This window comes from Uloborus diversus, chromosome 7, assembly GCF_026930045.1.
Source record: "Uloborus diversus isolate 005 chromosome 7, Udiv.v.3.1, whole genome shotgun sequence".
Lineage (NCBI taxonomy): Eukaryota > Metazoa > Arthropoda > Arachnida > Araneae > Uloboridae > Uloborus > Uloborus diversus.
Genome location: NC_072737.1, coordinates 79,834,745 through 79,978,923, shown reverse-complemented (window position 1 = coordinate 79,978,923; position 144,179 = coordinate 79,834,745). Strand labels below are relative to the sequence as shown.

Sequence of the window (144,179 nt, the reverse complement as noted above, 5' to 3'; positions counted from 1 at the left end):
AGAGAGCGGGAGAGGCATTTTGTTGCTTACAGATCTTAGCAGAAGCCTTGCAAAAGTTTTAAATCTTTTCTTACTTAAAAAGCAGAATGATATTTTTTTTTAATTTAAAATTTAAGAAATAGCATTTCAAATGCGTTTATTAGGCATAATTTATTTTAAAGATTTTTTAAACTTAATTAAACCATTAAAATAAGAGGGGGGGGGGGAACAGACGAAATTTTATTTTGCAGTGAAAATATTTCAATCTATTCATCTTTGAATTTTAGTTTATTCTCGAGTTCAATCATATTTAGAATCGTTTGGTGAACCTTGAGGTGTGCTTTGAATTCCGGTTTTCTAAAAACAATTCTCATAGCTCTCTTAATGCTTATAGAAACTTCAAACAAATTCCATCGTAAGCAGAAAAGTCCAAGCTTTCGAATGACCTAAGATATGCGAGAAATATTTCTCCCCCATATAGTCAAATTTATGTGAAAAATGAACTAAAATAGGGATAGAAAAAGAACGAAGTCAAATTTTCGAAAAAACGTTTCTAGGAATACAACCTTATGCTACAAACTAATCTTGTGCCGTTTTGCATGAAAATCGTCCGAACGGTTTAGCGTTATGCGTGTCACAGAGATCCAGATATCCAAACTTTCAGCCTTATTAATAGTAGAGAATAATTTTGACTGTTTTCGTAAACGTTTTATTTTTTTTTATTACGATGTATTAAAGGCACCTTTAATGCCTTTATTCATTTTTTTAACGGGAAAGTAGGTTACAAAAAGTTTGGCTTAGCGGTGTTTATTTGTTGGGGGTCAATTTGGGGTACTTTTACTTCATTTTTATGGATTTTTTTTTAGTGTGTAAGAGTGTGCTTTTTCTAAAAATTTTATTTTTTTTCCCGACTTTTCGGTTTGTCCTTCTCATTTTTGCCTTATCCCCTTCGCTTCTTTTTTTTTTTCTTTCTCACTTTTTTTTTCCTCTTTCTTCGGATAGATTTCATCACTGGTTTTAATTTCTGCCATTTGGCCTGACATTTCTTCCTCCATCGTCAATCATTAAATTTGGCACAACATTCAAAACGATCCTTTGAGTATTGCATTTTGAGTATTGCTCACAGCGATTTTTCGCTTTTGTTCTCCTTTTAATTACTTTTCAGCGGCATTTTCATCACAGCAGAGGCGTATCTAGCAAGGTTGACACCCGGGGTGGTAATTTTTGGAGTCACCCTCCCCCCCCCTTACAAAAGCAAAAGAAAAATATTTAAATTTTTATTTAAAAACATGAAATTTTCGTGTAACTTTCAGGAAGCAACCACATTTGCGTTACAACGAAATTTTAAGTGAGCTAGTGTACAAAACAAATAAATTAAAATGGGGGTAAAAAGAGACAAATTTTCGGGGGTCCTCCAAATTTTCAAATTTGTAGTCCTAAAAATATATTTCAGCTTCATATTTTCCAAAAACTTGCATCTCCACTTTGGGTGTCACCCCCCAGACGGGTGACACCCGGGGCGGACTGCCCCCTCCCCCCGAAACTCAATTTTGAAAGAAAAACGACATTTTAGTCTAAAAGTAAGTAGAAAATACATTTGTGTTTGCCTACAAGAAAAACGTCATTCGGGTCGAAATGAGGGACAAAAGCGTTTGACGGAGACACATTCGGCTCAATTTCTTCTACGAGCAGTATAGTAATCATACTAATGAAAAAAATGAAATATTTCCTAAATCTCTTCTTTGCAACGAGAAATTTTTGTGAAAAATACAGGGACTGACAACCCAGTTATGACATCCAGAGACTGCAGTTTCGTTATGTTATGGAGTCATCATCTGGTGCAGAAGTAACCGAGCTGGAAGCATATCTCGTCTCATTGAAGTTATAGGGTCATCAAACTGATTTCCTTCAGTCAAAAGTGGTACTTTTAGTCACTGAAATTGATAGAAAACGTTAAAAAAAAATTGTAATTTGAATTTTGACCTTTTGAATTCAAATTATGTTTTTCGCAATCACGTGTGTGTGTATGTAGGCGTGTCTGTTTTTGTGTGTGTGTGTGGGGGGGTATGTGTATTTGTGTCTGTGTGCAGGTATGAGTGTGAGGGTAGTTGTGTGTAGGTGGGTGTATGTGTAGGTATCTGTATGTATGTGTACGTGTCTGTATATATATGCGAGTGTGTATGTGTTTGTGTGTGTATGGTGTGTGTTGTGTGTATGTGTTTGTGTGTGTATGGTGTGTGTTGTGTGTATATGTTTGTGTGGTGTGTACATGCGTGTATGCATGCGTGTAAGTGTAGGATATTGACGCAACCCGGAGACGGTTTTCGCTAGAGGAGCAGCATCGTGAGGCGGCCTGTCGACGATGATGCTGCAGAGGGTGCTGGCGGGAATATCACCACTGAATATTTAAAAAGGAACATTAACTTGAAAGTGTATATTCTGGTACAATCTCCCGAATCTCATATTTCATCATGAATCGTCGTAGCAGCAACAATGACAAAAATACTCAAAATGGCGCAGTTGCTATCATTAGACCGATAGGTGTTTGCAGGAATGGTCCACCTGACGAAGTTGTATATTCATGGAAACTCACAAATATTATTCTGATTTCAGCACAATTTTCATTTTTAATTACTCAATTTTTGTTAAATATGAAAATAATAAAAGAATGTTTCTTAATACTTTATGGAAACTCCCTTATACTAAAAAGCTTTTGCAACTGATTCAATATTTTTTTTATACATTAATTTTAACACAGTTCCAAATACTTTTGCTGTTCCCGAAAAGGTCAAAAATGAGCGAAATAGTCGTACAGAATTATATGGAAAACAAAAATAATTTTGCTGCTAATGAGAAGCAACCTATTGGAAGTTTGGGAGATATATCCTCCGAAATGGAAAAATAGTTATTGTATCATGTTTTGAAACTGGAAGAGATGTTATTTGAAATGACTTTCAAAGATTTTTTGTCAACAGGTATTTCAAGTGACTGAAAGAAATAATGTATCCCACAGAATTAATAACGAAGAAAAGGCCTGCCGGGAAAAAATAGAGCTCAAATTTCATGCGACGACACCCTAAATTAAATCTCAGACAACCCAAGAATACTTGAACAACTCGAGTGTCTAGCTTCAGCAAGGAAACGGTCAATAAGTACTTTGAAATTTTACAGAGCCTTGGTCGACAAGGGCAATATTCATGAAACAGAATTTTTCAACATGGATAAAACAGGACTCCCAGCAGTTCAAAAGAGGCCATAAAATATTTTAGCAAACAGTGTGATGACAACAGTTTATACTGTAATCACACTGTTCACTGTATGCTGCGTTAGTTTTGGAAGTTTTTATATTTCTCTTATGCTAAGTATAAATTTAAAACAAGTTTCGCTCTTTAATATAACTTATTATTATTTGTAGTGTTTATTGATCCCCTGAAATAAGTATTTTTAATTCACGAGTTGTGATTCATTTTCTTACTTGAGAATGTGGCTCATCGATGGAAATTTGCGACCAAATGATGGAATGTGGTCCATCCATACAGCTTCCAGATGCGATTAACGGGCCATATGTTAAACTACGTATTTTCAATTTTTATTCTTTATTGAATATATTTATCGTAAAAGTGAATATTCTTATTCAAAGAAAAATATACTGAATAATTATTCTCAAAGTCAATATAAAATAGAGTTGGAGCTATTTTTTAAACCATATAAAAATGGTTACGTGATCCATTGATAGCAACCTTCCTCTACAAGTATAAAGAATGTTTTCTAAGAGCAGAAACATGTTCAAATCAAGGAACATAGCAGTAATCTTGAGTCGAAAAGCAAGTTATAAAAACAACGTTAATAAAGTACACGTGCATAAAAAAATTAAATTATTTCATAAATATGTTTGGAGGCTGCAAGAAAACTTTTTGTTCAACGCTGAACGCAAATGAATGCAGGAACACGACACTAGCTGATGTTTTTTTTTTCGCGTATCGTTCTTATTAGTTTGAGGTTAAAGTAGTTCAGTAGTTCAATATAAATTCATTAATTAATGCAGTCTTCCGTGTTTAAGTAATAAAGTTTTAAATTGATTATGTTTGGAGTACTGTGTGCTATGTAAAAACATCGATATATTTTTTTTATATGACACTTCAATTTATGAAAAAAATAACGCGGACGGAGTAAAATATAGTACAACAAGTTACTAAATAGGAATTTTTGTCTCATCAGAAGGTTTTCACGTTCATAATTATTTCTTTGGCAATCAGAAATTTTTGAAAAAGAAGGAAAGAAAAAACTATTTTCAATATAAAACCGGCTTTTAATAACTAAGCGTACATTCGTAGAAATAAAATTTTCAATATTCCTGCAATGTCTGTTCGCTTATATTTTTAAAATTTTCGATTTTTTTTTTCGATTCCGAGTCACAACTGACTACAACTGTATTTATGTCGAGGACTGCATACTAAGTGCCTTGCCTCCATTATTTTATATACCGATAGATGGCAGCACCATCACCGGATGGAACAGTTAATGAGAATTTAGAACTAGATCAGGAGCTAATAGCTACCTGGTGCTAGCATCCCCAGAGACACGTTTCACTTGGAGGATATTGAGACCACGAGCATATTTAACGTCGCCCAGTCCCCTTAAATGACGACGGTGGATCTTCGACCATCGAGGTTCGAACTCAGGACCCTCCGGCCCCGAATCCGACACTCTACCGATCGGGCTACCACGGCCCTTATTTTTAAAATATAAGCGAATACTTCGCGTCACTGTAACCCATTAACTACTTATTAAGTCCAAGCTAACTAAAGCTGGTGAGAGCTTTCCCATGGCTGTTAGGTTTGAATGTGGTGGTGTTTAATATGGGAGATTGGAAACACGATTGTGCCTATTATTTTTTGCTTTTTGATTAATTATTATTTTTTAATTTATTTTTCCTGATTTACTGTTGCTGACTTGGATTTACACAATAAGCCGAATATATTTAAATATTTAAAAAATTTGGCGCTAAGTATGTTCATGCCTTTCTCACATAACTAAACAGTTTTGAGGAGGTTTTTATATCGTCCCACAGTTACATGACGAACTTAATATTTAATGCTTATTCACATGCATTGTAGCATTCAAATTTGTTTTACCATCATCTTACAAGACTTCTACTGCTGATAAGCCCAATCTAATATATATATATATATATATATATATATATATATATATATATATATATTATATGTATATATTTTATATATATATGTATATTTTATATATATATATGTATATATATATATGTTTTAACTTTTATAGATTTGTCTATTTTTTAATAATTTTTCTGCTACATGATTTTTTTTCATTCTATAATAAATTTCCATAGATACCTGATATTTTGTTAGATTCTATTTTGTTTCGCTAAGTTCATTAATTAATTTAGTTTAACCTTTGCGCATTTTAAAGTTAATGATCTCAATTTTTTTCATCTCATCGTATCGCATATATAAAAGGTAAAAAGCACTATGTAAAAAAGAAAAAAAAGATGTGTTTATAGATCTATTTTTCATGATAATTTATTCACTGAATTGTCTTTTAACGGGTATTTAATAGAAAGTTTATCATAATTTTTGGATTCACAACGTCTAACATTTTACGAGAGAAACTTTTAAAATTAAAAATAAATAAATCAATAAATAAGTTATCGTTTGGAAGCAAACCTAGTCTACATAGTGCCCTTTACTCCCCCCCCCCCAGGTGAGCACACACAAACACTTCTTTGTGTGTGTGTGTGTGTGTGTTTGTGCCTGAGTGTGCGTAAAATTATTTCAGATTCCGTCAATTATATCACGGGAAAATGCTTGCAAAATTATAAGCTCGAGTATAACTAAAAAAGAAGATAACGCATACTTACGGGATCAAGCCATTCATAGGTAATTGGTGGATCACCAACTGCTGAACACAGAACTTCAAGCGTCTTAAATTCTTCTGCAGTTACATTTTCAAACATATCCTCAAATACAGGAACATTGTATAGGATTCCATGCTCGGCTTTTGTATTAATAAACACGTAATGGAACGCAGTTTCATCAGCTGCAAAGACCATATTTTACAGTCAATAAGATACTCGACCGTGACTAGTTAGTTTATTTTACGTTACAGCTATAGTTAAAAGATAAAAGTAGAGAAGTTTTGAATATGATGTAGAAATCTCGATATTGTAACTGTGCGATTTAAGCAGCACTTTCATCTAAACACAAGAAATAACATCTTATCATTATAAAGCTATGAAGAGTGCACAGTACACCACCGAGAGACAAATACTAAGGCACCTCACAGTGAACACATTCCCAGATTGTTGTATCAATGCAGTAGTTAATAGTTAAATGGAGTAATAGTTTCGTATGTTTGGAGGATTTCGTTTTTTAACTGTAACGATTTTTTACTCAGCAATCAAGTCTGCTTAATGATTTCACTTGCCGTGCCTTGAAGTTTCTGTAATTACGGTCGTGGTAGATAGCGAGTTACGCAATCCACTGCTGCTTCAGCAATGAAATGCATGAAAGCTAAACTATATTGAGATAAGGAAAAAAAAAAACTTTGGCAATAAATATCACCTCCATTTTTAGCATTCAGATCTTTTAAGATTAATTCTATCAACTTCTATCGGCAATTTCATCGACTTGAATGCGTTATTTACGCTCTTTTGCTACATTTATTCTTAAATACTATACAGTTGGATTTGTCATAAAATCATGTGTGCTTATTTTTATCATTACTCAAAGTTTTTTTTTCCGGATTGTTTGAAAAGTTTTTATCGCAATGGGGTCGTTTCCAAAATTTTAAAAGTATTTTTTTCTGAAAGAGCATGCTAAAAACATTGGATCTGACCATTTTTTGATAAATTTGTTTACTCTTAATATTAAAAAAAATACTCATATCGTAGCATTTTCATTGTTTACGGCTTCTGCTGATGACATCGAAAATGATGAAATGCCATTCAGTGTTGCCATTCACAGTGCAAAATATTTAATTCGCATCTTTACTCATGTGTATTGGCAGCGATATGGTTGGTAGCAAGCGTAGAGAGCAATTTTAATTCGCTGCTTGATTATCATAACGTGGAAACGAAGTAGAAAGATGCGGCAAAGTGCATCATATGTGACGTCATAAAGACCACGCCTTGTTTGAAAAATCGGACAGTTAAAAAAATAAATTTAAAAAAACTGTTGGAAAAATGAAAGTATTTTCTGGGTCCATGTTATTTTTTTTTCTCATTCTATCCATTTTAATTACTAAAAGTAGTATTTTTGACTGAAGGAAACCACCCCATTTTGATCACGAAAGGTATGATTTCACTAACGCTGCAAGAATTTAACTTTTGGGGGAAATGTGTGTATGATCACAACCGCTCTTATTTGTATCTTTACAACTATAACTACGGTTGGCATCATACCCGCCATTTAGAGGGGTCAAAAAGGGTCAATTCCCCTAAACCCCCTGATTTGAGAAATCATCCTATATTTTCATATAAGTGGGCGTGGTTTTGGTTGGCTCTCGGTATAATTTAAATTGAGTATACTCCCTTCGACATCTCGTGTAATAAAAATTTGAAATGACGGGCTTGTTTGGCATCTATGTTAAAAATTAAACGTTCATGGAGGTTTTTGTCAGAGTGAGACTAAACAAGTTTTCTTCATTAAAATCGTTATCAGTTTACTGTATGCAGATAGATTTTCGAGTTGACTGAATGAGTTGGACGAGTAAGGTAGACGACACCGACTGGTGTGACTTTCTTATTTATTTATTTATGTTTTTAGTTTTCGAATTCATATATTAAAAATTATTTTAGAAATCAATTGAAAAACACTGAGCTTTTAGTTAAATCACCCATTAGCATCTAAAGGAAAACGTTATTTTTCTTTCCGCAATCAGTTTCAAATTAAAAAGCAAAAACTGATTAATGAACAATGTGATTGTTTCCTTCAGTCAAAAGTAGTACTTTTAGTCCCTGAAATTGATAGAATAAGCAAAAAAAAAAAAAAATAACATGGACCCAGAAAATTCTTTCATTTTCCTAACAGTTATTTTTCAATAAATTTTTTTAAATGTCCAATTTTTCAAACAAGGCGTGGTCTAGATGACGTCACAAATGATGCTATTTGTGATTTCTTTCGCGTTTCCACGTTATGATAATCAAGAAGCGAATTAAAATTGCGCTCTACGCTTGCTATCAACCATATCGTTGCCAATACACGTGAGTAAAGATGCGAATTAAATATTTTGCACTGTGAATGGCAACACTGAATGGCATTTCATCATATGTGATGTCATCGGCAAGAAATGTAAACAATGAAAAATCACCGATTTAAGTAATTTTTTAAAACTATTAAACTTAAACAAATTATTTAAAAAATGGTTAGTTCTTGTGTTTTTAAGCATGTTCTTTCAGAAAAAAATACTTTTAAAGTATTGGAAACGACCCCATTCATACGCTAAACCCTAAAGCTACTTTTTGAAGTATTGTCTACGTTCGATTGATTGATAACATTAATTAACTTACCTGGAAAGGCAGTGCAGTAGCAAAATAAAAACGTAGCAAGTATAACAGACATCATCATTATCTTAAAGAATGCGAACTCTTAAAATTGGAAAGTATTTCTACCCTGCCTCCACGGAAATGTGCTCGAAATTGATAGGAGTTGCTGAATAAGAGATAATTTTCAAGTATTTGCATTTCATTATTGTATCAAGGTTAGGAAGAGAGAAGCACTTCTTATTCGTGTTAGATATAACAAAAATTTCATGCCACTGAAATGAGGCCAATGCTTTGAGTACTGAAAAATCATTAAATTGCAATGAATTTTTACTATTGTCTTCCAATCAAAAAGATCATGCTTATTTTATTTATAATACTGTTTTGTATTGAAGAACCATTTATTGATATTACAATGTAGTTTTAATCGTCAGATTTGGATAGAATTGTATTATGCATCTGTATACGGGTAGAAAAAGAGGGATTAAAGAATGCTTCCATTGATGATTAGATACTTTATTTAAGAAAAGCCTTGAAAGCTTGAAGTTTTTGCAAAATTTGTAAAATTTCAAAAGTCATTCATCCACATATCTATGCTTGTTTAGGTTCAATCTTAAAATTTGATTTGCTAACAAATAACTCTATAACTGCGCAAGAACAATAAAATTGTTATACAGTGGCTCCAAAAGTGTTCGTACACCTACGAATTTCAAAGAAATAGGCCCCTATCCCATTGGTTAGAATTAATATTTCGGAATAGGTATTTAATTATAAGATTTATGATCAATTTTTAACAAAACTACATGATTTTTTTTAAATATTTAAACTTTAGTTTTTAAAAATCAAAAACCGAAAAGTGCCGGAAATTTTATCTCACAAAAGTCTTTGTACACCTTACAAAATGTCTATATGATTGAATAATCTACTGTTTATTAAGTTATTATTTAGTAGAATATTATACAGTATCAAGAACACTTTTTATATGTCTGGGAATAGATTTCTTTTTTTTTTTTTTTTTTTGTACAATTTCTGAGTTAGTGTTCAACCACACTTCGAGCCTTACTGTTTCTAGCTCTATTTTCGTTTCAAAGCCGTATTTTAGTCTCCAGATATCTCTAAATATGTTACATTAAGTTCAAATCTGGAGATTGAGGGGGTATTTTTTAATCTTTAGGACAATTTTTGAGGCACTAGACGCAAACGTTGAAAACCAAGTGCTTCTTACCGTTATCTTGATAAAAATTAAAAAAAAAGGGTTTTTTCCGATAACTATACTTTTGGCTAAAAGTTTAAAATTGGCTTTTAAATTTTTTAAATGTAAAGCATAATTCTTTATTCCATCAAAAAATTCCAAAATACCAAGTCCTGATGCTGATATGAACCCTCACACAAGAACACCTTCACCATCCTGATTAGCTGATCAAACTAAGTTCTTAAGATTAAGTTCCTCGTTTTTTCTTCTATTTACAATTATACAACAATTTCACTAAAAATGTTGAATTCACTTTTATCTGTAAGTAAGACGTAATTCCAAAACGTTTTGAGCTTATTTATCATTGATTTTGCGACGAAAAACGTGAGCTTTCTGTTTTTCGCATGACCAAGAAAATTTCTGAGGGAGGAGGACCCACTTAACCCACTAATCAGAGAACTTGGCGAGCAATTTCAGAGGAATTTTTAAATGTAAAATTTTTTATTAAACTCTGCAGAAGCTTTTACAGCACTCAAATGTGTATTTTTCATAAAATTTTTAACTGTAAATCTCAGATCACGCTTTGTCAACTTTGCCGTTTGACCTTTTCTTACTTTGTTTTCGGTCCGATTCTTTTCTTTAAAGCCTTTTATCAAGCACTTTACTATAGAGTGAAATAAATTAACTAATTTAGAGACATTTTAAACCAATTTACCACTACAGTGAGGTAAAAAAAAAATTTCGAATGGTTTTTTTTTTTTTTTTTTTTTTTTACGAATACCAGCAATTTTAAAGTAATACGCAAAATATTAAGGAATAAATAAACAAGAAATTAAAGCCAAATGATCTTCAAGGGTCAATAAAATGTAAAAATAATTTAAAAAAAAAGACATGTGATAATTTTAATCATGAATTGATTCGAAAATATTTGATTGTACGATGACTTTTGTGGCGTGTTATTTCTCTGTCTCTTCATTTTTTGACCCATTTCAAAAACAAAATTCGTCAATATTTTGAAAAACTACAGGTTTTTATTTAGAATGACATGGAATGATGTGAAAAAATATTGGATTTCGTATTCGAATTCAGTTTCAAGTTATTTTGGTTTTACTAAAAAATTTCAAAGTGTACGGACACTTTTGGGAGCCACTGTATAAATAACAATGCATGCTGTGAAAAAAGATACTACTTCTCAAACAGGTGAAACATAACACTTAAAAGATCACGCTATGGTGCTTCAGAACTTCATTTATTAGTAAAGTTATTTAATTCATTGAAGAAAAATGGCGCAGTAAAACTTGCCACATCAAAATTCAAACATCGACAAACAACCATTGAAGGTTATTAAAAAGTGTTTAATGCTTAGACTGCTAATTTAAGCATAAACAGGGTGTCCTTAAATGCCGCGTACAAGTTTGGAGGGGACATATAGAACACAATTACATACAAGAATCACGTATAGGAACGTGTGGTCGCAAACGCAATACTAACGCGCTACATGCACACAAAGTTAAACATTGAAAGATGCAAAAACGGGTAACAAATAGTGATTATCATTACATGAAAAAGGATTTTACACTACATTTTAGTTTTTTAGAAGGGTTTTTTGTAATGTATGCGACTGCAGCTGTAAAACATGAACACACCAATCGTCGCAATTTTTTTTTTACTTTCTTGTTCCAGAAAGGAAAACAACAAAGTTTTTTTTTTTTTCAATTTTTAATTGTGTAACTATTAAACAAGTGAAAGTTTGAAGAAATAGAGAAAAAGCAATTCTAGTTCTCATTAGCTGCAAAGCATACTTGACACTTATTAGCTCCCTTTCCCAGTTCAATTCAGGGCCGTCCAGGACCAAGGCAGGCCTCTTGTCAGTTTAGTAGACTTCCCCTCCTCCTCCTAAAACTCTTATAAAACTTACACTACGCCAATTCCGGGACTCCCCAAGGGTCGGTCCCCTTGTTTCCGATTAGGCTAGTATCTGATTTCCAAAGTGTGCCTAATTCAGCTCCTTGATACATCCTGCGTAAAAAATGCAAAAGTCAAGATTCTCGCGTTTTTGCAGCATATTTTTCAAGATAAATTTGTGTGAGCTAAACTATTTTTGTGTACATAACTTTTAAAAAGTTTTGTTTGCCTATTTTTCTTTATATATTTGTAGTCTCAATTGCCCCCATATAAGGCCTCAAAATACAGATTTTTATGTCTGTTTTTCAAAAGTTTTCCTGGGGGACAAACCACTGGGTCCCCTGAAATTATGGATATTCTACATCCCACATAAAGGGTCCCTCTCCTGTTAACCTTCTCACTGCAAGGTGAATAAAGAAATAATAAGTTAAAATAAAAATAAAAACAGCGGCGAGCTTTAAAAAACCGATACAAAAACGTGTATTAGGCAGGCGTGGATTTGTGTACATGCTAAACAAGCTATAGCTTAGGGCCCCCGCTTTGTTAAGGGCCCCCAACTCCCGGAAATTAGCATGATTCGTTCCAAAAAAAATAGAGAAGTACTTGAAAAAATAAATTTCAGTTTCTAGTGCTTGAAAACCTTGAAAATTTGGGAAAGTATGGCTACAAACCACGAATGGGAGGAGGTAAGGAGAAGGAATGCCAATGTGTACGTCCTTGCTACATCCTGCACCAAAAATGTAAAAACCATGGTTCCCACATTTCTGAAACATATTACATTTTCTTTTTTTTTTTTGAGTCTCATGTTTCATATCATGCTATTCATATAATTCCGAATGCAGTATTTTGGAAATTATTTTTTATTTGCTTGCTTTTAGCTTACTTCTTCTGCATATTTTTAATCTGTTTTGTACGGGGAACAATATACTACCTCCATTCCTTTTCGTTTTCTGCCCCCCTTGCAACTGAAGCAAAGTTGTCATGAGAAATCTAAAGTTTCTTTTAAATTTAAAATATCTGTTTCTTACAAAGTTAGAACAGGACTCTAAAAATTTACAAGTATTAAAATATCAGAGACTGGTAAGTACAAATGAAGTGCGTTAAATAATTTTAATTGTTTTAGAGTCCTTGAAAATATTTAGATAAGTCTGAAAATTTTTCGCCAAGTGGGATCCAATTACATTTCTTATCAAGTGTATAAATTATGAATTGTTGAAATTAGCAGTATGTTACTCTCTTGTTACTAATTTTCTAAAACTATATACCATTTATTTTAAAGCACTTTTTACTATTGATCATTTTATATTTAATTCATTGTTGTACTTGTCGGTGGATTGGAGGGATGATTAAAAGCTAATTGTACCGAAAGCCAATGTAAACAAGTAACAATGCATTGTCTTTTCTCTTCCGTGCTCTTTCTCTCTGTCAACTGCTGTCATTAATTTGTCGAATCAAAAACAATTTTTACTGTGAATTATCTTAATTTTCGAAAGAGTATATAAGTTTAAAAAAAATTTCTTTGCTTATTTCTGTCCTGATATTTTTGTAGTTACGACTACATCTTCTAAGGCTTCAAAATGCAGAATTTTTCAAAATTTCCTCCCCCTACAATTGGGAATGTTCTATTCTAAACTTAAAGTGGAGCTCTGAGTCACTATCTTGATACCATTCCTCCTCTAAAGGTCAATCCAAAACAGGACATCAGGGAAAACACATTAAAATATGATCAACAAAAGTAAAAAGTATTGCTGTATGTATCACATGAAAGATACAAACATAGTAAACGGAAAAAAATTTAAAAAATGCCGGTTACCAAACCAAAAGAAACGTAGTTTAAACTACAAAAAGGATCCCATACCAGAAACAGCTTAAAGCCCCGTTAAGTCTAAATCCGGCATTGGTGTTAGAGCAGTGTGCGAAACCAGGTTCGTCCCGAAAAAAAATTCTGGATACTGCCTTGCGAAGATGCGAAGCGTGTATTGGAGCTACTAGTCGCAATTTTTAACAACCGCTTTAGACCTATCTTAAAATCTAAAATGTTGGGTAAAATCGTCTTTCTGTGATTAACTTATGAGCTGTTTCACATCCGCCAGTGTCTGGTTTTGTAGGCGATTCGCGCGCTAGCATTGCGTTTCTGACCATATGTTCCTGATTGATTCTTGCTTGTTATAGTGCTCTGTAACTCCCCTCCAAGCTTGAACAGGGCTTTCAGGGACACCCTATATGCAGAGAACTTAGTTGCATAATGGTAGGCAGTATCGACACGCTGTTGCCATTACAATGCTATATTTCTCCACACAATTTTACATTCCCGTGTAAAAAGAAATTATGCACTAAAAAAAGAAAAAGAAAAGACAAAACAGATCAAATGCAAGATATTATAAAACGAAAAAACAGAGTACTGAAAATTATGAAGAAACTTGAGGAAAACAAGAGGGAAATACGCTACACCTTTCTTGTGGTTGAAGTAGATCGATTGTAGATTATGTACTGCAAAGATGCGTTTACGTTCAGTGCTATCACAGCTGACGATATTAAATATGCTGCACTGTGGCAAAATATGAACACAGATATCCGTCAGCGCGTCAGGATATCCTTATGACATTATCACAAATGGAAAACTACCGAACGCTTTCTGATTCTCTCATTGTTTAGCTTGGGGTATTTTAAAATCAAAAACTGCAAAAACTCGCCGCACTGCTCAGTTTAGATGATGACAAGTCCAATGCTATAACTGAGAAACACAACAATTAGTGGGTGGGCAAAGCTGCTGATAATTTCTTTCAAAAGCTATGACTTCATAAACTTTCTAATTATGTTCAGACTGTTCTTTTGAGTCCTTTTTAGAGATTATATGAATTGCTGACAAGGTCAAGTCCGACCACCGATGATATGGGAAGACTAACATCCGGTTTACAGGCGGAAATGAACGCATCTATTAGTTTTCAGAGATGCTAGCTTTTGAAGATGTGTATTAGCCTCTAAATTTAGCAGGGTAACATTGAAATTACCATAGCACGCGCATCAAGTTTTTACGTTTCGCCCTCATTCACATAGACTCGCCATAACGGGAGGTTGGCCAATTCGATACCAACCGAGGGCAGACAGTATCTGACGTGTTACAGCGAACACCTATTCCTGTCACTACTGTTTAAGAAAGTAATTTATGTTTATCATCCCTGTGCTATAAAGTCATTTTTATGGAAATATTATGTAAGCGTTTCCGCTACCAAGGAAAAAAACGACTATGACGAAAAAGTTAAATTTTAATTTGTTCAGGATATTTATTTACAGTGTTTCTCAAATGTAATTCACATGAATAGCATATATCAGAAACGCAAGCATCTGCTAAGTTTTTCCCCTTGCATTTTCATGAATAATTTCTGATGGGTGTGATTCAAGGATGTACTTTGAGATAGTAAGTACTAATCTACAAAGTCATGTCAGTTCATTTCAAGCATAGTCATGATCAATTACTACTTACTAGACCATCCCCAGTAAAAGAACCCCATATTTAACTAGTTAGAATCTGAAAAATGTCATTATTTCATAAGTCAAATTTTATTTAAAAATTCATAAAAATATGATCCCATTGAGATCCCAACTTAAAAATTTGCACAAATAAAGATAAAACACACACAAATTTTTGAGAATTTTTTTTAAAAAATTCATTATGCCTTTTCTGAGAAATATAAATTTAAAATTTAAATTTCATTTTTTTTAATTAAATTTTTTTTGAAATTAGTCATGTTGCATATCCCATTAAACAGCAACTAATGTACTTTAAAATGCTTTTTACCAAATCTTTCTATCTATATTTGGTGCTGAGTTATCGTCCATTTTATGTTCAAGCATCCATGAAAAAAAGCGGGTTTTTCGAAAAATCAAAGTGTCATAAATAAAAAATAATAGAGATAAAAATCTAAAAATTTGGACTTTTGATTACCTCAAAGGGTACAATCGATGAGCCAAATTTCAAAGAAATACAAAAGGTGAGGGAAAAAACTTTGGATCACTTGACATGGAATGACCCCTATGCAATTTGTTAAATTTCAGAAAATTATTGTTAAATTGAAAAATTTTATTTGAACGTGATTGTAGTGCTTCATAAAAGATTAATCAATCAAATTGTTCAATATTACGTGTGCAAACATCAAATCAAGTAGTATATATATGTATTCAGTTATTAACTTGGTGTAAATATTGAGTTCGTTTATTGTAGCTGCGTTTTAAGAACCTCGCTCATTTCATGGCTATTTCCTTTTTCCGCAAAATTTATGTCACTGTTACACATTTTATGAAAAATGCCAACTTTTCTACGCATAAATTTTAAATAAGTATAAAAATATTCCTATTATGATTTAATATTATAATTTATCTGTTACCTTTTTTGTTTAACTTGATGACTAAAAAATGTCTACGTGCAATCTTTCCACTTTAATAGCGTACTTTGTTGACGGTTTCATAGTTTTTTTTTTTTGAATGATTAAACAACATAATTTAATGCTTTTTAACTATGTTTAGTTTACCTAAATCCAAACATTATTACAATAATACTGAAATCTTAGTTATATGTTCAATTAAAAAAAAATCAATTGGTTAAGACTGTCTCTTTGTTTCCCCTCCATTTTTTTCTTTTTTTTTTTTTGGCTGTTGTTCTTTGTCTTCCATCATACAGTAGACAAAAAAGGAGAAGCATAATTACACCCTATACAGATAGTACGTAGTACGATCCAAAAGTTCGAGGGACAAGCTGTATAAAACCTTACCTAGAACCGAACCTTACCACATTACCGAAGCACATCCACCTACAAAAGGTCATCTTGAGGGACTATGTACTTCTGCCAGTGTTCATAAAACTTTTGGAAAAACTCCTGGAGGCCATTTTTCGTTACATTCTGTGATGCAGCTTTATCTTCTCCTGACGGAAGAAAGCGGCGTCTATGCAAATGTTTTTTTTTTTTTTTTTGCTGGGAACAGGTAAAAATCACACGGAGCTAAGTCCGACGAAACGTGATGTTATTGGTTTGTCATATCAGAGGTATTGACCAATCGAACCGTGTATCCTCAACATGATAGTCGCCTTCTTCCCCACGATGAAGTCAAAACAGCAGCGAAAGAGGCCTTACAGGAGGTTGCGATAAATGTCTTCCAGGAGTCCTTCTAAAAGCTATACGAACGGTGTCAGAAGTGCATAGTCGTTCAAGGTGACTATTTTGTAGATAGATTCACGGTAAATTTTTATACAACTTGTCCTCGAACTTTTAGATCATACTACCTACGTATGAGTTTTCAACTTACTATTTCATAACGTTTTTGAGTGACGTAAGTTTACGCGCATGAAAACATCGCAAGAGAATTTGCGATAATTAACTAAGGAGACTTTCAAAATGGATATTTCGATCATCTATATGTTCTTAGGTACATATGCATGTACATATGCGCAGAAAAAACTTCTGAAGTTTAAATTGGATGATCGTAAAATAAAAATTTAGGTCGAAATCTGAATTTTTTTTTTTGGGGGGGGGGGATTACAATTCCTTATTCGTAGAAAGGAAGTAAAGTGAAATGAATCAATAATCCTTTAAATCCCTGACAATCTTATCAATTTATTTCTGTTAGATTTTATTATTTTTTTTTTGCCATCGGCCAACAGCATCGGCCATCGGCAATCGGCCATTTGGAGGAAAACAATCGGCCATCGGCCATCTTTGAACAATCGGCCAACAATCGGAATCGGCCCATCGGCCAAAAAATGCCATCGGTCGAGCCCTACATTTAACAACAATTTCCGGAAACTCGGTGAGGGGTAAATGATCTCATCTTTGGGCACCTTTTAGCCCCTGACAACCCTGATTAGGGACCCAAAACAGGTAGGCAACCTTACTAAGCGCTTTTTATTTCCATATTTTACTTCATTTATGATAACAGTTTTCGGAAATTCGATGAGGAAAAATTACTCATTTTTAGGCAACTGCAACTTTCAACCTCTGGCAGATTAGATATCGCAAAAGAGGTAGAAATTTTTACTTTCGCATTTTATTTACAACTCTTACTCTTCATCTATGGTAACAATTTTTGGAAACTCGATGAGGTTAGGTTAAGCCTCGTGGGATCTTAAACTCTAGTTGTTATACCAGGGGTGCCCAAAATTAAATTTTTGGGAGAGAGGGAATTCTTAATTTACTGACTGAAACTCCGATTTTTACCGAGTGGTAAAAAGAAAGAAAACAAACGTGCATGGCTACGTCTAATGCGAAAAAACATTGGGCATCATTAAAAAAAAAAAAAGCAACAGTCCCCAAACTTTCCGAATACAAAGTTTTTTTCGGGGTCAATTCACTGACATCCCGTCATTCATTGTCTCTCCTTTCGGGAAGAATCTGAGTTATACTTGTTGAATTCTAAGCGAATGGAAAAAACTTAAGTACTTTAAACACCACATTAACTTAAAATATTTTCCATGCTTAATGGTACATCTTAATGCTTAATGTATACAAACTAAGCAAAGATTATGTATGTTGCTGGGTTTCAAATAAAAACTCATAGTTGACGCCATATTCGCTTCGAAAGTACTTTGTTACTCAGAAAAGTAAGTGGCGAAATTTGCGAGTATACACATTTTTTATAAAACTCAGACAATTGAGTAAAAATAGCTATACATCAGTTTCAGTATGGTTGCAGACATTTCTCAGCGGAAGAAAATGTAACGAGAAAGAAGTTGTATAGCTTTAGGAGCGCTAATGAGCTGCACTAGGGACTGATAAATTGGCTAAGACCAGCAGAACTGCTACCAAAGTCACTTGCTGGCCATCACTTTCGCATTTGTATTTACTTGCATAATTTATCTTTTGAGTCATATGTAAATCTGTCAGAAACTGATATTTTGATGTTATATAAGTTATTTTTCTTTAGCATTTGAAAATAAAACCAAATCTTACTGAGTAATAAGATAATTCATGTTTGTCGATAGTTTTTCGGCTGTTGTCAGTTCTCAGGGACCATTCAACTTTTAGAGAACCATCTCCTAGACCGCCTACTATGACCACCGGTTTTTCAGGAAGCGTTGTAAATATGTAAGGTCTTGACCAGTCACGAGGTGAGCTTAATGCAAACCGGAAGCCATATTCACCGCTGGCCATTAAATTCTTCACTTCATATGGACCTGAGTCAGCTGGAAAATTGAATAGATAAAAAACAAAGTTCAGTTACATGTATAAATGATTCAAATTACATTATATCACCGAACGTATTGGGACACTTTCAAAAATTCACACTTTTACGGATTTCTTGAGCAATAAGATAGCAATTGTTCCGCATCTTTTGTCACATGAAAGGCATGCTCCAGTTGTCGTTTTCCATTAAAAAGTAAACCACCCATGTATTTGAGGGACCAACAACAAATTGAGAAAATGGTTTTGGTAATCCTTCATCGTAAATAGCTGTGCTGAATAAGCTATAAATTTCAGAAATAAGTTTACGAACCAAACACAGTTTATTATATTTTCGTGGAAATATCATTAATATTCACGAAGATATAATAGCCCAGAAAATTTAGGCCGAAAATAGGGTCGATGCACCACAATTTTATAATTAGTTAAATTTTTCAGGATTAGTTCCTGAATATGCGTAGAACAAATCCTGAAAAGTCCCCAAAGTTCCCATGTGAGCTTCTATCCAAAATGGCGGATCGAAGATGGCCGTCTAGAACTTTTTGTCTTCCTAATAACTCGATCAAAAATAAAAAATTTTCAGTTCTGAAAAAAAAAAAAAAAAACCTGTAGGTTCCAGAGATAATATTGTTTCGATACATAACCTAAAATAACCAGTAAAAATTTCTAGCATTTCTTTTGATACTAAAAACTGAAATTTCTGTGTTCTATGTAATATGCAACTGAACACATAAGCTACTAAAATAAATAGTTTAAAAAAAATTAAGAATATTTTTTAAAGAATATTTTTCCCCATTTATTAGTCAATAGTTGTTACTTTTCAGTTTTAAAAATGCTATGTATGTTTGAATTGGTGCTTGTGTTTAACCGACATTTCCCCATAAAAAGCTATAAACATACATGATCTGCAAATTGCGTTTTTTGCCTGAAATGCAAAGTTTTCGGTAAAAAAATTCAATGCTGATCCGTCTTGCTCTTTGAAACTACCATAAATCGTAATGTGGCTCCAAATTCCTTTTGTAATATTAAGTGAGAATTTAAAAAAAAAAAAGAAAAAAACACTTACAGTAACGATAGAAATTTGTCAAAAAAACGTTCAAAACTTTTATTTTTTAAATAAAAAGATCATTGTATTATCTCAAAATAATACTTTAGTGCATTTTAGGTAGCAAATAGTTACTCAAAACGATTTATTTTTAAAATTATTTCCCTATAATTATGTGACAAAGGAAAAAATGTCGGTGAAAAATTATTGCCTTCAACTTTAGGAAGATCTTTTGGGGGAGATAAACTTCAGAAGAAAAAAGGGGTATTATTAAGAAATGAGCTTTCTGTTCAGTCTACCATTTTTTCACCAGGATGCTGTTGTGTTCAAATCAAACGATAATTAACGAGATCATTTGAAATATGAATCAGCGCCTCAAATACCCTCGCCTTTTGGTTATGCTTTTTCTGAAAAGGGATTAAAAAAAAAAAAAAGCGTGGCAACTACCGTTGAACCAGTAGAGCCTTGTGTTAACCCACCACCATTCTATTTGTCCATCGAAGATGCAAGATTTCTTACGCACGCATTGGCATGGGAAGAATCGGACATACTATAACAAAAAGCCTTATGCCTCAAATAGTTCAGGTGTCTTCAGGAAAACTTTTCTTTAATGTGAAGCAGTGGTTTTTAATGGATACACTGGTGCAGTCGCAACTTACATTGGGATGAGAAAAAGAGTCGCAAATGTCTGAGACTACTGCTTTTTGAAGAAAATGTAGTGGGAACAACTATATAGACTAACGTTTTGCTGAATTTTGAGAACAAATCAAGATTAATTTAAATTAATGTTGGAATACTTCCGATTAGACGGAATGACTGTTGTACAAGTGGATAGGGAAGCCAATGTATTAATTTGCTCAATTGCAATAAAAACATATCAGAACAGTTCCAGACCAATCGCAGTAATAGGTACTGATACAGATCTGCTCTCGATTCTAAGTGAAAGAAGTATGTCTGGAACATCACTGTACTTTTTACCCTCAAACCAGTTTATTACAAAGGAAAATATTATAATATATTGAGAGTAGAAGAAGCCTTGGGTCCCTTGAAGGATCCTCTTCTTTTTCTCCACGCAGCCACAGGAAACTTGAAGCTTTCAAGTTGCTACAGGAAAACCTCTAATTGCTTTCTCTGATCTCACAGTTGAACAATTCCAGCTTGGTCCAGAAAAGGTCACTCAGATTGCAGAAGTGTTTCTGAAACATCTTTTTGGTTGGGGAAGATTTAATTCTCTAGACGCCTGACGATACAACCGCAGTAATAATTAAGTAACCAAAACTTCTTCTTATAAATTTAAAACCTGGCAACTCTTCCACCCGCAAGTGCAGCAGCTTCACAGCATTAACTTTGTGTTTATCCTCAAGTATAACAGTGGCTGAAGAAAAACTTGAATCCAATTGAATGGGGATGTGTTATCAAAGAAGGTGGAGTGTGCACAATACTTTCGTCACTTCCCGTTCTTTCGTTCGTCCACTTCTTCTTTACTTAATGTTTTGTGACTACAAAAAGAACCGTAATTATGTGAGACTGATCTCAGATGCCAATGAAAACACAGATCTTTAATGTTCCAAGTTTTGCATGCAATGTTTAAGTGAAACATGTGAAAATTCAGTGTCTGTGCACAGTTTCGAAGATGAGGATGATGACAATGTTGAATGATGCTTTTTTTTTCTAGGTTTTTAATAACATTATTATCTTCTCTTTATCTGTTTTACAGGTTTTTCTATAAGATATTATATGCCAGTTTTTAAAGTACTAAATGAATGATATTCTACAAATTTTTTGACAATTCTTTAGAGGTCACTTTTTTCCTTATCATAATCTCATTCAAAAGTTAGAAATAGCAAGATTTCTTTCAGAAATGGAATAAAAGCTACTTGGTTCAAAAAATGGAATTTATCAACTTTTTTTCAGTTAATATTTTAAAAGAATACCATAAAAAATTCTTTATTTTAGAAGCTAATTGTTTTTGCTGCTTATTACGTAAAAAATAGAAATTTTAGCTTTTGGTATCAAAAAAAGTGCTTGAACTTTTTTATTGGTTATTTTAGGGTATATATCGAAACAATATTACATTTAGAGTATACAGGTTCTTTTAGGACTGAAAAATCTTCATTTTTAACCAAGTTATAAGGAAAACAAAAAGTACTAGGCGGCCATCTTTTTGATCCGCCATTTTGAATGGAAGCTGACATGGAAACTTAAGGGGCTTTTTAGGATTTACTCTACGTGCTATGAGGAACTAATTCTGAAAATCTTTCTTAATTATAAATTTGTGGTGCAAAAAATCCAAAATTTACTGGGCTATATGCATTTATATTTTTAAAAATAGCAATTTCGTTCGCCGACTTTTAGCTCACAACACGCAGAGATTCCATTGAACCTTAACAAACGATCAGGAAAGTTGACAGCGCACAAGAAAAGTATAATACTAAAATTTGAAGCTAAATTATTGAAAACTCGATGAAATATGAACGTTTAAAGCTATGAATTTTTCACTGCGTATGCACGTAAAATAGAAACTTATCATCCTCATAATTAAAAGCCCAAGTAGATCGTGCAACTCCTTATAAAATTCCAGTTCAATATCCTAAAAACTAAGAAAGATATCAACAATCTGATGAGCCATATTGCAACAATGCGGTCGTTTTCAAAATTTTAAAAGTATTTTTTTTTCTGAAAAAGCATGCTTAAAAACATAGGATCTGACCATTTTCAAAATTATTTGATTAAGTTTAATATTTTGAAAAAATTACTTTAATCGGAGCGCTTTCATTGTTTACGCTTCTGCCGGATGACATCACAAACGATGAAATACCATTCAGTCTTGCCATTCACAAAGCGTAATATTTAATTTGAATCTTTACTCACATGTACCGGCAACGCTATGGTTGATAGCAAGCGTAGAGCGCAATATTTGATTCGCTTGTTGATTATCATAATTGGAAATACGGTAACCAAAGTGCATCATTTGTAACGTCATGAAGACCACGACTTGTTTGAAAAATCGGACATTTTAAAAAATTAATTAAAAAATAACTGTTGGGAAAATGAAAGTATTTTCTGGGTCCATGTTATTTTTTTGCTTATTCTATCAATTTCAGTGATTAAAAGTACAACTTTTGACTCAAGGAAACAACCTCATTCTTGGATAGCTGACGAATCGAGAAGGATCGTTCGCAAATAATCTGTTTTTATTATGGATCATATTGAACTAGTGCAGGAAAGTTGCGAATATGCAAACAACCTCTCACGATTGGTCGCCTATCCAGGAATCATTGACATTCGGTTCATTAGATAGCCGATATCTTTTTAGAATCGAAAGATCTTGACCCAGACTTTGATTATGGGTTGAGAGATTTACATGGGTTTTAAACTATGAACGTTATAAATTGCTGTCCTCTGCGCACGCGCAGTGAAAATATAATGGCTTTAAGCATTCATAGTTTAAATTAGGGAAATTTTATCTCATTTTCAATAATTTAATTTCGAATTTTTGTATTATGTTCCTCGTGTACGGTGTTGAATATTCTGAAATTTTAGCAATGGTTGACGGAAAAATCTGCACGTTTTGAGAAGAAAACCTTTAAATAAAATTTGTGTTTTTGAAAGAAATGCCTATATCTTCGTGAATATAAGTGATACTTTCACGAAAATATAAAAATTAATATAATCTACAGAAAAAGTAAACGTATTTCTGAAATTTACAGCATATTCCCAGCTATTTATGATAAGGATGAGCATCATTCTTTTTTTTTTTTTTTTTTCTCAATGTGTTGCTTGTCCCTGAAGAGCATAAGTGATTTATTTTTTATTTCAAAATAGTAATGGCTGGAGCATAACTTTTAAGTCACAAAAATTACAGTATAGTTGGTCTCTTATTTCTGGAGAAATTCGCAAAAATTGGAATTTTTGAAAGTGTCCCAATACTTTCGGTGTTGTAGTGTACATGTGGCTAGTATGACACACATAGGCACATTTGAACAGCAGCTATTTTTTCGTTGAACGTTAAACTTATTTAGGGCTCTTTTACTTCTCTCTTTGCTCCAAATTTCTGTACATGAGTCTTTAACTCCAGTAGAGGTGGTCTTACGTCCTAATGATAAATGCTTGCAGTTAAACCTTTTTTACCACGAGTTTGGGAAGTTATTGTTTATACTGCTTATTTCAAAGCTGATTGTGTTTTTCCTGTGCTATTTTGGGTGGCATTTCCTATCAAATCAACAGCCTGTTAACATTTCATTACATTTCGATAAATTATTTTCATTATTTAACCTTTTTTTTTTTTTTGATGTTTTATATTTTGAAATAGAGCAGTTGCGGAATGTGGAGCAAAAAGTGAAATGGTTTAGATGACTGAGTTTTTTCAAAATGAACAAATTGGAAATTTGTTTCGAAAATTACAGTACATAAAGAAAGAACATTGTATTTATACTAAAACTTGCGTCGAAACAGTATTTTTATTTTCGGCATTAAATTTGAGTCTTCAAAAAAAAAAGTGATTTTTTTTTTCATGGGCTAAAGTGAAAAAAAAAAACCTTTTGTAATAATTTATTTTCTATTCGATTAAATAACATATTGTTGATCAAAAGAATATGTAAATAAAAGGTCATATGATTAAATGAAAAGATAATAAAACATTAAAAGAATAACTAAATGAATAAATCAATTAATATATGAAGATAAATTAATGAGCCAATAAAAGAATGAATGAATATGAAAATAAGTGAATGAATGAATAAATAAGTGAATTACAAAATGAAGGAATGTAAATGAGTTAATTAATAACTGAAAACTTAAGTGTTTTATATTAAATGATTAAGTAAGTAAATGAAACAAGCTATTGCACTTTGTCCCCTCCGCCTTGCCCCGCATGTACTTGACTAACTGTACAATTTATTTAAAATACAGTTAAGCTTAATATTAACTAAATTACTACTGCATTGAATATTAGGAGGTCTCAATTAATATTTAAAATGTTAATAACAAGAACTTGATCCTTTTTTCGGAAAAAAATAATTTTTGACTTACAGCAAAATATTACTATATGAGAATCATTTTTCTAAAATTGCTTGCTTTACCAAATGCTTTGATCTTTGGCGGTATTTTTGCCCTTACTGGAATAGACTACATATAAGGCAGTGAGAAGCAAAGGGATGTAGTGGATATTTTCTAGCTTTTAGTAAAACGCGTATAAAGATTACGTCCTAGGTAGGCTTATTGAATTTTTTTCTAAACCATGCTGTACAGCAGCACCTACCAGGCTACTATAGCACCATCTCTTGCCCCAAGACAGAGGAGGGGTTCACTTACCATTTGTACTAGTTATCTCCAAATTTTAAATTCTGCCACTTGCTCACTACCTCATATGAAGCAGTGAGAAGTAAAGGAGTGTTAGTGGACATTTTCAAGTTTTGAGTAAAACGCGTTTAAAGATAACATCCTAGGTGGGCTTTCATTGAAATTTTTTTCTACATCATGCTGTATAGCAGAAACTACCATGGCTATTAATACCGTCTCTTGCTCCAAGATAGAGAGCTCCACTTACCATGTGTAGGGCGGGGCGGGGCTAAAAGTTCCGCGGGTAAGTTGTTCCCTCTGAAATAACTAAATGAAGAAAAAAGATAAATGTATTTTGTAAATACCTGGTAAAATGGAATGTTGAATCGTACCGATGGCAGTCATATGAGCCAGACCAGTGGCGTCTGGTATACTAAAAGCTGAGCACGTGCATCACTGATCTACTTTTGAAAATATTTTCGTTTTTGAACTTTTTGATTCTTTTTAGGAAATTTAAATGATAGAGTTTAGTTCTTTGGTGTTTTTACGCAAATATCTATTGTGGCTTCTACAATATTGCATTGAAACGATTTACGTTTCGTCATCTAACCTAAAATTTAATTTTTCAAGGACTTGGGCTTGTGGGGCTAGTTGTTCCTTCTTTGTGGGGCAAGTTGTTCCGAGGAACAACTAGCCCCAAGAAACTCCTTGCCCCTATTTATCTATAGCAGCAGTGCAGTAAATAAAAACACATACTATAAATAAATATTATGTGTGTATATTCGTTACTGTAAAATATAGAAATCGGAGAATGTCGACTCTCACCGGTGATTCATCGAAAATATTTGGTTGTTTACTTATAGACAGATAGAAAAATATGAAATTTTTGGAAGATTAAAATGTGAATCAAAATATCTTTCGTGCTTTCACATGAAAATGCGAAATTTGTTGTTAGAGCCTGATTACGCCGCCTTGCGGTGGTTTGAGAAAGTAGCCAAAGAGGTAAAGCAGTTCAATGTTGCTCAGACAAGACAGATGTCTCATTAAACTGATCATATCCTACGCAAGTGGATCTGACTAGGCTTTACCTCTTTAACCGTCATTAACCAGAGACTGTAGCTTTCCTTTGTGGGTTTAGCCTTCTGGTCAAACTTGTGCAGGACATTCATTATCGGAGGTATAAATTAAAAACGCAAGTAACCTTCCTTTTCGTAATCCAGAGAAAAGTAGTTGCAATAGACACTGAAAATGGTAGTTAAAATATCATGCATGTACAATAAACTCCTGGTTACCAGCGGAATAGGGTGCCACGGTAACTGCGGATAAGCAAATTTCGCGGATATTAGTTCGATGTTGCGCAATAGGTAAGACAAAAAAAAAAAAAAAAAAACAGCATTAGTACATAAAAGAGCAAATGAAAATCAAGAACACTGACATACATTCAAACTTATAAAATGATGCTAGAGGCAAACGATTAAATTAGTAACACTAAAAGTGACAATTGTGCTATGTAGAAAATGTACGTAAATGCAAAAAAAAAAAGAAAGAAAGAAAAAGAAACGAATTGCTCATTACTGCAAACGCACACAGAAAATCCTGCAAACAGATCAACCAAATTAAATTAGTTTACCCCAAAAATGTGTAAAGCAGGAGAATTTTTTCTAGCAAAACTGGCTCGGTCACTCGTTTACAGGCATATGGAGTTTGGATGTAAAATCGGGTATCAACTAGTCAGGTTTCGGTGACCGAGAAGAGTTTCATGTTTTTAGTTAAAAAGGGAAAGAAAGAAATTGGAATGTGTAAAAATAAATCTTGCACATGTTAAGTTAAAATGAGTATTTTCTAGTCATGTTCAGTTATTTACAAACGAAAAAATAAATTAACAAACAATAATTAAACAAATCCGCAAAAACAATATCCGCCCGTGAGTAATTGGGAATTCATTGTTATCATTTGCACTAACCTCGTTTATGGATCGTCTGTGAAGTACCGTAACACTTATAAGCAACGATGGTTTTCTACACTGCTTGACAATTGCTAAGGAACAATTACTTTTTCTGGAATAGTTAAGAATAGATAATAATTAAAGAAACAGAACGAAATATATAATTATTAGGGAGGATGTGCTTTTATTAAGTACAAAATAATACAGATATTACTGCATCAATGAAGTAAAAACTTAAAAATAAAAAAATAATCCTACTTAGATGATTTTCATACAACCACAAAAAAATGATCTAGGTCAAATTGATGGAGACATGAGTACCTTAATATGATGTATGATTACCAGGGACACTAATGCAGAATTTACATCTGTTTTCTATACTCCCCATTAATTATTGAGGAGTGCTTGGGGGATGTTTTCCCATTCCTCTCTCAATGCGGATTTGAGTTCTTGTACTGAGAAAGTCTGGACTTACAGTCCCCTAAAAAGACGAACATGGTCCAGCATAACATCTATGCAACACATTTGCTACGTATCGCTTTCTTATTCAAAAACGTGAAGCGGTGTTCTGCCATTGTGCATGATGCCTGCCCCTGAAAAGTGCCGAATGCATCTTGTAGGTTTAACAGTGAACCGCTTGTCCCGCACGTGACGGTTCATATATTTCATTTAAAAGTAATAATTTTAAAGAGTAAGGACGAAATTTTTGCTTAAGATATCACACGTAAGTTTGTAATTTGTTGAGCAGAAAAAATGTGTTCAACAATATTTTAGAGCGTTATTTTTAACGACATATGCAAGGCGTCAAGGCGGGATAAAATGACCGTTTTCCGTGAAATGGCCCTTCTATTTTTTCTACACGCACAATAATTTTTAAAATACAGAAAAATTAACTTATTACTCTTAATTCTAAATAAATAAGTAAATAAATAAATCTGACGCATTGTCCATGTTCGAATATTTTACAGCATTAACTAACTTACCTGAAACGGCAATGTTGCAACCGAATAAAAGCGTAGCAAGTATAACATACATCATCATTGCCTTACAATGTGAACTATTCAAATTAGAAAAGTATTTCCACCCTACTTCCACGAAAATGTGATCGAACTTGATAGGAGTTGTTGAATAAGAGATAATTTTCAAGTGTTTACTTTTCATTATTGTATCAAGATTAAGATAATAAAAGCACTCTTATTAGTTTAGTATTTACAAAAATTGCATTTGACTGAAATTAGTCCCTGACTTGCAGCACGGAAAGGAGTGGAAGGGATTTATTTAATCGGTTCAAAAAACATTTTTATTTATTTATTCATTTTTTATGTAAAAGTGACTTAATAGATAGACAATATCCAATATCGTCGTTTGTGTTCTTTTACTATAGGTAACCACAAATTTGAAAACACCTAGATTTTTACTGTATTTAAAATTATTAATTCGCAAGAAAACATTAACATTTTTAATTAAAAAAAATCAAAAACGGTAATTTATATTTAACTCAAGTTTTCCCATTCGCAAAAAGATGTGAAAAACTATTAACTTAACAGTTTGTTACCACACCTAAACCACGGCAATTGCCTGTTTGGTGAAATTTTGATAGTTGGAATTTCTACCCTAACTCCAAGGGATTAACCCTAAACTCCAGTAGATAGCGTTCATTGTTAAACACTTCTTCGTCTCTTCATTCTCCTAAAATTGCAATCTTACCAGTTACTGGATCTAGTATAACATGTAACTATTAACTTGTTGAGTTTTTCTCGAAGCGCTTTGGAAAAAAAAAGTGAATTGCAGTTACCTATTTGTAGTATTCACCTCACGATATAGTCATAAACATACTTAGATTTAGAAAAATTTGGCTATCTGTAGGATAAAACATTAACCTTGTTTTTATTCCCAATACAAATCCTAATATTACGTCGAATCTTACCATATTTTGCACTAAGATATTTGGTTTCGTCGAGAAAGATATATGGAGAATTTTTAAAGCAAAATCATTCCAAATGATTCGGAATTAAATTGTGGATTGCTCTTTCCATGTCAAGAAATCACCCAATCGTCTCGACGTGGTATCATTGGAAAGCCCGTAAAATTTCTGAAATAAAATTCGTTTTACATCAAATTCGAGGTCTCCTTAATTAACTAGAACGTAAGCGTTTTTAATACATGCACTAATAACTCCTGTTCCGTTTTGGCGTTGTTAATACGTGAACATTGAAAGGCTTTTAACTTTCTTTTTCTTTTTGAGGGTGAGGGGTGCACATTATAGCCTAATGAGGCTCTTGCACCAAAAAAATCAAATAGAACCAACCAATCGCCCTTTGTTTGATAATAATTATAAAAAGAGAGGAACAAAAGATCATTCGAAATATATTATGCTATAGATGTGGGTAAAAGAGGATATTTTCAAAATAGTCTCGTTTCGGTTTTCTTTTGCGAAATTTTCTTAAAAGTGCAAAATAGCTTTCCACACTTTTCATTTTCCCATCAATAGACATTCCAGTCCCCCCCCCCCTTTTTTTTTAGCTAAGCAGCAGTTGGTTGGAATTTTTTATGTCTAGAACGTCTGAAATTATTGTTTACCGAATAAAAATAGTCAAGGCTCCAATTGTGACAGAACTAGTTCGCTTTATGTCACTATGCACGAGAAGTTTTTTAGGGTATATTTCAGTACACTAAAGTGACCTTTTCCCTAAACACATGAGTTTTGCTATGAAATGCTTGTACTAATCAGATGCAAACATTTTTATCATTGTTGCTTCTCTGTTTGTTTATTGGCATCGTTCAGCAGCAAAAATACAGCTACGAGTTCGTTTCTCCCGCAGATTCAATATTTTGTTAAAAAAACTGTATGACAGTAAATAAATAAATAAATCAAAATAAATTAAAAAAAAAAACAGATAAATAAATAAAATAAGTAAACGATGAATTAAATAAATAAATAAAAGATAAATTAAATAAATAAATAAAAATAAAATAAAATAAATAATTAATAAAAACTTTTGAGAATGTTTCTAGCACCATCTTTGCTTATATCAATGCAAAATATCCCCCCCTGATTAAGAATATGACCACCGTTTTCCCCTATCACCCACTACTTTTAAGGGATAGCGCCCCTACCCCCTTTTTTTTCAGTTTTTGAGTTTTATCGACATTATTTTGATTTGGAAGAGAAGGGAGCGTTACATTAACTGTTAACATTCCTCTTAAGAGGGGATTCCTCCCCAAACTATTTTAAAAATAATCAAACACAATCTTTTCTACCTCTGTTCATTTTTTCACAACTTCATTGTAAAAATATAGCTTTGGTTTCATTCCTATAAGCCCCATATCAAAAAAAAAAAAAAAAATCATGTCGCGAAATGGGAAAAAAAAAAAGACGAGGCACACGTTACATACGAGACGCATCGCAGATCTTCAGTTCCCGTATTGACAATCTACGTACACATCTATAACATACATTTTGCAGTGTTTCACGGTCAATTTTTCATAATGCTACACATATGCAATACCTTCAGCTCTTGCAATGCTGTGGGCAATGGTGGTGTAGAAACAGTCTTTGAAGAAACCCCATAAAAAATCACATGGGGTCAGGTTTGGGGATTTGGCTGGCTAACGCATAAAGGGTAAATCATTATTACCTGCACGGGTAATCAAGAGTTGCAGTACGTCAGTGACGCAGCGAAGTGGGCGGGGGGGGGGGGGGGGCGGAGAAATTCCAAGAGGTCTTGGTTGAAACATTGTTGCCAATCCGTTAATAATCGTCTAAGGACTGTTGTGACCTAAAAACCCCCTCCAGAAGAAATTTCTTGCTTCGCTAGTGCGGGACGTGTACTTTTAAGTTGACGAAAGTTCAATAAAACTTTAACAGTTAATCTTTATTTTTATGTATCATTTATAATGGTAAACGTAACAGTTTATGAAATATAAATTTTTAAAACAGGGATTTTCTTTATGCGAACCCTGCATTAAGAGATGAGAAACAACGGTTTGCGGTTTTATCTTCAGATACAATGATTTTTTTTCTTTTTTTTTTTTTTTTTTGATGAAGTGTAATTATTTAAGTTTCGATTTAAAAACTGTATTAAGTACCAGCCTATTAGAAAATACATGAAATCTAGGATAAAAGCTGTATAGTGTGTAACTATAAACCCAGACAGAAGTTGATTGTAACACTATTGGGAGCAAACTATGCACTAAAAGAAGAACTGAATTATAAGTTTATTCAGAACGATGAGTTTTTTTTTTTTAAATTTATGATGGAAAAAAAAACATTGTAGAGAAATATTTACCACTATTATGGAGCAACATCATTCCTCATTCAAACAAAAATGTATTAACTTAAAACAAAATTAGGAGCTTAAATAAAACAAAAAAAAATTGCATCTTAATTCTTTTGGTCTCATTCTTCATAAAAGAATGAACTAAACTTAGAGATAATTATAGCATACGATAGCATAGATAATTATACATCAATTCTTTAGCAGAACTTAATAAAAATTAATAAATGTTGAATTATGTTTTATCAATGAAACACAAAATGTGTCTAACTCTTGAGCCGGACAGTCAAACATCAAATAAAACAAAAACCCATCAGTTTAATCATTAAATTCGAAACAATCACTTATATAATCTAAGAATATGTAAGACAGTGGTTCCAAGGCTGGAGTCGGAGTCATACTAATTTTGGGGTAAAGCTGCTGGAATAAAAGGTTCTAAAATTCCCAGTGTTGGATTTGGTCATTTTCCCTTCGACTCCGCAGCCGGTAAAAACCGGTGCCTCCCCATTTCGCCGACTCGAAATTCCCCCACTTCCCTTGTTTTCCAGTGTCAGTTATACCTTTTGATATATTAAAGTTGGGAGGAAATTGGAAATGTCAACGAAACTGGAAATAAACCGTAAAAACCAGGTCTAAGGAGTCGAAGTCGAACTGATTTTGGGATAAAGGAGTCGGAGTCGTTAAGTCCAAAATTGTGGAGTTAAGAGTAGGAGTAGGATTAATCTTTTGGTACTGGAGTCAAAGTCGAAGACCCTAAATTTCTAGGAATTGGATATGGTCATTATTTTCTAGACGACTCCACAGGCCTGATGAATTCATTTGCGCTTTGAATTCATTTCATTTTTATTCAGTCATATTTTTCTGACTGAACTTGCGTCAATTTTAAGTCCACAGAATATTGTATTTTAATTTTTATTGATAAGCTTTTTTTCTATTTCTTGAAACCAAAAATTTAGAATATGTTCAGAATTTGCACACTATTTAAAATTTTTGAGTGCCAAAAAATGGTTTTTAACGTTATCGTGGACGCTAAAAATTTTTGAAATGTTCAAGAAATGCCCTTAAAATATCTAAATGAAAAAAAAATGCTCTATAATTGTTTCTCATCAAAAGTTTTTCTCAAATAAGTTTGAAGAAAATCCGCGTTTAAGTCTAAGGATCGATATTGATCTTAAGTTTCCCCATATGCTCTATAGTGTTAAGGGTTTCTGAACTGTTCAAAACTGAACAAAAATTTGTTAAAATCAAAAAGGTCTTTTCCGTACATGGTGGGGGGGGGGGGGGTCTTCATCAAGAGCTTTTTCTGTCATAGTTTGAAGCAAATCGGTCTTTAAGATTTTGATCTGTACTTGCATTATATTTCCTCGGAGGCGCTAATGTAATTTTAAATGCTCAAAACTGAACTAGAAATTGTCTAAATCAAAAACCTAGATGTGGGATTGAGGTGTCTTCGCCGAGATCTTTCGAACAAAAAAAAAAAAAAAAAGTTGGCTCGAATCGGGCAATTCGTTCAAAAGTTATTAGGGCGAACAGATAGAACAACAAACACACATTTTACCCATCTCAAAACCCTTATTCCCAAAGCTTTAATTTTTCGATATTTCTTCAATTATTTTATTTGTTTGTAATTTTTTTGTACTTCGCGATATTTTTACCGTGCATTAAGCCTCCTTTCATGTCTTCGTGCATTTTTTACTTAACTAAAATTACTTAAACGGGAAAGTAGGCTAAAAAGTCGTCTAAATCTGTATTAGAGTTCCAAACGGTTGAAAGGTCAAACGCACTCGCTCCGGCAGCTACCTGTGTCTCAGTTTTCTCTTTTATTTTGAAGCCTTTCAGTCTACACGTTTTACAGGTAATTTTTACATTTAGTCTTTTATTTCAAGTTATTCCATGGTGATGCTTAAAAGCAACTGTTACGACTTAACTAATGCTGGTTTATCCGGCAGACTATTTTAGGGTTTTCAATCTGTGTTACAGACTTCTGAACGAATTCGGCTACTAGGCGCAAGAGCAAACTATCATTTTCGTTCAAAAACTAATTAATGTGTTTTTGAATAAATATAGTTGTAGAAACTATTTTCAAGTTTCCCCGTACCTGCAGTGAAACTCGTGATCTTCTTTCATTTTCATTCATTATGCATGAAATACTTCTGGCTTCCAACCGTAGGACTCAAATAATGAACGCATGCGCGCATAATTAATGATCGCGCGTCTCTCGAAGTGAGCTCTCGTTTCGTTGATTCTCCGCGCATGTAGAAGTGTCGAGATTTGTTTTCTGATGTCCCACAGTTGGGGTGATATTTTAAAAATTGGATTCGTTGGCGGCCCCTTACAGATAAATAGAGCACTACATGAAGTATTTTCTTGGGTTGCTGCATTGAAACAGGTTAGAACTCCTATTTATTTTTCATTTATTCTGTAGTAAAAGTGTTCATGGTTAGACATTAAAATTGTTTACGGAGTCTTTCAGTGACATGATTATCGTATCTTGTTAACCCAGCTTGCTTGCCCAGCTAGAGGGGGCCATGGTGCAGACTGCGCCATTGAAAATTTAAGGGCGGGGGATTGTTTTGAGGGGTAGTTTTCTCATTTTTGGGGGGCTCTTGCTTTGGGAGGGGGGACCTTTGCTGTTATGGGGGGAGGGGGTACCCCTGTATAAACTACTACTCCTCCGCATGCTCTACCGCATTTACGAAGGTTTTCGCTTTTCCTTTTTGGAAGAAATTCAGTGCGTTAGTGTGTGAAAGTATAGGCTATATGTATTAATTGTTGTTTATTTTGTCAGATACAGTAGCGTAGAATAAAGTGGCCACTGTATATTGTCGGTGCGAGAGCTGCAAACAAAAACTCTATTGAATTTATTGCCATTTTATTTTTGTTGGTGTTAAAAGACAGGCCCTTCTAAATTGTTGGATGCAGCTGCAGATTAACACGTTTGAGGGCTCCTTTTAGACATGAACAAAACTACGTATTTTTTTTTTTTTAATTTTTTTTTCATGAGGTTTTTGTAATTCTATGTCCGTGCGGGGGGGGGGGGGGATTTGTAATGCCGCGCCTCGCAGTTGCAGCATAACAAATCCGTAATTTGATTAAATTATTGCTTGAAACTAGTTAGAATTTTTATTCCTCTATTCTGTGTTTATTAGTTAACGTGAAGAATATCGGCGTTATTTATGAAGTAGTAATTAATTATTAGCTATTAAATAACTTACAACTTTGTTACACTTTAAGTTTGCAGAGTTTCTCGGGAAAATGCCTATCATATTCCATTACTACTTCGCTTCTTCTGATCTAAGGTTTCTTAGATTTAGAGGATATTCCGTTGATATGTTGAAGTGATGTTTCTTACCTCTTACTTGAAGTTTATATCTTAATAGCATAAGCATAAAATAAATGATAACCAATGTATTTTTACGGAGACGGACAATTGTTAATTCTATTGAGTTTATTGTAATCAATACGCGGTTTTATTGTATCACCTAGATTTGAAACTAAATATAGCACAGAATAATACACAGAAAATTTCACTTATTGTTAATGAAACATTGATCAGCTATGTAGATTTTTTAAATTTTTTTCATAATACCCGTTAAATCAAACGATAACTATCCCATTTTTTTTATTCATTCATGAGTTGAAATACATGATTTGTTCCTCGTTCAATCACACAACTGTAAATGATTGTGTAAATGTTCCCTCTGTACACTTTTTTTTTTCTATGTATACGGGTTGAGAACAGGTTAGAGCGGTTTTTCGCCGGTCGAGTGTAGAAGGGATATGAATAGTGGCGTGGTATAACGCGCCACCGAAACCCCCGCGGGGGGGGGGGGGGGCAAAGGGTATGCGGATACGTGCTCTAAAAAAAAGTTAAAATTATTTTTTAAAAATCTTATGGGAGGGGGGGGGGGCACCGAAGCCTATGTACGCTACTGGGTATGAATATCCCAAATTTTTGTTTTTAAGTATTTCATTGGAGCGTTACATGAACTGATTATATTTCTTAGCGAAATATTACCTCAGCTAAATATTTTATACAGAACTTAAAAGTTATTTTCGGACTTAAAAAAAGGGTAAAGAATTTTTTAAATTTGAAATCGTCGTAGTATTTATTTGCCACATTTATTTAACGATATATGTTTAAAAAAAAAGGAATTTATGTATAAAAATGAATGTATGTGTTTGTGTGTTTTGTTCCTTACACAAATCCAGTTTAAGTCTGATTTTTACCAAATTGCTCAGAGGTCCTTTGATGTTCAGGAAATCACATAGGAGGGTTTACGTCCACCTATTGGGATGGGGACAGGGCTGCAGAGAGCCAAGACGGGCCCCTTGTCAGTTATGTCACCGGGCTCCTCCCGCCCCCTCCCAAAAAAAGGGAGAGGAGAAAAAGGGGGGAAGAAAAGAAACGGGGAAAAGAAGGAAAAAGGGGGGGGGGGGAGAAAAAAATCAAAGCTGTTAACTAGAAAACAATTAACTCCATTTGAAGTGCCACAGCAGTAAATACCAAAAGAGTAAATTTTACTTTGTTTCTTCTTATTCGGTGGTCACCCCCCCCCCCCTTTTTTCCTTCCCTTTTTTTTTCTTTCCGTTATTTGACTTCAGTGTCGCCGGTCCCTCCCAAGGCCCCTCATCCCTACTTTCCGATTAGGCTGACATGGCCTCTCGTCGCTCCTGGGGGGGGGGGGGGAGGGGGGAGAACCCCCTATAATACAACTTGTGTGCATCGGATCTTTGCCAAATAACTGTGGCACCAGACTCTTACTACTGTTACTTTGCTCCACAATATGAGGATTTTCACTTCCTTATGTGGGTGAAACCCCCTTGAAAAGGATTTCCTAAACGAATCCATAGTCTTAGTCAATCATTGCCAAATTCGGTCCAGAGGTTCTTTGTAGCTCGGGAACATGTGTGTGTGTGTTTTTTTCCCTCTGGGAAGGAGGGGGGGGGCCGAAATTCCCTCAGGAGTGGTTTTGCCAAAACAATAGTGAAATAGAATTCAATCAGTGAAATGGTTCACGTTTGTTAACAACGGAATTTTGGAATTAAAAAAATAGGTCTAAATTTAAATTATAAATGATAAAATTGCTCTTTTATCTGCGTATGAACTACCTACCCAGGTTAAGTATTATAATTGTAAAATTTGATCACACAGCACTTCAGGAAAAATAGCTATACTACTAAGAATACGTGTGGGAACAACGTTTCTTTTAATTTTTTGATCAAATGTAACAAACTTATTGCAGTTAAATTAAAATATTAATATTTTATGCAAAATGTAAAAAAGTGTTGAAGAGCGATCTTTTTAAATAGTATAAAGGAGTGGGAAAGGGGAAGCTTTTCTTTTTTTTTTCGCAAATAAAATGAGGCATTTGACCGTGTTTTTTGGTAAAAATAATTTTTTCCTTTACTAAGATATTTTTAGCTGGTTTTTCGGTCCAATGATGCAATCTTATTCCTTTCTTTTCAAAGTAATTGTTTTATACTTTAAGTTTATGTTAGTTATTTTAAACCATAAACTAGGGAACTCATCCTCCTGCTCGTTTAGCTTGCCAACCCCCAATACCACCTGCGGCGGGTGGCATTTGATTTTAAGGTAACTATCTCTCGATGTATAAACCTTTATGGTTTAGAGGAGTGAGGCGGGACGGAATGGCCTTCCCTGGATATCCTGTGTCCAAACGTACCAGCATTGACTTGGTGGACATTGACAGTCCGGAGGAGATAGTTACAGGAACACATCCAGTTGCACAGAAGTGTTAATAGTATAAATTAGATTTTAAGAAAATACGTAGCATGTACGAATGAAACTTTTATTTATTCAAATATATTTACTTTATTTCTTCCTTTTAAGAACATATCGCTTCCAGGCAACAAAAATGACGCAACTCAATCTGGAAAATATGCATTGGAAAATATAATGAAAACAAATATTTTGCTCAATGCAACTTTGAAGTGATTTATTCTCAAATGCTCCGATACACGTCTGAATGAAAAGTGTTTTTTTTTTTTCTTATTTGTGAAATTTTATAGCGCCGCTGTTTATTATACCGTTTATACACCTTCACACACCAGTTGCAGCAGTAAAACATTAAATTTAGATTACGAATTAATTAGCACCTTTTTCAAATGTTTGAGATGTGTTTTCTGTTGCCTACATGCAGACGGCAGTGGCCTGATCAGAAAGAAGGTGGACCCGTTACTGGGGGGGGGGGGGGGGATACGGTGGCGTAGCTATAGTTTCTGTCTCCCAGGGCGGTTCCTCTATTTGCCACCCTTTCATTAAGACATATATAATACATTAAACCACTTAAAATTAGCGAACTTAAAATTGAAAACTTCATTTATGGAAACAAAGGGAAACTAATCAGTATTCTTCCTACGAAGAAAGGTGGGGGGGGGGGGGTCAGGCGCCTATCTCGGAGAAATATTCTGAATTTAAATCAAAAATTGCAGTCACACAAAAGTAACGTTTGGGGGATGGGCTTCTCTACCGAATCTTTATAAAAACTGAAGTCCATTTTATCCTTTGGGAACAGTAGAAAGTCTGCTTTTATTCGATAACAAAGTCCCAACAATTCGTTTTCCCTGCATTAACTCAGCACTGGCAAAGAAACAACTTTTACAGAAATATAATTGATATTGACACACGGAAAATATTGAGGCAATTCGGTTTGCTTTATAATTTACTAGCTCTACCCCCACTGCGATGCCCGTGCTAAGAATTTCAAGATTTATCTTAAATGATTGAAAATTCCCCTCTCCTTGCACACACCATAAAAAAAAGCACAGGTTCCTATAGAATTTAAAATATTTCTTTAAAGAAATAAAGCATTAAGTTACATTAACAGTTGGTTCAAAATATCAAATAATCCACCTATGCCATTGCTTATTACGCAACTCGCCAAGTGACCAAGCTACCGAAACAGAGCCGATGGGCGACCGAAGCGAGCTCCAATCAATTAGCGATCCGATTTTGACGAAAACGTTTAAACAAAACCCCCGCTATCTACCCTTTTCTTCGAGGAAAACAACGTAATTAAAACACACATTATGTCTAGAAGAGTAGGAAAAGCACTTTCCCCAGTAGAAAATGAATTTAACTCGACTACACAACAAGTTCACATACAATTTTCACAATTATTTCTCTGCATAACGAGTTTGTTGAACTGATTTTTGTAGTACAAAGATCAGTTTAAATGCATCGCTTTTCCTGTCAAACTATTTAATGTTTTAAAACTAGTTCAGTATTTTAATGTGCTTCAAAATCATTTTCTCCTCAAGTTCAAAAAAAGGTTTTCCCTAACAGTCCGAAAATGAGAGTGAAGGTTCACCTTGACCACGGCCTTTATTAAAATAAAAACTCGCTAATTTTCGGGAAAATACACTAGTATTTTGTTTTTTAAATATCTTTTAAAATGTTCTGCCTGTAGTCGAATTGACACCTTTTCTGATATTTACCTTTTACTGTTGTTCCGAATAAAACTTCGGTTTGTGGCTGTGGGAAGAATCTATTTAAATTTAAGTGTTTGCTCGAACACTTCTAGTTACGTTTCACGGTAAGCTGTTTTTTTACTTCCTTTTACAAAAAAGGAAGTATTGTATTCGCGAAAAAATTTTCACTCAAAAATCGACCTTAATTTTCATTTTACTCACCCTCGAGTGAATATTGATTTTTTTTTTCCGACTCGACCACACTTGGATAAGTAAGTGCCTAAGAACATATAGACACGCGAAATATCCATAATGACGATTTCCGAGTTTATTACAACGAATTTTCTCGTGATGTCTGCATGTATGTATGTGCGTATGTATGTCGCATAACTCAAGAACGGTAAGTCCTAGAAAGTTGCAATTAGGTACGTAGACTCCTAGTGGGGTCTAGTTTTGCACCTACCCTTTTGATTGCATTCCAGTGTTTCTAAAGGGGTCTTTTGTCCCTTTTGGGGGGGAAGGGGTTGGATCATTATTAATTTCGATGTAAACTCAAGTGGTGTTATAACTCGGCGGATATTTGGCGATGTATCGCCAGTCTTTTGGTCACCAGGTTTTGTCGCCAACTTGGCGACAAATTTGGCATATTTTTTTTTAAACTCTGTTTTAATTTGGCCACTGTTGGTGATATTTAGAGAGTAAACTATTGAATCACTTTAAAATTGCCAGTAATGGGGAAATGACATTAAATTGGAGTAAAAGGAAGTCATGTGATGCACACGTCAGCTCGTTTTTTAAAGGAATATAAGAATTCGTTGATTTGATTATTCATTGCATTGGTAAGTACGTGCTTTGTTTCATTTCACAGCATTTCGCAACGGTGAGATATTTTCAATGGCATATGAAATATGGGCACGTTAGTTGAGGCTAAGCAGGGTAACAATATTGGTAAACTAAAAATATCTGAAAAAAAAAGATGAAGCTTAGAGTTTGTCAAGAGACAGGAAAAAAGCACCTTCTGCCGTTAGAATTTAAAGGACAGTGTCTGCAGAAATGAGATTTTGAGATGTTTGAAGAAACGTGTTGTGGTTTCCATGTCAACGGTAGGGATGTGTTTCAGTTTAACGTTTTCTTTGTCAGGAAACTTGATAAGCAAGCTTGTGCAGTCACGGCTACCGTGCAATAGGTGACAAAAATGCAAGAAAAAATAAATAAAAATAATAATAGTAATTAAATAGTAATAATAGTAGAAATAATAGTAATATAACAATAATGATGCAATAATAGTAATATATTAAAAATAATTATAATAGTAATATAATAATAATAACAATAATAGTAATATAATAATAATAAGAGTAATAATAGTAGTAATATTATAACAATATAATAATAGTAAAATAATAATGGTAATTAAATAAATAAAAGAAATTTGCAGATGAAAAGCTTTATTTTCGCACGGCAGTCTTGACGGCCTGAATGAACTTATGGTCCGTTATTTCTTACAAAATAACTTAAAATTTTCAGTAATATCCTAAAAATGTTAACCTGTCACGTTTGCATATTTTTTATGTACTCGCAATATTTCCAAAGAAAGGAAAAACTGTTCGTAGGATGGGAAATTTTTTTAAGAAAAAGTAAAGTTTGATAAGTTTCAAGTGAATGCGAAAAATTTCTCGTTTCAAATGCAAAAATGTTTTTTTTGTTTTTTTTTTTTTTTTGTTCTAAATTCTTTGTACTTTTTATTATGTTATGCAGAATCTGTTCTCTCTTTTTCACATCAAGGGCTGTCTATGAGCAATGTCAATCTTTAAGGGGGCTTAGTGGGGGGTTATGAAATGGTGACAGTTTGCGACAAGGGGAAGAGAGGATTAATAACTGACATCACGCAATTTTTTTATAAATTTTCTTTCTGAAAAGTAACTTCACATGTCACAAAGGGGGAAGATTTGAAGTGTGGCACTTTGACAAGGGGGGAGGGAGGGATTTGCTGAAATATAAGGGACACCATCTATGGACAGCCTCTTATACTGAGTTGTTTCCAATGAAATCTAATGACACTCGATTAAAAAGTACGCATAAAATTAGAACATTATTTTTAAACAGATTTTGTTTTCGTTCATACATATTTTCATGCTTATGTATTTTTGTTTTATAATGGGAACTTTTGTCCTTATCAGCTATTTTGATGGGAATTTTATTCTCTGGCAGTCTGCAGCATAGCGGCGAGCAACTTCACAACGTTAGAGGTATGCGTTTTTTTCTCATACTTGAATGTGATCACATTAGTTGTCAATATTGAATTTGTTAAATGATTTAGCTTTAGAATATATTTCCTTTCATGTAAATCTTCCGGTCCTTCTGTACTTTTCTAAGATTTTTCTGTAGCCTTTAAGTAGGGACTTTCCTAGACAGTGGCGGATCTACGGTTTTTCCAAAGCGGCGAAAAATGTTGAAACTGCTTCTTACTAGTCTATCTTCGAATGTTTATATCAAGTTTCAAAAAAAAAAAAGGGGGGGGGGGGAATGTGCCGTCTTTCAGAAGTTGTTTCCGGGGCAAGGGCTCTAGCTTGCCCCCCCCCCCGCCAGATCCGGCACTAAAGGTATCCAACATTACATCCTCAAATTTGCCACCCTCTAAACCTGAGAGTACGAAACCTGAGAGGGAAAGGTTTCTCAAAATTATACTGAAACAAATGATCACAGTGACTCTTTGCAACTTCCAGTATTTTTTTACCGTGAAAGATTAGTGAAATAGTTTTTTTCCCCCCAAAAATGCTAGAAACATGGGTGTTTGTACTTTATCCTACATTTTATGTTTTTCTCTGCTGTGAAGTTATGTAAAACGATCAGAATCCTTGATTATACTTGCAGATTATTACTTTTGCAGTCAATTCTTGATTTCTCATTACCAATGGAAATGAATGGGAAAATCGAATTAAGAAGTTTAGGATAAACATGAATTTTAAACATGAACCGTCAAATTATTTCTTCCATATGAAATTTAAATCGTAATGAATATTTAATATACAATTTTTGATTTAATTCTGCTCTTTGTAGTCACTATTTGTGAAGGGGAAAAATTGAGCCATAAAAAAAAAACTATGTTGCTATACATTAAAATCAGAATCTCTACGTTTAGGAGCTTTTTCAAAACGCAATTTAACGAAAACTGTTATTCGAACTTCGGTTCTTCAGTTTTATATTTTGTTCAGAGTAAATTTTTCCTCAGTATCACTCATAGTCCGGAGCCAGGTATAAATTTGGTCAATCATTCCCTCTCAAACGATAATTGTTGAGAGGCATTAGGGAATGGTATCAAAACGCCTCGTGAAAGTCAGCTGCGTGGGTGGGATGAGCGGCGGCAGCTTTCCGATCATTAAACATCAATCATTTCCTCCCGCCTAAAACTTTGTCAAATTATAGTTAAGACAATATCTCGAAGGGAAAAACAAAGTCAGCTGACGTATCGCGGTGGGTTATGAGTGAGCTGCTAAGTCAAACATGTGAAAAGAAGAAAAATCGATTTCCTCTCAGCTAAGAATTTGTCTCATGACAGCTTATATGAAACTATGAATAAATTCACAAGTCAGCTGGCTGTACCCCGGTGAAAAAAGGTCAGCTGGTACATAGTTATGACACAGGAGTTAAAGCGAGAGCATCTATCGCCTACTAGAATGCAGCAGTTGACGAGTATTTCCTCGACTTACTGCCAGGTGATTTTATTTATTAGTTAGAGAAGTATATTAACAATCAGCTTACAAATTTTTATCTGGGAGGAAGTGACAAATGCTAAATTATTTTCGTTATTTCTGAAGATTGGAGTAACACACGCTAGCATAGCATACAATAGTGGTATCCAACCTACTACCTGCGGGTCACATTTGTCCCGTGAATGGATTAGGACCAGCCAGAGGGAAGCATGCAAACCAAATGACCGGCCTTTAGTTGATAATATATTTTCATTTTGTTTTTTTTCTATAGTTTTTCGAGAGAAATCTCAAAAACCGCACTATTAATCGATAAAGTAAGAAAATTTCGTGGGTGTTCGGCGAACAGCAGGGGACCTACTGATTTGACCCGGGAGTCCCAATCTTTCAGGTCATACGGCCCCCTCTGAACACGGATGTGAATTCACGCACATCCCCCCTCCCCCGTACACTACCATAATCGGAATCAGGAACTAACGCTGGTTATTAAACGAACATGCTGATAGGTGTGTGCACAGAATTTAATATTACAGCACATAATTTAATTTTGTGCATATTACTATAACAGTAGCGATTAAAGAATCAAAAAACTAATAAACAAATTAATTTGAGGTAATGTAGGATTCGGTGAGGTTGGCATTTACAGTCACTTTCATAATATTAATGGGAGGGGTGCCACTGTTTGTCCTGGGAAAGTTTTTAAGTATTAGATTGTAACACCTGAGGGGATTTTCAATGCATTGTTCTATATTTTGACTTAAGTTATGCTAATACTGAAAATCTAGATTTATGAGGATGCAATAGTATTAAACCTGTGACGTGTCTGTGTGTTGCAACCCTATCTCCTCCGGACCGGAAGTGTCACCAGGTCAGTACTAGTAGTGTTGGATACAGAACGTCCAGGGGGTACACACCCAGAAGTATTAATATCAAATGTCATCCGCCGCAGGTGTCATCAGTGTCATCGAACCACCGCAACTGTCAAACGGGAGCTAGCGAGCATGGATGGAACCCCTTAGTGTTCAATATAACTGTTCTAAAAATCTCAAACAGGAGATAGTGTTAAAAATATTTTAAAGTTATCACAAATGTGAGCAAAATGCTTTCCTTTTTTATTTATTTATTTATTTTTTTTAAACATTCACGCCTGCGTTCAAATTCTACTACGGCCCCCCCCTTTTTTTTTTTGATAACCGCTGAACTGGAGTTGAAACGAACCAGACATGGCAGGGTCGTAATGCTGTGATTAGGATCTGCGTAACTTTCACAATGCTGTCAGGTTAAGATTGTCCCATCTGTAGACCATCTCAATCGAAAGCTTGTTGTATTGTTGGCCCGTCTTCCCTCAAATTTTACAATGTGGTCCTTGAATTTAAAATATCAGATGGAATGAAAGGCGATTAGAATATTGCTTATTTTCCGGGAAAAGGAATTTTGTTCCGCCTTATCGTCATGAAGTATCTGACGATTCTACTTCGCTGTTTTTGGAGGAAAGCATATGATTTCTGCATTTTGCTATTAAATTATGTGCTGTAATATTAAATTTTGTGCACAAACTTATCCGCATGTTCGTTTAATAATCAGCGTTAGTTTCGAATTCCGATTATGTTAGTGCACGGTGCGGCGGGAGGGGTGTGCGTGAATTCACATCAATGTTCAGAGGGGACGCATAGTCTGAAAGGTTGGGATCCCCTGGTCTAATCAGTGATGCCCCTGCTCCTCGCCGTACACCCACAAAATTTTCTTACTTAAGCGATTAAAAAGCGGTTTTTGAGATTTTTCGATCTTAGTTTTCTCTAAAAAATTCAAAAAGAAAATATATTATCAACTAAAGGTCGGTTATTTGGTTTGTATGCTTCCCTCTGGCAGGACCAAATCCATTCACGGGACGAATGTGACCCGCAGGCAGTAGGTTAGATACCACTCTTGTATGCTATGCCAGCGTGTTTTACTTCAATCTTCAGAAATAACGAGAATAACTTAGCATATGTCACTTCTTCCCAGATAAAAATTTGTAATCTGATTGTTAATATAATTATCTAACTAATAAAGTCACCTGGCAGTAAGTCGAGGAAAAATTCGTTAGCTGGTGCATTCTATTAGGCGATAGATGACCCGCTTAACTTCTGCGTAATAACTATTTACCAGCTGACCATTTTCCGCCGGTGTACAGCCAGCTGACTTGTGTATTTATTCATAGTTGCATATGAGCTGTCATCAGGCAAATTCTTAGCTGAGAGGAAATCATCGATTTTTTTACATGTTTGACCTACCAGCTGACTCAAAACCCACCGCGATACGTCAGCTGACTTTGTATTTTCCTTCGAGATATTGTCTTAACTATAATTTGACAAAGTTTCAGCTGGGAAGAAGTGATTACTTATTTTTTTTTTACATGATTGGAAGGCTACCGCTGCTCATCCCGCCCACGGACACGCAGCTGACTTTCACGAGACGCTTTGATACCATTCCCAGATGCCTCTCGCCAATTATCATTCGAGAGGAAATGATTCAAGGAATTTGTATCTGGCTCCCGGACTATCACGGTTGTTACGAATAACGGCTAATATGAAAAAACTCTTAGATTTTGGACATTTCGTACAGAGTTCAACTGTATTTGTGCTTTATCGTGGTAGAAATTTTTCTGAACTGTTTCAAAAGAAGTAACTTTAGTGAAAGTCAGCTTCACAGCGTGAAGAATGATCAGGAACAAGGATTTTTTTTGCACATCTGTTTACTAAACTTTTAAATTTTCTGAAATATATGCAGTAGGTTTTTACCCTCGGCATCGGTGCGCGTAGTATTACTTTCAAAGTTGAATTAAAAGTAATAGAAAAGTTTCTGGCTGCTATCTTTACGTGAAGGAGGACACTTAATCTACGAAGATATTATCTTTCACATCGTAGCTGCCAACTATATTAATGGAAACTTATTTAATTTATCGTGATCAAGCAGCAAAAGACGTCTACTTAGATTTCCAAAATTGTGAAGTAAAGACTCTACAAAAGAAAAATGGCCATTCTTTAGGGGTTTTTTTTTTTCAGTTTCAATTTTTCTCTTTTTCATTCTCTGTGAGTGCATCGCATAAATAAATAGTTTCTATAATTTCACCCCTTTATACCCCTCTTTAAATCCTGAAAATCTTTGAGTTTTAAGAAAGGACAATGTTCATTGAAAAGTCTTTGGTATGTCGACACAAATCTTTAACAGTAAAGATTTAAATTATTTACCGAAAATCTATCGCTCTATGATTTGCATGATCTTTATCAATTTACTTAGTATAGCTATCAATTTAGTTATCCTTTGTTCAGGTTTCGCCAAACACTTTACTATTTTATATCTTGGAAGTATAATAATATTTTCTCATTTTACTTGAGGTAACATCTATTGTCTTAATGGTGATATTACTGTTATATTTTCCTTATAATAGAACCTAACTGATAATAATTTACTTAGTTTGTATCTTGAGTGTTAAAATGTACTCTGAGCAAAATATTATAATTTATACTTTTAAAAACAATTTTTATTGTCTGCTTAATCAATTTAGGTTTCCTCTGATCATTAAACTTTATACTTGCAGGAATTCACTAAAATTTTTTACTCTTAATACTTGTAGGGGTCAATATGTTCGAACTGCTTATTCAAAGTCAGGGGCATTTTTTGTTTAGGGACGGGCGGAAGAAGGGAGGGAGGGGGGCGGTAATGTACTAGTTATTCTTACATTCAATAACCATACAAATATACAGATAATACTTGTATTAATTCATTTTTATTTCCTAAACTCATTAACATTTTATAGCATTTTAATATTCATTCTCAATCATTAAAGACTATACCATAGCCCTCAAAACAACATTTTATTTTCTCCATTATTTGCCTAAACAATCGCAGACCACCTAACATGCATCATTCCCACAAACGTCACTCATGCATTTCCATCTGTTTTTCTTTATAACAGCTATCATTCATAATTTCTCACAAACTATACATCAGTTACCCAAACAACATATGCCTATACATTTCTCAAGTCCTTAACATCGCGTATGCTTATCGTGTATACTGCACACACATCCACACCATATACGCATTCACCACACACACCTACAAATGTCAGGGGTGCCTACCAAGTGGGGGGGGGGGGGGTCATGACGCACCACTGAAATTTTTAGGGATAGTGTTGTTTTCAAGGGTAATTTTCTCTTTTTTGCGAGGAGGAAGGATTTTGTTTTTTGAGAGGGTTGTGGAATTTGAGGAGGATGGGAACCCCTGTAAATATAATGTGTCTCTGGCTTTGATTTGATGCTTTGCTTCGTGATGGATGGGAAAGCAACTCAGCTGAGATCAAATTTGCGATTGGAGGGAAAATAACAGGTGTGGTTTTCTCTGTGCCGGTTGACTTTTTTCGAGCATGGGAATTCGAATGCTCTCTCGACTGGCGACGTTGTGCCTACGAGCGAGCAATCGGATCTCGAAGCACTGGCTCAGAAAATGGATCTAATGGAACAATCAAATGGTTGCACCCAACATTCGAACACATGAAGGTGGAAGTTCAATAGAGAACATGACTCTTTGGAAACGTTGAATTGGCGTTATTCCGCTGTATTTGGCTTTAAACTGTCACGTACGTAACCCTATAGCTCAAAATATTTATGTTTTCACTGTAAAAATGCAAATGAGAGTAAAACTGAATTTTATATCTAGGGACCCTACTCGTTTGTTTTCTTGTTTCTACAAATGAAATGGAAATGGCAAACAAACTTGTATCCGTCGCGTCGTAAAATGACAAGTGATTGATTTTCTAGAATAGGTAATACGCTTAGGCGCCCATATGGGGGAGGGGGGCAAGTGGGGGCCCAAGCGACCTTTCCCTAGAAATAAGAACGTCCTTGCTTTTGGTACTTTTTTCTTTGCTAAAGTATAAAAACATTTCTTTTCTAGCTATTAATGAATAAGTTATAAAAATTGTAAAATTTTAATATCTATAATCTGTACTGAAATCGGTTTATAGGGGGAAAATATCTGAGCCCTCCCCCGTCCCCCTTGAAATTTGGCATATGGGCGCCCATTAATACGAGATATATCCATAAAAGGAAAAACAAATAGTGATTAGGTTGCGATAGCAAAGAAAGATTTTATGCTAGATTATCCACCAGTATAACGTTACGTGTTTTTATTTCTTATCAATCTTCAATGATGGGAATTAGTAATCTGGAAATTTTGTATTCAGATGACGTTTTGCTGTAATTTATGTTCATCTGTGTCCGGAAGAAACGGATTTTCCTAAGCAAACTCTTTTTTGATGTAAAATGCATTATAACTAGGACGGCAAAAATGTAACTCTCTAAATAGATATTAAAAGAAACCGTCATTATGGTATATTGAAAAATTAGAGCAACATTAACTTTGGGCAAGTAAGAATAAATAAGAAATTCATGATACGAAGAAATAAAAAACTTATTTAAATTTATCTTTTTTTTTTACATATGTATGGAAATTTAGCGTTACGTACGGGACGTTTCACAGCCAATTATTACAGAATGACTCTTAGAGGGAAGTGAGTTTTTGGAGTGTTTTTTTTTTTTGGGGGGGGGGGGGATTTCTCAATAGATAAAGAAGTGTGTGCCTAGCATGTTCTACTTTGATTTCAATGCAATGAGATCTTGTTAGAGAACAGTTTCGCCTACGATTTCTGATACAATGTTCTGTTTTTTTAAAATTTGATTCAGAAAACTGACTTTAATTTCAGTTAGTACAAAATTTCTTCGATTCACATAAAACTTAATTCATAGAGAGACGTAATAGGGACTATTATAAAAGCAGATAAGTATTGGGAGAATTGCTTCCTTACAGTTCTTCTTAGTTCTTGATTCTATTATGTGTATATCTAATTTGATTAACTAAATATCAGGCTACATTACAATTTAGCAATGTATCCAATAATTATGCAGAAAAGTTTTATCAAAGAAAATGAAAAATAATTGAGTGAGTTTTTTTGTGAAGATGTTATAATTTATGTAGATTCAGGATTCTGTTTTTACTGCTGCTACATTGTAATGGAGGGGACGGGGTGAATTTTGATTTTTTGAGAAATATTCTAGTTATATATATATATATATATATATATATATATATATATATATATATATATATATATATATATATATTCCTAGTACAACTACAAGGAATAATTGCGACAATTAGTCGAAAAAATGTATTGTGAAAATCAAACTGGCATCAGAGATGTTAGAAAAAAAACTTTACCGAAACAATCTAAATGACAAAGGTGTGAAAGAAACATTTAAAATTCATGGTTTCTAGAATTATCATTGATAGTGAAATCATTCGTCAGCTATACAGATAATGACCACAAATCCACAAAAAAATTCTTAATCATTTTTTTTCTTTTTGAAATTATTTTGATGGTAAATATCATAATCAAATCTTCCAAATAATAGTTATCTTCAATTTAGAAATTTTGTAATTAAAATTATTGCCAGTAAAACGAGAGCAGAACATGGAAATGTTCAATATCCCATCATTATAAAACAGTCTGTAACTGCTAAGATATCTAATTTTAAACCGATTTTGATATTTTGGAGCAAAAGTATTTCTGTTCAAAAGTCATGAGCTACGTAGCACCAAATCCTCAACCGGTGCGACAAGTGAAATTATGACTACTCCTATCCTTTTTCATTCGCTGTAATTTCCAACACTTTCCCCAAATTCTTATGTACTTACTTTCAGGTCGTAGAGCTTGTAAATGTTTTGCTGAAATTGCAAGAATAAACAGATCTAAAAGTTATTCAAAAGCTGTCTTAAAAAAATAAATTAAAAAAATGCAGTAGAGAACGAATCAAATACATCAAAACAGTTGTCTGCATCAAACAGTTACATAGTTACATACAGTGCTGGCCAAATTATTAGACTATAAGTTATAATTAGACTAAGATTTTAAAAGCAAATTCTTTATTGATTACATAACTATAGACACATTAACAAACAGTGAAATAATTATCTAATTAGTATGCATTCCTTTGTTCTTGGTGAGCATTTTAAGTCTTTTTGGCATACTTTTCCACAAGGTTTACACCATTTCTTAACACTTTTTTAAAAAGGAGGTAAAAAATTGTTTATGCTCACTATTATATATACTCACATACTCACTCATTACCTAAAACTAACTTTAAATATAACAGAACACACTATTAAAAAGGGCTAGTGAACTGTTTAAGCTGATTGAGGTTGTGTTCCTGGTAGGTAGATAAACAAAGAACGTAAGCAAAGCAGACAGTGCTGCCACCTGCAAACATTAAATTATGCTAAAATAACGTAATAATCAATGTACAGTATGTACTGTACTTTAACAGTAAAATAAATAGTATGTTAGTACAAATAGTGAACAAAAAAAAAACTCTTTAGTCTAATAATTTGGCCAGCACTGTACACCTTTTGACGCATCCGAAGTGCATGTATTTGATGACTTAGTTCATTTATTTGCTGGATATTTTTTTATTTTAATGTAACTATTAGTCTTATGTAAAGGATAACTAGTTTGAAAGGAGTCGTTACATACCTGTAACAAAAAAGTGCCACCCTTATCACTCTTATCTGGGCTTTTGTTAGTCTCGTGGTTTGTACAGAAGTTTTTTTCCGCTGAAGTTGATCCTTTCGCCTTAATATAATAAAACTAAGGAAATCGGAACATCGAAAATGCTTCTCTGTTGCGATACATTGATAATTTGGGTTTTATTTTTTAAAAAATAGCTTATTTCTTTTTTTCAACTTTCTAAACATAGCAGCTCTTTTGCTGAAACAATATCAGACAGGTTAATAGTATTACCTATTGCAGAAAAAGACGCGCGGGAATTGGAGTCCAATAACTACAAAAGATTCCACCGTACATATGTATAACGTTTTTTCAATTTTACGGGTTTTTTTTTCAAATTATGCGATTTGAAAATTAAGCTTGTTAAAACCAAATAAAAGAGCAAAATATTACCTTTTCGTTTTTTGAATTTCAAAAAATTTACTGTTATATGCCTTCTTACTAAGCTAATCTGAATCGGATCAGATACATGAACACATGGATTAATAATACATGGTACTAAAATATGGTGAAAATGAAAATTCAGCATTTGTTTTTTAAATTTTGGATGAAATGAAAACTTTGACGTTCAAAAAAGCAGAACCATAATCATAATGAACAAAATTTGAATAATTAGTATGCAGTTAAAATTAATGATGCCGATACGCTAATTGTTTTATCAGTTTTATTGCTATTTCAACAACCATGGCATTCAAAAATATAAATAAAAATAAATAAGTAAAATAAATAATTAAATATTAGATTTAATATTTTTCTTCAAGGTCAAACCAATTACATTAAGTACTTTGGTTCTTTGGCTTACAGCATCAGTTTTTCATTTAAAAACATCGTCGTCTTTACGGTAAAAGTTCAACTTTGTTTAGAGCCACATGATTTTACTGCAATGGCGTGAGTTTAAAATGCCCCTGTGGTTGTAGCTTTACAAATAAGTGCGCAAAATGTTGTCAAAAGTATTCGAACAGAGCTCTGTTGAGATTTCTGACAGGCCAATTATGACATCATAGGCTAAGCAGATTATCGGGCACTGGCTTTTAGTGCACAGCCATTTTTAATAAAGTTCGAAAATCTGTTATTTTCATCTGCGCATGCTTTATAGTGGGTAGTTTTCTCGGTTAAATAGGAAATCAAAACATATTACATGTTCTAATCCAGCTCACTTGCAGCCTGAAATAGACTTAAATTTTCAGATATTTCACACTATGTTTAATCTATGAATTAGAAAAAAGTTTCTAAAATATTTTTGAGTTTTTAATACTTAAAATTCTCAAAGATTTTTCAAAGATACACAATTTCATTTGTATTTTCGTCTTTCAAGCAAATTTGCATGGAAAAGTAAACTTCCACAAAATGTTTGATCAGTTTTTCTAAGAGTTTTCAACTGAATGTCACTAAATTACATGGACAATTCACTAGTTTGTTTTGTTAATGTAAAAAAATGTAACAATTTTTTTCTTTAAAAAAAAGTTAGATGCATGGAATTTATGGCAAAAGCATGTACAAAGCTGCCTACTACTCGATAAGTTTATTGGGCAGTCAAAGTACCGAAATTTCCTACATATCGAACTTTCAGCAAATCTCCATGTTCAATCTATAAAAAAATAGAAAAAAAAATCTTTGTACATAGAAATAATTTTCAAGACATACTGGGAGATTTTTATTCCCCTTCCAGCAAAAATTACGACTAAGTGTAAAAGTAGAACCCTACAAGTAGGCTAATATCCAGAAATGGACAAACGAGTGGTAGTTTCGTGCTAGAGTTCCAAAATTTCTGAACAGAGTTTTCAAATTTTGGTTGAGATCTGTCCGGTAAAATTTATTAGCTGACCCTTTTGTATGATGCATGTTTCTCATACCTAAGTATATTTTGTTTCGGTGAAAATTTATAATCATTTTGTGGCTATCGAAGACTGCAAAAAATGTTCGAAGCAATACCTCTTGGATCTAAGTTCGCATAAAATGTTCCTGGTAAGTTCTTTTAGCAGACTGAGTAAATACTAATGCTCTTTCGAACTTTTCGTAAAGTTGGTTGTTCTGCAAGACATTCAAGCTTTTTTTTAAATGAATGCAGCCGTAATTAATGTAGCAACTGTTGTCTGGATTTGTATTTTTCTTAAAGGTTTTTGTCCGAAATAAAGTTTTCATTTCATATTTGAAATATCAACTTTCATATAAAGCGATTTGCCTAAGAACTCCCTTACGAAATCTGTTTAATTTAGTGTACGAATGTGTTGCAATATTAATACTTTAGGAGCAAGTATTATAAAATTAAGATTGCTTCTGTTTTTCGAAATTTCTATTATATTGATTTTTCCCCCTAGTCGTTTGCTACTTCGATAAATACGGAGGCCCAACTTACTAGTTCGTTAAAAATTTTGCTCTACTTTCTTCCTAAACTAAATCACCTGTTATTAAAAAAAGATACTTTTGAAATCCTTAATTGGTTAGGTACAGTGCCGAAGTGCACTAAAACACTTCATAAGATTTGTTTCGTTTTAGTGAAACTCTACCGTATTTTTTCCCCAAAGAACATTAGGTCATTCATTCCCTCTTATGCTAAAAAGATAGATTAATTTATTGTTTAAATGCTGCTATTAAAAAAAACCTAAAACGCCCACTAAAATTTCAATGGCGCACTGAAACACTTCTTTTTTTTTTTTTTTTGTGTGTGTGTGTGAAATTTTTCTACCGTATTTCTTGCCAAAGAACATTACGCCATTTCCCTCTTATGTTACAAATATAGTGTAGTTTATTGTTTAAATGCTATATGATCTATCCAAAAACGAAAACTAAACCCTAAAACGTCCCCTAAAATTTCTATGGCGCAACTTGCGCCGTGACTCTCACCCCCCGTTTTCGGGATTCCTGCTAACAAGTATAGTTGAGACAATGCGGTTTAATAATACAAAGCAATGCTGCTATTGAAAGTTTGAAGGTATTCGTAGGAAAAAACCGTAGCTATACTTGAATTAAAATTAATTAGCTTTTTACAAAGCTCAAAGAGGCAAGTAGAGTAGTTTTTTGCGAAAAGAAAATGAACAAGGCGGTTAAAAAAATAAAAATATGCTACGCATAAATTCACGAAAATCCGAGTCATTCATATCATACAGTGACTAAAATCTCTTTGCATTCCTCCAATGCGTTTATTCGCAATATTGGTTCCTGCTTTTAAAGCCAAATATTGATATCATAGGATTGATTTTCGTCCTGGTTTATTGATGGAAAAAAAAAAAAAATACGCACTTACAGTAACAGGAAATGTCAAAGAGCATCTATTAAAAAATATTTATTGCCAGTTCTGTATCGAAAGTTACGGTGTTTTACCATAGCAAATACCGGTATTACGAAATTGCTGAAATACCGGTACTTAGAATTAGGGCTCGACCGATGGCCTTTTTTGGCCGATGGGCCGATGCCAATTGTTCAAAGATGGCCGATGGCCGATTTTTAACTCTAAATGGCCGATGCCGTTGGCCGATGGCAAAAAAAAAAAAAAAAAAAAAAAAAAAAAAACAATCGAACAGAAATAAATTTATAAGATTATCAATTAAAGGATCACTGATTCATTTCACCTTATACTTTCTTTCTACGAATAAGGAATCGTAATCACAAAAAGAAAAATAATCAGATTTCGACCTAAATTTCTATTTTACGCTCACCCAATTTAAACTTCAAGTTTTTTCGACACATCTGTACATGCATATGTACCTAAGAACATATAGATGACCGAAATATCCATTTTGAACGCCTCCTCAGTTAATTATCGCAAATTCTCTTGTGATGTCTTCATGCGCGCAAAATTACGTCACTCAAAAACGTTATGAAATAGTTAATTGAAAACTCATATGTGCCTAGTATGATCTAAAAGTTCGAGGACAAGTTGTATAAAACCTTACCCTGAATAGTTCACATATGACAAACAAATAACATAATAATTTGTTGGACTTGGCTCTGTGTGATTTTTACCTGTTACCAGCAAAAACACATTTGCATGGACGCTGCTTTCTTCTGTCAGGAGAAGATAAAGCTGCATCGTAGAAGGTAGCGAAAAATGGCTTCCAGGAGTGATTCCAAATGTTAATTGAACATTGGCAGAAATGCAGTCTCTCAAGATGACCTTTTGAAGCTGGATGAGCTTCAGTAATGTGAACTATTCCGGCAGTGGCGCAGCCACGGGAGGGGTTTTGGGGTTAAAACCCCTCCCAGAACACAAGCACGTTCATTTCCTCCGTTAAAATCAAGGGAATAAAGCAGAGTATTTGAGCTTTTCCAAGCGGAATAGGTTTCAACAAAATATCTTACTGCTTTTAATGATCGGGAAGCAGTCAGAAATTACTTTTCAATTCTTAAATATAAAAGTTGTATTTCATGATGAGCACCTAACGTCCCCACTGGTATAAGACAGCTAAAATGGTGTCAATAAAGCTCTACAGGGTATCATGGTCCCTCAGCACTTCCATCACTGCACAAATCCTTTTTAGGGATATCTATTAGAGAGAGGAAGCCTACCGCACCGGATTTCTGGAGGCTCTTAACCAATTCTCATCGAAACCGTTATCAGCTTTCATTTGACATTCATCAAGACATGAATGTATTTGAGGAGGAGGTTTTAAATGATCTCGCGAAAAACACACAAAAAATGAATGTAATATTAAAGTAAAACTAATAGTAAATATTCTGTGCTTTTCCCACTTTCTTCGTTTTATAGTGATATCAATACGAATTATTAATTGTTTTTAAGCAGTTACTTCGAATGAATAATTACTAATCTGCAGAAATTCTTTGATATGGAATAATTACGCATTGTAAATGAATGGGAAAGAAAGCAACAATTTTCGATTTTGAAAACCCCTCCCAGAAAAATTTTCTGGCTGCGCCACTGTATTCCGGGTAAGGTTTTATACAACTTGTCCCCGAACTTTTGGATCGCATTATGTACAATCTGTATAGGATGTAGTTATGCTTCTCCTTTTTTGACTGCTGTATGATGAAAGAGAAAGAACAACAGCCAAAAAAAAAGGAAGAAAAATAAAGAGACTGTTTACTGACCAATTGATTTGTTTGTTTCCAGGGGCGTAGCTAAGGGGGGGGGGTTTGGGGACAAACCCCCCCCCCCCCCCCGAAAAGTTAGTCTCAAAAAAAAAAGAGAAAAAGAAGAGAGAAGAGAAAGAAAAAAAAAGAAAAGGAAAAAATTCCAAGCGATTATACACACACACACACATATATATATATATATATATATATATATATATATATATATATATATATATATATATATATATATATATATATATATAAATATAAAAGAAGTAACCCCCCCTGAAAGTCGGGTCTAGCTACGCCACTGTTTGTTTCTATTTTTTAATTGAACATATAACTAAGATTTTAGTAATATTGTAATAGTGTATGGATTTAGGTACACTAAACATAGTTAAAAAACATTAAATTATGTTGCTTAATCATTCAAAAATAATACGAATAAAACTATAAAACCGTCAACAAATTACGTGATTAAAGTGGAAAGATTGCACGTAGACATTTTTTAGTCGTCAAATTAAACAAAAAAGGTAACAGATAAATTACAATATTAAATTATAATAGGAATATTTTTGTACTTATTCATGAATAGAAAAGTTTGCCTTTTTCATAAAAGCTATAACAGTGACATAAATTTTGCTGAAAAAAGAAATAGCCATGAAAAGAGCGAGGTTCTTAAAACGCAGCTACAATAAGCAAAATCAATATTTGCACCAAGTTAATAACTGAATACATATGCTACTTAATCCGATGTTTGCACACGTAATATTGAACAATTTGATTGTTTAATCTTTTATGAAGCACTACAAACAAGTTCAAATTAAATTTTTCAATTTAACAATAATTTTCTGAAATTTAAAAAATTGCATAATAGAAAATTCTTGAAACTTTACTATAAAAACGAAAATAACTTATTATTGATTTTATATAAATACATAAAAATAGTTACTTACAACAGAAATAAAAAATCGATCGCTATTAATGATGCATAAAAGATGGTGCATTAAGAAATATAGGTGAAACAAGTATGACAAATATGCAAAATGACATTTCTTGACCAAAATAAATAATCGCTAAATATTTAAGAAATGCTTCAAACGACGTGAGAGTGTTGGGGGGGGGGGGGGGGGGGCGTCAACCTCTGATTTTGGAGTAACTCACACTTCAGCCCCAACTTCGGCCTCATTTCTTTAGTACAGAACCGCTACCACCAACGCCTTGGAAGAGTTTCTAAATCTACTTCAGCACTTCCGAAGAAAAAATTCAAAAGTCCCTTTGATTTCCGAATTATGTCATCATTCAAAACGTCTTTAATCAATTTCTTACATTAATTCTCTAAAAAATTCTTTCTAAACAATAGATAAATCTTGATAAAAAAAAATATCTAATTTTACGAATGGTGTTAGTTTTAAACAACTCGGAAGTACAACTAGAGTTTAATTTCAGAAATTGAGGGAGTGGGAGGAGGGGCACGCAAGTGTTCTCGGAAATTCAAAAAATAGTCGTATAAAATAGAGTTCAAAATAATTATAAACATGGAGCAGAAAAACCTTTTAGAACTTGCACTCGAGTTTGTTTTGACGTGCATTGGCGGATTTAAAATATAACAAATGTTGCAATTGCGCGAGAGGCCCCATAACCATAGGGGAATTATAGGAGTTACGAAGTTACGAAAATGCTTATGATAAATGTTTTACAACTTCTGTGATAGAGAAATAAGGCCCCAAAATGTATTTCGACGGACCCCAAACTTGTAATTCCGCCGAAGCGATACAGAAAAGACTGTATTACTATGATTCATTAACAAATATCAAAATATTTAAAATTCCCGTTGGTTCAACGGGAATCTAACAAAATGACACAAAAACCAGTTTCGCCATCTCATATTTGTTTCCATAGTTTCCAATTCGGCAATATATCACCAAATGATCGTCAATCTGAGACGCTATATTAGTTTTGCATTGAAATAAGTAATTAATAGCCACAAAAATGAATAAACAGGCTTTTCAGAACACCCGATCGAAAACAAAGAGGGAAGTGTACAACTGGAACTTTCGAACACCCCACATACGAAAATTTAACCTTCTCCAGTTTACCATTTTTGAGTTATTACTTATGAGAGATACATACTTGCATCCAGCTGCAAGAAACAACGCAATAATTAGTTTGGTACCTGAATGCAATATTAAAAACTCTTCCAGGAGTGACTAAAATCGAAATTCATACTGAAATTTAAGTAAACGATTTTATATGAAAACAATAATTCCCTTTACTTTGTATTTTTAAAGTAAAAGAGCCAAGTTTCTTTTTTTTTTTTGGAAAACATTGGCCAATTCCATCAGCTTTTCGATGTATTTTAAGGCCGATGGGCCGATGTTTCCTGCAATTTAGCATCGGCAGCCGATGTCGATGCCGATGGCTAAATTGCTGAACCATCGGCCTGGCCGATGCATCGGTCGAGTCCTATTTAGAATACCGATATCGCTTTCTCGAATGATAATGAATGTTAGAGACATTGTGGAATTTTGCTCGCGATTGCTGTAAGGAATCAAAGCGAAAGCTTCACACACACATCCACACTACTTTAAAAGTAAAATCGTCGCTTCTTTCAACAAGTTGAGTTTCCATTTCGTTGTTGTTTTTACTGCCCCAAAAAGCTTCCTCCGGCTGAAATGGAAAGTGCTGTCAGTTAAGTTCCAAGGCATGGAATGTTTTTATGTCTCAAAAGAATCGGTTCCTATCGCACGAGTCGTTTCTTTGTTTAAGAGGATTTTTATCATCTCTATTATGCTTTAGTTTTCTCGTTGACGAATGATTTTCGTTCCGTGCATTGGTCATTTTTCTCATAAGAAAGATCATGACTAGTGTAGGGTATTTTTTTTTTAATTGCAATTTTCAACTAAATCATGGTTTTTTGCTGCGGGATTTAAAGAAAAAAAATCCGGTATTTTGTTTTCGGTGAATGAAATTGTCACTTTTTCACTTGAACTGCATTTTCAAAAGAACATTTGCCTTTTGTGCCAACTTTCCCTCAAAAGTAAGTAAAAGGAAGGCTTAATGCAGCTTAAAAATATAACTAAAAATGAAGAAAAATAACACAAAATATTAAATTTGGAAATTACTGTTTTGAAATTAGGAAAATGTGTTTGTCTGTCCTCCCCCCCCCCCCCCAATAATTTTACGAGTAAATAGCCCGATTCAAACTTTCTGTTCGAAAGAACTCAGCGAAGGCACCTCATTCCCATATTTCGCTTTTTTAATTGAACTATTTCTCCATCGACTTTGAACAGTTCATAAAAACTAAACATTAGCACCTACAAGGAAATTTAAGGCAGATAATAAACCCGAACGTAAAAGCCAATTTGCAACAAACTTTGTTAGAGAAAGCTCTTGACGAAGAAAATGTATAGAAAATCTTTTTGAGTCGAACAATGTTTCGTTCAGTTTTGAATAGGTAAAAAAAAGACGTCTACGGTAAACTTAAAGTCTACACAGATTTCGTACTGAAAAACGGATTTGCTTCAAACTATATTTGTCAGAAAACTCTTAAAGAACATTTATAGAAGAGACCTTTTTTCCCCCGACTTCGCTGGTAAATTTTGAGTAACTCAAATTTTCAACTTTGATGCTTACGCGATGACTTAAAACCTTCTTATCTTGAAATCAACAACACTAAAAAATTTTTAGTTCTAAAAACTGAAAAAAAATCGATTCTGAATATGTTCTGAACATTTGATTTCAACAAACAGGAGAAAAGTTATTCATAAAAATCTAAAAATCGAGTATTATCTCTTATTGACTTTAACATAGACTCAACTCGGAGAAAAATCTAACTGAATCAATACTGAATACATTCAAAGCGCAAATATTTTTTACAAGGTTTGCGGAGTCGGAAGGAAAAGGACCAACTCTCGACTCCGACTCTTGTACCCAAAATCAGTCACTCTGACTAAAATCATTCAGACTCGTAGAAATTTAAAGCAATCGACTCAAATCTGACTCTTTTACACAATCTGTCAACTTCATCTCCATGATTTCGTAGCCGTGTTTTATACTGTGAAATAATGATTGAGATTTTTCATTTTAAATTTTTAATTTATTTTATTTTGGGCAACGGGGAAGATGAGGAAATTCGAAGTGCTTTATTTTTTACCAGAAAAAAAAAGTTGACTTTCGTTACAGTGGACGCCGGATAATTGAACTCAATTTGAATCATCCGCTTTAATGAATCAAATCGTCCGAAATGAAACAAAATCCAGCTTTATTGAATTAGTCGCTTCATTGAATCAGCTGCTTTGTGGAATCAAAATGGTTTAAAACAAACGTGATTCACATAAGTCGTGGCCACTGTACAGGAAAATGTTGAGGAGATAGCAAGACAAATTAGTAAATATTTGCAAAATAAAACGAGAAATGGAAACTTGTTTGATTTTTGCTGCTTGCACCTTTAGGTGCTTGCAATTTCACCTTACGTCCAGCTGTTGGACGACAGCTTATTGCTCGGTATTTATAGATTCATATCCAATCATTGGGCACAAAAATGTTTTCTAACCTTTAAAATATGCGCCATTATTTTAAGATTTTATTTTCTTTAGTATACTATATATATAAAATGACATTTCATAAGTATGAAACTTAATACAGTAAAACCTGTGAAGTTGACCACCTGTCTAAGTTGACCGTTTTTTTTTTCAAGCACGGAATTAGCCCTTATCATATAAATCAACCTTTGTAAGTTGACCACCTGTTTAAGTTGACCATTAAAGTAGTGCACCGCAAGTGGTCAACTTACACAGGTTTCACTGTATATATTTTTAATCAAATTCCTAACTTTTTCGGTGGAGGGACACGAGACCACCTGTTATAGAGAAAATTTCTTCTTCCTAAGAAAAATAGCGATCACCTGGAAGGTTAAGGAGTTACCCCCCCCCCCTCCCTAACTAAAAATTAATCTTCGCAAAAAAAAAAAAAAAACTCTAAAACCATCCCCCAGAAACTTTCAATGACCGAGTGTACGCCATGACCCTGTACTTGGACTCTGGTCCCAGTTGTAGAACCGCCGCTGCATAGTTCACTACAATTACTGAAAACAAAATTCGTCGTTTGATACACACATCGTTCTATTTAGTTTTAGAGACTAATTTTTAAAAACCGTGATTTATTATTTAAATATTAATTTGAGCATTAGAACACTTTTTAGACGTAAAGCTTTTGCGTGAGGAAACACATTGTCTTTTTTTTTTTCATGGAAATTTCATAGTTGAACCCTTCACATTCGTAGGTGGTTTTAAAACAACGGTGAATTTTAAATTCAACTTTAAATGTTTTCTTGCGGAAAACAAGCACGTTACCCAAGATCGAGGCTGCTATTTCATTTGTACTTTTGGAGAATGTATCGTGAGGTTCTGAGAAGTTGAGCTCCGACTCGGACAATGTTTACCTCTGTTTCGGAAAATAGGGAGAGGTAATTGGTGCTAAGTTGAGTTGAGAAACTTTCTTAGTAGTCTGTCAAAAATATTCCAATTAAAATCCGAGCAAATAACACGTCTATTTTTCACTAAAGTCCCCTGAAACAGGTAAACATAGTCAAGGTCACAGCTCAACTAACCAGAGCTGCACTATGCGACTTCACCACTTTAAATGGCCATCTAATGCTGATTGATAGTTAGAATCATTTAAAGACTTGACGAAAGTCTTGTTACTGGAATAAAAATTATATTTGTTTGTCAATGTTCTTCTTTACTAATTAGTAAATACGTGTAAAATAAATTCTTGCTATACGGTGCAATCAAGGCTTTAAAATGTTAAAGAGCTTGGCAAAATTCAAACTCGTGTAACTTCGTCATTGGTATGAGAATCTTGAGGTTAAATACCGCTTAGTTTCTCAACGTCTAAAGGTGCACCGAATACCATATGTTGCCAATGCCGAATATTTGGTTAGATGAAGGGGCCTATTCAACTCTAACAGAAATCGATCCAATCGAATGACGAATGCCATCAATTTTATTTACCAATAGCGCAGCCAGAAATTTTCTTTGCCCTACCGCGAAGGAAACTTTTCGCTAAGCTACCATAGATGTAGTACTAACTGGATGCACAACGTTTTGAATTGATAATTGTTTTTTATCTGCATATTTTATGCTTAAAAAAAAAGTTGTAACTTTATATATTTATGAACTGTTAGTATTATGAGGGGGTTTTTTCTGGTTACTGTATCGTTTTAAAGTAAATCATAAGAATTAATGTCATAAGATTTGAGAAATTTCAAAGGAATAAAATTCTACATTTTAAATCTGAGTGTTTAACCCTGCATTAGAGTGATATTATAGCTGAAAGTGACAAAGATAAAAAAGTAACATTTAATATTTTTTATTACTTACCTACTATACTTTCATTTATTGTATAAAATAGGATAGTCTTCAAAAGTGGAAAGTTTAAGAAATGAATTTTGATAACATGAAAATAAGAGTTCATTGTGTGATAAGTATTTTCCTGCAGGTTAAATAATTTTGTGCAGTTAAAAAAGGTCTTTATCTCCTGGATTTTGTAATTGATGTAAATGTCTTGTTATGAAATTTGCCCGAAGCTGAAGAAGCAATTTTAATATTTGTTATAAAACATCCTATTCTTCAACATGAGCAGTTCTGTATTATGTCAAATTTAATGTTTGTAGTTTTGTGAGACTAGTTGTGATGCTATACTGTGCTTGTCAAGCGTCAAAAAAGAAAAAAAAAAGGGGGGGCAGCTTAAAAAAAATGAAAAAAAGAAAAATAATTAAAAAGGGAAAAAAATTCAAAAAAAAAAAAGAAATATTTAAAAAAAAAGAAAAAAACTAAAAAAAGAAAAAATTAAAAAAAAAAGAAAAAATAAAAAAAAAGAAAAAATGAAAAAAGAAAAAATGAAAAAAGGAAAAAAGGAAAAAAAATGAAAAAAGAAAAAAAAATGGAAAAAAGAAAAAAATTGAAAAAGAAAGAAATAAAATTAAAAAAAAAATTTAAGGAAGAAAAATGGCTGCCAAAAATGCGACGATTGACAAGAAAAAAATTTTTTTTTTGTTCGTGTACTCTTTCTGTATTCATAACCTAATTTTGAATTGTGTGGGACAACGTATAACCGTATTTTTCAACATGTAAAACTTAAAGAATATATTGCAATGTATTAAAGATGTTATAAAATATGAATTTAACCTGCAGGAATCAGTATTTGAAATTAGGCTTTGCGACGACAATCGGCAAGCATTTTTATAGAAAAAAAATAACGAAGTACCTTCGTTTATATAATTTTATACCCACAGTTTATATTTTACAGATTTTATAACACTATCATAATTATGTAACTGTTTTTGACAAATATATCTGAGGTATATAGGGCTGTCCATAACTGATGTCACTTTTTCCAAAATTTTTGAGCCCCTTTGTCACACTTCACTTTTGTCCCGTGCAACGCTCTTTTTAATCTCAGTGATAAAAAAGAACATTTTTTTAAACTTTCCTCACTCTTGTCACAAATTGTCAATATTTCAAGGCCCCCCTCTCCTCTACAAAACGTGACATCAATTTTGTACAGTCCCTGTGAAGAATTCAAAAACTTTTGGTTTTAAACTATTATTATACTGCATAAGCTGTAAAAACACAAGAGAACGAAGCTTCATTAGTTTGAAGTCTAAGTAGACTTTTGTTTGTTCGCTCACCACCTCCTCCACATGTTAAATAAAACGGAAGGAAAAAAATTGATTAAATTTATTGAGTCGAAACTCTTTAAATATGTGCGGTGGAAACATGTCAAATGGATAAAACTCCTACAAGACACAACAAGTGTTGAAAGGGGTATATCTGAGTATACTTTGACGAAAGAGAAACCCTTTGACTCCAGACAGTAAATTAGAAAAAAGAATCTAAATGCAATAGTAATAGCAGTGGAAAAATGGATGAAACTTCCATGAAGGAGGGTTGAAGTACCAAGAATCCACACAAATAATAAATAAAAAATTTCCAAAAAAAAAACCTTATTTGATGTCATGGTGGCAGAAAATGCCCTTTTATCAAAGAGCACTGCGGATTCGTGTGGATCGGATATCTTATGTTGTGAAAGAAACCTATGAGAAAAAAAAACTGTTTAAAAGACGGATTGGATGAAGATGATGGTGCCTAGTGGAGAGGGTGCTGGACTTGGAATCGGAGGATCCCGGGTTCGGAGCCCGACTACTCCAAATACCGATGAAGTACATGCTTGTCAAGTTCGTGGAGTTCTCTGTTCGATCGCTAGCAGTTAATGTAGATGCAGAGCTACTGAGAGACTTAACGCCTTCCTTCCAGAACTGTGTCTAATTTTGGAGTGCAGCCATCTCTCAAGGTCAAGCTCAGACTTCTGTCCAGTTGGAGGCCTCAATCTCACAGGTCTCATTCCCTCCTACCTTCAGTCCGTACTCACTACACGAATGGAGCTTGGGTGTCCCAAGTGGCCTCACCGACAACAGCATTGCATTTGAAAAAGGTGGTGCTTTGCAGAAAGTACAACGACGGTGATATTTGCAAAGTGAGTTTGACTTTCCCCTCTTCCACTGACCTTTATTTTACTTTTGGGAGAAAACGAAGTAGATAAGTGCTCAGCAGATAAGAATTTAAAAAATGCAACACTATCGTAAAATGGGCGTGATTGTAGGAAGTGTCGTTTGCGTATCAGAACCGAAGTGCTCCCTTTCAGAAGAAACTGCCAGTGATTCATCAAAATCTGAGAACTTGATGCTCCAAATTACTTTAGAGAGAAACTTTGAAGCAAACATTTTCTATTTTCATTTTAGATTTTCTCCACTGCCGTGGTATTCTTAATCAGCAAAAGGAAGACATGTTGCAACTTTCAAAAAAGAAAAAAAAAACAACAAAATAAGGACTGTACTTGTTAAACATTTTCATTCGATGAAAACATTTATGTGCTTTAAGGGAAAAATGCTAAAAGAATTCCTTGCAATTTCGTTTTTGGGTCATCCGATGAACATTTTTCATCAAATGAACTTAATTTGACTCAATTGAACTGTATCTTCCCAAAACTTGACTGAGAAGCAGTCGAATGTATGATGCTCCAACATTTTTTTCGACGTTCTTCACTGTCTGTGAATCGACCTGAAGAAATCCTGTTTTTTTTTCTTCGAGCAAATGACTTTGTATGGGACTCCGCCATGACAAACCTTTTTTTCCGCCAATTGCCGAAGCAATTAAAAAATTACCAGACTGATAGTTTTTCGAACAGTTGAGTCAAGAACATATTGGAGAGGAGGTGGAGGATATCTTTGAACTTTAACTTCAAAATTGCAATTTCTTCAGTGTGCATAGTTTTCTATTTTTTCTCTGCACTTAATAATTGCTGTAGATATTATTGTTATTCTGTGTTTATTTAAGAGTTTGAATATATCTGTACTATGTTTCTCCACTTGTTGTACTTAACAATTTGTGACCATTGATATCTGCGTTTAGTATTATTTTGACTATAGCTAATCGGGAAGAAAGCGCCGAGTCGTAAGAGACGCGCTGTCGCTGATCCCACCTATTACAAAATAACCTATTTCAAGTGATACGAATATTTCCGCTTCATGGTCACTTGTTATCTCTCCGTGGTCAAGCTTTAAATATGTACAGTCGAATCTCGATAACTCGAAGCTTAGTACTCAAATATTCCTTTATTTCGAAGTTTTCATCGGGTCCCAAACTCTTGAGACTGTTGTGGTAACTTCCCATAACTCGAACTACCAATAACTCAAACGTTTAAGCCGATCTTTTGGGACTTCGAGTTATCGAGGGTTGACAGTATACAGTCTAACTTTAACAATTTGATTATGCAAAAAACGAGCAACATTTACGATCCCTGTCTTAGTGTTTCTTGCTGATTGTTGTTCGGAAAAGACGAATTGGTTTTAATGGTCTATTAGAGATCCTCTTAACGAGGTTCGACTGTGTTACATTCATATAAAATCGACACTAGAAAGATCAAATAATTCATTTTGACCGTTTTTAGTTTTTGTAGGTCTGCGTTTAAAGGTAAGAGACCGACAGATCAAATTTCGCGATTTTTCATTATTTGAATGTATTTTACCACGCAATGAATTACCAATTCTGTGCGTGCTGTAAAATGCGTAAAACATACTTTTCTTAGATAGTCTAGGCAGGGCCTAATTGGCTCTTTAATGTTTGACTCAAATTTTTCGTCGATGTCGGACAGTAAAAAAAAAAAACGTTAATAAAATTCTCGCCGTACCTTTAAACATGGATTTTTTTTTTTGTACAATATTCGAACCAAAATGTATCTTCAGTTGTTCCAGATGAGTCATTTTGTGATCTTCCTAGTGACAATGTGGTTATTTTGAATGCTTGCCGACTGTCGACACGCTAATAATCTAATAGATCCTTTGAAATTTTTCAAACATAAAAGGAAGTTAATGAAGGTTGTTTCAGTAACATGAAAATTACAAAAATGCTAAATATTTCAAAAAAAAAAAAAAAAATTCTTGTAAAAAAAAGATTTTTTCTTGTAAAAAAAATTTAACTTTTAAAATTGTTCAGAATTTTTATTCTATGCTATAATGCTTAGTAGTAACTGCAGAAAATCGTCAGTGCCCATGTGGTATGATAATGATGCATGTAAAAAATCCCTTAGGTATTCATTAGGCTTTGAATGCCCTCGGCCAAATTAAATCCGTAGTGCAGTTTCGCATCGTTGAGAGCCCAGGTGCCCTCAAACTGGGTGGGAACCTGGGCGTCAAAATTATCTGTGCCATTGACATTCGCGCTTTAATGGTGGGACATGAAAGATTGGATGCCGTATAGGAGGATCACACTAGGTCTGCAAAAGGCTAAATAGCCTAACGCGCAGCCCCCTTAGAAAGAAAAAGAAACCATTTAACTATTTTCAGTTTTAAACCACGGGTTGAGATTCTAAAAAAAAAGACTATTAGGGATAAATGAAATGTTTGTTATTGTAAAAAATGCTCAATATTTTTACTGACTAGCAGATTTTTCAGTTACAGTAGTTAAAGTAAAATATACAGTGTAATATGAAACATTACGTTCGATATATAATTCCAAACATGTGTCAAAATCAATCTTATTTTTGACACATGCGTTTCATATGCCATCAAGAAACATTGAAATGGCGGTCAAGGTTCTTTGAAACGTGAAAGTTCGGAGGTGTTTCCTCCCCCCCCCCCCCCAACTGATAGAAAACCTAGGCTTTAATTTTCCACGTTGAGACTTTTTTAATGGAAGTTAAAACATGTTACCAAGTAATTCAATGTGTTCTCTTACGCAAAATATGTACTAAAAATTGTATGGGTAGATGAATTTCCAGAATTCTAGTTTTCAAATTTATATTCAAGATTTTTAAACAGATTCAAAGTTATATTAAGTATCTAGATATTTCAATACATTAGTGAATGGATCTCAATACTATCAGAATGTAATATTTATGTCTCAAATAAGATATTACGTCAAGACCTAAGGGAGCGTACTTTCCCACCTACCAATATAAACTTTCCAGTATCTAATCAATATTCTAATTAGCAGAAAATTCAAATTATGTCAAACAAACCTTTTTTAACATCTTAAACTGATTTCTTGAAACAAAATATGCCTCGCTCATCTGATGGAAAAAAAAATACTTAACACATACAAACGCACACCCAAAAAAATAAAATACGAACAAGTTAGGCTCTTTTTAAGCAATGCAGCTAATATACTTTTTCCAGCCTCTAATCGCTTTCAAAAAGAGAAAAAAAAAATGAAATAACAAAGTTCATCAAAATAAGTGACGAAAAAATAGTTTGCTAAGCTCTTTTTCACGGACAAAAATCAAGTGCCTCAGTTATGTTTCCCCCATTGCCAAACAAAAATTAACAAGAAGTTCTGTCTAGAACTAGACGAGCCTACTTTCCCGTATACCCATACTACTTTCTAGTACCTGATCAATATTCTCAAAAATAGCTAAAATCGCAAATGTTTTCAAACATATTTTTAAAATACTTTAAGCTGATTTCTAGGAATAAAATATTCCTCACTCATCAAAAAAAAAAATTAGATGCGTAAAAAAAGGAACAATAAAAATAGCAGCAACTTTTAAACAAAGCAGCTAATACACTTTTTTCCATTAAAAAAATCTTTAACAGCTTTCAAAACGAAAAAATAATTAAAATTAATAAGCTCATTAAAATAAATACATCAAACAAAAAAAAATCGTTTCTTTTTCCCCTGTTGCCAAAAACAATTTTTTAAATGAATTAATGCACTTACCAAAATAAATAAAAACAATAAAATGTCAACTTAAAGAAATAATTTTTATTGTCAAAAAAAAAAAAAAAAAATCGTCTGCGCATATCTTTATGTAGAAACATAAATGACTTCGAGTTTATTCGCCGAAAACTGAATACCTAAATTAAAACTTCAGCGTAAAAATAAAAACAAGTCAGATCAACAATAATTGTTTCACAGTCAAAACCATAGCTGCTGAGTCGGAGTCAATCTAATTTTGGGGAAAAGGAGTCGGAGTCGAATGTCTAAGAATCGGAGTCAGTCATTTGTCCTCCGTGTATAAATTTTTGCCAAAGCTACGAAGTCAGAGTCGAAGTCGGGGAGTCGGAGTTCGAATAATTGTCGGGCACAGGTGTCGGAGTCAAGTGCCCCTAAATTCTCGGAGTCAGTCTGGAGTTTGGCGTCAAGAGCTATTTCCAACAAAATTTGTTAGAATTAAATCCGCCTTCAAGTACGGAATCTACATTGACTTTCAGTTTCCCCGGACGCGTTAATGTTAAGGGATTTGAACTGTTCAAAATTGAACGAAAAATTGTTCAAATCAAAAAGTGAATTATAGGAATGAGATGTCCTCGCCAAGATCTTTCTAACAAAAAAAAAATTGTTCGAATCGGACTATTCATTCAAAAGTTATTAGGGGGGGGGGGCAGACAGATCGACAGACATTTTTCCCCATCTCAATACCCTACTTTCCAATTTTTAATTTTTCAACTAGCTGCGTGCCCGGCGTTGCACGGGCTACTTAAAAAATGAAAGAGATGTCCAATTGATGTTTTTGTATTACTTTGACATCAATTTCTAAAGCGCTAAGGAGTAAATAAATACGCGTAATGCAAGGTTTGCAAAACACCAGTAGAGCATATTTTTGGCAAAAATCTCTTTAAAGTTAATCATAGTTATCAATAATGCAAGTTATGAGTATTTTCAATTAGCACAAAAGATGAAAATGTATGCATTATCAATTACAATCTGTGCTCACTTTAAACTGAATTAAATCCGATAGACTATACCTGAAACATTTGTATGTACAATTACGATCAGCTTTTTACATAAAATGACACATACCTTTTGGTTGCTTTCGTGAAACTAAAGCACCAAGACTTAATAAATACCAATCAGCATTAATTTAATACCAAGTCATCAGATTCGAATTAAGCTTTAGTTAAAATCCTTAAAAACAATATTTTTGTTCAACTCTGTTTCACTTAAAGAAATCCAAACAATCTTAATTTAACATGTTCTTTTAACGATACAAACTGTATTTCAAAAATAGAAACAGGAAGGAAAAAGAGAGTTATTACAATTCGAAAACTCACACATGTGACGGGAAAAAGTCCAACAAAATAAACATAATTAGTCGCACATCCTAAATGTACCAAAATATGAGGCCGGTGAATGATAAACTTACACTACAATCAATAAACATAGCTAAAGAAACAACTTTCATTTGTTGAAAGGAGTTAAGAACGTTGAATGTAAAAAATAAAAAAAGGACAGACGATAAAATAAATGCTATATCCGAATAGAGCAACCAATTTTAAACTAATTTAAAATGAAATTCTGGATGGAAACATTGTTTTAAGATTTGGACAGCAGCCAAAAAAATCTCTTTTAAAACAATTATTAGAATTTTACTTGCTCACGCAAATTCAAAATGGCAACAGGAAAGAAATAAAATTCCCGAATAACGTTATGTTAATTAACGTTTTAATTAATATCTCCGCTAATTAAAGTCGCACAATTACGAGATTGGTCCTATTGTTTTCTTTGGGAAATTTCGAATTGATCGGTATCTTGTTTGACTCCCGATTCGCAGCGGTTCTCGAGAAGATAGATCTTCAGACAGACAGACAGACAGACGCAAACAGATTTTAATATTATAGTGGATTTAATATTATAGTGGATATTTATCTAACTATTTTATTTTTGAATTTTTTTTGTTTTGTTTTTCGCGATATTTTTAAGATGCATTAAGCCTTCTTTCATGCTTTTTTCTTTCTCTGACTTTTACTGGGAAAGTAGGCTAAAAATGAACAAATATACTATAAAGTATCCATTTAAATGAAATAAAATAATCATAAAAACGAGAAACAAATCGTCTGCACAGTTCTTTCTTTTAAACAGAAAAGGACTCCACATTTTGTTTCTCGTAGTCAAAATTAGAATAAATAAATTATAAACTGAGATGAAAAAAAACCATAACAATCATTCACTGTACAACCCAGGACTGCGGAGTCGAAGCAGGGGGAGTCCTTGAGTCGGAGATTTTGGAATAAAGCAGTCGAAATCCGTGTTATTCACTTCCCTCGAAGTTAGCAACTCTTCGAGTCCTTGCGGAATTGGAGTCGAAGTCAGATTTTGGGGCACAGGAGTCGGAGACTTTAAAAATTCCTGGAATCGGATTAGATCATTTTCACTAGGGCTGCGTTGTCGGAGTCGGACTGATTTTGGGATAAGAGTTGCAGTCGGAAGTTGAAGACTTAAAAAGTCTGTCAATTTTCCTCCGAGTCTGCATATCTGCCAAGATTACGGAGTCGGTCGATATGGAGTCGGATTCCGACTGATTTTGAGGTACAGGAATGTGGTCCGAGTAGGAAGGAAGGAACTGAATTCATTTCATTCAGATAATCATCTTTCCCTTGCGCCAATTTGGACTCGACGAGGTGCGTTATTTCGATTTTTATTAATTTTTTTTCTATTTCTTGAAACCTGAAATTTAGAATGTAGTCAGAAATTTTCGTGTTTTCCGCAATGTGTAAAAATTTTTTGAACTGTTTAAAAAATAACCATAAAAAATAATTAGAAAAAACTTTCTAGACACGCATTATAGAGGTCTTTTTCAAAAAAATTTGAGGCAAATCCGCCTACGATTTCGGAACCTATATTTGCTTTAAATTTCCCTGAAAGCACTAATGTTAAAGTTTTTACTGTTCAAAACTGAGCGAAAAGTTGTTCAAATCGGGGAATTCGATCCGGGAAAGCATTTTCTGCTGTTCTTAGCAATTGCCAATTATTTTATAGCCGCTAGTGGCTTTTAGGTCAGTAGACTCCCATATAGTAATACAATAAATTTTCAGATCCGAGACAACTGATTAGATGAATTGGTAGATGATTTTTTTAGATGAATTGTTAAGTTATTGAATGTTTTTTGTAACTAGAGCGCGGGTTTGGCCGCGCGGCAAAAGTGCAAAACGCGGTGTTTGCGTTTTGCACGTTTGCTTTTCCAGAATAGCTGTTATATAAAGACGGCAGTTCTGGTAAACGTTTTTCTAATGGCGTGCGTCTATATATGTTTGCAATCACCTCGTTTGTTGATACCATCGTCAATTGATACATTTGGCTGTACAGCGAGTCATGAGCGTCAGCTCTAGGCCGTGTCTTGCTCTTGAAACGTTTTTATCTAAAGGCCTCAAATTACATTTTGACTGCCAGTACTGTTGAAATCCGCTTAATTAGACAGTCTGTTAATCGGACCAGCCGCTTATTAGGACCAAACCTTAAAGAACCGAAGCAAATCCTATAACACACGCGTAATATTATTCGCTTATTGGGACCAAAAATCCGTTTAATCGGACGAAGGAACGTGAGAACAAATCGTAAAAAAATAGAAATCACCCACTTGAAGAGAGTTTAAAGTAGGTCAGCGAACTTAATAGGTAGTGCAATAAAATTTAGTAATGGCTTCATGTAATTTTCAATTAAATCCAGCAATATATACAGGGAAAAAAACGCTTAACGAAACTCCTATTTCATGGTGGCAGTTTTCCAGCAAAACCAATTTTCAGTGAAACTTCAAATTTCTTCAGTTTAGTTGTGAAATAAGGTAATTAATATTTCATTGGAAATTTATAATGACGGCTTAGTACTTTTAGCACTTATTATTTCACTCCCACATTTTTAGTTACCTCTGGTTATTGAAATGATTTGATACTAACTGGAAGGACTTAACTAAAACCATATCGTGAGATACACTGCCAGCTCAGTCAATTCCACCCGAGGACTGCAGTTTCGGGTTTATTAGCACTCATCAGCCCGGCATAGGAGTGACTAAGCTGGAGGTGGAAAACCTCTTAAGGAAGCCAAGAGTGCCAAACAAACTGGTAGCTAATACAGAATTAGCACTGACCAGACGATTGACCGAAGCAATAGTTCGGTACAACTCGAATATTGGGGGCAAGGCAGGTAGGTATATTCAGTAAGAGCAGCTCCTTCGGCTGGAATTGACTGAGCTGGCGGTATATTTCATGTATTTCTGCCTTAGCCCTGGCTATAGGGCGGTAACTTACGGAATAAAACCATATCGGTCTGGGATGAGTGAAAAAGATGATTCGCTTTACTTCATTTTTTAATGGAAGAATTTCGTAAACCGCATTATTTCTTCTTTGTATGCTTATCATACATATGGGGCTCACAATAATCATTAGGGCATTTATATGCTTTGTGTATAGCATGCAACAGTTATTAGGACCAAAATGGTCCCTACGTAACCATTTCTACGTCCATTTTCTAAAAATGTTCAGGAGGTGAAAAAAAGATTTAGGGTTAAAATAAAATAGTTTTTTAATCTGTTCTGGGTACAGAACTGAGCACAGAAGCACAGCAAATTATGTGCCAGAGTAAGAAATGTTTGAAAAAATAAAACAAAGAGATATCGCCATCTTAATTTTGGATATGTGCCCTTTTGAACGAAAACCTGAATGTTAAGAATTTCAATTTCACCAAAACCCTAATATTTCACCTTCTCATATTCTCTCAATGAATTACTTGAACCTAAAATTAATTAATTCAATTAAGAAGATTTTGAACATGTGTTCTTTTGAATTATATATAATTTTTTTTCGTTCTAGATTCATTCAATCTATGTTCCTTTTGTTCAAAACAAAAAGTGTCGACGATGGTTTCCTTTGATCGATGTTACCTTTTGATCAAAAAGTCAAACTTGACCTTCAAATAAACAAGGATTTGACCAGTTTGAGCGTTTTGAGATTGATTCGATTTAGGTCTTCTAAAATACTTAGAAAATGTCATAAAATGAGTTTTCTAAAGTGGATAAGTTACCTTTTGATAAATTACTCCTCAATTAACCAACAAATTTTGAATTTGACTGTATAATTCCTTCGATAAGAGTGTCTTGTAATCCATGCATAAAGTTTTAAAAGTAGTTTCGGTCTCTAAGTAAGTAAAAATTGTACAGTTATATGTATTTATTACTGGTGTTAAACCGCACGGCTTTGCCCGAAGTTGAAAATTAAAAGGTCATTTGGTTCGCCTGTATATTTACAAAGATTGGATGACAAATTTCTCGCCAATTTGCGATGTTCATTTGCTTGCCCATGTTATGGTTCCACGTTATGATAATTTGGTAATTTACTCGTTTACGTTGTGATAATTTACTCGGTAAATGTTTTTTAAAGTTCAAATAGAAAAAGAACAAAATCGAATTTTCGAAAAATCGCTTCGAGGTGCTCACCCCTATGCTACGAACTAATTCTGGGTCAAGTTTCATGAAAATCGGTCGAACGGTCTAGGCGGTATGCGTGTAACATAGACTTGAAGCTTTATTATTAGTAAAGAAAAGATGAACTTATAGAACCGATGAGGATAGTTCAATCCAACTTTGATTGAACTACCCTCATCGAATTTCTTTATTAAATCATGAATAAAAGTACTTTTGGACTGGTCAAAACAAAAATTCACTCATTTGGAAGAAGAGTGCCACAATACGAAGAAATGAATTTTTACAGGAAAAACGTTTTTTTTTCCTCGTTTGATCCTAATCAGTTACTGCCCTCATGCGTGTAAACTGGTTATAACAATTTCTTGCAGTGTGTATTAAGACTGAAGTTTTAATGAAATTAAATCTTTTAATTGCAAACTGTATTCGCCATCTCAACCTGCAGAGTTGACAGCACTTATACAATCTATTTCATACTCTGTACCTTTTTAATTTAGTACATAGTTCATTAAAAAAATCTTCCTCCAAAAAAATAAAACTTCCTTCAAAAAAGAATTCAATTCAACATTCGTATGCATATTTACCGGTTGAAAGTAAGTCAAAATGGAATTTGTATTTGTAGAATTTTGAGTAAAAGCAGTGTTTTGTTCGAGTAGGCAAAGTTTTATGATAATTTGTTTAATTTAAAGCACTATTTAAAAAAAAGTTTAAACGAGCAATAATTTTCAGTAAATGATTTTCTCTCCTTAATACTTAATGCACTTTCCAGAAGAATTTGAATAAATAAAACAAATAATAGGAAATCATTGAATATACGATTAAAGGCAAAACTTTATTTTTATACTGCACTGAGGTAGTGTAAGAACCTGTTATACAGGTAGATCGTGTTTCTTATTTTACTCCTTCAAATAGGAAAACCATTTGATCGCTTGCGTTTTTATAGTTAACGCTTATTGACAGACGACCACGCAAGTCTACAAGTGTCCAGATAAGGATAAAAAGTGTAATACATATTAACGTATAAACAACGTTTCTACGCTTGTCAAACGTTGCCGAAATCATTACTGCTGAAATTTAATGTTTAATTTTTAGGCAAAGCTATTAGTATAAAACTGATTTTCATTAAAATTAAAAAGAAATCCAAATGAATAAACGAAGTCATTGCACATATCGCATTTGATGTGTCAAAGTCTATGTAATTATTGGATCTGTTTTACAAGCCCGTATACACAAACATTACCAGACGATACGTGAAATACACCGCCAGCTCAGTCATTTCCAGCCGAGGACTGCAGTTTCGTGCTTATTAGCACTCATCATCCCGGAATAGCAAAGTGACTGAGGTCCTAATTTTCAATTTGGGTTCGAAGAATCTCATGCCACAACCCACGAATTACTTAGGATGGTTAATTACATCACCAAAGTGACTGAGCTGAAGATGGAAAACCTCTTAAGGAAGCCAAGAGTGCGAAACAAACTGGTAGCTAATATAGAATTAGCAGACCAGACGAGTGACCGAAGTTCGAAGATTGAACGCGAGGCAAGGTATATTCAGTAAATTACCGCCCATTGGAAATCATCCATCCTCGGCTGGAAATGACTGAGCTGGCGGTGTAGTTCACGTATTTCTGCTTTAGCCCTGGCTAATGGGTGGTAATTTACTGAATATTACCAGACGAGACTAACTAGTATATAAAAATGTTCGAGATTAGCATGATTTAAAAACTAAATAAGTGATTTGTTACAGACAACTGATGTACACAACTGATGCGTAGTTATCCTAATCAAGAATGAAGTCCCGAGAAAATTCAGAAAAGGTTTTTGCCTTGAAACAATAAGAATTTGAATCATTCCCCTTAAATAACCATCTTGCGTTCATTAATATAAATTCAGTACACATAAGAAAGCGAAATAGGAATCCGCAATGAAGTGGACATGAAATCTCATATCAAAACTTCTTTTAACAGACGCTCAAAACACTTAACGTTTCTTAACTTCTCTTGTCTTTTAACTTGCTTGTAAATGAGCATCCTGAAGTGAAATAATAAGTAGTCAGTTTTTAATAAATTGAGATTGTGGACAACAAAAACGCTTAACTATCAACAAACTTTTTGGCTTTCCGGATCTATCTAATGTTAAAAACGATCTAAATCCATTTTTCTGCCTAACTCACGTTACCATGGGAACTGGTTATTGAAGACTGCTTTTAACTGCAATATCCTTCAGGTAGGAAAAACTGTAGTCACTGAGTTAAAACAGAGGAAATATTGGAGTTTCTGGAAAAGAACGATCGACTAACTTAAACAACGTAATACAGAACATTTGTGTGTGGAACTATGATCGTTTTCCCCTCTTTTTGAGAAATTGTTAGCGGAACTTTGCCACAGGGGTAGGAAGGAAAATAAAAATGCAAATATAAAAACGAAGCAGCAGCAGTCAATTTGAATCCCCCCCCCCCCGTTAATGATGTGATTAACAGGGAAAATTCAGCTTGGTCACTTTTTCAGAAAGTAGAACTGCTTTTCCAAGAATCAACAGCACTTTAGTATTACATGCAAGCTGGCTTGCGATGGAAAAAGGATGGTTTGGTTTCAATTCGTCATTTCCAAAGAGTCATGTGTACGTCCTTCAGCCGAGAATAACGAATCGACTCGCAGTGAAAAGTTTCTTGCTCAATTCATGTACATAAATTTTGCATTTTTACTCATAATTTCGCTTAATTTCTGGAATTTTAAAATTTGTCTTTTAGTTGAGTAAGGAACCATTATGTGTCATTACATAAAGTATCAAGTTTTAAAAAGTTTTCTTAAATTAAAAAAAAGGGATTTGTACCCGCTGCGGGTGTGACCGTCAGGACAAATCATTCATTTCAAGCATTTTTTAAATAAATAGTTGATACAACCTTGTGTAAATTAATGGAACCAAGCTTTTTTTTTTTCAAAATCACCTTTATTTACATCATTTAATTATAAAATCATCACTTAGTATGCCTCCTTCCTCTTTTTTTTTTGTCCAGCACCATTTTCACCATCCATGGGCACAGTCAACTCGAGTTTTACACGTTTCTTTGAGTTCTTGATCTATAAACCATGTTTTCAGCAAAGCACAAATCATTTTTTCTTTTGTTCTGCAATCAGATTTTCACTCAGTGCCACAATGGCTTGCCTCTTCCGTGGAGAAATATCCATGGCTAACAAAAAGACAAAGTGACCTGATTGAGAAAAAAACAGCAAAAATATGTGGAAATTTATAACACTTAAAACAAAACACAATATTTATGACAAAAAAACGTGAGGTTATAGCGCCTAATCAGCTGGTAGGCTAAACTCTGTTATAAACAAAGATTGAACAACCTAAAAAATTTGAAAATTAAAGATTTCCGAACTTGATTTCATTGATTCGCACAAGAGCGTGATTCGCATTATGCGTAATGGTTTCTTATATTCGAAAAAATGGAAATGAAAAGGTGCTATAAGTAATAATGCATCATATGTGTAAATGGATCCTTTTACATGATGGGTGATTCTTGCCCGTTTGATAAACTTTCATTGCAATAACGGAGTAAGCAGCATATCAGAGTGGATGACTTAGAATCGCTTTTATTTCATTGCTATATGGCAGCGTTTCTTTATTTCTTTGATAGGTGGAACTCTTTAATGGACACTTTTTTGAAGGGAACCACTGGTGTTTCCTCAATAGTGTAGTGTGAATGCAACATTTCCGAAATAGAAACTATTGTTACAAATTATGTCTTCGAAAACGAACTTCAAAAATGAATGTAAAATTCTGGAAATTTTAAACAGCTCGCTTCAAGCAAAATTTTAAATTTTAAAATAAACCGAAATGGGTGGAACTTATTTATTCAACCACATATAAAAGTATTAAAATGATTTTTCGGACGAAAGTTGATTTCTCATATCAAGTTTAGTTAGTCAGTTTTTTTTAATTTTAATTATGTAGTTCTTTTACTTCTATTGATCCATAAGTTAAAAACAGTTTTGAACATATATGCAATTACGAAAAGTAAAAGCAACAGCACCAGTTTTTGTAACAATTAATTGCTAATTTCAAAAGAAGAAATAAATCACAAACGACTTGTGGAACTGGAACCCCTGAGTACTCTCGATGGAAACCTGGGGTTCCACGGAATACAATTTAAGAAACGCTCTATAAGCTATTAAAGCTGCTACCTATATAATTGAAGATATTGAAGATAGAAGATGGTTCAGACATAATTTTGAATTTACCTAAGTGGTATGTGATTGTTACTCAAATAAGAGAAAAATGTGGCTCAGTCCGTGACTGAGCACATTGACTGAGTCCGTGACTGATGTCATTGATTGAGCATGTGTCAGCCTACAGCTGTGCCACGGAGAGATGGATGGCGGATGAACTGGAACGGCTAACGGAAGATTTCATTTTATAATAGGATCAGCCAGATCACGCAAGCTGTTAAGTTTTTACCACTCGCGCGTTTCTGCTGGTATCTACTATAAAATGGAGTTTTCCATTTCAATTCATCCGTGTTCTCGCCATGGTGCAACTATAACTGACGAAGCTGTGTTTTCATCAGAGAGTTCATTCGTTACTGTCGGTTGAAGGGTGGCATATAAACAACCTTTACTTTGCCAGAGACCATGTAAACATTGGGAGATTGCTGATTGGTTATCAAATAAATGTGTCATCTGCCTCCTCAAAAGCACTTTCTTGCTCCAATTATTGTTTTATTTCGAAACACGATCGTCCTGACATTATTCGAAGGGGGAGGTGGAATTAAGCACGTTCAAACCTGCATTTAGAACTTCTAATGAACCCAATTTGTTCACATACTTTGGATGGAAAAAAAAACATGACCGACACATTTGCATCGGCTGGCCAGTCAGAATTTCTAAAACTGTTACAAGGCCTCTAGCCGAGTAAAGGTTGTTTATATGCTGAAGGGTGAGTAAAGAACTTCAACTTTCATTGTGTTTGAAGGAAAAGTTCAGGATGAAGACAACCATTTGACTGTTCCATCTTCATTTTCCGAACCTTGCCTCGAAATCCGGTTGCTTACTTATGGACGCAACGTTGCGGGTGCGGAGAGTATTTCAATCCCCATGTTCGAAAAAGTCGAACCGGCACTGGAGCACCTGTTATTATTCTTTATAATCGTTCATTTGATCTTGATGCTTATAACAGTTGAGGTACGTTTTCATCTGTCGGTGAAACTGGCTCAAAACTGAATAAGTAGTTCAAATTGGTGGTTTTTTTTTTTTTTTTTTTTTGGTACAGGGTGGTCCGAGTGTTAACGTACCCCTCTTTTACTTTCAACATTATGTCAATTATGGTTAAATGCTTGTTGTAAACCTAGAAAGCTTACGGGGGTAAGGGACGCAAAAGTCGTCGAATTTTGCAATTGTTTTTTATCATTTAGATAACTTCTCAGTTTTTTTTTTAAGGACGTTTGAATCTTGTTTCTATCTTAATTAGAACGAAATATATAGTTATTTTTGTTGCATGCATTTAACCAGTATTATACTTAGCTTCATGGAGAAACGTGTTTCAAGTTTTAAAGTTAAGTTTCCCGATTTTTTGCATTCAAACTGTTGTGAGTCAAGAACTGATAAAAATGAAATTTAGAGCATATCTTTTTCAAACAATTTACTTTAATTTTTGTTCGGCAAATTTGAATAAAACGTTTTCTGCAAAATATGATTTTTAAAAAAGTATCTTTGAATTTTTCGAAATTTTTCTTCAATTTTTTTTTATTTTATTGAATTAATATTTTTTAAATCGCCGAATAAAAATTAAATCTTAGATATTTGTACGTAATTTTTTGAAGCATTTTTGGAAATGTTTGAGTTTTAGCGATTTAAAGCAACCCTTTGAAAATAAATTAAAAAAATTAAATTTTATTTTAAATATTTCTGTTATGATTTTACTTATTAAGTACATGGTGAATCAGTGCAAAAAAAAATCATAACTCTAAAGTGTTTATTTTTTTCAAAATGTGCCCCGGACCCCTTTAAGAGTCATGCCATCCATGACATAACACTGTTACAAGGCCTCTAGCCGAGGAATTCTGTTCTACAGGTGAATTCTGCGTTACGTTTTCTTTGATATTTTGCTCAGTTTTGGAAGTTTGGAGATGTTTTACTGGCAAAACATCTACGAAGACATGGCGCAGAGCTCAGTTATGTTACGACCGGGAAGTTGTTCAAACGATATTTAGGGTTCTGAAGTCTAAAGATTTCAAAGTAAACTGTGCATGACAAACATTCAACCATTCCAGACAATGCTGAATGTAAAAGGATACGCCCATAAAAATAAATTGAAAGCAATTCACGCATAGACGCTGAGATTCAAGAATTGAGTTTCTCTCGTATATACCTATAAAACGATAAATATAACAGACAGAAGTTTTACCTGGGTTGCAGATTTTAAAAGGATGTTATGTTGAATACATACCATGAAATGGATTTTTTCAGAAAGCTAAACTATTTTACACGATTTTGCAAATATTTCTTGTATACGTATACTACTTTTCCTTCGGTTGAAGAACATTGAAAATTAAAAATATTATAATCTGTGTACTTAAGCAGCAAAAATGCTGAATAGGATGTTATGCATTCCTAGAAACTTGTATTTCATTGTTTTAATTTCTAATATAGCTAGCAAATCACCCGCGATAATATGATGGGTGCAAATTGCTCTTGATTAGAAAGATTTTCCATAAAGTTTTAAGCTTACAAATAGAAATGAAATAGTTGAAATGTTTGATATTGAGTAAAAAAATAAATGCAATTGTGCCACAACAGGATATAGATTTTTAAATTTGTTTAAAAACTTCTTTTAGATTTTATTTTGCTGACACTTTGCAAAATTCATTAAATTAGTAAAAAGTTTAAAATAAACCTTTCTATGAGTGCATTGGACCCGGGAAAACATAATTTGTTTTAAAAATAATGCATAACGTAATTTTTTGATGTCAAAGTTCTTCCAGTGCTTTTTCGTTGAAGCATTCAGGCTTCTGTTCTGTCCCATCAGATAACGGGACATTTCAGAATTTGCGGGAACAACGGTACAGGCTAGTGATGGGCATAATCGAGATCTTTTGATAATCGAGATCTCGGGAATCGAGTACTTCTGATAATCGAGTGATTGATAATCGAGATCTTTTTAAGTCGATCACTCGAGTGATTGATAATCGAGATCTTTTGAAATCGGGAACTCGAGCGATTGACTTCTCGAGATCTTCCGAATCGAGTACTCGAGCGATTGACTTCTCGAGATCTTTTGAATCGAGTACTCGAGCGATTGACTTCTCGAGATCTTTTGAATCAAGTACTCGAGCGATTGCCTTCTCGAGATCTTTTGAATCGAGTACTCGAGCGATTGACTTCTCGAGATGTTTTAAATCGAGATCTCGAGATGTTTTAAATCGAGATCTCGAGATGTTTTAAATCGAGATCTCGAGATGTTTCAAATCGAGATCTCGAGACGTTTGAATCGAGTACTCAAGTAGTTCATTTTCTGCGCTTTTCCAAAATTGAGTTGACTGCTACGGGGGTGCCCACTAAAAGGGGGTGGAGCATGGCGCAGCCTGTGAAACTAAAATTTTTAGAGCCGGTTTTTTGAGAGGTTTTTTAAATCTCATTTTTGGAAGGGAGGAGGGGGTCCATGGCGCAGCCTGCGAAACCGAAATTTTTAGAAGCGGTTTTTTTTCAATCTCATTTCGGGAGGGGGGAGGGCTCTTTCTAGACGGATGCTCCGTAACATTTGAGAGGGTGCGCCATCGCCCTGCGAAAGGGGGGAGATGGACTCCCTTGACTTCAGTTGAATTCCCGCGTTGTTTTGGCAGGGGTGCGCTCGAGATAGGAATGTGACATTTAGGCTACCATTTAGGGGTATAATAAGGGGCGAACCCTCCTGGCTTTTAGAAGTTTTAGGTTAAGTTTGGGGGGGGGTATTGACACCCCCCTTTTAGAAGGAGAATCAATACCACTTCCCCCAAATTCCATGAAAAATTCTAGTTTTTACATTTAAGTCTGGGTCTAGTTTTTTGTTGTTTTCCGATAAAATGAGCAGATACACCTTTTGTCCCCTTACCCTTACGGTAAAGTTCGAAATGCAAGCTTTTGTTTTAGGGGGTCGATTCGATAGATTTTAGTCTTCATTTTGGGGTCACAATCCTTGGGGGATGCAGGTTCGACTAGATTCCCTGTTAGCTTGTCAGAAACTAGGAGCTCGGCATTTGGGCGACTGAGTAATTTATTCGAACGGTTATGCATTTAAGCTAATGATTTTCAGTTATCACGTGATCATTTCGAATGGTTTCGGGCTCTCAAACACGAAGTTAATAATGTAAACAAGTAGGGGAATAGTTGCTCTGCACAAAAGTACTCATTCTTTCCTAGTTTATAGCTTTGCTTTTTTTTTTTTTTTTTTTTTGATGCTCTTGTTGAGAGTAGTTAAGTATATTTATCTGACTAATATATGAGGAGGGAGGGTAATATTTGTGATTGCGTTTTCCAGAGGATTGGGATTTCCGGCGCATTGAAAAGTGTACAAGTGTGGCTTGAAGTGCATTGAATTTCATGATTTTTTTTTCTTTCTTGATCCGCTCTTTTTTATTTTTCTTTTTCATTCGTCGACTTTAGGAATATGCAATAACAGTAAAAGTGTAGGGAGTGAAGTTGAAATGTTTCTGAGTGCATTAAAAAGAAATATTGAAGTTTGTCGTGTGGGATTAATTTTAGCTTCCACTCTTCGGCCCAATTTTTAAATAAAAATTACATTTTATACACATTGTTTTTTTTTTTTTTTTTTGAAATTCCATACGCAAGATATTTGTGACTTGAGTGCGTAGCATTTATTTTCGCGCGGGTAGTTAAATTTAAGTATTTTGCTTGTTTTACTCGCTTCTGTTTATGTCATACTCCTTATAGTTTCGTAAATGTTAATTAGCATATTATTTACTCAACTTAAAAAAATTCAGCCAATTAATGTGCTTATTTTATTTTATTATTATTATTATTATTTTTTTGTAAAGTTGAGGCAAAACTGCTGAAAATGCTTACGCTCGCAACGGTCCATTTCGGAATTTAAGGTTCCGTAGCTACGTTTCATTTTCCGTGCGTTGGTCCTCAAAAAGGTTAAAATTGATTATCAAGTTTCTCTGAAAAGCAGATTACGTATTCGGTTTTCAAATCATCCGAGATGCTCGATAACCGAGCATTCCACAACAAACAATATATTATACAAGAAAGAGCGCGGGGGAGGGGGGTAAATGGCGCAGACGGCGCCATTGAAGTTTTGAAGAGGAGAGGGTAACTTAAGCGGCTTTAATTTATTTTAGGGGGTTCAACGTCACATTTGAGAGATGAGTGTCATCGCCCTGGGGGGGGGGGGACACCACTGCACTGTAAACACCTTGCGTTAAAACATTTCATAAACGTTTTAACATGGCTGCCACAGCGTTAACAATCGCTTTAAAACGTTTACTCAACGAAATGTGCTCTCTGAGTAACCCCATTCGAGAAAAAGCACTCGAGAAGCAATTATTTGATTCTAAAACCTTATAGAATGACAGGGGTGTCCGTCCGTCCCTGTGAGCACAGGCGCGCTTCTTATGACAATCCCCCCCCCCCCGCCAAAAGAAACAATAATCCGAAAAAGGGCTAAGACTACCTTAAATTTTCAATTACATGTTTTGTACCATACCGGTCAAGGGCGCCCATATGCAAAATTTTAAGAGGGGGGGGGGCTCAGATATTTTCCCCATGGTTTAGCAGGATATTTTCCCCATGGAAATCGATTTCAGTACAGATTAGAGTTATTAAAATTTGACATTTTTAATAACTTATTGATTAATTGCTGGAGAAGAAATGATTTTACATTTTTGCAAAAAAAAAAAAAAAACTATAAGCAAGGATGTACTAATTTCAAAGAAGGGAGAGGGGGCTTGAGCCCCCACTTGCCCCCCACCCATATGGAAGCCCTTGATACCGGTTTAATATATTTTTAAGTTTAACAACTCTCAAGTTTAAACCTGCTAGTGTCGCCCAACGACCTGCCCATATTATCATTATCCCTCACTTTTTAATAAAAATTGTACATACGTACGTATTTAATCTTAGTCAAGTTCAAAACAGTATGGAAAGCGTTTCTCTATCCTTTGTTTCAAGATTTCACCACCGGATCACACCAGGGGCGGATACAGAAAACCATTTGAAGGGGTGTGGGGCCATGCTGAAGAAAGCCCTCCCCCATGAACGAAATTCCCGTTTTAGGTACGAAAAAAATTCTGAAACTTTTTTGGGGGCCAATAAAAAGCCCCAAATCGGTCAGGAATAAAGCACATAATTGGGGATAAACGTTGCATATTAATATCATACGCAATAAAACAAAGTAGTAGTTCAAATATTTTCTTTGAAAAATAATTGATGTATTGAAAAGATAAGATACTGTCATCGTTTACATTTTATGCATAAATTGTTTGAAAACAATGTGTACGGATACTACTGTCGAGAGTTTAGGGGGAGGGGTCATGACCCCCACGACCCTCCATTGTATCCGCCACTCACACAACACATACCCCTTCATACATCCGCTCATATGATAATTAACAATTTTCATTCTAAAAATATCGTTCGATTATTAAGGAATCTCTCAATTATCGAAAATTCGAAACCAAACATTCAACTATTACCCCATTCGAATAAAGCAAGAGAAAAACAATCATTCGATTTTAAAAATCATTCCGAATCTATCCATTCCAAGAGCAAAGGGCACCACCTATGAAGCTCTTCTCCCAAGAGCAATACCCCCAAAAGAGACAAAATCCCCTAAAAATTACAATCCCGCAGTTAACGTCAAAACTCCTCCTCCCCTCTTATTTGCACCCATAGGAATGAATTACACGAGAAGTTAACCACTTGTTTTATAAGAAATAACTAAGTACCTTTGTGCCGTGAAGTAACATGAAATAACAAACGTATTGTATCCCAAATATACAGATTACTGAATAAAATATGACAACGTATATAAAGTACAAATTGACGTTGTCATATTTTAGTATACGTTGTCATATTTTATTCACTATGCAGTACAAAGTTTTCGACTACTTTTTATGTATACAGAGTACTGCAGAAACATGTTTTGGAGTTTTAAGGTACACTTTTTTCAACAAAATAGTAAGCTTTTACATATAAGGTGCCATTCCTTTGTTACGTATGGATGATTTTGGCCATTTTTGACCCCTTCCCCCCATGTAAGGGTACGTAAGGTTTTTCAAACCCCTCCCCCTATTCTTAAGTAAGATTCCACTTCGTTTTTCGAAATAATGAAATGACTACTAATACCACTGGAATCGAAGTTTAATTCACTATTATTAAATAAAACCTTTTTGTGTGATGAAATATTTACTAAAAAGTTGGAATCTAGACTGAATGTGTTTTCGACATTTTTTTGTATATGATGCGATAGTAGTTAAAAATAAAACATGCTATACATAGTGCAATTCTTTTATTATGTTTTACATTATTAATTCTTCGTAAAACAAATAAAAAACAGTCATCCTAATACGTTTTTATTTTCCAGACGCAAATGAAACATCGGCTTGGAAAATACTGCGTAAGAATGCGTTTGAACCCCTCCCCCCCCCTAAAAAAAAGTATGTAGACATTTTTCCAACTCCACCCCCTCGGGACCCTTACGTAATTGATGAATGGTCCGTAAAGACATCCAATGTTCTTACATCCACAATCTCACTATTTTGCGTTGAAAAAAGGGTTCCTTGAAACCCCGAAACACGTGTCTGCAGTGATCTGTATATTTGGGCTCTAAAACGTTTGTTATTGCCCATTACACTTGTATCATTACCCATTAGTATAGTCGAAGGTGAACGTAAGGGGGAAGACGTCCCCTCAGGTTTTCAACTTAAGTATTCCCCCTTTTTACCGGAACTATAATTTTAATGCCTCTCAAGTTGAACCTTATTAGCGCCTCCAACCTTTACTTCCACCACCGGGATACACAACACATGTCTCCCACAGACCCGTCCATGTGTTCATTCATTAACACCTTTCGCTCAAAACTTATCATTAGATTACCAAGGCATCCCAAAGAATCATTTGATAATCAAGCATTCAACAGTATACATACAATTATAACACTATTCGAATGAAACATTCGAAAGGCAATTATTTGATTGTAATACCATTTAGATCGCAAGGGTATCTATTCCTCAAGTGTGCTGGCACACTTTTTAAAATTAGGGATCCTCTCTCCCCCTCAAGAAGGACACTCAATAAAAAAGACTAACGTCCATTAGGAATTTCAATGGCGCAGTCTGCGCAATGACCCACCTCCCCTGTGGGCTCCTCAGCGCAGCCCGTCTTTCTGGGGGAAGGGTTAAAAGGTTTCAATGCAAATTGTTTCGGAAGACAGAAAAAAACCATGCTCATTCTTCATAAGTAAAGTCATTAACTCTTCAAAGCCAGCCCTTTGACCCCCAAATGACGGATCCGCCCCTGCAACTAAAACATTTCAGAAGCAGGGGTGCCCACCCGCCCTGAGATCAAGCCCCCCCTACCCTCAATATCGCAGAGACCTCCCCCGCCAAAAAAATGAGAAAAATACCCTTTAAAACACCCCCCTAAAAATGACAATAGCACAATCTGCGCCATGACCCCCCCCCCCCCCCCCCCATCCATAGGTGGGCACCCTTGTCAGAAGTCAACTATATTGAGAGGTTCATTCGATTATCAAACACTGCTCGAGTGATTGACATCTCGAGAACTCAAGATCTCGAGAACTCAACATCTCGAGAAGTTCAAAGCGAGAACTCGAGCAGTTGATCGCTCGAGCACTCGGAAAGTGACAATCGAGAACTCGAGCAGTTGATCGCTCGAGTTCTCGGAAAGTGATAATCGAGAACTCGAGAAGTTCATCGCTCGAGAACTCGAAAAGCGATATTCGAGAACTCGAGAAGTTCATCGCTCGAGAACTCGAAAAGTGATAATCGAGTACTCGAGAAGTTCATCGCTCGAGAACTCGAGAAGTGATAATCGAGTTCTCGAATGATCTTGAATAATTGAGTGATTCGATTATGAGAACTCGATTATGTCCATCACTAGTACAGGCGGATACCCGAAAAAGGGACTTCCTCGTTCAAAGTTTGACGCATGCTAACCTTGACCATATTTCACTGCTGAGTTGTGTCTTTTGAAATATGTTTGTAAATATTAATCAAAACATCTTTTTCTTTTTTCGTGAACCCAATACAACTACCGTTTCGTGAGTTACCATGAATCCTGTCCTCTGGCAGATGAGAATTACTTTCGGTGACACAATAAAAAGAAGATAAAGGTATGCAATTTTTTGTTTTACAAATGTATGAGATTTAAATCTTTATTTTATATTTCAGTTGTATTATGTAGTTTAAACATTGTTGAAAATGGGGGGGGGGAATGAAATATCTGTTTGGAAATGACAGCACATTAAGATAAAGCAATGTATTTCAACGTAGCTTGCATTGAAAAAAATTTCAATTAATGCAGTAAATTTGTATCTTCAGGGGGGAAAAAGTAGAATTTTCATGTATGTGGCAAAGTGGAAAATAACATGGTTAAAAATTTCTATTTGATAACTTAACTATTTTTCATTAAACGAATGCATAAATGAATTAATAATGAAACAATAACAAACGATTAAATAAACACACAAATTTATACAGGGACAAAAAGTTAATTAGAGAATGCAAAAAGAATCGGTAAATAAAGAAATGTAAATGAATTAATGCGTGTAGTGCTTCAAATTATTTGTTTTTTCTTGAATTAACTATGTGTATAACAGTGATTGATAGCTTGCTGATGCTGCACAATAGGGTGGGCCAAAAGGGGGGGGGGAGTTTAAATCTTAATTTGGAAAACTCGCCAAAAGTTGCGTACTTGTACGTAAAACACACAGATAAAATATTATCAAGTTTTCCTTGAAGGCTCTACCGATTTCTCCAAAATGGAGAGATAATGGTAAATTTTTAAAGAATTTCATGAAAATTTAAATTTCTAAACATTTTGCTCCGATACCATTCAAATGCTTCCTTGAACACTCTTTCCACATTTCTTTTCAATTATTTACATTTTTTAGTTCGCACATAAGCCGGAACTTCTGTGAAATTAACCAAAAGTTGACTTTTCTTACAACTTTTGTTTTTGCTCATTGCACTACTTCTTTTATAGTGCAGTTATTCCTTTTTTTACAGTGAGTGTACCCAATGCAGCTTTTAGTTATAAATATAATTACATTTAACTACAGTAACAGCTTCGAATTTCTACTGGAAAAATAATGCATTTTGTATTCCCAGCCACGTTATTTACCTACTGCAGTCGACTCTGGATAACTGAGGCTTTTTAACTCGAATTCTCCTTTATATCAAGGTTTTCATTCGGTCCTAAAATAATTTAGTCTTTTCGATACAAAGTTGTCTCTATATCGAGAATATACTCCTTTTGAGTTAAAGTTTTAACGACAGTTTCGTTTCCATGTTATGCATAAAAATGCCGACAAAATATGAAGAAAGGTGTTTTTTCCCCCCCTTTTAACACATTGCTTTGCTTATCAGCTTGTGTGAGGGGATAGTTTATTAACAATAGTGCACCCAAATGCACATTGTGTTGCAAAAAAGGGCGGTAGACGATTGGGCAACTTTTCGGTGTGGCTGACGACTTAAAATTTTATGAATGGCAGATGTTTGAGAGGCTTAAAATTTTGCATGAAATAAAAAAACAGCCATTAATTTCTGGATGACTCAAATAATTTCCGTTCAGGACAAAAAGAAATTTTAAAGCAATAGGTTAACGGCACTAGTATCAGGCATGCTTAAAACATCGCTTCCAGGTTAACTCAACTTTCTGAGCCGTTTAATGTATTTAGACTTAAAACTGTTTTTCTCTCATGAAACTACATTTCATCTAACTTTTAGCTGCTTCTGGATCCTCTGAATTAGTTAATTCTATTTTTATATGCTCAATTTAGAAAAAAGGTCCGACCCCCAGCAACAGACAACTACAATTCTGACTACACTCAGTAACGCATAGGATGATGAACGGACAGAATTCCCCTTTTTTCTTCAAAATGTGCAAAAGTTTTTTTTGCTTGTTTTCAGAGATAAAACCTTATTAAATTCAAATGAACATGACCATCTGACCTCATAGTTGCTGTTCATAGCCCTTCCATCACTTGCTTGTAATTACCAACTGACTCATAAAATTCACTCTAACACTAGATGGTTGCATCGTATTCATGGGCCACAGCAACATCAGTTTAACCCGCCTAAAATTCTCATTATTGAAATCCAAACTTATGACTGCCTTACTGGACCCTTGTCTGTTAGTGGTGGCGCTATCCTACGTGCTGAAACTAAGAGAAGAGAAATTGGGCATACTATACATACAAACTTTATGACGTTTAAAGAGACGATTTAATTATAAGCAGTCAAAAATAACCTCCTTTTTCGAAGTACATCTTATGACATTCGATTCTCTAAAGATATTTCTGCGTAGTACTAATAATTAATTTTATCTAAACTAGGAGTGTTATAGTCTATCGATTGAACACTATTCCTGAAAATGATTATAAAAATTATTCTTTAGTAGCCTGGAAAAGGAACGTCCAATAGCTTGAACTGCTCGAAGGTTTTAATCGGTCCCTTTGGACTTCGACTATTGAGAATTGACTGTATTTACAACTAGCTGCGTCGTCCCTCTTAGCCCGGTCTACCTTGAAAATAAAAGTTGTGTCAAGGAACGCACGTTCAATAATCAGGCGTAAATAAGATGCATAATTTCCCTTCCAAAAAAAAAACGACAGATATAAAAAAAATTCCCGTTGAAATCCGCACATTAGAACCTTAAAACTCCTATTATAAAAAAAAACTTAAAGCAAACTCTACCATAAAAATTCTAATGAATACAGAGATATATATGTAAAAGGATCATTCAAAGAGTCAGTCCCAAAATAGGGTCAATAGATCTACATATCCTCATTTAGAATTAGGACAGCAGTCCCCAAAAATCTCCAGTACAATCTCGACATTAGTCCCCAAAATATCCATACTTGAGTGAGGACAAAAGTCTTTAAAAGTCCCCATCAGAGTAAGAACAACAGTTCCCAAACACTCCAATAAGAATGAGGACAATAGTCCCTCAACTCTCCATTAGAAAAGAAAAAAAAAACACTTCCTGAAGTTCCCTATAATGATACGGACCTCGGTTTTTGAAAATCCCAGTTAGAATAAGGGTTACAGTTTTCAAATAACATACTCTTTTTTAAAAAAAAATCTGGATAAGGAAAATAGCTCCAAAAACCTGATTCAGAATTTTTTCAAACTAACAACACCTTTTAATCCCCATCAGAATGGGAACAATAGCTTCAAAAAGTACCCCTTTGAGAAAGTTCTCTAAAAGTCTCAATTCGAATAATGACGTCCACCCCTTAAAATCCATATCAGCACCAACCATTCTTGAACAACGGAAACGGTAAATCTATAAGTCCCGATTGATTCAAGTGAAAATATGAAATGTTATATGAGTCGAGTGTAACAATTTTTTTTTCATAAAAAATATGATCACTTTTACTGCATTAAATGGGCTTAAAAATTCCTGTCATTCTGTCACAACATATGCACATGAATAAATCGACACAATGCACAAAAGTTGATTCAATCTAACAGTTTCTTACTGTTGCTTCAATATCATAAGTACTTATCAATTAAAAGATTGAATTAATACATAATTATCAGGAAGTTCGTTTAGCAGTAAAAAATCTAAAAACTTGGGTCACAAAAGCGTTGTTTCGTTACGGAGTAAAAAAATAGCATTAAAATTGGGTGAAAAATTATAAAAATTAAGTCACTTTTTATATATTTTAATTGATAACAATGAAATGCGGAGAAAAAATAAGTCGTAAACATGTAGCTCTGCCATAGCCCTGTAAGCTCCCTTAGCAAACATTTAACCAGTAAGTTACCACCCCTAAACCAGTGCTTATGAATTTACCATAAAATTAAATTTCTCTAAAAAGAAACAAAAATATTTTATTTAAAAGAAATATGAACAATTCGCAGCTACGATGATTGCTTCTGAATTGATTATTCATGGATTTAGTTATATGCCAATAAAGTAATGCCCTACCATAAATAACAAGCATAGACTGGTGTGCAAAAATTAAGGACGAGACGGTTTTTTCAATATAACTTTGTACAAAAGCTTTCCAAATCAACGCATTTAATACCGTAAGATCCCCAATACGTAAGTACATGTGTAATGTAAGCAACACTTACTAAAAGAGAAATCAGAGGGATAAAAAGAAGCTTTATTGAAAAAGTAGCATGGAGCGCAATGCGACTGAAGGCCGAAACATCCCTGTGATGGGTGTCCAGCAAGAAACATTCGGTCTTTAGTAGGGGATATAATCTCCCACGACTTCTAGGCAGGTTTCACAGCGTCTGCCCATGCTGAGAATGAGGGTGTCAATGAGTTGTTGAGCCATTGCTGCTCATTCGTCTTGCAGCGCCAATCGAAGCTCCCGAATCGTTACTAGTGGTAAGGTACGAGCTGCCAAGCATCTGCCTAGAAAATCCCATACATGGCTCGATGGGATTGAGATCCGGAGATCGTGCCGGGCCAATCCATACGTTCAATATCCTCACTCTCTAAGAGCTGTTCGGCAGCTACTGTGCGATGACATGGTGGATTGTCGTCCATGAAAAGGAACTGGGACCCATAGCGCCTCTAAAAAGACGCATATATGGAAGAAGAATCTCGTTACAATAACGGGTCCCGTTGACTGAACCTGCGTCAAAGATATGAAGATCTGTACGACTACCAAGCATGATGCCTCCCCAAACGAGAACACCGCAACCTCCATACCTGTCCCTTTCAATGATGTTCGAGGGATGATTGCGGCTTCCCCGCTCTCTCCAGATGAGTATGCGATGAGAATCGCTACTCAGACTGAATCTGCTCTCATCTGTAAAGAGTACTCGTCCCCATTCATTCTCTCCAATTCTGGTGTTCCCGGCACCACAGAGAACGCCTTCTCCGATGGGCAGGCGTTAGAGGTACACACCGTATAGGGCGTCGTGCAAACAGACCACCACCGTGCAGTCTTCTGGCCACGGTAACACGCGATATCGGTCGTCCAGTCGACTGTGTCGTGTGTCTAGCGATTTCTCCCGCTGTCTTCCGCCTGTTTCTTCTGGCCTGTTAGACAATATACCGGTCATCTGCGGGTGTGGTTCCTCGCGGACGACCACTACTGAACCCCCGGATAGCTGTTCCTGTAGTTTGAAATTGTCTCCAAAGTCGTGAAACGATGCTGTGAGCAATTCCGAACTCTGCAGCCACACTTGTCACACTGCGGCCTTCCTCCAACTTCCCAATGATTCGACCTCGGGTAAAAGCATCCAGATGTCGTCTAACAGATTGATTATTCGCCATTTCTCGCTGATGCAGCAACTCGGTGTGATTTTAACTGCTACACGGCGTGCAATCTCTTGCCAGAAATACTAATCTTACACCGACAACATGCTTTATACTACTCAGACACTCCCTCATTACATCTGCCTGCATATCTGCGCATGTGCTACCGTACATCACCTTACTTAATCTCCTGATTGGTCTTTCTGTCCGCTCTGCCTCTTCGTTCAGCTGATATGCTAATTTTTCGACTTCGTCTTTAATTTTTGCACACCAGTGTATATTATGTGCAATACCCATTTTTTAAAAAGAAGGTTACTTTCGGGATTTAATTTTTTTCCTTACAGTGGTTTGCTTTCTGATTGAAACTGAATGGGGAAATTTACTTTTGTTTTGTTGCAAAATAAACCTCGAATGATTCGGCATGCCGGAAAATTAGAACTTTTCGGCATGCTAGTCAACATCGCTTTTTTCCGGCATGCCAGATAATGCGGGGTGGTTCGGTACACAGTTGAGATACATGCGCTTTCTTCCTAGATCTGCTATGGTAAAGGAGCGCATTTTGATTATTAATTGTTGTTTCTTATTACCTCTACATTAATCCACTATCAAGAAGAAAAACACACAACTCCAATTGCAGAAACAGGAAAAAAGCGGCTTTTAGCCCCAAAATGGTGGACGTGTCGCTACTACACTTAAGCTACGATCTAGGACATCGCCTCCCTAAAAGCAAGGACGCACCCCCCCCCCCCCCCTTCCCCAAATACTTCGACGACCCCCAAAGCAAGAACCCCCACCCAAAAAATGAGAAAAATACCCCTCAAAACCCCCTAAAAATTTCAATGGCGCAATCTGCGCCATGACCCCCCTTTCCCCTTGGTGGGCGCCGCTCTAGGGCTTCATTAAGAATCTTTTTGTCGCCTAATCCTTACGTCATCAACAGTTTAGTTTCAAATGATCACAAGAATGGTAATGGCTTTTGTTTCCGTGTACCCCGCGTTTCCTTTTTCTGAATTGACCCGAATTAAATTGCTTCTGACGAACAGTTATTCATTGTCCGGTTGTTGGAACAGGGATTAAAATCTTAGAAAATGTTCTTTATTGCAAAGGAATAAAGCGATCAAAAAAAGTTTTTCTCTTGTAGAAAGTGGTGTTTGGCATTGATAAGACGTGACCCAGGTTCACATTTCCGAGATAAAAAATGCCTATAGAGAATCACCAACACACGCGCGCAAGAAATTAATAAGTAAAGCAGTAATTGTAGAAATAAATATTTAAGTGAAACAAGGAAATAACAGAATACATAAAAACATGGATGAATGAATACGTAAAAAAAAAAAATTATGCTGAATAATTTCATAAAGCAAAAGAAACATTTTAAGTTTCGTTTTTTAAAGCACAATGATTTCTAACCGTCAGCTGTAAATAATTCCTGTGGTAAATGGAATGTTTCTCTTGGGGGGGGGGGGGACTGCTTTAAACTTGCAAACTGATTGTATAAAGTCATTACGATGTTATAAAAACAAAAAAGAAAGAAAAACGTTTATGCTGCGTTTAGTTTTAAATCGTCCCCTTTGCAGAAATAAAACACATAACTACAATTATTAAGTTAAACTAGTATGTTGTGGCCATCACGAAACTTTCTTCTATATTTTTCTTTTTTTTTTCTGATCCCTCCCCATGCTTGACGAGGAAGCAATATTCCCAACAAAAACAAAATTACACATGCAAAAACTTGACGACCATCCCAATGTCTGAATTATTGCAAAAGCAAAGCAAAGAGCGAAAATTGAAAGTTATTTTAAAAGCCTTGCTTGAATTAATTACAAATATTTTATTTGTTAACAAACATAAGATGGCAACAGTTAAAAATTTTAAATCATTGAGATAATATTTCCGATCATTTCCATACAATTAAAATCACGAGAAATACGCAGACGACAATCTATTACGATTTATCTTTCTTATTGTTGCATTAATAAAACTATTTTTATTCGCAAAAAAAAAAAAAAAAAAATCAACACCTCTTGGAGCGATTGGAGTCAAAATTGAACCAAAGCCTGTTTACGTATGGATTCACATATATTCCAAATTTCAACCAGAACGTAGCATTACTTCCTGAGATAGGGCACTCACAATGGAAAAAAAGAACGGGCGATTGCGCTACCCCCTTTTTAGCTGTTGACACCAAAATAAAATCAGCTCTTATACCCACTATGGGCTACTTGTCAAAAAAATTTTGTTTGATTCCGTTCGTTATTTCTTGAGATACAGCAGTCACAATTGACGACAAAAAACGTTCTATAGCTCAACCCCCCTTTGAGTTATTGACACCAAAATTGAATCAGCACCTGCTCCTGTTAATGGCAACATATGGACCAAATTTTGTTTGATTCCGCCAGTTACTTCCTGAGGAATAGCAAGCACGCGTAACTCAAAAAACGTCCCATTGCTCCACCCCCCTTGGAGGAATTCGCGCCAAAAACCAATGGGCACAAGTTCACATACGGGCACATATGTGTACCAAATTTCGTTCGATTTCATGCGGTAGTTTTTGCTGTAGAGCGGCCACAAAAAACTGGTCACACACAGACGTGACACACATACATACACACACACATACATACACACACACACACACACACAGACAGACAGACATTTTCCAAAAATAGTCGAAATGAACTCAGCACACCTCAAAACGTTCAAATCCGTCAAAATTCGAAATTCGAAAATTTGCACGAATCCAATACTTTCCTCTATATATTAGATATAGAAGAAAGTAAAAATGTAGCAAAACCAAATAGAAGCATAAATACAACTTTTCATAATTCATGAGTTGTAGAAAACAAAATTATTTAAAACACAAAATTCAGTAAACGCAAAAAAAAAAAAAAAGGGACAGAAAGAGTAGTTTCCCCAGCAAAATACAGTGCTTCCGTTTAACCCACACGACTTCTATTTTCGCAGCCGTTAATCTTGGTAGTAGGGGAGCACAAAGTGTTTTTGGGGGTTTACGCGCATCAGATAAACATAGGGGACATACCTCACAACCTGATGAGTACCCACACCAAATCTTGGCCCTTTTTGTTGGTGGGTGAGTCTAGGGAAGCCCTTTAGATTAATTTAAAAGAAAAAAAGATCACCAGATTCATTGAAGCGCTTTAGATGCAGATAAGGTCGGTTAATAACAAGCAAGAGTGTATATGTAAAAAATCTGACGATTTGAGCGTAGCGCAAAGGAGGATTACGAAGTTGCAAAAAAAAAAAAAACTGTCTTGAAATTTTCGAGCAGTTGATTTTTTTTTTCTTTTAAAAGGAAATAATGCAAGAATCACGAAAAACGTATAATCTGCCGATTTCAACATGACGAACTATAAGAAATCGGATTTGAAGATGGGTAATAAGGGAGCCCTTCAAGGGGAGTTGACACTGCATGAAACACAATCGTCAGATAGTGGCAGAAGAGATATCAATAAGCAGCGTTATTGGCTCAAATTGGGCTTCAGATTGGCTCAATACATAAAATCAACGACGAATTTTTCTTTTTTCTCTAATTTTGTGTAGCAATTATATGACATCCTGTATGTTCACAACCATTTTTGCTTTCTTTTAAAACAGAAAAAAGTCAAAAATAGACAAGAGACTGAAAATACTTTTTATTTTAAAAATAAATTAATTTATCGAAACAGTGACCATCTTCCAAATTCTTGACATTCGGTTCTCATGATTCACTCTTAGCAGTCATGCTTCAAGCGTGTACTTTAAAATAGTAATACTCTCCGTAGCCTGCTGAAGTGTGTGCACTTAAAAATATTTCGTAATAAAAGTCCTTATGCAACGGTGTGATCGTAAAACTGGATCCACTGCATTTAGGAATTTCGATAGTTACAGCACAGTCGTCCTTTACCCAATTTCCGTCAGTTTGACGTACCTGAAAAATGAAAAGTAATAAACCTTCGAAAAAATCATTTAACTAAATTTTCTTTTCTTTGCTCAAGCTGATCTTATTTATGCTTGTCCAAGGTTAAGAGCCATTTTTAAAGCAATCAGCGAATTGCATATTACTTCCGCAGTTGAGCTTCCTTTGATTTTTGAACCTGGACCTCTGCCAGCTTCATTATCCACCGCCCCCTGCTGGTGCGGGATCACTCTTCTCGTGTTCGTACACACACACGCACACGCCCACACAACCCCATACACACGTACATACATACTCCAGAAACTCCCGTTATAGCCCGTTTTCCACGAGAGCGAGTTGAACTGTTCCGTGCAACAAATGTGCGGTGTGTGCAAAGCAACAAGGACTATGCTTGCCAGCAAAGAGTATTGTCTGTTTTTCACAAGAAGGCACTTGGGTCTTCCTTCGTCACGTGGTATCCGATGATTCTATTTCGCTGTTTTCGGCGGAGGGTATATTCGGATTATTGCATTTTGTTGTTGAAGCAGTAGTTTTAAAATACAAGAATAACTAAAATGACAACAGACAAGTGGAGCAAGCGATGTAAAGGACACTAACATTTTTTTGAACCTTTAAATGCACGTCCAAATTAAGGCGGTCTGTTTGTCTCATTTAGAAGCGCGTGGATTGCTTACCGATCACCCCCGCGTAAAATAGAACTCTGCGTTCGATGAGGCGGGGCGAAGTGTCTTCTCGTGAAAAACGGACAATACCTTTTGGTTTGGACTTAAACGGTTTGAGTCTCTATGGAAAGGTTTATTTATAATTTTGAAGGTTATAAAATAAAGTTAGAAGTACCATACACACACACTCCACCGTCCAGGATTAGAGACATGCTCAAAGCCCCTGGACCAGAGGCAGTACTTTTGCAAAAAAATCTTACTACCGTCCACTTCACTATTGGAGGGACATCTACGATTTTATCGTCAATTGCATTATGTTCTCGCCGACAAGCAAACGACTACAAAATCGAAATAACCACTACAATAGTTTCATAAAGAGTTCATTAATAGCAACTTGGTATGGATAAAATAGTGTTAAGAACTGCCACGAGTTAAATATTGGTCACCGGACTTTACTTTTGGAATACTCTTCTTACATCATAATTTCATGCGTTTTTAGGCCGATACAAACAAAAAGATGGCAGTGAAATTTATAAATTTTCTTTTTTCACCGGAAGAAATAGACAAAGCTTACTTTGTTATAAGATAGTTGGTGTTTTTCGATTGCGTCTGGAGTTGCACTGTCCCATTCAATTTTGAGAGCACCATTGCTTAGACCGCTGAATATGACATGCGGCACATTAGGAAGTGTCACATATGTGAAGACCTTTGACCATTCATCAAGTTCAGATAATCGAAACTGGAAGTTATACTTGCTGCTGGCTTTTAAATCCATCATTTTGATCACATATGGGCCTGCACGGCTTTTTTGACCTAAATATAAAAACATTGCAGTTATAAAAAAAAAAATCTGGTGTAAGGTGGAGTGGAAACCAGTTTTTTTTTTAATTTTTGATGGTGGATAGTGGGGGAAACAGTGCCATTGGTGAAGCAAATGGTGAATGCACATAAATGTTTTCAATGGTCAGAAAACTCCTTGATTTGCGCGATTGGATTGAAGTTTCTACCACTGCTGTTTGTTAATATTTTTAGCTAAATTAGTAAAAAAGTATTTTTACTTTCTTCTATATCAAATATATAGAAGAAAGTATTGGATTCGTGCAAATAAAGCGTAATTTCAACTTTAAGATTATGAGCAATACGTAATGGATTTATAGCACAATAAGCATCTAAAAATTCATCACATGTGATAAATTATGTAATTACTTCAGATAAATAAGTTGAAAATTAAATTTTACTATTTGCTAAAATTTATTTAAAATATTAAAGAAACAGAAAAATGCCAGAACTTCTTCGCATTTGTGGCAAAGGAAAAATCTCTTAGACCTCATATTTTTTAAGTGAAATTAGTGCCACAGTTGCACTTTTTCCGTGCAACCGTCATCGAAAATAGTAAAATACTTTTTTTACTAATTTTACTGAAAACATCAAAATGCAGCATTTGGTTGAAACTTCAACGTAATTGCGGCAGACCAAGAAAGTTTTTTTCTTTTTAATTCAATTTTTTCTACGCACTTTGCTCCAGCAGTGGCATTTTTTTCCGCACTAAAAAACATCGGAATTGGAAAAAGTCTTTTTTTTTTTAAAAAAAACAAGACACTTTCTATTTTTTTAAATTTGTGCCTGAATTCACTCTCGTAAAAGTTCAGCATTCTTCTCGCAATGGAAGAAACTGCCCCGAACCTGCCCAAACACGGTTAATTTTTACGCTTTTTCGTAATTTCTCAAAATTTTCGAGTTAGACAAGAAAACAATATACAGCTGTCCCTCGTATAACACGGTTAATTCGTTATATGTAGTATCGAAACCGTGTTATACGAGACTTTTTACTTCCTTTTGCAAAAAAAAAAAAAAAGGAAATATATTCGCAAAAAAAAAAAAAAAAAAAAAAAAAAAAAAATTCACTCAAAAATCGACCTTAATTTTCATTTTGCTCAGCCCAGAATGAATTTTGAGTTTTATTTTCTACCCGACCACACGTGCATATATACCTAAGATCATGTAGACACCCGAAATATCCATTTTTGACGATTGCCCCGTGTTCGGGGCAAGTTTACACAACCGACTTGGACTGAAAAAAAAAAATTACGGTTAAAAACACAAGCTGAGCAACAACTGAATATACAAATTTGACTTCATTAACTGCTTCATAAAACCACAATGTCTAAAATTTTCTAGGTTCAAACATAAGAATTAGAAAATTCATTGAAAAAAATCCTCGTAAATGTGCCCCGGTCTACCCCACATATTCCTATTTCTAACATGTTTATTTTTATTCTTGTACATTCGTTTACTTTACATCTGGGAACAGATAATTTTTACATGTACTCACAATACCAAAGAAAATTAACAAAGAGTTAAGTTCACGTTATGAAAACTTTTCAATAATATATATATTTTTTAATGTCTAAAAAAAAAAAAAACGCAAAATAAGGCTTTTAGAAATGTGTGTTGAACTATTCTTCTCATTATTATTCTTCTATTTAGTATATATTACCAATAAAAAGGGTTTTTGTCTCTTGTCAAGTCGAGAACGTAGGTTTTTGCACAATTCTTTTCCAAAGTTAACAACTTTTTAACTATTAATCATTGAGACAAACTTTTATTCTTCGACATTCCAGTATTAATTGTTCTGAAAAGTTTTTGATCTTTTTTAAGCTCAAAAAGGCTTTAAAGTTATAGAAACTTGAATTTGAAGTAACTTTCCTGCAAAACAAACTTAATATTTTTATTTTGAAACAACATTAAAACATCCTTCTTATTTTTTCTATATCGCAAGAAAATGATTTAAATATACTACAAAAAAATTTCGATGCAGATCATAGTTGGTACTCCGGAGATATGACTAATTAAATATCCCAATTGAAAAAGATTAAAATCCGATTTTAGATGAGAAGGGGCACCACTCTTCTATTCACAGAGTACTCTGTGTTGTTTATACTGAAAGAAAAAAGTATTAGCTTGAAAATGAATGCCTCATTCAGTTTAATTGGTTGAAAAATAAAGAAATTAGAGTGAATTTTCTAAATTCATACCACAAAGGTAATTTCGAAAAGTGTTAAAAAATCTAATTTTTCATAAAATTCTGAAACTTAATTTTTATTCACAAATTTAAAAAAAAATAGAGTTTATCACATAGTTTATACGTCTTTCAGTCCCTTTGTTTTGTTTCTTCTTTCTGTAACATTTTTTAAAAATATATTTTATTTTATAGCGATCTTATTAAAATGAATTGCCAAAATGAAATAAGAGGAGGGAGGGGGAGTTACAGTACTTAACCCGAATGGACATTGCATTTTGCATGCTATTAGTAACTATTACTAAACAGGAACAACTTGCCTTAGCTGACTTCAGTTGTTTGATAAGACAAAAAAAAAAGGCAAGAAATTGCAACCATCTCAATCTTAATACTAGAAGCTCACATGAGTTTGTGAGACTTGCTTTGAAAGGGACATGATAAAGGGGCTACATTTAATTTCAAAACCTACGTTTGCAATAGTTTTCTAATTACTTTAGGTTTTTTTTTTTTTAAATAATTTCCATACACAAATGAAGCTTTTTTTTTCCAAAATCATATAAGCTAAACGAGCTGATGTGTGTATCATCACATGACTTCCTTTTTACGCCAATTTAATGATAATTGTACCTCGAAGTAAGCAAAGAAACACTTTGAATATTTTCACCCCAAGTTTGTTGCGAACCGAAGCAAAGAAAACATTTTATAGAGATAAATTTTCCCATTATTACCAATTTCAATGTGATTCAATTGTTTACTCTCTAAATATCACCAACAGTGGCTAAATTGAAACCAGATTCTTAAAAAAAACGCCAAATTTGTCGCCAAGTTGGCGACAAAACTTGGCAACCAAAAGTTTAGGGATATATTGCCAAATGTTTGCCAAATTATAACACTACTTGAGTTTGCATTGAAATTAACAATGATTTTACACCAAAAAGGTGTGAAAGACCCCCTTTTGAACATCCGAATGCAACCAAAAGAAGAGGTGCACTACTAGATCCCACTAGGAGTCTACGTACCTAATTTCAACTTTCTAGGACATACCGTTTTTGAGTTATGCTAGATACATACGCACATACATACGGACGTCACGAGAAAACTCGTTGTAATTAACTCGGAGATCGTCAAAATGGACACCTCGAGTGTCAATAAGTTCTTAGGCATATATCCACGTGTGGTCGGGTTGAAAAAATAAAACTCAATATTCATTCGGGGGCGAGCAAAATGGAAGTTAAGGTCGATTTTTGAGTGAAATTTTTTTCGCAAATACAATACTTCTTATTTTGTAAAAGTAATGTTATAATAACATTCTTTATCAGTACTCACCAATTTTAATCTGACGTCTTAGTTCATAGAGCCACTGATCTTCGCTATACTGCACGAAAATCGTGTCAACACTCCTTGTGGTGTAAATTTTTACCGACATGCTGTTGTTTTTGATGTCCTCGGCCCGCACATTATATATGGTTGCAAAGCGATAAGCCAAACTCTTTGTGTTTTCTGAAACAAAGACGCACTTGCTTACAAAAAGTAATATTTATTATACAAATAACATTTGATTTATCAAAATTGCTGCTATCGATAATTCTACCTTACGACAATGGCAATGTAATGCGTTTAATGCAATAAAATGTTCAATCTGTATCGGCAATGATTCATCTATTGCATATTGCTTTCATTGAACAGATATAATAATGACAGAGACGGGTAGGCGACTGTTCAATACGCGTCATACTCTCAGTTTAAGTAGTGTAAATAATCCCAATTGGAATCCCCAAAAAAGAGCACCAAGAAGACATGTCGCATTCTTAATGGAAAAAAAAACGCTCCAGACTAAGAACATATTCAAAAACGGACGTGCAAATCTCAACACTTCAAAAGTTCTGACATTGAAGCCTACGGAGAAATTAGAAGCAAAAGCATATCCTGAACATAAAGGCGGATTAATCTCCAAAATGTTTGTTGGAAACAGGAAAGCCGCTGAGAGCCAAGACAGGGTCCCTTGTCGGTTTGGCCAACTGGCCCTCTTTCCCCAGTAAAACATGGAAAACGTATACTACTCCGATTCCAAGCCAGGTCCATCTCAAAGGACGGGCCCCTAGTTTCCAACTAGTCAGATTTTGCCTCTCTCATCGGCCCTGGTACGAAAGAGCTTCTAACGAAGAACATGATCAAAATTGATCATTCAAATTGGCGAATTCAAAACATTTTTAAAACGCCTACGGAGAAGTTTAAGGCAAATATAGATCCCGAGCTAATACGTCGGTGTGCTTGAAACCTTGAAACTAGGACTTCCAATCCCGCGGGATTTCGGGATTCTAAGGAGCAAATCCTGCGGAATGGACTTGATTCTTCTAAAATTTATTTGATATTAAAGTTCAACTTTAATATGAAATAAATAAATGTTTTCCTTCTTAGAAGGACTTCTGTTTCTTGAATTAGTAGTTTACTTGAATTCCGTACGCCTATTGCAGAGAGCTACAAAATCACATCCCAACTAGCAACTATTGTTTCGTATACAAAAGTTTATCCCAATGAAGTCCACTGCATCCAAACAAACGATAGATCGTATGGGATGGGAAGGGATAAAAAACGCCTACTGCGGCTCACTGCAGTAAGTTTTATTGAATTCAAATAATTGTAGACATTTAGCAAAACATCCCACTAAACTTCAATACCTTTTCTTTTATTATGGGGGTCATACTTGGTTTATGCTCCAAAACTGCAAATTTCGGTCAAAAACGATGTCTATTTGATTTGTGTATTGCTGTATCCAACTGCATTGAGTTGTTGCTTTCTTTAACGTTGTTCAGTGCTGTATTTGATTCATTATATAGCAGGGAGTGAACAGTGATAGGTTTCACCAAGCTGTAGTCTCAGTAAACGTTTCTGGGTAACTTTGCTATTTTTTCCTCTCTTGCTGATCGTTTATTTAGTACTTTTGATACATACTTGTCTTACCAACCCACAAGTACTTTCATTTCAGAATTAAGAGAGGGGAGGGGTGGAATATTTAAAAGGCCAAAATGTCGTCCCAAAATTAATAAGTAAAGGGGGACGGGATGGGGGGTCATGAGCAGTTTCTTTATAATATCTGATACCAGGGTCCCGACTGATGACAGACCCTGGTGTTAAGCAAATTGTGATTTAAAAAAAAGACAAAAGAAAAAAAAATCTCGAAGTGGAAAAGCAACGTATGATACCTTTTTTTACTGGGGGGGGGGGGGAGGGCAAAATTAATTTATTTTAAAGATTCAAAATTTTTACTCGTTTCATACTTTTGCGCCATTGTAATTTTGCCCCATTTCTTTTAAATCACGTGTCGCTAACATGTAACTTACGCTTGACGTTGACGATTCTAATTGCAAATGCATCGCCATCAGCATTGGCAATTTAGTGCCTTTCCGATTATTCAAGCACGCTTTTTCCCAAACTTGTCTCGCCAACCTGTTCCTAGATGTTGGCTTTTTTGTCAAACTACTCTTCCGTTTCTGGTCAAAAGGCAGATAGCATACGTTTCTACCGATGTGGGACACCTTTGCCTGTAAAATATAGTTGGCAAGAGTTTGAAAACGTTTATGGAAAATCTTTGCGGGACTGGAAATTTTGCGGAATTTTGCTCTCAATCCCGTGGGATTAATCCCGCTAAATATCATGAGTGAAGTTCGCGATAAAAGCATATTAAATTAAAGTGTTTTCATTGCAATTACATATACGAATACAAATGCGACGACCAGCAACAAGCTCTTGGTCCAGCTAGGCTGGTCCTAGTCAATTTATTAGTACTCAATGAAGATCAATGGTTCTCTTCAAGTTATTCACCCCATTGCTCATTACCACCTTTTCCGGTAAGCCGTTCCAAGTGCCCACAACCCTACTAAAGTAGTAGTCTTTCCTTATATCTGGATTATGTTTCGATTTCAATAGCTTAAAACAATGACCCTTTGTCCTGCTTTGCTAAAACAAAAATTTAAAATTGAAACCAATTTTTGAAGATTGAAAAGTTTTTAAATACAAATGCTGAATTTTCATTATAATAACACTCTTGAGAGATAGGCTTATGAATTAATTTATCGTCAAAAATCCCACTTAAGATTGACCTAGTCTCATTAAGTTTCCTAATGAAAGTTTATTTTATGCAATAAAATGTGTAAATAAACAAAATCAGTCTGGATTGTCCACAACCCAGTATAGCTATTTTTTATTAAATATTATTTAAGCCATTTTTTTTTCAATAACTAACCTCATGTAGTTCCCAAATTGCTTTTAGCTCAAATCAAGAGTAAAATATTAAAACGCTAAAGCAATGTTGCTTGCCCTTTTCCTGGCAATAAAGAATGTCAGGTACTAAAAACGGCACATGTATTGGTAGTTTATCCAAATAATATTTTCTCACAAATTATAAGCTTAAAAATGTAAATAAAAGTATTAAAAACATGGTTGTATACTGCTGTCTAAGCATTAGTGTGCAAATCATAGGGTTGTGGTAATTTAAAGTTTCAATAATTTGATATTTCTGCAGGTACATTCAAGTTAACAAAGACGTTTTTGCTGTAAAATGTTCAGATTATCAACTTTTCCTTGAGTTTGTCTTACGAAAGTGAGCAAATGGTTATGGTTGCAGAGATTTCAAACTTCATTAATTAAGACATTATGTAGATTTTCTGCAAATATCTTCAAAGCAAAAAAGTTATTTTTACTGAAGTTTGTGCAGATATTTTTTAAGCTAGAAGTAAATAGCATGAAAAAAATTGTGTAATTTGATTAGATTTTAGAAATTCTAAAAATATTCTCGGCAAGTCACTTCTGTAATTTCTTTTCTAAAAATATATAATCTAACATATCCTGATTAAACAATTAGGATTTCCAATCCCGAAAATCCGATCCCGAGTCCTGCGGAATCCAACATGATATTTTGCGGGATTAATCCCGCGAGATTGAGAGCAAAATCCCACAAGATTTCCAATCCCGCAAAGATTTTTCATGCAAACATTTTCCAAATTTTGCCCTTCATGAAACGAACATTTTCACAAGCATCATCTGATGTTTGAATCACCTCGTATATCCAGAACAAGAGCAAAAAAAACTTTCTGCCTCTTATGATGAACAGCGGATTTACCATTTAAGAACACAATATAAATCGAGTTAATTTTTCTGAGAATGAGTAGGTATATTCATTCGAGGTTTTTGTTTTAATGCGTCAGCAATTCAGAAATTGAGTAAAAATAATTAACGTTTTCGAAAACCATTACAAAAATTTTAAACCCAGAAAATTGAGTTTTAGAAAAAAAATGAGAAAGTGCATTGCAAATTGCAAAACCCGCTGGAATAGCCTGAATATAATTTTCCGAAGTAGATCCAATAAAAAAAACCTATTATTATGTAATGCTCTCAAACCTGCAGAAACTGCCTGCCGACGTCTTTGTCACCGTGATATTATAAATGTGAGTGTGGTACCTTGAAAATTATGTTGGATGAATCAGCTGACTATATAATCTGCAACACTTAGCACGACTCTAGAAGAGGCGACAGAAACATGGATGAAACACAAGCTGACTCGCAGTAGGTTAAGCGGCTCAAGATTTTGTATATCTCTTTTAAGTGAGAGGTAAAATTAGCGATGTTATCAAAAAACTTTTACTGAGTCTGTGACTTGGTGAAACCAATCAGATCTCTCCCTGCCGTAATGAATCGAAATGTTAATGACTAACAATGATTAACTTTTATGCAACAACAACGTTGGGTATGGTTAATGCAAGTTAAATTGGATACACCAATACACAAGTCAAAGAGACATCGTTTTCGTCCGTAATTTGCAGTTCTTGAGCAAAAGCCAAGCATGACCCCCATAAGAAAAGAAACATCTATTTTAGAAGGTCATGAAGTTTATGATAAATGTCCACAATTATTTTAAAACTCTTATTTATTGTAAAAACAACTGCAGTGGAGTCAAAGTACGCGTTTTCACCGTGCATTATTTTTTTTGCACGAAAATCCCTTCTCATCTCATACGAAGCAAAGGGAGGCAAAGGTTTGGTACTTTAGCGTACCAAACGATAGTTGCTAATTGGTCTCTACTATTTGTTGAGACTTTGCTGTACTATACAAATGGTTTAGGAGTTCGAGAAATCTACTAACTCAAGTAACAAAAACAATCTTTCTATAAAAAACACAACCTTTTCTATTTGACACTAAAATTTAATTTTTAGCAGAATAAAGTAGATCCCGCGGGATTGGCTCCTTCCAATCACGAAATCCCGCGGGGCTGAATTTGGCGCGAGATTGGAAACCCTATAAACAATCTTAAATAATCTGTAATAAGTCAAATTGTTGTAAATATTCATTTAAGAAAATTCAACTATTCGGATAGCTGTTTTTCTCATAAGTGTTACTTTGTTTCCTAAATAAAGGATAAAGTTTGCAATAAAAACATATTAAACAAATGTTTTCATTGCAATTACCATGATTAACTAAAAAAAATTTAAATATTGAAACCAAATTTTTAACGATTAAATAAAAAGTTTATTGATGCAAATGGTGAATTTTAGCTATAGTAACACTCATGAGAGACTCATGAAATAATTTGTTTTCAAAGATCCGACTTATGTTTAGCTACCGATGAGATTAAGTTATTGATACAGTTCACCTTTTAGCTCTGGTTATTGTCTGAAAATGGGTAGACTATTGTCTGACCACGGATTATATGGAAAGGCAAACATCCGGTTTACAGGCGGAAATGGACGTATCTATTAGTTTTTTTTTATGGATGTCAGCATTTGCAGAGGTATGTTAGAATCTGTACTAGATCCGGCTGCAGAACTACTACTTTCATCGAGTATAAAGTCCAAATTAAATTTTTATATTAAATTACGAAAGGGACAATCTGTTTTGGCTAGGTTGCCCAGCAAAAAGTGGCCGCAAGTATTTTTTTATCAAATTAATATAACTCGAGTTTTTGGAGAAAAAATGATGCACTTGTTAGTGAAATAAAATGTCCTCTACTTCAAAGAAATATACCTTGAAAAGTAATGGTTGCCGTTGCGCAACTAGCCGTACCTCTTCGCGGCCAGGTGTGAACAGGTACTAGTTTGGGACATTGATGCGTTCATAAAGTCTTTATATCACTTTTTTTTTTCTTTTTGAACGTGATGAACTAAGGTTGCATCTGTAAAAAGAGCTTTAAATCGGGGTTGCACCATTCGTTCGGGATGGCGCATGGCTGTACGCATGGGCGTATCCCGAAGGGGCAAGATAGAACTGCTTTCCAATATAAAAAATATTTAGAAAAAAAAATTTTTAAATTGAAATTGACGGTTTTTTCATTTTTCAAATTTATCAAGGAGTTCAGCTGTAGTAACTTTGTCAGCGTTTGAAAGAGTATATATATATCCTCGTTGGGAAATCATTGAGAAGGGAAATTAATTGGTGTTTGGTTTGGTTAATTCCGCAATCATTTTAGAATTCTAATATTCCAAAATCTGGTAGAAAGGGAGGGGGAGGGCACAAAAGACCAGTTTCCTAACTGCCCAAATGTTTTGCCTGCCTAGCTGCAGCCCGATCTTCAATTTTAAGGAGGGCCGAATGAACTCCAAATTTCGTCGAATGATGATAATTTTGCCAAATGGAACTCCCAAGTTTTGAAGAATGATAATGTTTTTGACACATAGTCAAACAAAATTTTCTGAATAAGGAAAATTTTGGGAGGTTACAGTGCCCTCCTATCGGGGCTCACCTGGGCCCAGCTCCTCCCCCCCCCCTTCATGGCTGAACTGGATTCGCCAATAGTTGAAAGAGTTTTCAAAGTTCTTGCACATGCGTCAATTGCTGGTGTTCTCAATCAACGGTGCAAACAGTAGTAAAAACGAATTTCATATGCTCCAAATGAAATAAAATTAACATTTTTTTTTTGTGGTTGCATTTAAAATCCCATATACACAGTGGCGGCGATTCGGGGGGGCAAAGGGGGTGCCCCCCCCCTTTTTATGGTTTATTTATTTATTTTATTTTAAAACTTAGGAAACAAAACTAGAAATTCTACAAAAAGCAGAAGTGTCAAAAATTTCAGACCATAATTATATGTTTTACTTTGTATATCTGGTTACGAACCATTATTTAGCACAAGCAGTAATTTTTACTTTATGTATTCATTGTTTAGATAGTATGAGTAAATCAATTGTTTTGCCTAAACAAGCCATACTTGCTTAATGAAGTTATTACCAAGTGATTGTGACATCTCTAAATACGTTGGGGTAAATAATGGAAGTCTTTTTCTTGTCTAAGTGTTTCTTTGGGGAAATTCATTGTTTATGTATATAACTCATCAAATGTTTAAGAAAAACGTGAGGTAAGCTGTTACATTTGCATCAATTACCACTCATATGCTCTCAAAACCAGCCCTAGCAAATTTTGTATTTTCTCTCTCTCTTTTATTTAATTTTTAGCTGGCGTTAAGTCCTATGGCTTTTAGTTGTCATCCCCCCCTTTTCAGTCCCAATCGCCGCCTTTGCATATACATATAACACGTATTCCTCAATAAAAGGTAAAATGTCTTTCATCTGTAAAATTGGAATAAATGATTATTATTTTGTTTTAAATCATCATTCCGCGAAATTTAGAATTAATTCCATTTGTCTCTCTTCAAAATTAAAGATCGGGGTGCAGCTGGATATTTCAATCATTCGGGCAGTTAGGAGACTGGTCTTTTGCGCCCCCTCCTCTAAGTTTTTGGATGCAATGTAATTCTAAAAAATGATTGCGTTATTAACCCAAATGAACGCCAATTACTTTCCCTTCTCAATAAGCTCCCAAGGAAGATGTATACAGTTGAGTCCCAACTTACGCGATGAGTTCCAAGACTCCTCGCGTAAGTCGAAATTTCGCGTTGTGGAAAAACATACGTATAAGACTTTTTGAAGCATACCAAATTCTTTTAGACACTTATAAACATTCCTCAAGCTGCTTTAAAGCATTCGACAACTATCCAGTTTCATATATAAAGAATTGAACTTATACAACTTATACTGTATTTAAAAAATAAACTATATAACATGAAATACGGTAGGATACATAAAATGGGAGGGATCACTGGGATGAATGGGAGGGAAAGACATAAAATAAAACACTGTACACACAGTATGTAGTACCAATAAAATGCTGCACTATAATAGTGCTGTGCAGTACAGTAACAATATTTATGAGTTAAAAAATGAAGATAAAGATGATTTATGCTCCATTCTAAGATCGTTATTCTTATCTAATCCATTTTTAAATATGATTGCTTCGCCTTTTCTCTTATAACGTTTCAATTTGTGGCAACGCCCCTCTTCCTGATCTATTTAATACACAATACAAGAGCAGTTTCCATTTTAATATTTACTTTGCTAGACTGCTCTAAAAAGCTTCAGTATTGAAAATAAGTTCTGAACTTTTACGGATATCTCTTCGTTTTGACTTTTAGTTGTACAAACGGAAGATTCACTCAAACTTATTATCGCGCTACCGTCGACGGTTTTTTATGTTGTTCAAGCATATTGAGAATCTTAGCATTTTTTTCATTTATCAGAAACTTTTTTTTCTACCCATCTTTACAAACTTTAGATGAAGGTACCACTAAGGTGCCATTATATTTCATCAACTTCAGACTGGTTTGGTGTGGGAACTTTTGCTGTCAAGCTATCAGTGGTGCTCAAAGTTATGTAATAACACTCACGAAATCAATATTTAGTAGCCAATAACGAAGCCGATACTTCCCAAAAAGAAATCTTGTTGTGGACGAAAAATTCGCATCAACTCTAGAATTCGTTACTCGTGAAAAATTCGCGTCATAGCCATTTCGCGTAAGTCGAATCGCGTTGTAGCGGGAGTCAACTGTATACTTTCAAACTCTGACAAAGTTACTACAGCTGAACTCCTTAAGGAATTTAGAAACTGAAAAAACCGTCAATTTTAAGGGGTATTTTTTCTAAATATTTTTTATTTTGGAAGGAGGGGGCAGCTGCCCTACCTTGCCCCCTCGGGATACGCCCATGCGTACAGCTGGCAGGGGCGGATACAGAATTTCATTTTAGGGGATATGCAAGGACGAAAAATAGGAGGGGCGATAGCACTCCCAAATGTTTTGAGAAGAATGATAAAAAATGGGTAAAGTCAAGTTATGTGAATCGCAAATCAATATTCATGAACAAAGAATTTCGCTGGTTCGTAGTAATAGTTGAAGAAACTCAATGCATTCCAGACATGAGCTAGTGTTTTCCGTTTTTTGGATGATTACTTAATAATTCATTAAGCATTTACTACTCTTTTCAGAACAGAGAACACGGATAGAGAATCGTAGTTAATTTCAACTAAGGAAGTAAATTCCTCATGAAAGGCTAAATATTTCATACTTTGTAGTAAAATACCGCCCTAAGCCAGGACTAAGGCAGAAATACTTAAAATACACCACCAGCTCAGTTATTCCATCCGAGGACTGCAGTTTCGTGCTTTTTAGCACTCATCAGCCCGGAATACGAATCACATGAGCTGGTGGCGAAAATCCTCTTAAGGGAGCCAAAAGAGCCAAACTGGTAACTCTTACAACCTCTTACTCTTGGTGTAACTTACTACAAAATACCATGCCTTGCCATCAATCTTTGAGTTGAACCGCACCATTGCTGCGGTCACTCATCTGGTGTGCTAATTCTACATTATGCTACCAGTTTGTTTGGCTCTCTTGGCTCCCTTAAGAGGATTTTCGCCACCAGCTCATGTGATTCCTATTCCGGGCTGATGAGTGCTAAAAAGCACGAAACTGCAGTCCTCGGATGGAATAACTGAGCTGGTGGTGTATTTTAAGTTAATATTTCATAATTTTGTGCTCAGTGCAACGATGGGAATGAGAGGCCAGTCAAGTGGCTTAGCTGAATGATTTTCGCAAGAAATAGTGTATGTTTACTTAGTGAAAAGTCACACTTTCTTCTGCTAAAAACTCATTTCAGTCACTCAATGCATTACGTATGTATTTTCATAGAAATTTTTTAAAAATACATGCTACTTTTGGAAGAAAAAAAAATAATACATCTGCAAATATCTTCACTGGGGGCTCTTTCTAAGCAATAAGACAACACGGTTGTTGTTGATATTGGAGCGACTCAAAATGGTCTTCAAGAGTTAAAATCATAAAAACCCTTCGCGATAATTTAAAACCAATGATTTTGCAAAACGACTCTTGGTGTAAGAGCTGATGCCCTTTAACATGTCTTTGTTTAAATTAGTCCAGTCAATGAACACATTGTAGCGTGCATGGAATATGCGATAATTGTTGACTTTAGAATATTGTTAGGGGTAATTAGTAAGTAAACATACTAAAAGTCCCCGACCCTGGGAGGTGAGCTAAAGGTGGGAGGGAGGGGGGGGGGGGGAATTTTGGGTTTTTCGAGAAAATGTCGGAAACGGTGGAAAGAAAGCGTTTTAAAGTAAAAATTCAAGCTAAATAAACTTCCTATGAAACTGTTTCTACACATATTTGTCAAATTTCCAATAATTTTCTGGGTATATGTTATAAAAAATCGATGATTTTCGGAAAAATCCTTTCTTTTTGTCAAACATTTGCTCTAAGTGCCTCCCATGATCAGTATTCATGAAAATTGTCAACGACAAAGTTGTAGAGCTTTAAATTTCCTTCAATTTGATATGCTACTTTGTTATATTTTATTAAACCAATCAAAAGTTACAGAATGTCAAACACGCATTTTCATGGCAAAAAATGGAACATTTGCCATTTACAAATTTCAAACTGACTCGAAAGGATCGTGCACTTCCTCTTTCTTCAATGAATTCGACAATCCTGATGGACAATAAGGAAGTATTTGTGGGTTACTACAACACAAATGATGTTTAAGGTGTGTGGGGGGGGGGGGGGTCGTGAAATTGCGACTTTGTGAGAAGGGGGAAGGAAAAAAATAAGAAGTGTGAAATCAAGCATTTTTTAATACGAATATGTTTATGAAAAGTAGCTTGTAAAACAAATTTTGTGACAAAAAGAAGGGAGGGGGGAGGTAGAGGGTTAAAAATGTTGAAAAAAAGTGTGACATTATTTATTGACAGCCCTTTACCAAGGAATCGGGCGAAGATTTGCAAAATTACGTATATGCAGTATGAATTGGTGAACTGAAGACGTGCAGAAAGTCAGAACTATACATATTGTTTAAGGAAATTGATAACCACATTGATTTAATTAAATTTGAAATTTGTTGTTACTGAGAATACCTATAGTCTACAAAACTGTTAGGCGAAAAGAGACGACTGTATAAACCATAAGGACATCAACGTCAGTTAGAAAATTGAAATACAGTCAAACAAGAAGGTTTCTGTCCAACTTTCATAATAACAGTCAGCTGGCAAATCCGCTAATGATGAAACTGTTGAAAAACGAGCCAAATACGCTCCGAGCTTTAGGTGATGTTGACGTTGATATTGCGAGGATGAATCAGATGGAAAAATTCTTCGGTAGCTATCATTTGAGAGGAAGTACTCCTGGCTGTCCTCTTGTTAGCCAAATTCCCAACTGATCACAACATTTTCCAGAAATCTAAAATCATACAACATGTATCTAAGGTATATATCAACAGTTCTTCTCCTGAATCCATTGAGGCAGCTGGGGTCATATGTATCTCTCATTGTATGGTGCTCCAGCGACAGAAAAGTCCCTCAATGAGTTTCGTTACAGATCATTTATCAAAGTAGCTGCTAACATCAAGACTGATCTCTAACTCTGCCGTACCACCAAGTTACCCTGTAGCTAGGAACTTAATGGTGAGTACCGGATTGGGGGTTTAGGAAAGGAATAATGACCAACTCGTGTTGAAACTCTCAGAATCGGATGTTGCTCCTGGCGGAATCTTGAAGATGATTTTGACAGATTTCTTTTCTACAAGTGACCAGGAGGTCACTTGAAGAAAATCATCGTTTGAGTACTCTGTCCCAAGCTTGCATTGCAAGGGCAGTTGCAACAACGGAATCAATATATTTATCCAGAACGAAGGGAACGACGATGACATTAATACATTACTAATTTCTAAGAACAACTTTTCCACTGCTGGTGATATGACCCTTCCGACTCAGAATAGAACCAAGATGTCACCTTAAAGATGATATTTTCATTTTCTAATTACTGTCAGTCCATATTCCACATAAACACTTTCAAAATATGATTAGTAATAATGTAATAAAACCTATAATTACAAAGAGGTGCTGCCGATCAGCTAGCTACATTTACCTTATTTCTATTATTAAAATTTTCATTATCCAGCTATAGCGTCACATATTCATTTCAATAAGAGTAATGAAATTGAGTACATGCTAGAACTTCATAGTTTTGGATTGCTTGTCAGCTGGGTGTCGCTGTGATTGGGCATAGGCTTCGTATTTCTTTGGTATCAGATTTTAATCCGCAAATTAAGTGTTCAGCCGGTGGATTTTCAAGACACATAAAACTGTCAGGGTAAATGTCACATGATTGCTGCACAAGATCCCTTGAGCGCCTGCTTGGCACAGACGCTCTGCGATAAAAAGAAGATAATTTTTTTCCGAAAAGTATTGGTTTTCAAGAACGCGTACCTAAAATAACACTGGAAATGTGACATATATGTATGAAAACAATTTCACAATAAATTTGGTTAGCTTTTACTATTATTCGGATCACATTTTTCCTACCGTTTCCGAAATAGAATCGAATACCACAAAATTTGGGTTCCCCTTCTACATTTAACTCCCCCCCCCCCAGGGTCGGGGACTATCAGTATATTTGCTAATTAATTACTTTTAACAAATTTCTTAATGAGGAAGCATTGGCTTTCTTAACTTCCTCAGTTCATTTTCGTTAAATAATGCAATGGGTATGGAGCTAATTCATACTGCATATACGTAGTTCTGCAGATCTGCAGATATGTATAGTGCTGACTTTCTGCACGTCCTCAGTCCACCAATTCATACCACATATACGTAATTTTGAAAATCTTCGTCCGATTCCTTGGTAAAGGGCTGTCCATATAAATAATGTCACACATTTCTCAACATTTTTAACCCTCTACCCTCCCTTTGTCACAAAGTTCGTTTTACAAACTACTTTTCATAAACATATTCGTACTTAAAAAAATGCTTGATGTCACACTTCTTACTCTTTCCCTCCCCCTTATCATAAAGCCACAATTTTACGACCCCCCCCCCCCCCCCCACCACCAACGTTTAAACATCATTTGTGTTGTAGTAACCCACAAATACTTCTTTATTAGCCATCAGGATTGTCGAATTCATTGAAGAAAGAGGAAGTGCGCGATCCTTTCGAGTCAGTTTGAAATTTGTTAATGGCAAGTGTTAAATTTTTGCCATGAAAGTGCGTGTTTGACATTCTGTAACTTTTGATTGGTTGAATAAAATCTAACAAAGTAGCATATCAAATTGAAGGAAATTTAAAGCTCTATAACTTTGTTGTTGACAATTTTCATGAATACTGATCCTGGAATGCACTAGGAGCAAATGTTTGACAAAAAGAGAGAATTTTTCCGAAAATCATCGATTTTTCATAACATACACTCAGAAAATTATTGGAAATTTGACAAATATGTGTAGAAACAGTTTCATAGGAAGTTTATTTCGCTTGAATTTTTTATTTTAAACTCATTTTTTCCACCGTTTCCGACATTTTCTCGAAAAACCCAAAATTTTCTTCCCCCCTCCCTCCCTCCTTTAGCTCACCCCCCAGGGTCGGGGACTTTCAGTATGTTTATTAACAAACTATCCCTATTAATATTCTGAAGTCAAAAATTATCGCATATTCCATGCACGCTACTCCCCTGTTTTGAGCACTCATTGACTGGACTAAATGTTTATTCGCTTGCTTTGTATTGTGGAGAGCTTTTGAACAGGGCATTACGCCATCAAAACATTTTCCATCCGCTAACTTTAGTTTTCAAACGGTTCAAGTTTCATCAATTGAAACTATAAATAAACCTCACATAGATGTATATTTCAACCAAGCGTGGAACTTTTCAAAAAAAAATGTTAACTAATTAAAAAATTTTAATCATTGATATTACAATTTTTAAAAGGCGCAAAGAATATTCAAATGAATTTAGAAGAGGTGTACAAAAAGCACATGATGATGTAGAACCAAGCTTTGGTTTAATATTTCGTGTGAAATTATACAGGGTGTTCCGTTTTAACCTGCAAGACCGCTATTTTTGCAACCGTTAGTCCTAGAGGCATACTTCCAATTGTAAAAACGTTCAAAATCAGATGCGGAATTAAGATATTGTAAGTTTGAAGCAGAAATAAAAATGAGTCAAAAAATACAAAATTTAACTTTTTATACGGGTTCTAGGTCCCCTAACTTATATTTAGAGAAATAACTTCCATTGAAAACTATTACTGACCCAAAAAACTTGACATTTATGCGACAAAAACTCAAGGAGATATTCCAGTTCAAAGTTTTTAGGAACCAAACTTATCACCCTGTCAGAAGAAGGACAGGTTGTCTAAGTAAAAAAAAAGGTATTCATATTTTTTATTGCTATTCAAAAATTAATGCAAATGTTATGCCGTGATACACAAAAACACACTACAAAACCTCGCACAATTTGAAAAACCACACTCTGCGCACATATAATTTTAAACACTTGTTAACTGCTATATTTTCCCCCAAAATTATTTATTTACGGCGAGTATTAAGTGGTGTAAGTCACAAATGGCTGCGTTTCATATATCTGTGAGTATTGGTCGTACTAATTTCAAACTTTTTGTGTTCAATTGTTTTTCAATGGAGATTATTTCCTCATGTAACATAACATAGGGTAGGGGACTTGGGGGCCCGTATAAAAAGTTACATTTTGTATTTTTTTACTCATTTTTATCTTCATTTCAAATTTTCAATCCGCACCTGATTTTGAACATTTTTGCGATTGGAAGTATGCATCAAGGACTAACAGTTGCGAAAATAGTGGTTTTTTGCAGGTTAAAACAGAACAACCTGTAGATACAGTTTCTAATGAAATTAACACAAGATTTGATGATAAATATTTTTCTGTATTGTTGACTCTGCAATATCTGGATTGGAAATAAAATGTGTCAATTTTGAATAAAATTTATAGCATAAGGCAAGAAGAATTGTCTTGCGGATAGAGAGTACAGACCTAGACTGAACTATTCAATTATGAAAAATTAAGACCATCACAATTTTTAAAGTTTCCTGGGGGATTTTGAAGGGCAAGACATGAAAGGTGTGCTTTTCATACGTAACTTTGTAACTTCAATTATATTTCAACTGTTCCAATCAGCTCAACTAGTTGAGAAAGATCCTATTCGTGTCTTAAGAGTTTAGAAAACTATTTTTGATTCACAATGGGCAAAAGAAATTTTATCTATAGCTGTACTGACAAAAGAGCACGACACTGGGCATTAATGGATAAGTAACAAGATTTCCCATTCTTCCGGATTTCAAAAACCGTGCATTAAAACTTAACTAAAGGTTGAAATTGTCCTATCTTTGCAGGATAACTAATTATAAAATTAATTACAATTTTTGTCGTAAAAATTAAATTTTTTATTAGACGCTAATATTTATTGATGCTAAACTTATACTTATTTATGAATACTTATAATTACATCCTGTTAGCCAATATATATTTCATCCTATACTGAGGCAATTCATATTTAAGAAGCTCGATCCCCCAAATGAAATGCTGAAATGCCGCCCGTGGGGTCATGGCCAGGGGTGATAGTGGACTCAAGTAACATTTTCTGAAAACAGACTGAAATTTTTGGAAACTATGAGGAAGCTCTACGCCCCCCCCCCCCTCCCTCCTCACGTAAACAAATTGAAATTTGCATACAAAATTCATAGAAATAACCATTTTTAAAGTTTTTTTAAAAATAATTTTTCAGGTTTAGAATATGTTGTTAGCCTTAAATTTTCGGAAACGGTAACCCAAGATTTTCGAAAATTTCGGATCACGAACAACCTTTGGTCATGCTTCAGAATGGAATCTCATGTACGGCAATTTTCTTGAACTTAGGTCAGATTTTATTAAAATTATTATAATTAAAATAAATTATTTTGTTTGACCTTTGGGATTCGTCTTGTAAAAGCCGTAAAGGAACAGTATATTTCCTGTTCTAACGGTGAACTTGAGTTTGTACCGAAAATAAGTTTTAATCCTGTTCAGATTTACATAGCGGTTTAAAATATAATGGACATCTCAGATACGAGTTGACAAAACGTAAAGGGCGTGTTCTTTTCCCCAGTTGTAGAAAAATCGGAAATAGACGAGGACGTCCTAGTCTCAGAGTTTGATATAGGATCTCGAGATATGTTTCCATAGGATTTGGGTTCATCAGTTTTTTTAACTTCACAAAAAAACTAGTATGTTGTGGCCATTACGAAACTTTCTTCTATATTTTTCTTTTTTTTTCTGCTCCCTCCCCATGCTTGACGAGGAAGCAATATTCCCAACAAAAACAAAATGACACATGCAAAAACTTGACGACCATCCCCATTCCCGATTTATCTCAAAAGCAAAGCAAAGAGCGAAAATTGAAAATTATTTTAAAAGCCTTGCTTGAATTAATTACAAATATTTTATTTGTTAACAAACATAAGATGGCAACAGTTAAAAATTTTAAATCATTGAGATAATATTTCCGATCATTTCCATACAATTAAAATCACGAGAAATACGCAGACGACAATCTATTACAATTTATCTTTCTTATTGTTGCATTAATAAAGCTATTCGCAAAAAAAAAAAAAAAAAAAAAAAGAAAAAGAAAAAGAAATCAACACCTCTTGTAACGATCGGCGTCAAAATTGAACCAAAGCCTGTTTACATATGGATTCACATATATTCCAAATTTCAACCAGAACGTAGCATTACTTCTTGAGACAGGGCACTCACAATGGAAAAAAAGAACGGGCGATTGCGCTACCCCCTTTTTAGCTGTTGACACCAAAATAAAATCAGCTTTTATACTAACTAAGGGCTACTTGCCGATAAATTTTTCTTTCATTCCGTTCGTTATTTCTTGAGATACAGCTGTCACAATGGACGACAAAAAACGTTCTATAGCTCAACCCCCGTTTGAGTTATTGACACCAAAATTGAATCAGCACCTGTACCTGTTAGGGTCAACATATGAACCAAATTTTGTTTGATTCCGCCAGTTACTTCCTGAGGAATAGCAAGCACGCGTAACGCAAAAAACGTCCCATTGCTCCACCCCCCTTGGAGGAATTCGTGCCAAAAACCAATGGGCACAAGTTCACATAGGGGAACATATGTGTACTAAATTTCGTTCGATTTCATGCGGTAGTTTTTGTTGTAGAGCGGCCACAAAAAACTGGTCACACACAGACGTGACACATACACACACACAGACAGACATTTTCCAAAAATGGTCGAAATGGTCAGCACACCTCAAAACGTTCGATTCCGTCAAAATTCGAAATTCGAAAATTTGCACGAATCCAATACTTTCTTCTATATATTAGATATAGAAGAAAATAACAACTATGTTTTGTCACCCAAAAGCTTCATTGTTTTTGTAACAGACAGTCCGTTTCTGACAAAACGCGGCTTTTTTCAGTACAGTTCCCTCTAATACGAGGAACTAATTTTCGGGAACCTTCGTGTAACTAGGTTTCACGCAAACACGGAACTAAAATTTTACATTTCTTCCTCGACACAAACTCCAACACACTGATTTAAACTAATTAACTATATCACAACAGAAAAAAAATAATTTAAAGACTTCACAGAAAAAATATGTACCCACTCAAATGTTTTATAAATTGAAACGATTCCTGCAACTCCGGATATAGTTTGGCAATACTCTAGTCGATTAAATTTGTTGCATAAAAAGCAATCGGGAGGCAGACCCCCCATTTTGTTCATGGGGGGGGATTTTATTTTATTTAAATGGCGTCTGCTGACAGCGCCGTAGAAAAACTGTCTCAAGCAAAGATATATATAAATAGAAAAATGACATATAATGCCACAAAAAAAAATCAAAAATTATTTACTTTTTCCTATACTTTCGTTAAGGTTTTCTTTTTTTTTTTTTTTCAAGCAAGCATTTTCACTAAAATGCAATGAACCTTATAACGATTACAAAGCATTGTTGCAAATTAAGAGGGAGGGATCGCGAACCTCATGACCCCCCCCCCCCCTCTCATCCTTCATGTAATGCCCCAAAAAGTTGAATTAAAAAAATTTAAGTTCCCTTATTTTTTCGATCAAGTTTTGAATTTTTTCGAGCAAACATTCAAATACTGTCGCGGTTTTTTTTTTTGGGGGGGGGGGGGTTATGACTTCTATAACCTCATTCTTTGTATCCGCCAATGACAGCTGACAATCGCCATCCCTGTCGAACGAATGGTGTAACTCGCTAACTCTTTCACTCTAAGCAATCTTTAACAGCTTACAACCCCCCCCCCCCTTTTGCGGCTATTTTTACATGGGCAACCTTAGTTCATCACGTTCAGAAACAAATTAGCTTTGATTTGATATATAAATGACTATAGCAGTAACCGCTCGCCGATGCCCGTGCTAAGAATTTAAAGGAAGTCTGTTGAATAAAAAAAAAATCCACGCCCCGCCCCTCCCGATGTGAAATGATTACTATTTTTCTTAAACTAAAATGTGTAGACACCTTTTCAAAAAAAAAAAAAAAAAAAACCTATTCAAGTTTCTTTGGAATTTAAAACTGTTCCACAAAACGTTAAATTAGATTTATAGTTGCTTTAAAACTCTTTAGCAAGTAAAGCCGTTTTTCCGGTATTTAAAATGTTTCGCCAAACAAAAAAGACACCAAATAGTATCTTTTAAACGTAAAATAATTTTGCAGCTCTATCACTGTTTATCGCTTAACACAGAACCACGCTACTGTAACCCAGTTGTTGTCGTGCGAAGCAAACTCCGATTGATTAGCTATTTCATCCGTCTAACGGAAAAGAAATCTCGTGGGACATTTGAAAATCATCGTCAGAAAAAAAAGAAAAAACTCGTTTTTACTTTCTTCTATATTTTTTTATTCTTTTAAAAACAAATTAAAAGTTTCTTTGGAATTCAAAGCGATTCGCTCAAACATTGAATTACATTAGAACGCATAACGACACAAGCGACCACGCTACCGGAACCCAGCCCTTTTGCGAGTGACGCGGATGTTTTTTTTCTTTGGCAGTAAAAAATAGTTCGCCAAACAAAAAAAAAAAGGTAAAGAGAGCGAAAATGAAGACCAGGTTCTATTTTTCAACAATCATAAATTTTAAATAAATAAAATAACTGAATAAATTAGTTTATACAACAGTTCATACGCTGAACTCTAAAAATACTTCCTAGTGTAACGTCAATATTTCATTATGTTAAAACATTGATTGATTTACCTGAAACAGCAATGCTGCAGACAAGCAAAACCGTAGCGAGCGTAACATACATCATCATTGCCTTGAAGAACGAATTATTCAAATTGAAAAAGTACTTTTGCCCCACCCCAACAAAAATGCATGTGGTCCAAATCGTAAAAAGCTGCTGAAATATATAATTTTCAAGTGTTTACTGCATCAAGATTAATATGATAACGCTACTTATTTATCCAAATCGGATTTCAAAAAATTAAATGTCACTGAAAGCTAATGCTGTCAGCACTGAAATGTTATTAAATTGATATGAATTCTTCAATACACTATCCTCCGAAGTAGGAAGGGCGCAGCGAATGTTTTATAAAAACATTCTTTTTTTCAGTTAAAATTACCTTATTAGGCTTACACTAGATTCTTATAAACATACTAGATTTAGATAAATAAGAGTTATCTATATAAATAGAGAACGTATATGTTTATTGCGTATGTAAATCCAAGTGTTTCGTCGAATCTTTACCAAATTTGGCTTGAAGTTATTTTGACAACGAGAGGGAGTCGTAGTTCAGTTTTCGACAATTATAAATTTTCTAAAGGGTTAAAAATTAATTTTAGAACTATAAATTTGCTTTTTCCGCAAAAAGGAATCAACAGAGCTGAATGTCCAAAAAGGTAGCTTCCATATGAGCGACAAATTTCACTCGAATAACTTTTTAACTATTCTTGTGGGTTATTTCCCATCGATTTCTCTTGTGTGTGTGTGTGTGTGTGTCTTTCCCCCTCTTTAATATCAATTACTACTTTAAAAATTCTGTGCAAAAATTAAATGTAGTAACAAGTTTAAATGCATGAACGAATTAATAAAACTAGTACTCATTCTAATTTATTCTTAATAAATACAACAATACAACAAGTAGTTGGCACGTACTGCAATTCAATAACCTTAAAAAAATAATTTTAAAGGAAACTTCATTGCATTTCTAGACACAAACTAGCGACCCCTCGTTGCACCCGAACTAGAGCATATGCAGTCAAACCGCTTTACCTGGGCTCATGTCTATAGTTAGGGCAAACCTAACGTGGCAGCATTGTGGTCTTCAGAATGCTGAAAAGCTACGAAGAATTACAAAGGCCCAACAGTAGTGAAAATTGACAAAAATCGAGAAAAATAGTTACATTCCGTTAGCATAAAGGTTGTGCCGTTAGGTAGTAAGAATCGAGCAAATTTTATATATTTCCGATTTTCAACTTGTAAAAGATAAGACAGAAACGACAAAAAGGTTGTAACATTTTTAATATGAAGAGCAGTTTACATGTAAATGCATGTATCAAAATTGCAAGCATTTTTCAATGTCATTGCACTACATTTTCATGATTCACTCTTAATAGTCATGATTCAAGCATGTACTTTGAAATAGTAATACTCTCCGTAGCCTGCTGAAGTATGCGCTCGTAAACGTATTTCGTAATATAAGTTCTTAATTAACGGTGTGATTGTATAACTAGATGGACCGCACTTGGGAATTTCAATAGTCACCGTACAGTTGTCTTTCTGCCAATAATTCCCTTGGTATTGACTCACCTGAAAAGTTAAAAGGCAGTTAAACCTCAAGAATATCACATAAGTAATTAGTTTTTTTAAATCTTTTCTCAGTTGCTTATGATCTTAGTTTTTATGCTTGTTGCATTATGAGCTAATGCAGAGTATTTTCTAGCACCCTCGCAAATTTAATAGTAAATCTTTCCACCTTGTTATAATGTATCGTATTCATGAAAATTATTAGTTGTATTTTTAATTCATATTTCTTAAATTTTTTAAACGCAAAAAAAAGTAAAAAGAAAAAAACCCCAACATTAACATTTGTAAACAAATTACTTATTAATCTGATTTTTATATAGAACTAGTTACTGTCCGCGTCTGGTAAGTTGAGCTCCGCTGGCCGGCCGATTAAACGATTCCATTTGTTGAAGTAGGGGTGAAGAAAAACTGCTGAAAGTCAAAAAGCTTAATGGTAGCCCAATTCTGCGCTCAACAATTCCTCTTCTTACTGATTGCTCTCCCGTGAAAGAAGTGGACTTGCTCATGGCCATAGCTCAACTCCTCCGAGGCGGACAGTGCATTGCCTGGCGATGCACGGTCCACCTGAAAAATAAAAGTTGAGTCAAGTGACGAAAGTTTAACAATCAGGCAAAAAAAGGAGTAAAATTCCCATCAATGTATAGAAAATAGTAATTCTATAACTCGAGCAATGCATACTTAAAGCTCGAAGAAATTTGTTTGTTTTTGTTTTAAAGTATGAAATTTTAATGCTGTGTTACTACAGTGGTGGACAAAATTATAGACTCATTTTTTTTAAATTTTGTTTCAATTACAACATGACTCAGTTTAAATTATTTTCATTGAAGTAAAGATGAATAGTTGAAGAAATAATTCTAAAATTAGTACATCTTATCAATTAAATTAAAAAATTCATAAAATTAGAAAATTTGCAAATTTAATATTTTATCATTACGTGAAACCTGGACATAAGTATAAACTCAAAGGTAAAAAATCCAGGATTACGAGAAAGTTTCGTTCGAAAATGTTAATTTAACGCCATAGAATGAATAAATGGTGCCATCAGTGATTGCTAAAAGTTTTGTTTTTGGAAATTTATGAGAAACATATAAATGCATCGCTGGACGAAATTATAAACTCATTTTTTTTTTCATTTTTTCAATCATAATTTAATTCAGTTAAAAAAATTTTTTGTTCCAGTAAAGATAAATAACTCTCACAGCATGGTAAAGCAGGATTGGCATTTCTTAATGCAAGATAGAACGCTGAAGATTACCAATTAATACTGGAAGATCATCTCTTACCTTTTGCTCATCTGATTCCTGGAGGTAACTGGTTATTTCAGCAAGATAACGCAAGTGTACACACAGTGAAAAATACAGAAGAATGGTAGCGCTGGGGTATCAAAGTTACCAAATGGCCAGCTCGTAGTCCGGATCTTAATCCGATTGAAAATCTTTGGGGGATCACGGTTCGCAAAGTTTATCATGATCGGCACCAGTACCAAACCATAGAGGAATTAAAAAGGGCAATATTTTTAGCATGGAACCATATGCCACTGCAGCTGTTGGAAACGCTTGTGAAATCTACATGCCCATTCGCATATTCGAGGTAATTCAGAAAACTGGGAGCCCAACTCGTTTTTAAAAGTTTGTAGTTTACACTAATGACTAGTTTTAATGCAGTGTTAATTTTTAAAACATTTCAAATATTGATTTTTTTTTTTTTTTTTTCAATTTATCCATGTTAATAGCAAAATTACATTTTCCTAAATCTATGCTTTTGTTTTACTGAAGTAATTGCAAATGTAACATAATTAAACTCAAAAAAATTAAAATTTTGTTAGCTTATAATTGTGTTTATGCAGTATTGTAAGTTTGTAATTTTGTAATTCAGCATTGGTTCATTTTTGGACATTAAATGATTAAGTATTTGAATAAAATTCTACCAAACTTCAGAGTTTCTTACTTTTGTGAGTTGATACTTTTGTCCAGGTTTCATGTATTATAAAGATATTATAGTTGAGATTTTTTAATTAAATACTTTATTTCATAAAGTTTATGAGTTATACTGAATTTAGGACTATTTAGTCAGTTATTTATCTTTACTGGAACAAAAAGTTTTTTAGCTGAGTTAAATTATGATTGAAAAAATGAAAAAAAAGTGAGTTTATAATTTTGTCCAGCGGTGCATTTATATGTTTCTCATTAATTTCCAAAAACAAAACTTTTAGCAATCAATGATGGCAACATTTATTCATTCTATGGCGTTAAATTAACATTTTGGAACGAAACTTTCTCGTAATCCTGGATTTTTTACCTCTGAGTTTATACTTTTGTCCAGGTTTCACATAATAATAAAATATTAAATTTGCAAATTTTCTAATTTTATGAAATTTTTAATTTAATTGATAAGATGTACTAATTTTAGAACTATTTCTTCAGCTATTCATCTTTACTTCAATGAAAGTAATTTAAATTGAGTCATGTTGTAATTGAAACAAAAGAAAAAAAATTGAGTCTATAATTTTGTCCACCACTGTATTGGTTATATCGTTTTTACGCCACCACGCACCAGGAAAGTAAACTAAATTTGTGGGAGTTTTACGGCAAGAAAGAACATTAAATTTAGAATTTTAATCAATAATACATTTTTCCAAAGCTTTGAGTTGTCACTTTTCTTGCCGGGGTGCAGTATATTAAATTCAAAAACTTCCGAGACTATGAAGGTTGCTCCCGCTAATCGCGACGGGTGGTAGAGGGCGCTGAAAATGCTCTTAAAAAAGAACTCTCGTCATCAGAGACTTTTGAGAACGATATCTGAACTGTAAAATTCGACATGAAGTGTTTTCTAGTAAGTAATGTTGTTTTGTAAATAGAGAGAGTAAAATGTAAATAGTAGATCAGTGTACAATATTAAATGTTGCTGTCTTTCTAGAGCGAGTGTTTTATAATGTGTAATGATCAACACATCATCCCAGGGGAATTCTTCTACAGCGGAGAAACAACGAAAACAAGCCTAACAGGTAAGCGACTTCGTTATTCTTGCCTTGATAGAATTAAAATTGTCAAAATTAGAATTGAAAAAGGTTTATTTTTTAAAACCTATGCCTGGAGCGACAGGAGCTGTATCGTAAGCATTTACAATGGGGGTGTTTACTTCAGTCAAAAGCACTACTTTTGGTCACTGAAATTTATAGAATATGCAAAATAATAAAAATAACATGAAGCCAGAAAAATACTTTTATTTTCACAACATACAATTTTTAATTTATTCACTTAAATGCCAGATTTCTGAAACAAAATGTTTCATCATTTGACGTCACAAGTGAAGAAGGCATCTAGAATCGGAGCGTGTGGTTGATTTTCCTGGCAAAGATATCGCTTTTTGGTGACTTTTCACTGCGAACAATTATTAGCGGAACGAGAATTTTTAGTTAAATACAATATTCAGTTGACGAAGTTTGGCAGTGTCCTGAAACTTTATTCTAGTAACCTTAGTGACTTGTTCACTTCTGACGTCAGCAGTGAAAATGAAAACAACGATTGAACGTCTTTTCAGATTATTTTGTTAGAGAGAAATTAAGTGGAAATTATGAAAAAAAGTAACTCACTCCATGTTTTTGACCATGCTTTCTCGAGAAAAAATATTTTTGAAAATAGGAAACAACGTAATTATAATTTTTTCAAAACCAATTTATCCATTTAAGGATAACTTTTTTAAAGTTATGATTATTTTTAACTAAAAATCCCTCCCAACCAAAAATCTAAGTTCTGGGCGTCTCTGTGAAAAAGTATCATATGCAAACCAAGAACTTCACTTTTCCCAACACTGGAAAGGCAATTTTTTAAGCTCTTAATGAAAAATATATTGATGAACAAAATTTATTTGATAATCAATCCCCCCTCCCCCCCAAAAAAAGCTCAAAATAGCAACGAAGATTGTATGCACGTATTTTGATGGTTCGAGGAACCCCCTTTTTAAATGCAAGGAGAATGATTCCATGAGCTCACATCTTTTTTGCATCAAAAAAATAGGTTCATTGTAATCTCAAAACAAATGTCTGCAATATTTATTGCTATCTTGCACTTTCAAAGCTGGTTTTTTTTTTTTTTTTTTTGACAATTTCTTGCTGGTGCTACGAAAAAAAGAACCGTCGCGATGCATCGCGATGTAAAGTTGGCGATGTTTCACGATTTAGAAATGTCTAAATCACCCAGCCTTTCTGTGCAGCTCTTTGCTGGTAAAACAACGATATTTTATTGCATTACAACCCAGAATTCCCCAGGATGCGTGACTGCGCTTCGTGTTTAATCATTACCCATTATAAGAAAGCCACGTCACTGGTTCCGTGACGTCACAGTAAGAGGCTGACGGAGAGGAAAAACTCTCAAATCTGAATGTTTGTTCATCAATTCTATTGAAAAATCTCGAATCTTGGCCCAAAAGATTACACACGGATGTGCGAGAATGTTATAGTTTCACCGAAACATTTTACGAAAAAAATAAATTAATATCAAGGTTAATTTAATTGCTAGCGCGTTTTATGAACTATTGGTTACAGCTTCAAAGAAATTTAAGTTTGATACAATCAAAAAGCGATTATGTGATTTATCGATGAATTTTCTCCTCGCATTTTAAGAAGTAAACAACTTACCCTATTATACGAAAGTTCATATTTGTCGATTGTGTCTCGCGCAATGTCATCCCATTTTCTGAACCACTCTAGTTTGAGAACTCCATCGTTTAAACCACCGAATATAACATGCGGTATATCAGGAAGCATCACGTATGTGTAGACTTTCGACCACTCCTCAGATTCTGATAATCTGAACTGGAAACTGTACTTGCCGCTGGCTGTCAGATTCTTTACCTCATATGGACCTAGACCTCCTGGAAGAAAATTGCAATCAATTAAAAATGATACAGTGGACGCCGGTTAATTGATTCAGTGGTTAATTGAATCAGCCGCTTTATTGAATCAAAATTGTTTAGAACATACGTGATTCAGAAAAGTGGCGGTCACTGTAGCAGTAGTGATGTTCCGGATATCCGTATCCGTTACTTTTTTGACGGATCTTAAACGGATCTTTTCTATTCTAAAAATTTTTAAATATTTGAGCTAAAGACTCTTAAACTCCGTTTAAATTAGGTTTTATTCCCTATTTAACGTATAAGGTATCATTTCAGACGCCAAAGGCCTTCTGAGACATGTTTTTTTTTTCTTTTTCAATTTTTAGTTTAATATTAGTTTTTGTTATTGATTTGGGGTTCCTGTCATTCTTCGTTTTGGTTTTTCTCGGCATCCTTCAAAAAAAGTGAGACTAAATTCTCCATTTACTGTTTGTAAAGATGTTTCCGGCTCTGTTATTCCGTCGGTCGGAGTAATCTAGATGGAATGGTTCAGCGCTGCATTTATATGCTGAAATAAAATGCGAAAAATTTATAGCCTATCCAGTTGAGGATTTACACTCTTGCTCCTGTATACTACATCTACCGAGCAAGCTAGAAATAATTTTTCACATTCTATGTAAGCATTAATGCCGTGCTGACCCGTTCCTTCCAACTTCCAACTCTCCCTCAATTTTAACGGAGACTTCTTTAAAGACTAAATCATAGTCTTTATTATATTTTCGCGGTAGATGACATTTTTTGAAGAAACAGTGCTATTATTATGACGGGAATACCTTCCGTAATAAATTTTAAACTTGAATAGTTGATTTGGGCAAAAAAAAAAAAAAAAAAAAAATCCATATCCGCGGATCTTGACACTAATGGTCCGTGTCCGTATCCGCGGCGGATCTATTTTTTTAACCATCCGGCACATCACTATGTAGCAGGTTATACGTATGCTAATATTATTAAAAATTTTAACTTATCAGGAGTCCGGTAGCAGAACCAGCGCGACGCTGTGACAAAAGTCGCAGATTTTTGAAAAAGTCTGCGGATTTTTTTTTTTTTTTTTTTTTTTTGCTAGGAGAAGAAAATCAAACAGAAACTGAAAATTATGAAAGAAAAAAAAAAGTCGCAGACAACTTCTGTGGACAAAGATTTGTACGGTACTTTCTAGAATAATTAGAGTTGAGTAATTTTACAGAGTTTGAAAAACAGGCATCTGATAATACGGAGCGTCAATGTATTATATTGCCTGCCTATTAATATAACAAGTAAACACATTTGTACATAAAACACATCTGTATTTTCATCAATGCATTCTGTATTGTGCACTAATGAGAAAATAATAAAAATATCATACATAGAAAACAGACGCAAAAAGACAGCTGCACAATTGCAATAAAATGCTATAGCTGCATATGACGAAACGTAGCCTCGAAAACATAAAAATAAACTTAGAATACAAAGGTTTCGACAAGTAAAAGCCGAATGTAAATGATTTTAACATTTAAATTACAAAAAAAAAAAAAAAAAAAGAGAGAGATAGAGAGAACTAACATAACCCTATTTAGAAAAATAAATTGGAAAAAAAAGCAATATAGTCATACTGTTCTTGGTTACTTCTTACCAAATTTCCACTCGACTTTAGACTTCGACATAGGCAATCGAATTTCGCTGTATTGCCCGAAAATCGTATCAACGTTTCCTTGGGTGTATATTTTGAACGAAATGCTGTTGTTTTTAATTTCTGCTACCACTCGAACGATAGACGCAGATCCATTAGTGTCAGTCTCATTTTTGGAATCTTCTGAAAAAGATACATAAATACATTTACAGAAAACATTATTTGTGTGTGTGCGGCAAAAAATAGTGTATTTCCTATCTATCTATTAAAAAAATGTTTTTGTCAAAAAAAAAAAAAAGCCTACGAGTGTCCGAAGACAACATAGAACCTACAAAATCATTTCCGACCCCGAGAGAGTATTTCGGGGCGTTTTGTTTTCTTTCTTTCTTTTCAAACTTTCGTATTGTTTTTTTAATCAATTTTTTAAGCTAAAATTTAATATGAATTGCCTAAAATACGCACAAAAGAATTAACGTACTGATAACATTCTATGTCTTTTGAGAGAGCTTTTTAATTTTCTGCCCAAGATGAAGTTCTAATTTCCTCAATCAAGTAGAGTTAACGTTTCTTATTTAGCCAAAACTCGGTTCAAGCTACAGAGCGAAATGTTACTGGAGACTGAATTTGACGCATGTGCAAAAAGGTCTCCTAACGAACATACTAAAAGTCCCCGGTGCTACCAGCCTCTCTTGCCGCTATCTTGGAATTCAGTTTTTTCGGTTTATATTGAATTCCGTTTTTTCAGCTTTCGTCTTATATATCTCTCACAATCTTTTTTCTTGAGAGCAAAATTATCATTTGCTAAATTAAAGAGCACAAAATTACCTTTGAATATGTTTTTGTTATAACTGTAATAGGTGCAGAGACAATGTGTTTCCGAATTTGTAAGATTTTGAAAACTATCTACTTTTTTCATTTTTGGGACTCTGTGAAAGACATATTAATCACTTCAGCTTTACTAATAATAAAGCTGAAAGTCTCTCTGTCCGGAGGATGTCTGGATGTCTGTGACGCGCATAGCGCCTAGACCGTTCAGCTGATTTTCATGAAATTTGGCACAAAGTTAGCTTGTAACATGGGAGTGTGCACCTCGAAGCGATTTTTCGAAAATTCGAAGTGGTTCTTTTTCTATTCCAATTTTAAGAACGAAAATATTATAAAATGGACGAGTAAATTACGAAATTATTATAACGTGGAACATTAACATGGGTACAAGCCAATTGGCGAGAAAATTCACCATACATTATTTGTAAATATACAGGCGAACCAAAAGACCTTTTAATTTTTCTATTACGAGCAAAGCCATGCGGGTACCACTAGTTTTTGAATAAATGAACTCTGTTATGTCATTTACGTCAACTAAGATCCAAAAAGAAGTCTACGCATGTAAGGAATAAACGTGTGCCCATGCGCGGTAAGGATAAATGATAAAAAATTCAAACATGCAAAAAGGACATCTTCCTCAGATTGTTAAGGCGGTGTAATTTGGTGATAAAGCGTTAAGGGCAGTTTTTATTTAATCCCGGCAGTTTATGCAAGCAATGCTACAGTTTAAGCTTAATTTTCTGCAGTCACATCTTGAGATACATCCTTTCGTTATGATCGAAATATCCGGAGAGAATGGAGTAAGGAGGAAAACGACTTGACGTATATTTCGGCGAAATGCCGGCTGTTTTCATTCCAAAGATCAGCTGGTAGTGGTCTTCCCAACCACTTTTATTGGACGTGTCGGTACACTCATAACGTCAGAAATTTTGTAACATCGTCGCCTGGAGGCGAGTATGCAAAATGTGGTTTTTCCGTCCTTGCTACTCTCTGGAAAAATATAAACCTGTGTTTATCCAGAGAAGTTGCATTTAAAACATCCCCATGTACGGCCAAAAAAAATGTTTGGCTTGCCTCCGTTACTTGATCTGGAGTAGAAAGGAGGTTAGAGAACGCTTCCGGAATGTAGATAAACAATTTTTCTGCAATATTTTTATGAATTTTGTTTTACCTTTGTTATATGTAGTTGATGTCATGTTGCATCCGGAGAAAGCATGGAAAAAAGAATGATTCTTGAGCTTTCAAGTGTTTTGCAATTCTTGTGTGCAAAATATCTTGGTTTCCACCTTTCACTGGTTTTCACGAAATTATAATATCACTTCGAGTCATAGTTATTAATAGCATAACAAGATCCACGTCTTCACCTACGACAACTTCGCGAAATAACTGTCTCCGGATATTTCGTTCGTAACGAACGGATGTAGCACAAAATATGGCTGCAAAAAAATAAGTGTAAACTGTAGCGTTGCTTGCATAAACTGTCAGGGTTTTAAAAAACTGACCTTAACGGTTTATCACCAAATAACACCGCCTTAACAATCTGATGAAGAAGCTGCCCTTTTTGCATGTTTGAATTTTTTATCATTAATTTTATCATTTATCCTTACCACTCAAGGGTACATGTTTATTTCTTACATGCGTAGAGGTCTTTTGGGGCCTTTTTTGACGTAAATGACGTAACAGAGTCCATTTATTTAAAAGCAAGTGATTTATATGTCTTTCGCAGAGTCCCGAAAATGAAAAAAGGGGAAAAGTAGATAGTTTTCAAAATCTCACGAATTTGGAAATACATTCTCTGCACCTATTAAAGTTATAACAAAAACATTTTCAGAGGTAATTTTGTGCTCTTTAATTTAGCACATGATAATTTCGTACTCAAGAAAAAAGATTGTGAGATATAAGACGAAAGCGGAAAACCGGAATTCAAGATAAACCGAAAAAACGGAATTCCAAGATAGTGGCACGAGCTCCCCTCAAAAGCCTCCGGTGGTAGCACCGGGGACTTTTAGTATGTTCGTTAGGAGACCTTTTTGTACATGCGTACCAAGTTTTATAACTAAATGTTTATTTTTTACCCTCATTTTGGGTGTTCGTTTGCTGGGCCATGGTGGAAGGGAAAAAAAGAATGAAAAAAAAAAACATCTGCACATATTTTTGTCTTTCTGCATTACTCGCCTCCTTCCTCCTCTACCTGCTCTCTAATTTCAAGAAATAAAACAAAAAATTTTCCTTTCGATTTCGCCTGTAACTGTTCAGCGTGTTTTCAAGAAATGTTTACTTAGTGTGAAAAACAGAAAGTTTAGGATTTCCTTCGTTCACCAAAATCAATGATAAATTAACCCGAAACATATAGAAATACATTGCAAATCTTAAAATACTTTTACGTCGAACGATTGTCTTTCTAGCACACTTTTTTTCGGGAGGGAAAGGTGGGAATGGATTTCTTAAATTATCGAACACTCGTCTTCTAGCGCGATACGGATGGCCAACTGGCAACCTTTCTCAGTATTGGTATGAAGCCTCATCCCGAAAACACGGATATAGAATCGTCCGATACCACGTGTTGAGGGCGTGGCCAAAAGCCAACTGCTGAAAAACGGACAATACTGGAAGATATACAGAGTGGTTCATAAGTAACTTCCCTTACTTACAAAGCCTAACCGCTGAGCCATTCAAACCAAAATTTTAAGAATGGTTGGTTATTTCCATTAAGAGAATTTTGAACAACGCAGTGCTCACGGTTACAGTTAACAAATTTCGAAATGGTATCACAGACTTTTTCCTTGGCGAGTGATGAAAATTGCTCATTGGAAAATTCGAACTCAGAGGTCGAAAGAAAAGCGCGTTCCAAATTGCTTGCGAAAAGTTTTTCCACAACTAACGATTCGCTTCTGATGTTCTCTAATGCTTCTACTAGTGACTAATTCTCTGAAATATGCAAAGTTAGTCAAAGCTCTAACTCTCTAGTTGTCATTAGTTCTTTATAACGCTCTTCTTTACATATGCTTTGCCCTGGCAATTTTCGTCACACTCCTATCCTTCCATCGCCATTTTGGGTTTTCTTAAAACGCTGATCAATAAACGTAAAGTAAAAATAGGTATTGCCGTTCGAAAACTCAGAATTATATTCTATGTAACCGTAACTGTGAGCGCCCCGTTGTTTAAAATCATCACAATATGATATTTCTACTTAAAATTAGTGCACTATTTCACGTAGGTTCAATTTTGCAAATTTTCTGACGTCACTGTATTTTTTACTAGCAGTACCCGCAGGGCTTTGCCCGTAGTAGAAATTTAAAAGGTCATTTGGTTCGCCTGTATATTTACACATAATAGATGAATTTTTCGCCAATTTGCTATGTTAATTGCTCGCCCACGCTACCGTTCTACGTTATGATAATTTCGTAATTTATTCGTCCACGTTGTGATAATTTGCTTGGTAAATTTTTCTTAAAATTGGAATAGAAAAAGAACAAAATCGAATATTCGAAAAATCGCTTTGAGGTGCACACCCCCATGCTACAAACTAATTTTGTGCCAAATTTCATGAAAATCGGCCGAATGGTCTATGCGCTGTGCGCGTCACAGAGATCCATACAGAAATCCAGATATCCAGACAGAGAGACTCTCAGTTTTGTAATTAGTAAAGAAAGATATAGTAAAATTCAGAAGCTTAATTTTATGACATACTGAAATGGAACCTGCAATTTTTGGTACGGAAAACATATCTCACCACGCGGCGACTGAGAAATATCTTAAAAATGAACTATAATTGCGTTATACATCTAAACCTGGATAAAGTTTTATGATTTATTTTTCATAGTCATGTTTTATTACTTTTCGATGATTTTAGTCATTTTTCCTTCAGTGAACATTACTTATCTAACGAAACATTTCGAGTGTACGTGAGTATGTCGTGAAGAGATATTACCTGCAATTTTTTAAAATGAACAAAACCGTTCAAATGAACGAGTTGAGTGAACGGATCAAAAGAATGAACGATCCTTTGATGAACGGAGCATTAAAAAGAACGACATTGCCCACCTCTACTAGATAGGTAACAAATAAATAAAAAAGTAAATAAATAAATCATAAAGCACACTAATATTATTGTAAAAATACTTACTATCTTTCACTACGACATTGAAAAATTTGCTGGATAACCCATACTCGTTCGAAGCAGTACAAGTATAAGCTCCCTGATGTCGAATGCTTACTTTACTAATAAAGAGCCATGATCCATCGTCATCTAAAACTGTGTAAATGTTTTCACTAGTGTCAGATGAAATCCTATTTTCGTCCTAAAACGACGGGACAAAACATAAATAAATATCCGCTAAACTAAACTTTCTTAATTTCTAAATCTAAACTGTTTTTAGTGATAGAAATGTGTTGAAGGCAAGTAAAAACAAATAATTAATCAGTTAATCTCTTTAGCGACTATTTGTATTCTAGAAAATCGCCCGTCAGCATATAAGCTACCTTTACTCCTGTTCGGTCATAGGAAAATTTCAGGCCCACTCATTGGCTTATTCGGGTGTCAATCAAAGCATCAAGGCTGTGACGTTCTGCAACGTTGCTAGTCCTCTCTCGCAGTGTTTCATGTTTGTAATCTGCTAAATACGAATGAGCATTTACAAATGAGATCTTTAATGGAATCTTGCTAACAAAAGCAGCATTATTATTTCCTATCAATTTCATCCTTTGCAAAACAAATGAAAGCTTTTATTGAGAAGCTATGCTTCGAAATAAAAATAGGTGGCGCTATCTTTAGACAAAAAATTTATGTTTTACGACATCGTTTTAACTTAAATTGAGGTTATTTTTAAAATAATTCTCACGGTAAATTATTTTGTTGATGGAAAAGCGAATTCCACAATTTTTCATATTCTTAATGATATTTAATGCAATTTAAACAGCTCTTCTGAAAGAAATGATTATCATTTGAGTTAATAATAAATACTTCTAGTGAATAATTTAATACATAATAATTTTTAATATAATTTTCTCTTGTGCCAGTTTATTTCTAGCTAATTTCTACTGAATATGAGTTAGCATCCGAGAATAAGACTTCCAATTGAATATTGAGCGAGTCTGGCGAACACATCCTTCTTTTTTCATATTAATTTCATAACTCATAAAACAAAATAATGCTCTGCTTTAAAAAAAAATGTAAAATACATAATTAAACGAATAAATAGCATTATCTTTAAGCAAAAAAATGACGCTTTTGAAGAAAGTACTATTGGAGTTTAATTAAGCTCATTTGTCAACTAATTCTCAATGTAAGTTTTTTTAATTAAGCAGCGAATTCTTTATGTTTTAATATTCTTCATAATATTTAAAGTTATGTAAAAAGGAATAGGTAATTTAAACCCTTGAATGAAATAATTGAAAATAATATTTAAAAGCAATGTTTCTTAATGTAAAATTATATATATGTTATTTCAAGTCAAATCACTTTCAAGTCAAACTTTCAGAAATCGCACCCTTTGGCACCTTAAATTCATTTATTATTTTGAAAAAAATTTATCACGCACAGTTGATAAGGCAATTCAAGAGAATTTCATGCATTTTCATTTGCTATTTAACTTAAAAACATTTGGGGAAAAAAAAGTTTCACAAAATTCTAAAACTTGAAAACTCAACCATTTTTGAGACAATTTTGAAAATTTTGAAATCAATATATGACTTTTAATGTATTGTAATAAATACAACTAAATATTTTAGACTGGGCGCATGAAGAGATCAGCAGCTGCTAAATATTTTCAGCAAAATTAACAAAAAAAGTTTTCCTTTTTTTTTTTTTTTGCTGTACTGCTAAAACGACCTTCGTGGTTTCATGAATAGTTCTGAAACCATTTGAATGTAATCATTCAAATACATTAAATATCATACATCGATTGAAAATTTTTTAAAGTATTAAAAAAATTGAATTTAAAATCTTGTGAAAATATTTCTTTTTTTGAAAAGTGTCGAAACTTAAATTGTCTTAGAAACAAGCTGCTTTACAACTCTGTGTTTCTCGTAGAGCTTGAGAAGTTGAAAATCAGGGTGAGCACACTTTCATAATTTGCATTATTTTCCTTGATGTACATATTTTATCAATAAAAGTGTCTGTGTGTGTTACAAAACTTCTTTGGTTCTGAATCGTTTTGGAACTGTTTTATGAAACTGTAATTTCTCTTCATATGATGTGGAAGAATTATTACTTTAATAATACTATGGCTTTCTAGTCCAGTCACATGTACTTGAAAACCAACAGGGAACTAATCATAATTTATTCATATTTAACTCACATAAAAATAAAGTAAATATTGTAAAACAGATGTACATAATATATCAGCCAGATACAATGTGAAACGATAGATATAGCAACGAGAAAGAAAAATTATACGATAAACTATTTACTGGCACAAGAGCAAATTATATTAGAAATTAGCATGTATAAAATTATTCAAAATAAGTATTTGTTATTAACTTAAATGGTAATCATTTCTGTATATAAAGAAGAGCTGTTTAAATTGCATTAAATATCATTTAGAATGTGAAAAACTGCGGAATTTGCTTTCCCATCAACAAAATAATTTACCGTGAGAATACTTTTAAAAATAACCTCAATTTAAATTAAAACAATGTCGTAAAACATACATTTTTTGTTTAAAGATAGCGCCACCTATTTTTATTTCGAAGCATAGTTTCTCAAAGGCAGCTTTGATTTGTTTCGCAAAGGATGAAATTGATTGGAAATAATAATGCTGTTTTTGTCAGTAACATTCGATTAAAGATCTCATTTGCAAATGCTTATTTGTATTTAGCAGCTTACAAACAGGAAACACTGCAAGAGACGACTATCAACATTGCAGTACGTCACAGTTTTGAAGCTTTGATTGACACTCGAATAAGCCAATGAGAGGGCCTGAAATTTTCCTATGACCGAACAGGAGTAAAGGTAGCTTATAAGCCGCCCATCAAGGTATGACGAATGATAATATTGCTTCTACATTTTGAACGAAGCAATTGCCTGTTTGCTGATATTTTGATTGTTGAAGTTTTAACCTTAACTCCAATGGACTAACCCTAAACTCCAGCAGATTGCGTTCATTGTTGACCACTTTTTCGTTTTTTCATTGCCCTGAAATGACAGTCTTACCAGTAAAACTGTAACCGGATCCAGTTCAGCCTTGTTACGATAAAGCCTTTCCCTGCGTGTCAAACATAACCAAAAAATATTACAAAGTATCATGCCGTGGCGCGAGTTTCATTGTTGATGACTTCAGGAGCGTTACTCGATCATTCGCTATTACATATATGAGAATTCTAAAGTCGTAAAAGTAAAAGTAGATTGTGTTTTGGATTCTGTTTGTTTACATAGCATGTTAAACAATGCATACATTATTCTCTAAAATAGTTGAATGCAGTGTTTTCTTAACGTGGGGAACAGAATGAAGGGATTTTGGAAGGGAGCCACTTACCCATCTTTTCTTCCTTAACATGGCTAATATTAGTCTAAAATTCCGTTTTATGAACTTCAATGCCAAACAATTTTCGGTAGGGAACCTGTGCCTCTCCTTCATGTTCTACTTTTCCCGAAAAAAAGCTTTAAAATGTGTGTGTGTGTTTTTAATGACAAATTCCTGGATTTCTCCAACTTTTCCGTTAAAGTCCTTAAACATAGCCTAAAGTTCTGCTTTATTAAAATACTAATGTTAAAAAATTTCCGCGAAGAGCATCCGGATACTCTCTTTCCTACGAACGTCAACAAACATGGTTTAAAAGTGCAATTTTAAGCCATCAAATTTGAAAAACTTCCGCAAGAAAGCAGCCTTGACACTTGACACCCTCAGAGGCCACCCGCACCTACCAGTTGCTCAGATAAATCTGAGCAAGTAGGTCTCTGAGGAACTTTATTTAAATATATAAAAAATTACATTGTTATCAGTTACAATTTTTTGATTTGCTCTTGACAAAATTTTGGTAATTTAACATCAATATATATAATAAAGTAGGCAAAACCAATGCATACAAGTTTTACAATGATACAATAAAACATAAACGACTCTAGAGAGTTGTTGCTTTACAGAGGATAACTTGTTAAAGCGTCGAAAAAAAAACTAAATTTAAACGATATTAACTACTGAAAATAGAAAAAAATATGTGTATTAGTCAACGCCTTGAAACATGAAGCCTTCATTAGCCAATAGACTGAAAATCGAGACATGTCTGATGCGGGTATGATGTTGTGAAAAGGCGACTAATATGTTTTTATTGAGTGAAAGACTATGATTACGCCTGATTTGCAAATCCGATGTTAGTGGCCAGAAGAAAATGTAATGTTCCGAAGAACCTAGTTCCCCGCAAGAGCAATTAGCAGAATCAGAAAGGTTAAATCTGTGAAGATCCATGGCCAGATCTGTGAAGATCTGGCCATGGATCTGTGTCCATGGCCAGAAAGGAAAGTTGTCTCAAACCTACTTTTAATGCGGGAAGAAAAACGAACGGTGGGGAAGAATTCGAAGACTCTAGACCCAGTATCTGCTTCATTACACATAAATTGCCAGTCATCTAATGTTTGTTTTTTAATGTATGAAATTAGTGAAGATTTTGGAAGAGGAATAGACGAAGAAGGAAATTGCGGGTCGTCAGCTGCAGTTCTTGCTAAGCGATCAGCCAGATCGTTGCCGATGTCCCCAGAATGCCCTTTTACCCAATGAATTGAGACAGAAGAATTACTTAATAATGACTGTTGGATATCAGAAACTGTTTTATTCCGTTGAAGAGGATTTTTAATTGCTAAGAGAGAAGACTGACTATCCGAAAAAAATTGAATGGAATCAGCGTTAAGTGAATTCGAGAATTTTAATGCTTAATGAATAGCAAATAATTTTGTTTGAAAAATACTATTATTGGGATGAAGACGGATACTACAAGAACAAGAAAGCAGCCACACTTCCCGTAACATCTCAATTTAAAGCCTAAAATTGGGTTTTTAAAATTTCCGAAAAATTAAATAAATTGAAAGAATTATAAAACATTTTGAGAGCAGTCCTCCAATCTTGATCTTTTCTTAACATCTCCTAAGAATAGCCTGCAATTATGTATTAAAACTATGCTTTCGAAAAATAGATTTTAATGTGGATGCCTATCACTCATTCTCCTATCGCTAACTTGTCGTCACAGAGCCGAGATAGCCTGTGAAACTTTTCTTCCCCAAATAAAGCCATCAACTGTTTTCAGTTACAAAAAAGATTTTGAGACAGAATTTCGAAATCTTCCCCCTTTTCCTCCTATTGTTACCAAACAGAGCCTAAATTTCCCTGGGATAATCTCCCTCTAACGTCACCAAATATAGCAATATAGCCAACAATTGCGTTTTTTGGAATGCAACGGCGAAATATTTCAAGAGAGCCATCGAACTTTCCGAATTTCCTTAACGTCAACAAAAGTAGCGTGAAATTACGTTTTTAAGACTTTCAAGTGCAAAATCTTTAGGGAGGTGACCTCCGAACTCTCCCCATTCTTTTAACATTACGAAAGAAAATTTGAAATTTCGTTTTTCGGCAGTTCCGTGGGAGAACCTCCGAACCCTTCCCACTTAAAGATGCTTCAAGTTGACTAAATTTGAGAAAGAATCTCCAACTCTCCGTTTCTCTTCCTCTTATCGTTACGAAGCTGACTAAATCTGTGTATAGTACGTCAATTTCGAAAAAAATCCGGAGAGAGAGCTACCTAATTATTTTTATTTTTCCTTTGACATTAGGGCAGAACATCACTCTAACGTCACCAAATAACTGCAATTTTCAGACAGCAATGACGTGAATTTCCTAGACACAGTCCCCGAACCTTTCCAGTTTCCTTGACGTCAGCAAAAATAGCCAAAAATTGCTTTTAAGAATATAATGCTTCAAAACTTTCAGGAGATTTGCTCCAAACTTTTTCAATTCAATTAATTTATCCCAAATTAGCTTAAAATTTTGTTTTCGGAATTTTTAGCTCGAGAGCCCCAGAACCTTTCCTTCACAAAGATGAACTTAATTGACTTCAATTTTATGACATAAATTTCAGGAAAACACCTCATCTTCTTCCCTCTATCGTTGACAATTAGTGCCTAAAAATATGTCTAAGACTTCATTGCCGAAATATTTACGGCGTCGAACTGCCAGATTCTCTAACGTGACCAGAAATAATCGAAAATTGGGCTTAACCACTTTAAATTGGCAAATTTTCCAAAATCGATTACCAAATTCCTTTTCCGCTAACGCCACTAAAGATTGCAACCTTTTAAGCTTTTCCCCCGAGTTCAATGTCGAAAAATTTCCGGAGAGAGCCCTAGAATCTTCTTCATTCCATAAATGTCACCATAGATAGCCTGAAATCGTGTTTTTAAAATTTTGGAAAACTTCCGGAAGTTATCCTTGCCTCCTAATGTCACCAAATCACAACCAAAATTAGCTGGAATTTTGAAAATTTTCGAAATTCAAAATTACAAGAAAAAGTCAAACTAAGTAACATTTTTTTCTCTTCTCATAACTTTTTCAAAAATTGTCTGATTTTTGGAAGCTCTTTTAAACATTTAGCAGGGACATTAAACATTGAGCACGATCCTCCTCCTCCCTTCTTTTACCGCCACAGAGAGGAATAAAATTGCATTTGAAAAAACAACTTCTATTTCGAAATTTTTTGAGGCTAATACTCAACCTGATTTCTTATAGGGAGGGGAGTTCATATCTCTAGACTCCTCAATTGTGCCCTCAAAAAAGTCAAGATTGGCGCTCTATTAGAGGAGCCTGTCCGCCCCTGCTTGTATTACAGGGAAGCATTTTAAGTATTCATTAATCACATTTTGAATACCATAAACTGTATTTATCAGTCATTTATTTACATAAAATTCGATACACATGTGCCTTTGTGCATCATCATCTTCTTCGTTCTTAAGAGGAGAAATTATTGTTTTCGTACACATACTAATATTGCTGCACAGCGCTATCTCACTGACAATCACGGTGGCTCAATCGGCAGAGCGCTAAACTTCGAACCCATCGGACCCTGGATCAGGGCCGTATGCAAGGGAATGATTTATAGGGTTCAAACCCCCTCCGAAATTTTTCTCCCAAAGAAATGCTTTCCATTATTTATTTATTTTATTTTTTATTTATTTTTTTAGTGACAAAAATAATATTGTTGTAATTACTATAATTTCAATTTTATTCGGGAAATGAAATTAGTATGACTGAAAATTTGTACAAGCTCAATGTGTTTATGGTTGTTATTGAGAAATTCATTTATTACGTAACAATGGCGTTTTGTAAGATCAGCCCCTCCTTCCATTTAGATAACCTATTGTAACCAAAATCAATAGAATACACATGAAACCAAATTTGATGGACCATATAAATGTTTCAGAAAATATGTTCAGTAAAACTCCCTCCGAAACCAAAGTCTGGTATAACTGCCCTGCCTTGGATCGAGTCTCAACCAAGACGTTTCAGGCATGTTCACAATAAAATTGTATATTTTAATGAAGAAAATCGATTATAAACAACGAGAACACTAAACAGTACTCGAAATGCGTTTTTTTATACGCTCTTGTTTCAACAAATTATCTAATGACTACCAACAGTAGTTCTCAGGGATCGCCACGCAGTACATGCAACCATGGACGACGAGAAAGAGAGAAGAGCTCACGTGCGACCTTTCGTCACACAAAAGATAATTACGTCACTTCCGCCACGCAAACCTTTGCCTGTTGGAATTTCAAAGCTCCAGCATAAAAAAATGTCGCCTCAATAGTAGAGATATACTCACGGGATCAATCCAATTATAGGTAATGGGCTTACTGCCAGTTGCCGAACACAGCACCTCGAGGCTTTCCGATTCTCCTACTGTTACCTTTTCGATGATGTCCTTAAATACAGGAGCAATGTGTAGAGATTCTTCTTCATTTCCCGCTTTATGAGAAACCGAAAGAAACGCTGTTTTATCAGTTGCAAAACAGACTATATAATTTAACAAATACAGGCACAAGAGCTACGAAACATTTCAATGTTCTTAATTTAGTGATTAAACTAATGAAATAGGAAAACTTTTGAGAATGAAATGAAAATTTTGTTTCTGTAGTTATAAGATCATAAAAACACATACACTACGCAGAGACATAACTAGAGGGGCGCAGACGGCCTCATGCCCCGGACGCCAGATTTTTGGGGCGCTAAACTGACTAAGTAATACAAAAATATATTTTTATCAAAATAAAAAACTAAATAAATAAATAAAGGCAACTTATAAAAAAACCAATAAAAAAAGTTGAGTACAGGCACAAGCTGAAATAATGAGAAAGATAGACGAAGAGCAGCAGGGTGCAGTAAGGCGTTACTGTATTTTCTTAGTGACCAATAATCGTTATACCTTATCTAAGAATTACCTCAAAGTAGGGGAAATGTTTCAATCTCCTTTCACCACAATGAAACCCTAATAAAACTGACAACAAGATTTGTCCCCTTACTATATAATGACGAGAGCTTGTCAACCCCTCTGACCTAAGAGAAAATTGTTACAGGGTCCATATGGCAATAGCTCCAGTTTTAGAAATTGGAGCTGAGTCCCCACCACCACTAACTTGATCCAATAGAATCATTCTGAAAAGAATTTCTTCTCTAGTTCGCACCACATATTCCTGGTAATTTTACCTTTTTCATTTTATTCCAGTGATCTCCATTACGAACCCTCAACAGATCACTGTTTTATTCCCCTAATTTTTTTTTGTCCATATTGCGCAGTTTTAATTCAATTTTAAATTATGTGGAAAGGTCATCTGGGTTGAATTTAGAAAAAGAGCTAAAAAGCGCGAAAAAGATTATCAATCAATCGCCTTTATCGTCGTGGTTAAATGTTTAAGACGTTAGGTAAGACATTGTTAATCGAATTTAAACGATGTATTTTTTTTTGGGGGGGGGGCAAGAAAGCCCTCCCACTCTGATTATGGAGATTCAATTCAAAGTTCTGAAAACTGTTAATATGTTTTTTAGATTAGATAACACTAGAGTTCTTAGATTTGGGTTGAGCTAAAATGAGAAATTTTCGACTAAGCATGAATATATTTTTTATCACCCACATGAAATTTCAAATGTATTTTAAACATCAACGTGAATGTTTTTGAAATTAGCCATTTTTTACAGCTCTGAAACTAGAATTTCGTTTCGACACTTATTAATATTTATTAGACCTGACGAGAGGCCATGTCAGCCTAGTCGGAAACTAGAGACCTGCGCCTTAGGGGGCCCGGTAACACTGACGAAAACCAAGGAAAGATGGATGGGAAAATGAAACAAGCAAAATAAAAATTAAAAAAAAAAACCTCTGAATAAGTGAATTCGTAAAGTCTGTACTCACTAATGATAGAGAGAATGAAAACAGTATAGTTGATCGTTCCGTGCATATAACCAGTGATGTTCCCATAAATTTTTCTGAGTGTATACTCCCTGTAATCCTTTACGCACAATATGTGTATGCAATCATACAAAAAATATGTCATAATATGAGAAATTTCGAAGCTTAAGAGTATACACAAAGCTGCCAACTGCTACGAAAAAATCGTAGTTTCTACGAACTACAGCCTTGCAGTCTGACGCTCCAAAAACGTGTCCAAAACCTACGATTTTCTTTCTGTTTTTGTAATCACAGGAAATTTTTTCAATCATTACAGATAATATTATAACCATTTCGGTAATATTGCTTTTCTAATAAAATTCTAAATGTCTGTTAAAAAATATACGAAACAATTTTACTATAATTAATGTTAAAAAAAATGAAAAAAAAAAAAAAAAACTTACCAACGTTTAGTATTTTTTTTCAAAGTGAAGTGTTACTTGTCCTACTGTAAATTCTGTACCTCAGAGCCAGAGGGACGTAAGTCACATAATGATAATTTTACAGGAGAGAGGAAAAACTTTTTCTGGCGCGCATGCAAAGGATAGGACGCGTGCTCTTTAAACCCTAATAAGAAAAATGAAAATATGATATCCTTTTTACAAATTACGTTCACATGGCTTGATGCGGAAAACGCTTTTACATACAATGCACTAATAAACGTAAAATCGCAATTTCTAGACTTCAGTCTGGCTCTGAGGTACAGAATTTAAACGTAAATTATTCATTTCGTCTTTTGCATTCGTAATTGAATGTGCCATTGTATTTCCCCCCCCTCCCACCCCCACCGCATAAAACTCTGCTATGAATTTAGTTTTTCAAAAGTTAGCCGCTCCAGGTATACCCTATGTGCCTAAAAATGTTTGAGAGTTTACGGAGTACAGTCGGATCTTCATATATAGAAGTAGCAAATTGCCGGAAAAAAATTCGATATAATAGACATTTTGTTATATAGAAATAATCTTATTTTATCCTAAAAATCTCCTAAAAACATTAAAATTAAAGCTAATTTTTATGTATGAAACCCAATTTCTAATCTATACGTGAGCATCGGATTAAATGAAAGTTAATAATTAAAAAAATAACAGAAATTACATTTTTGCGCCTTCATGCATCTCTTCGTTCTTCGGCAATGCAACTTGATCCGCAATAATAGGGGATTTTCGTTTTGACAGTGTAATTGAGAGAAAAGTAAAAAAAATCAATCTTCTTAACTTGAATGATTTTTACTGCTGCTAAAACGACTAGGAATGATAATCAACAGACAACAGACTTAAAACTGATTTTACAATGTTACTGGTTACAACTACGATATTTGAAATAAACTAGAGGGAATTTAAGAACTCCAGAACGAAACAACGACCTATCTACACACACCTCAACCCCAGATTCCTTATGAGTTTCGTAGCAACCTTTAGTGAATATAATTTTCTCCCCTAACCTTAATTTTTCATGAGACAAACAGTCTAAAATGGAAAAAATGTCTACGAATGTCTCGAAACAAAATCGATATATAGAGATTTTTTTCGATGTATAGAAATAATTTTTCTATGTAATGGACATGGTAATTTGCTGGGATTTCGATATATAGAAAATTTCGATAGCATGTAACCTTTTGAATATATATGTATAATAGTAATATAATCCCCCCCTTCCCCCAGAGAGGTTGTTGAATTGCGAATTGCCATGTTATTGACGTTAGTGGCATGTTTACGCTTATGGACCCGTCTTATTTCAATATTGTGAACATGCATAGTTTCAATTTATGAAAATTTGGTTTTGAGGAGGGAATTTCTGTGACGTATTTTTCTTTTTTGAATTAATAAGCAAGCAGCATTTCTTTCGATCATGCTTTTTGTTTCTCATAACTAAAATTGAAATAGACATGACAATGGATTATGTCATTTTGAGAAAAACATATCTGGTTTTAGTATTGCAGAATACAGAGTGTATAATACCTTTTGAAAAATTCTATAAATAATTTTAATAAGTTGCAAATTGGCCAACTGAAAAATTCACAACATGTGGCACATTACATTCTTGCCCCGAGCCCTTCAATTTTAAAGCACACCAAAATTAACTTTTTCAACCGTTATCAACTGAAAAATTACACTCTGATATATACTCTATTTTCGAGCATTTCGAAACATAAAATAACTTACCTGAAACGGAAATGCTGTAACAAAATAAAAACGCAACAAGTGTAGCATGCATCATCATTGCCTCACACAAGGTGAACTCTCAAATTTGAAAAGTATTTCTACCCTACCTCCACGGAAATGTGCTCGAAATCGATAGGAGTTATTGAATAAGAGATAATTTTCGAGTATTTACTCTTCGTTGTTGCATCAAGGTTAGGAAGAGAGAAGTACTTCTTATCCGTGTTAGATATCAAAAAAAATTGCATGTCACTGAAATCAGGTCAATGCTTTGAGTACTGAAAAAATATTAAATTGCCGTGAACTCGAAAATACCACACTATGCTATTAAGGATTAATAGCGTATTTATATTTTTCAAAAATAATTTTCCTCTCATTTGTTTATCGTAATGAATTT

General features: G+C 34.4%; 3 protein-coding genes across 5 annotated transcripts in view; all 3 read right to left on the bottom strand.

Moving 5' to 3' along the window:
• Positions 1-6,017, bottom strand: part of LOC129226321 (uncharacterized) — a gene marked incomplete in the record, with an annotated part of 56,993 nt that extends 50,976 nt beyond the window's left edge. Inside the window, 1 exon segment of the mRNA XM_054860923.1 lies at positions 5,876-6,017. Coding sequence (XP_054716898.1) covers positions 5,876-5,971 — 96 coding nt within the window.
• Positions 6,018-94,960: 88,943 nt separating this feature from the next.
• On the bottom strand, positions 94,961-119,440 carry LOC129226578 (uncharacterized). Its single transcript, XM_054861198.1, has 4 exons — positions 119,323-119,440; positions 100,236-100,409; positions 96,465-96,703; positions 94,961-95,240 (listed from the first exon to the last, which is right to left on the bottom strand). The coding sequence occupies exons 1-4, from the start codon at positions 119,378-119,380 to the stop codon at positions 95,058-95,060; spliced, it is 654 nt and encodes a 217-aa protein (XP_054717173.1). The 5' UTR covers positions 119,381-119,440; the 3' UTR covers positions 94,961-95,057.
• Positions 119,441-120,578: 1,138 nt separating this feature from the next.
• On the bottom strand, positions 120,579-143,911 carry LOC129226521 (fasciclin-2-like). 3 transcript variants are annotated; one of them, XM_054861127.1, is made up of 6 exons: positions 143,786-143,911; positions 140,004-140,146; positions 132,325-132,499; positions 127,377-127,556; positions 125,511-125,746; positions 120,579-120,877 (listed from the first exon to the last, which is right to left on the bottom strand). In XM_054861127.1, exons 1-6 carry the CDS (start codon positions 143,841-143,843, stop codon positions 120,692-120,694), a joined length of 978 nt encoding a protein of 325 aa, XP_054717102.1. In that variant the 5' UTR covers positions 143,844-143,911; the 3' UTR covers positions 120,579-120,691. The 3 variants fall into 3 exon arrangements, with proteins under 3 accessions (XP_054717102.1, XP_054717103.1, XP_054717105.1); XM_054861128.1 differs by having other exon boundaries at positions 127,377-127,553; XM_054861130.1 differs by lacking the exon at positions 140,004-140,146 and having other exon boundaries at positions 143,786-143,886.
• Positions 143,912-144,179: the final 268 nt, after the last annotated feature.

What these genes read in the sequence shown, in the direction of transcription:
- LOC129226578 (XM_054861198.1), bottom strand. Translation starts at nt 119,380, where the DNA reads ATGATGATGTATGTTACGCTCGCTACGGTTTTGCTTGTCTGCAGCATT. An exon ending in CTGCAGCATTGCTGTTTCAG is followed by an intron (nt 100,410 to 119,322) that starts GTAAATCAATCA and finishes TCTTTGTTTCAG; the next exon opens with AAAACACAAAGAGTTTGGCT. An exon ending in AAGACGTCAGATTAAAATTG is followed by an intron (nt 96,704 to 100,235) that starts GTGAGTACTGAT and finishes TTTTATATTTAG; the next exon opens with GTCAAAAAAGCCGTGCAGGC.
- LOC129226521 (XM_054861127.1), bottom strand. Translation starts at nt 143,843, where the DNA reads ATGATGATGCATGCTACACTTGTTGCGTTTTTATTTTGTTACAGCATT. An exon ending in TTACAGCATTTCCGTTTCAG is followed by an intron (nt 140,147 to 143,785) that starts GTAAGTTATTTT and finishes TTTCTCATAAAG; the next exon opens with CGGGAAATGAAGAAGAATCT. An exon ending in ATGAACTTTCGTATAATAGG is followed by an intron (nt 120,878 to 125,510) that starts GTAAGTTGTTTA and finishes TTAACTTTTCAG; the next exon opens with GTGAGTCAATACCAAGGGAA.